At 46.0% G+C, this 144,179-nt stretch overlaps 3 protein-coding genes and 2 long non-coding RNA genes across 8 annotated transcripts in view; all 5 read left to right on the top strand.

Annotated features, from left to right (window-relative positions):
* Positions 1 to 9,606, top strand: part of LOC116944648 (guanylate-binding protein 2-like) — a 16,785-nt gene extending 7,179 nt beyond the window's left edge. Inside the window, exons 5-10 of one of the 2 annotated variants that reach the window (XM_032958383.2) lie at positions 435 to 612; positions 2,185 to 2,465; positions 2,813 to 3,025; positions 3,459 to 3,561; positions 4,327 to 4,430; positions 6,923 to 9,606. In XM_032958383.2, coding sequence (XP_032814274.1) covers positions 435 to 612; positions 2,185 to 2,465; positions 2,813 to 3,025; positions 3,459 to 3,561; positions 4,327 to 4,430; positions 6,923 to 7,102 — 1,059 coding nt within the window. In that variant the 3' untranslated portion in view covers positions 7,103 to 9,606. Of the gene's footprint in view, positions 1 to 434; positions 613 to 2,184; positions 2,466 to 2,812; positions 3,026 to 3,458; positions 3,562 to 4,326; positions 4,451 to 6,922 lie in introns of both variants that reach the window. The other variant, XM_076068467.1, reaches the window with a different exon arrangement.
* Positions 9,607 to 23,976: 14,370 nt separating this feature from the next.
* Positions 23,977 to 40,575, top strand: LOC116944649 (guanylate-binding protein 2-like). Its single transcript, XM_032958384.2, has 10 exons — positions 23,977 to 24,374; positions 25,582 to 25,709; positions 28,797 to 28,906; positions 29,269 to 29,524; positions 31,499 to 31,676; positions 33,247 to 33,527; positions 33,875 to 34,087; positions 34,521 to 34,623; positions 35,391 to 35,494; positions 37,519 to 40,575. Exons 1-10 carry the CDS (start codon positions 24,176 to 24,178, stop codon positions 37,696 to 37,698), a joined length of 1,752 nt encoding a protein of 583 aa, XP_032814275.1. The 5' UTR covers positions 23,977 to 24,175; the 3' UTR covers positions 37,699 to 40,575.
* Positions 40,576 to 58,196: 17,621 nt separating this feature from the next.
* On the top strand, positions 58,197 to 97,636 carry LOC116944650 (guanylate-binding protein 2-like). 3 transcript variants are annotated; one of them, XM_076068465.1, is made up of 10 exons: positions 58,197 to 58,604; positions 59,813 to 59,940; positions 65,618 to 65,727; positions 66,090 to 66,345; positions 68,326 to 68,503; positions 70,068 to 70,348; positions 70,696 to 70,908; positions 71,342 to 71,444; positions 72,210 to 72,333; positions 73,328 to 74,545. In XM_076068465.1, exons 1-10 carry the CDS (start codon positions 58,406 to 58,408, stop codon positions 73,422 to 73,424), a joined length of 1,689 nt encoding a protein of 562 aa, XP_075924580.1. In that variant the 5' UTR covers positions 58,197 to 58,405; the 3' UTR covers positions 73,425 to 74,545. The 3 variants fall into 3 exon arrangements, with proteins under 3 accessions (XP_075924580.1, XP_075924581.1, XP_032814276.1); XM_076068466.1 differs by lacking the exon at positions 73,328 to 74,545 and adding an exon at positions 97,372 to 97,636 and having other exon boundaries at positions 58,199 to 58,604; positions 72,210 to 72,313; XM_032958385.2 differs by having other exon boundaries at positions 58,214 to 58,604; positions 72,210 to 72,313; positions 73,328 to 74,544.
* LOC116944651 (uncharacterized) lies at positions 86,441 to 94,112 on the top strand. The gene is made up of 3 exons (XR_004403148.2): positions 86,441 to 88,364; positions 89,469 to 89,576; positions 92,981 to 94,112. It is a non-coding gene; the product is annotated as an uncharacterized LOC116944651 (long non-coding RNA).
* A 28,253-nt stretch (positions 97,637 to 125,889) lies between the features above and the next one.
* Positions 125,890 to 131,175, top strand: LOC116944521 (uncharacterized). The gene is made up of 3 exons (XR_004403120.2): positions 125,890 to 126,272; positions 129,150 to 129,257; positions 129,806 to 131,175. It is a non-coding gene; the product is annotated as an uncharacterized LOC116944521 (long non-coding RNA).
* The last annotated feature ends 13,004 nt before the right edge of the window (positions 131,176 to 144,179 follow it).

Below are 144,179 nucleotides of genomic sequence, written 5' to 3'. Positions count from 1 at the left end.
ACGGGAGGAGAGGGACAGGGCGGAACAGTTACACCGTACTATTTGGTTCTTTCAGTTACACCGTCTTTACGTATTGAGTTTGTATAATGTTCTCTTGTTCTTCCTGAGGTTTCTCTGGGTTCCCCAGTTGTATCCTATAGATTTTAAAAATGTAACTGTTTTGGCTGGACTTGCTAATGCTGAATTGCCCGCAATATTACGGAGTTGGATTTTACACAAAGCAACATTGCCTCCTACTGTGAAAACTTGGCACAATCCCTCCTGCAGAAAGTCTTGGGACTCGGGAAGACTTTTCTGGTTAAACAAGTAAAACAACAACAATAATGATCCATCTTTTGCAGTAGGATTCGTTGATAAGATATATAAAACAATGAGTTAAACTCTTCCTATATAAAGCTGCGCACATCTCATGCCTTCGTTTACCATCCCTGCAGAAACGGAAATGCTTTGTGTTCCCGATGCCAACCCACCCTGAAGACCTGCATAAGCTGGAGACCATTTCGGAGCAGCAATTGAACCCTGAGTTCCTGCAAACGGCAGAGGATTTCACGACTCACATCCTCCAGACGGCGCACATCAAGCACGTCGACAACGCAGTGCTCACGGGTCCCCGTGAGTCCAGCCGCTAGCGAAGCGGCCCAGCAGTACACGACCAGTGGCCGCCCTGGTTAACACTGCACTGTGTATTCACCATAAAGCCATGTGCTCCGTTCGATTCTGTGCGGACATTACAAATTTAATGTTATAAAAATAGACCAAGTGAGTCAGCGTCTGAGTTCCAGTTTGTCATCATTTATTGATTACTCACAAATTATTTAATTTGGAAAACAAACCTGCATTGCTAGTCTTTTGCCCACTTGCATATTCTTGCTGCACAGACAAAGCTGCCACTGGTGGACCCTTGGCTAGACTTTTTTTTGTGCGGATGAATTGAGTAGCAACGATCAATAAATGTATTAGTAGGATTTCCAGCTCGTTAGGTTGAAGCAAAATGATCAGAGATGCCAAGGGATTTAATCGCCCAATTCAAATCCTTATCAACGCACTCAACTCCATAGCACATACCACTTACAGGCTGTAGATGAATATAAACGTGGGCAGGTGCGGTGAAATAATGTTGCAGTTTCTGAATTTTTTTTACATGAATGAAACAAATATAAATATTATGTAGCTGCATATTATCTGGAAAATGAAATAAATCAATATGTACGCTTGTCTGGCATACGTTGAGAACGCTCCACGAACTTAAATGAATTGGGGAATCAGTTGAAAGACTTGATTCGAAGCTTTCGTGACTGCAGGAATTACTCTTTGTTTTTTTTTCGGTAAAGTTCCCCCTACTTGGGTGTCTGTATATACATCTGGGGTTATGTGTCTCCTCTCTCTCGTAAATTTAGCTCTTCTGTACCTGATGATGGCTGCTTGTGTTGCAACCGAAACGTCGTACGCTATTATGTTATTTTATTATTTCTTATTTATACGTGACTTTACCGAAAAAAAACAATGAGTGAATCAGTTGAAAGCTCATTGCATATTTGATGTGGTCAAAATCACGAAGAAGACTCCTGACATTTGACCCAATAATTTGACTCATTAAGCAAATTGGTATTGCTTACCTGATCGTCCATTTACAATTGCCCATTGGGTGACACGATTCCTATTTTTTATTCATACAACAGAAAGGCAAATGCCGTTGGAGAGGGGTGTATGCGAAGATGGGTAAACATTGACTCTCCAATGGGCTTCCCACTAGTTTCAGAATTTTTTTCCTTTCACGTAATTACAATCAGAATTATTTTGGTGTATTGACACATTGTGAAAGGCACCAATTAATAACGACAATTTATACATTTCTTCGATCTTATGTCAGGGCGATTCGGTGCATTTTAGGTTGAGGTCGAGGTTGGTGAGCCAGTTGAGGGCTAAGGGAGAGCAACATTGTGAATGTTTGAGACGCTGCCAGTGAATGAACGAAGCATAGGCCATTGTTGAATGATCTGTTCCATGATTTGGCTCTGATAGTTGCGGTCGCAATGCGGGGGGCTGCTATTCATCTTCCATCGGCGGTGTAAATAGGTGGCCTCTACACCTGCTGTGTGGCCTTTACATCAGATTACATCTCGTCTCACCAACGTGCCCTCTCACCCCCCCCCCCCCCCCACCTCTCGTACTCACCTCTCACAGTGTTCCTAAAGCTGACGGAGCAGTACGTGAATTCCCAGCGCTCGGGCGATGTTCCGTGCATCGAGAGTGCCCTAACGCAGGTGGTGACACTGGCGAACATGCAGGCCAGGGAGGATGCGATGTCGCTCTACGAGAAAAGGATGGAAGCCGTAAACCAGCAGCTGCCCCTACCCATTGCCAAACTCAACGAATTCCACCAACACGCGCTGGAGCAAGCGGTGGAGGCGTTCCACCAACGGTCCGTGCTCGACTGTGAGCATAAGCACGAGAAGGAGCTCATGGTGAGTGGACACCGTCATTGTATATTTCATAAATGTGATTTCCAAAACTCTGCGTTTTGGCACAAAAGGTACCATAACATATGGTGTCGCTGAAATCCATCTGAAGATGAAACACGCCAGCTTTCTATCTCTCGCTCTCTGCACCAGGGCAGGTGGGAAAGTGTTGCCCTTTTGAATTCACAATCAGTTCTGGCATATCCACTTCCGCAGGCCCTTATCTCGCGCTGCTTTGTGATCATTTCGAACGGATTCTTTACTTCAGGATACGATAGCACGTAATTAAAAACACGGAAAAAGCATAATCATGAGCACAATCACCACCATGGCCACAAACTTCTCTCCCACAGGACTCACTCGTGACTGCGTACGATGACTGGAATCAGAAGAACAAGGACACATCCATGCAGAGGTGCAAGCAGCGCCTGTCGGAGCTCTACGAGCCCATCCGCGTGAGAGTTGCCGAAAAGATCTTCATCAAGCCCGGGGGCTACCAGGAATACAAGCGCATGATGGACGCGGCCGAGAAGAGCTACCGTACAACGCAGGGCCTGGGCGACGAGGTGAGACACCTCATTGTGTCTAGAGTCACTATATACCAGGCTACGTAGTTAACATCTTGCCACCATAGCACCCACTGACCAAGGTCACCCGGCATGCGACCAATCTCATCAGATACGTTGGGTTGAGCCGGGATAGCACATGGAAGGGCGACCGCCATTCATGACAGATTGGCAAAAGTGGGTGCGAGGCTATGTTGTACGCAGTAGAGGGCAGTGCAGCAACATTGATTGCACTTCCTATTCTCCCTGCCTTCACAAACAACGCCTTGACCAGCAATAGGGAAGTAGAATCAGATTACTTCCATGGCCACACTGCATGGGGAGACCCAACTCATCACTACCCGTGCACCTCCACTACAGAGATGTGCAAGATCCCCGATGTAATATATACTCAAGACGGCACTCACGCCTCTCGCTTGCGGTTCTCACACAGATGGAGGCGGTGCTCCTGGCCTTCATCGATCTGAAGAAAGAAGAGGGACATCTCATCCTCATGATGGACAAGAGCGTGACTGAGCTGCAGAAGCAGAGAATTGGTGCGAACTGGTCCTCATCAGCAGAGGTTTATCCACTGCTAGATGAAGGCCTCGGTCTCACAATTACATTAATCCATTGCCAGATCATTCATCATCCCTGCTCGCGACACACTCTCCGGGCCTTCATACTCATCTTAACAGTTCATGTTGGGTCTCTAACTTGCATATCTTCTCAAAACCACGAGCTCCTCTAACGCGGGAACATACTCAGACTTTGGAGCTGCAGTGTCGATGTTGTTAGTTACACTTCTGCACAAGCATCTTGACATGCATCCTCGTTGAGATGATATAAAAATGCACGTTGTGTTGTAATTTTAGTGCCATTCCATCACCAGTCTTGACCATTTGCGGTCATCGTCAATCCCTTCTCGCGAAGTCCAGCCCTAGCCTTGACAGTCGATACAATGTCTCTAACCTGTGTACGTTATCTGATCCACGTGTTCCTCTTCCTCCCTCGTGGTGTAATTCGAAAGATGAGCCACTCCATGCTTCTTTGCACAATTTTTCATAAAAAAATACTCTGCGTAGATTAAAGTTATATTGTTCGTTAGAAAATAGTATGATTGAACAAATAAACCTTATGACGGTACCCCCGGGTACCATAGTGGTGGAGCGATTTAAGAAAGTTGATCAATTGTTTCAACTGCCACGGAGAGAGATCCAAAATAAGCGGCGATGTCTGTCGACGGTCCAGTGTGATAACCATCGCACCATGGCGGTGTACTCTGCGTGTCGGTGTTGTTTTTGTGAATTTGGGGCACACAGAGACGGAGGAAATGGAGAAGAGACTGGTCCAGCAGCAGAGGGCGCTGGAGAATACCAATGCCCAGCAGGAAGCGCAAATCAGCGCGCTCAAGATGCAGATGGAGGTGCGTGCTGACACTCGTGGGTGGGCAGAGGAGAGGGCTAATTAGGTAGAGGTGCAGCCCTGCAATGGCTTGCACGCACCACTGCTGGTGGAAGGGCGTGCAATAGGGCGAGTTCTTGAGAGGCCCTGCGATGGGTATTTTGGCCTATACTCTTTGGTTCTATTCGGTAAAGTCATGTAACAAACAACAAAAAATAAAAATAAAAATTCACGACGTTTCGGCCACAACACAAGTGGCCTTCATCAGGTGAAGGGACCGTGCTGTCATGAGGACAGCGTTGGAGTGAAAACAGCCAAGCCCAGGTCACGTCCTTTAAGCTGTGTGGGAGGAAGCAAATCACTTGACAAAGGAATTAGTATAGAAATGAGCACGATATACGTAGGAGATGTATGGGCCATGATGGACCAGGAGCGGGTGGGGACCATAACGGACCAGCAGCAGGGGGGGGGGGGGGCAGTAGAGTGAGTGAGTGGAGTGGTGAGTGAGTGGAGTGAGTGGAGTGAGTGAGTGGAGTGAGTGAAGTGAGTGGAGTGAGTGAGTGGAGTGAGTGAGTGGAGTGAGTGAGTGGAGTGAGTGGAGTGAGTGGAGTGAGTGGAGTGAGTGAGTGGAGTGAGTGGAGTTAGTGGAGTGAGTGAGTGGAGTGAGTGAGTGGAGTGAGAGAGTGGAGTGAGCAGGTAGAGTGAGTGAGTGGAGTGAGTGAGTGGAGTGAGTGAGTGGAGTGAGTGACTGAGTGGAGTGAGTGGAGTGAGTAAGTGGAGTGAGTAGAGTGAGTGAAGGGACCAGACTGTCCAGAGGACAGCGCTGGAGTGCACACAGTCAAGCTCAGACTGCGACCTCTAAGCTGTGTGAGAAGAAGCCGAGCGCCCTGACAAAGGAATTAGCATAAAAGTTAGCATTTCATTGTCGGACTTAGAATGAAGGACGATGTATTGGGGAGCAAGTGCAGACAGGCGAGGGGGAGAGGGGGGAACCCACATTTTGATGGTGTGAAAAGGGAATTTAAGCAGCTGCGAAAGTTTGGGATACCACTGCTTAAATTTTTTTACTGTACCATTGAAAATTAGCTTAATGTTTGGTTTGATTCAGAACATCTTTCCAATGGTTTCTTAATTGATGGACCAGGAGCGGGTGGGGACCATGACGGACCAGCAGCGGGGGGGGGGGGGGGGGGGGAGTGAGTGGAGTGAGTGAGTGGAGTGAGTGGAGTGAGTGGAGTGAGTGAGTGGAGTGAGTGGAGTGAGTGAGTGGAGTGAGTGAGAGGAGTGAGTGAGTGGAGTGAATAGGTGGAGTGAGTGAGTGGAGTGAGTGAGTGGAGTGAGTGAGTGGAGTGAGTGGAGTGAGTGAAGGGATCACACCTCCTACGTATATCGTGCTCATTTCTATACTAATTCCTTTGTCAAGTGCTTTGCTTCCTCCCACACAGCTTAAAGGACGCGACCTGGGCTTGGCTGTTTTCACTCCAACGCTGTCCTCATGACAGCACGGTCCCTTCACCTGATGAAGGCCACTTGTGTTGTGGCCGAAACGTCGTGAAATTTTTGTTGTTGTTACTTGACTTTACCGAATAGAACCAAAGCGTATGGATCCTTGCAGTCACGAAAGCTTTAAATCTAGAATATGTTGGCATACTTGTTCACACTAGATTAGGGGTCAGCAACCTGCGGTTCCGGAGCCACATGCGTCTCATTGAGGATTGTTTCATGATGTTATTTATTAAGGACAGTCTCGTATTCACATGCATTTCGGCTCTTGAAATATTTTGGTTTTACCGAATAAAAAATGGCTCACCTTGTTGTTTTGGTTGCTGACCCCTGCACTAGATAAGACGTTTTAGAATACAATCTGATGATTGCTTGTGTTGCGACCGAAACGTCGTGATTTAATTTATTTTATACCTACGTGACTTTACTGAAAGAACCAAAGAGTACGTATTAGAATAGGTTGGAGAACTCCACACTTTACCCCACCAAATGCGATTTGTATTTCCCAATGAAACGTCGTGTCTATTGCTAAAATTCGGTTGTGAGAATTGCTCTTTCAACTTGCTGGTTAGCTGAAACAATAATGTTTCGTGCATGACAACGCTTGCACAGCACGTGACAATTCAGTATCTGGCTGCATCGGGTCGGTGGAGGATGTCACAACACAGTTGTTTAGATATTTACGTGGCATAACGCCAAAATCAATTGGGAATCATGTGTTTGCGTACACACAGATAGCGGTGGCGAAATGGTTCACTTACTGCGCTAGAAACCCGGTGACACGAGTTTTACTCCCGCTCACCACCAACACAAAATACAAACATTTGAGCCAGTCTTGGGTCTTCCCTAGGCCGCCTCAAATGAGTATCTGGTTCGCTGTGAAAACATTCCCCTTAGAGAAATTAAGGTTGCCAGGCATATTGCTAGCCACCTACCTCTTGTGTGCAATGCTAACTGCATTGCCAAGTGTTAAGGCTATACAAAGGATTTTGTCTTTGTGTGCATGCGCAGACAAACCAGCGGTCATTCAGTGACAAACTCAGGGAGGTGGAGAAACAGACGGACAAGAAACTGGAGTCGCTGCAAAAAGAGCATGAGCATCAGATGAAGATGTTTTCGAAGAAGAAAAGAGGCCATGGTATTTTCGCCACCATAGGGGACATTATGGACCAATCCTGCACCATTTGCTAGTTAAAACATGGCAGAAAATCGCGTGGCAGCCGAGTGAGTGGTTAGATGCTGGAAGAAAAATAATTTACTGATCACACATACCCAAGTGCAGTGTTGGTGCACGGTGTAATTGGCATTTCCTTTAGACGTTCACAAATTCGACCTTTTCATATGCAGTCATATGTAGTTTAGCTTCTGAAGTACCCCAAAGCAATTCCCTGTGTTTAAAGCGATTAGTGCTTCATTTATGTATAGAAGACTACGTGTGCATGGGGTAATTCATTTTATATCAGTGTTCATATATCCACCTATACGTCCAGTCAGTGCTGGATATGCAAAGGTGGGCTCTACAGATACCTGGAGCCTGTTATTCAAAACGTAATGTAAGCAACAAAGTCCAGTCAAGTGCAACAGCTTCAAAAAGTTAATCAAAAACTGCCTTTTTAAGGTGAAATAACTGTTGCAGCATTTAGAAAAAAGACAATGATAATGCAAGGATGTGTGGTGTTTGTATCAGAAATGTGCTTATATAAGGTGTGCTCATATCCATCTTCCATACGGCAGATTGAGTGAATGATTGATGGGCTTCATAACTCACCAGATAAGTACATTTTTTTCAAAGAGGTGGCCAGGAGGCTTGCGGAGGTCAGAGCGTTGAGATGGCAATGCTGTCATCCTGAGTTTGAATCCAGGCAGTAACTCGTGATTTAACTCAGTGATTACCGTATTTTCCCGCATGTAACCCGCGGGGTATACCACTTCTTACTAACAAAACAAGACCATGCGGGGTATATGGAGGTGCGGGCTATCTCAAAAATATTTTACACGTGTGACTCGTTAATTTTTTTCACGGTAGGACTATCCACTATGCAACACTTACCTTTGACTAAAGCACTGCTGAATAAACCACTCACACTAAAATTGTTAAAATGTTATCACGTTTTAAATGATTCGAATTGTTTGTACAATGAAACAACAATGTTTGAAGTGGGCGCACTTTGGATACCGGCGACGGGAGAGCTGGGGAGAGAGAGGTGGGGGGTTGGGGGGTGGGGCAGAGCAAGGTCTGTGGCGGCGACGGGAGAGCTGGGGGGAGAGAGAGGTGGGGGGTTGGGAGCGAGGCAATGGCGTTACCGTAGTGCCGCTATTGTCTGCGCAGTGCGCAATCTACCAGTGCTAAAACTGTACTTACTTATCTACCAGTTATGTGTTACTTATTGGATATTTACTTTTGGTACTTTTTTACTGTTTAATGTTCACTCGTTTCCGGTTAGTTTGTTTTCTTTGCGCACGTTATGATTTTAATGTTAACAATGTATAGTGGAATGTATTGCAAATGTAAACTTTGTATTAATCTGATGGAATTAAGCTGCTGTAACGACATTAAATATATGAATGCATGCCGGGTATATGGAGGTGCGGGATATCTGAAACTTGTATTACACAAAACGCTATTTTTGCGGGGTATATGTGTCTGCGGGTTATATGCGTATGCGGGCTATATGCGGGAAAATGCGGTTCACTGTCGGGGGTCGTGCGTTCAAGGCTCTGCCTAATCGTCAATGACGGCATACAAAGAAACCCCGACCACTTAACATTTGGTTCTGCACTTGATTTGTCTGAATTACAGCTCTGACTATTCAAATTATTGGTTTGCCTGTCATGGATTGAAGATTAATCCCTGTAACAGGAGGGTGGGAAAAGTGCTGCATCCTGCTGCGTCGAACGGAGATCACCTGCAGTGGTCTCTGAGGTAGGTCTGTGATATCCGCTTCCGCGGGCCATTATGTAACACCAAGGGTTGCACTGCTCTGCAGGAGATCTCAATGGAGTATTTGTCTCATGACGTGAAGCCGATAGCACAATCGGGATATCAATTGGAAGAAAAAGGCATTATGAAGGTAGACCTCTTACAGATGTCAACTCAGTTGAATGAAACTAAAAGAGTTTCTGATTTAAAAATGTATATATATACACGGGACGGATGTTTTCTTGAACGCGCACAGCGAAGGTGGGGCACGACCACCAACCAGACACTGCGATGGCCGGGAGTGGCCTAAATACCACTCTGCCTGTAACCTTAAAACTGGTTCACACCCTTCCTGTCTCAAATCAAATGCCCGTAACACTCAGCTCCAGGACTCTCTCCCTGAAGGACTTACTAACACAACTTGTAAAACAACGTTTATCCAGGACCTTTGTCTCTACCTGAAGGCCTCTGAAACCACCTGTGAATCACATTCATCCTGTTCGTTTTCCTTGCCTGAAAACTTAAAATGTGATCACACATGAACCCGTACTGTACCTTTAAAATACATCTCCTCAGAAATTACCTTACCACGGCACACATTAAAAAATTTTTTGAAAACATTTGAACCATTTAACCAATTTCCCTGAAGCCTGATATATCACTCATGTAAAATAACTCTCTGCCCTCAACTCACTGATAATCTTTGTACATTTTGCCTAGAAGCATATCTCATGTGTGCACACCTGTGTTATACAATAAAGATGCTTTAAACCTGCTCCTGTGTCCGTGTTTATCAGACTCCACGATTTGACGTTATTCCTCCGATGTGAGACTTATCATCTCAAGACTCAGTAGCCATCTGCAAACCCAGAATCCTCTTGCCTGTAGAAGATATCCCCTCCCGTGCTTTTACAAGGCAAGGGAAGGTTTCCACGCGGCGTTGGGTCGCGGCTCCTGTGCCAAACTCTATCCCTCTTTCCACTCAGGGTTGTGCTCCTCCGGCGCCCAGTGTCACCCCGAGGCACGAGCAGCGCATGCTGGGGTGGGTGGAGGCACCAGTCTCACTTTTACACTGAATAAATTAAATGTACGGTGCCCAAGCAGTCTACTTGGCGTGGCCTATCCATACAGTCTCTCTCTTTTTCGCTCCCCTTGGCCAATCCCCTCCTGTAAATCTATCCAAGGCTCCTCACTCTCTCGTCAATCTTGCCCAGAGTCACCTCCCCCTCCCCTACCCACGAGAAGCAGGGTCTTCCCCCCGTCCTCTCCCAAGCACAGCGCTGTAATCTTCTACATAAGTGAATATGGACATGGGATGAGGTAAGTATAGCTCAACTTTACGGTTTATGAGCAGGAAGTACCCGGCGTTGCCAGGGGGAAAAATATATTTCAAGACTTGTCTTCTCTTAAAAACATAGCATAAACATACACAAATACTAATCTATTGTGAAAACCCGGCGTTTCGTTTGTCCACTTGTCTATCAACAAAATTATAAGAGGCTTGCAGAAGTCCTGAATCAAAAAGTAATAGAGAGTGGGGGGTAAACAGTTCATCTAAAAGGTTTCCGAAAATTGTCCACCCCCCACCATCAAAATTTTTTTTTACCCCCCTTAGGCATATATACCTACACACCCTACATACAATAGAGTGAGTTGTATCGAGTGACTGTATAATAGTGTATTGACATCGTTGGATGTCAATATGCTGTGGGTGTAGTACCGGCCCTAGATGGGCAAGGTGTGCGCTGAATAATAGCACTGGATGGCACCATGCTTTAAGTGCAGTGCCGACCCAACAGCACAGGGTGTGTGGGTGCGACCGAAGGATAAGGTTGTGTGAGACCATGGCACTCTGGTTGACCCAGGAGGACACGTGACTGGTTAAGTTGACAGAGGGGCCCCAAGAAGGGGCTAAGGGGGGTCACGTGATTGAGACCCAGATCCTTCCCGAGGATCTAGAAGGTGGATGTGGCCAAGGGCGGAGCCGGCCATGCCACAGAGAATATAAGCCGGGTCCCGAGAGGGACCAGGGTTGTTGTTCATCCTGGAAGACACCCTTCATCTACGTTCTCCGTTCAACGAGTCTCCTACACGTGGACCCGGGCCGACATTATTGGTCCCAGTCCATAGTAGCATTTACGTAGTAACTAGTGTAGTTAGCCAGGTGGTCACCACCTTAGGTTGTTATTCTGTGAAGGGGACGTTACCCTGTGTGTTAAAACTGAATAAATGTGTTGCTTCCAAGTCTACGTCTGCGACTCAGTTGAGCCCATTACAGTAGTATCTGGCTCTACAGTAGTGTCTGCTGACTCTGTAGTTGTATATACTAACTATACAGGAGTAACTACTGAGTACAGTAGTATCTACTGACTATAGTAGTATCTACTGACTGTGGTATTTACTGACTCAATAGTAGTGTAATTCCGGTATATCCCATCATTCGGGTAATTAAGGGAGCGAGCCTGTTGTGGAGTACCAGAAGGAGGCCATAGCCAGAGGGTGGGGGGAATGCCCCGCTAGGGGGATAAAAGGGCAGCGTGCTACAGTAAAGAGGTCGTCATTTTGGGTAATATTCGGTGGGTCGGGTCACGTCGTCAGGTTGGGATCTTCAATAACCTCGTGTGTAAGGGGGTTACATAGTGTTACAGTGTTACATAGGGGTAGTTACGTTTACACCAATTATAGAACCTGTCCCATAAGGGAAGTGTTAAATAAAGGCTCGCCTCAACTAACGAAGTGTGTATGTCTTTATTGAAGCACTACAGTAGTATCTACTGACTCTATAGTAGTATCTACCTACTCTACAGTAGTATCTACCGACTCTATAGTAGTAACTACTAACTCTACCGTAGTCTCGAATGACTATAGTAGTAACTAATTAATCTATAGTAGTATAAATTTACTCTATATTAGTATCTTCCAACTCTATAGTATGTATGAAAATAGGATTTCCCATTTTTCTGGCAACAAAACAAGTGTTGAGATGTTAAAACACCAAACTGAAACCTTTTACAAGGAATCATGTCTGCATTAACCACAATACATGTGGTCAGAATGCAAACAAAAAAATATATTAGCAGGAGACAAGGAGGAGCTGATTTAGCCCACGGCCGCAGAGGATGAAGTGGAGATGCTGCCCGCAAAGCAGGGCGCAGTCGGGGCGCGGAGCGCCTTGCCTTCAGTGGAGGAGCTCGTCAGGGACGCACACGGCCGTCTCACTGACCTCCTCCAAGCAGCATCGAGATACGGTCTCTACCCTCGACAGCGAAGGAGGGGGGCGGCAGAGCCGTCCAGACGTGGCGACTTGGCTGCCATTTCACAAAAGGCGGGAACGCCATCGCCGCTGCCCGTGCTAGCAGACGTCATTTTGCCGCCGGCGGGAAGTGCAGAGCCCGCCAAGTTTGAAGCAGGGACGTCCTCGTCGATCGACCTCCAGTCGCTCCACCGTCGGCTGCCCTTCATTCAAGAATTTGTTGCCGCCAGCGGCGATTGGGTGGAATTTAATTGGCGATTTCTCACTTATGACGACATGGCGTGGTAGTCAGAGGCGGACGCGCTGAAACCACTCCCCGCCGCCCTTAACGATGATGCTTTGGCGGCGTTCCTTGCCATCCCGCTGTCCGAGAGGTCCCCCTCATGCAGCCGTTTGACCAGATGGCTGCCACTTTCGAGCCTCCGCTGAACACCCGTCAGAAGTTCGCCGTGAGGTGGAGAGGGGATGGTGAGTCGGCCCTCGCCTACAGGAGTGTGCTTTTGGTGCTGGCGAAGGCCGCGTTCCCGAGAATGGATCACGATGGCCTTGACGCCTTGGTCCTCGAGAAAATGTTGGGTCTCGCCAAGGATCTCCATACTTTGCTTCCCGCTGAGGACATGGAGGTGTCTTCGCTCAAAATCGCCAGGTGCATACAGGCACAGCAGACCCTGCAGCATGACAGGGTGTTGGTGGCATGCTCCGTGTTGCTCGCTGTATCAGCAGAGCACCGATCGTTGGGGTGATGGAGATCGGCGGCGGGACAACCGGCAGCGGGCGAGGTCTGCTTAACTCCGATCCAGCGGCGGACGGGTCGCCTGCTACAACTGCGGCCTACCGGGGCACGTCCAGTCGGGCTGCCGGGTTCCTCGACAGCCACCGTTAGCTGTGTTAGTAAATGGCGGGTTGCCATCCTTTTCCACCTCCATGTGGCAATAGCTCTTTCTGAGCTCTCTCCGAGCTTAAATTTACAAGCAAATATCTTACATTGATATTCTAATCTCTCACAATACAATGACCACCCCCACAGCTTAATTTCTGAGTTACATTCACTTACACAGGCACCGTTAGCTGCGTTAGCAAATGGCGCCTTGCCATCCTTTAACACCTCTATGTGGTGATGGCTCTTTCCTAGCTCTCTCTGAGCTTACATTTACAAGCATTTTGTAAACAGCTCTTTGATTGGGGTAGACCTACTGCCGGGTTCGAAGACCTCTCCTACATTAACATGAGCTGCCCCGCTCATCTCTAAACCTTTATAAACCACCTGCCTCAGCAGCTTTCCCCCTCTTTATTCACATGATGACGATTGCTTGTGTTGCGATCGAAACGTCGTGAAATTGTTATTCTTTTTATCATTTTTTCTATGTGGCTTTACCAAAAGACCCAATATAGTTACATATTTTAAAATTGTTTAAAATTTTTAAATGTTTTATAATTTTCAATGTTATTTTAAATATATTTCATATATGAAAAATATTGCAAGAATCTCTTACACATCAGTTATGGGTGAAATGAATGTATTTTTGTAGGATGGTACAGAGGGTAAAAGAGAGCCATGAAGTTCGCTATCCCAATAATTTTGTGGGAACCCCCTGACCACTCAAGCAACTGGTACTTCTGCATGGTGGACCCTTCCAAACATCGGACTGGCAAGAATGCACCTGCTATCACGTATCCGGACCTTCCTTCATCCATCGCCCCGGTGCAACACTGCCATGAGCTCCCCATACCCATTCCTCCAGAGAGAGAGCAGATGTCTTTAGAAGAGAGCAGCAAGTTAGAGAGCTAGGAAGACGTAGATACAGATGACAATTTCAGAGGTGGAGCTGAGGAGAGAAACCCATACTACCCCAACCAAAAATACCTTGACTTGATCAGAAATCTTGGTCTCACCAAATCCAATGCCGAGCTTTTGACGTCTAGGCTCGAGCATTGGAACTTGTTGGATGAAAGTGTGCAAGTTGCAGATCAGAGGAAGCGTCACCAACCATTTTGCGGCTTCTTCACCTGTTAAGATAGGCTCTGCTTCTGCCACAATGTGACCAGTCTGTTCGAGGCAACTGAAAGATGTCTCTGGTGTGGACCAATCAGTTTCAAATATAATGCATATTATCAGAACATGTTTTTTGTTTGCATGTTCACCACAAGTACGTGTGGTTAATGCAGACAGGATTCCTTGAATAAGGATTCTGTTTGGTGTTTTAACATCTTGACACCTGTTTTATTGCCAGAAAGGGTAAAACTTCTTGTTATATGTTACACTCTCTCCTTATTTCTATTGGCATGGTCCCCTGTCCTTTACATGACCACCACACTTAACGCCCACGAATGCTACTGTTGCATCCAATTGTTTAACGAACCCATTGTACTCTTTGGGTCTTTCTGTAAAGTGAATAAAAAAAAAATCACAACTTTTTGATCGCAACAGAAGAACAACCTATGGTGGTGACCACCATGCTAACTACACTAATTACAACGTAACAAGCTACTACGGACCGGGACCACAGCTCGGGTCCAAGTCCACGTGTTGGAGACTCGGTAGAACATAGGACGTTGACTGAGGCTTCTTCAAAATGAACAACAACGCCGGTCCCTCTGGGGGACCCGGTTAATATTCTCTGTGGCGTGGCCGGCTCCGCCCTTGGCCATGACCCCTAGCCCCCACTTGGGGCTCCTTTGTAGACTTAACTGGTCACGTGTCCTATCGGGTCAACCAGAGTGCCATGGCTTTTAGTAACCCCGGCACACCCACACCCTACCAGCGTTCACAGAGCCCCTCTAGGGCCGGCACTACACCAATATCATAGTGGTGTGTGCGATGTCGCTACACCGCACGTCGTGCCTCTCTAGGGCCGGCCCAGCACAGTGACATCCCGCGATGTCACTACATCACCCTACCCCCCCTCATAGCACTCAGCTATCCCGGCTGTCAACTCCCCCTCAACAAATAAATACCAAAACCCCTCTATACAATATATACACTATCCACAAACATAAAGTAACTAACGAGGAAAGGGGAGGGAAGTACAGAACAACAATAAGCACAAGCAAGGGAAGAGAGAGAAAACAATGCAGTAAAACGCGAACGCTCGGGACCCCCTCCATCTCCCACCCTCCCCGTGTAACAACACCCACAAGCACAATAAAGGCTAGGTTCAGCCAATAACCAATACGGCCTGCCGAGTGCGACAACCAACGGACGGTGTGGGAGCGTGTATGTATGGGGATCACGAAAACCAAAGAGTCTTTGATCGAGTCCTTGTGGCTGGGGACCCAGGGAAGGTGGGCTCATTCTCCCTGGAGGTCCCGGGGGGAATTTGCAAATGTCCCGTCGAACCCGACTCCTCATGAAGAGCAGTCGGCCGAGCAGATGGGCTCTCCTCTCCCGAATGCAGTGGAGATGGCGCAGGTGGTGGCTTGGGGGATGTTAAACGCATGGCACCTGAGGACTGGATCACCTGAGGACCAACCTCAGTGGGTACACACTTCAGCTCGCCGGGCACATCTGACACTCGGCCCCTGCGTAGTGGAGATGGGATGAATTCACGCGGTGCGATGAAAGACTTGAGGCGCGAGGGATGTACAAACCAACTCTGCCGACCCAAGTGAATCTGAACACACTGGGGCCGAACGATCTGAATCACATCAACCGGCCCCCTTCAGGGTTTAAACAATTTGGGTGACGTACTCACCGGTACCTGTGGAAAGTGCAGCCAGGCTCTGTCACCTGGAACCCACTCATGTGTGGAAAGACGGTAACCCCTCAGCCGTTTATTTGCCAATTGGCACAAATTGGAATTTTCCCTGGAAGCCTCACGCACTTCCGAAAGCTTCTGAAGGGTAAAGAGCATAGAGTCAGAAATTTTTGATTCAGCCTTGTTTGGCGCGGCTCGTAATTGGACATCAATCGGGGGGTCGTGTTCTCTTCCATACATAAAAAAATAATAGTGAGTAGCCGGTGGATGCGTGAGGGGACATTCTATAGGCAGCCAGGACTCCGGGAATATGCAAGTCCCAGTCAAGCTGGGACTTGCTGACCTCATGGCTCAGCATGGAGGTCAGAGTCCTGTGCAGCCGCTCCACCATTCCATCCGTCCGGGGGTGGTATGGTGATGTACGTACTTTCTTTGTTCCCAACAAGTCACACACCTCCTGCAGTAATTTAGAAGCCATTTTTTTGCCCTGATCGGTCAGAAGACGCTCAGGGGCACCCTTGTCCATCACATAGCCATCGAGGAATGCCTCGGTGATGGTTGCCGCCGACTCGTTGGGGAGAAGCCATGCCATTGGTCAGCGTGAAAAATACTCGACACCCACTAGCAAATACTTATTCCCATGAGGGGTAGTGGGAATGGACCAAGGATATCAAGAGCGACCAGCTCGTTTATGAGGGAGACCTGAATGGATTGGAATGGTGGACAACAGGGTTTTAGCGGGGGTTTCCGCTGCGCGCATTGCACACACCCCTTCAATAAATTTGCGACATCTTCCGCTATGCCAGGCCAGAAGAAGTTGAGCTTAAGTGTGGCTAGCGTCCCCCGGTGCAACAGTCACTCGTACACTGCCCAGATGACTTTACCCCATAGGGCAGTGGGCACAACAATGTTGTTTCGGCGCAACCCTCCGTCCCAATGCATGAGCAATCCATATCTGAGGATGACAGAGGCTACACCCCGTCGATCCCCACCCCCATCAGCCTCCTTGACACGGCGTCGTAACTTCAGCAGGGAAGTGTCCTCAACCTGGAGGCGCCCCCACTCCACATGGTCCAAGCCAATGACGGCATCACGCGCCACAGGTCCATTGGCTACCTCAGTTTTCAACACCAGCCAACGCCGCAAGGGGAGGGGGCGAGTCCTCGGTAGGCGTTTTACAACTGCCCAAGCCCAAGAAACACACGCACTCGTCGCTCATTTGGTAATTGCGACAGGGCGTCTGCGTTCGTGTGTCGGGAACCTTTGCGATAGGAAACAGTAAAGAAATAGTCCTGGAGGACTTCCAACCAACGTGAAAGTTGGCCAGATGGCTCCTCAATACGTAGCGTGTACTGTAGCACTGCATGGGCAGAACGCACCTCAAAGCGTATGCCATAAAGATAGGGGCGATACTGTTGTACAAAAAAAACAATAGCCAAAAGTTCCCGGCGTGTGACACGGTACCGTTGTTCGGCCGGAGACAGCACTCTGCTACCATATGCGACAACACTCTCGACGCCATTGACAACTTGAGACAGAACAGTGCCAATTCCGGTGTTACTAGCGTCTGTATCAAGGACGAACGGCAAGGAAAAGTTGGGGCAGCAGAGGGGAGGGGCATTCACCAAAACATCTCGGAGCGCAACAAATGCGGCCTCCTCCTCCTCCCCCCAATGGAACTTCTGACCTTTTGCTGTCAAGGCGTGGAGAGGTTTGGCGATAGTGGCGAAACCGGCGACAAAACAGCGGTAATAGGACGCAAATCCTATGAAACTCCACACCTTCCCCACCGACGTGGGGGTCGGCCAAGTACGAACACACGTGGTTTAGTCCGGGCCCGCCGCTATCCCTGATTTACTGACTACTAGCAGGAAGTACCCGGCGTTGCCCGGGTCTTAAAATATTTAAAAACTACTCTTACAAATGTAACAGCAGTGCGTACTGACTGTGGTGGTACATGCTATGATTACAACAGTGCATACTGTGGTGGTACCTACTATGATTACAGCAGTGCATACTGTGGTGGTACCTGTTTTCACTGCAGCAGTGCATACTGTGGTGGTACCTGCTATGATTACAGCAGTGCATACCGACTCTGGTGGTACCTGCTATGATTACAGCAGTGCATACTGACTGTGGTGGAGCCTGCTATGATTACAGCAGTGAATATTGACTGTGGTGTTACCTGCTATGATTACAACAGTGCATACCGACTGTGGTGGTACCTGCTACATCTAGCAACTGCATAGTAGTAATAACTGCACGCATCGGGGTGGGGGAGACATCACACAGTGAAGATTATTTTAGCATTTTTAACGCGAAAGAAAATGTTCCCCCACCAAAGGCGCGTGAGTTGGTATGGTCCGATGCGCGTGATAACGAAATGGTCTACTGCCTATAGTGCTAGCATCTAGCGACTGTATATATTAGTAACTGCACGCATCGGGGTGGGGGGGGGACATAACACAGTGAAGAATTTACGTCAGCGTTTAGTGTATTTTTTTTAGCATTTTTAACACGATAGAAATGTCCCCCTCACTCCCACCGAAGGCGTGCGACTTGGCATGGGCCGTTCCCCCCACCAAAGGCGCGTGAGTTGGTATGGCCATGCACACGTCATAAATAATTAAATAATAGTGAAGCGCACAAAAATCGCACTAAATCGCTAATTGAATTAATTAAAAGTTGACGGATGTGAAAAAGGAATAGCGCTTGCTGACCGCGGGGTTTACGGCTTGGTAACTGGCTATATTTTTTTTACGTAAAATCCACCGTTGGAGAGCCAAGCGAGCAACCACACACAAACCCACAAACCCACTTTTTTGACTTTTATATAAAGACAGCACGTAACCGTTCGAGATGTTCTTTAAACGGACAGCTAACAACGATAACATCATCGAGATATCAGGCACAAGTCCCACTGGAGGCCAGCTAGAACCAGTTCCATCAATTGCTGGAATGTGGCCGGCGCAGAATGAAGACCCATCGGAAGCCGATTGAATTCAAATAAGCCTTGCGGTTAAATTTCGATTTAAAGCTTTCGTGACTGCAAGGATTCATCTTCTTTGGTTCTTTCGGTAAAGTCACGTAGAATGAGAATAAAATAATAAATTCATGAAATAAAATTATCACGACGTTTCGGCCACAACACAAGTGGCCTCCATCAGGTGAAGGGACGAGACTGTCTGGAGGATAACGCTGGAGCGAACACAGCCAAGCTCAGACCGCGACCTTTAAGCTGTGTGAGAAGAAACAGAGCGCCTTGACAAAGGAATTAGCATCAAAATTAGCATTTAATTGGCGGACTTAGCATGATGAACGGTGTAGAGTGGGTGAACATGTGCAGACAGGCGAGGGGGGGAGGGGTATTTTACATATTGATGGTGTGAAAAGGGAATTTAAGCTGCTGCGAAAGTTTGGGATACCACTACTTGAAAATATATACTGTACCATTGAAAATTAGTTTAATGTTTGGTTCAGATAATTTAGCTTAGCTGATTGGAGAATATATAGAGTTTATTGATAACATTGAGGTAAATTTTGATTTAAAGCTTTCGTGACTGCAGTAATTCATATTCTTAGCTTTTTCGGTAAAATCACGTTGAAGGGAAACAACAAAATATAAAATTATATATATTTTATTATTTTGTTGTTTCCCTTCAACGTGACTTTACCGAAAAAGCTAAGAATAACATTGAGGTAGTTTATATTTTAGTTTTTTTTATTGGTTTACTATATGGTATGCATTATATAGTGTAGTGTATACCCAGTTACTGTTAATAGCTCAGCTTATTGAAGAATATATTGAGTACATTTATTATATTGATGTAATTTAGACTTAGGTTTTTTCACATCGGTTTACTATATGATAGTCGATTGGTTGCAGCCCCTTTGACGTCCATGTACTAGGTGCCTCTGTAGATGTGTAGGCTTTGGCTTTAACATAGCTATTTCTATGACCAGTCACAAGCTAATCCCTCAGTTATACCAATGCTAAATTCTCCTGTTTGATTTATACTAGGTGCCTCTGTGGATATGTAGGCTTTGGCTTGAACATAGCCATTTCTGTGACCAGTCACAAGTTAATCACTCAGCTATTTCAATGCTAAATTCTCCTGTTTGATTTGTACTAGGTGCCTCTGTGGATGTGTAGGCTTTGACTTTAACATAGCTATTTCTATGACCAGTCACAAGCTAATCCCGCAGTTATTTCAATGCTAAATTCTCCTGATTGATTTGTACTAGATGCCTCTGTGGATGTGTAGGCTTTGACTTTAACATAACCATTTCTATGACCAGTCACAAGCTAATCACTCAGCTATTTCAATGCTAAATTCTCCTGTTTGATTTGTACTAGGTGCCTCTGTGGATGTGTAGGCTTTGACTTTAACATAGCCATTTCTGTGACCAGACAAGTTAATCACACAGCTATTTCAATGCTAAATTATCCGAACCAAACATTAAACTAATTTTCAATGGTACAGTATATTTTTTCAAGTAGTGGTATCCCAAACTTTCGCAGCAGCTTAAATTCCCTTTTCACACCATCAATATGTAAACTACCCCCCCCCTCGCCTGTCTGCACATGTTCACCCCCTCTACACCGTTCATCATGCTAAGTCCGCCAATTAAATGCTAATGTTATGCTAATTCCTTTGTCAAGGCGCTCTGCTTCCTCTCACACAGCTTGAAGGTCGCGGTCTGAGCTTGGCTGTGTTCACTCCAGCGCTGTCCTCTAGACAGTCTGCTCCCTTCACCTGGTGAAGGCCACTTGTGTTGTGGCCGAAACGTCGTGATAATTTTATTGTGTTATTTATTTATTTTTGATGGTGGATGGCGATGTACACTTGAAGACAGTGGGCGTGCCGTTGGCCAAAGAGGCGTGTCTTTGCCCATATATGGTCATTGCGGATTCCGCTCAGCCGATCCGGCAGCCATCTTGAAAATACCCGATTTTATCTTAAACTAGCTTTACTACCAGGCTTCGCCCGGGACTTGGATTCACCACACCCGGCCGCCTTTGTCCCCCCAGTGGCGATGTTCACACACCACACCAGTTACTCGTTTGAGGCTGAGTCGAGCTAGGCGAGGCTCAGGACCAGTTCAAATAATCGTCACCAGTGGTGGCCATGAGCGAGAATCGAACTCGGGTCGCCGGGTTCGTAGTGCAGTGTGCTAACCACTACACTACCTTTCCCCCCACACACACACACACACGCGTGTCAATAGGTACACATACACGCGCTTGCTGCAGACACAACTTTCAGGGTGCGTATGGCAGTAAACGACTGAAACAATAAAGCAATGCTGCGCGAAGAACGCCTTAAACCTGCAACACATTCGTATGGCACTTTGCTCGCGGAGGGTTTGGGAGGGGGGATGCATGACATCAGCAGGTACGCTGTGTAACGGTGCCGAATGCGGGTGACATGACAGAGATGTGACGTCACTGCTCACTTGCCGTGCAAAATATATGCATTATTGCGTCTGGAAAGTACTCACATGGCAAATTTGAAGTTTGTTGCATGTCGGGACGTACGCTAAAAAATTTGAACAGAGACACATTCACAAATTTCCCCTATATATAGATTACATCCTGCGGTTCGCAGATCATGCAATTTGTACGTATTTTTATATTAAGTTGTTCATATCGTTGATTATACGGTTGTGTTAAATAGCTGTGTAAAAACGTCCTTTGTATGCTTATAAATAAATTTTATTCCAATGTCAGATTTTATCATAGCCTCAATTCAGTATTTTCTGGTTTCCTATTTAATCTTCAAACTTCAATCTGCGAGTGTCAGATTTCTTATTAAACTTCACTCAGTGATTGCATGCAAGATCATTTTATTACAGTGTCCTATTTCCTCTTTAACTTGACTCTGAGTGTCAGATTTCCTATTAAACTTCACTCAGTGCATGCAAACAGTCCGCATGTGAACCATGTTGACATTGGAGGTTAACCTAATTTCTGGAAGCAAATAAATGAAAGTGAAAAAGTCGTCACACTTTTTAATTTTGTCAACAGATCACGAGATGCCAATGTAAATGACAAAACCAATGACAAACACAAAACGGGAGATGTGAGCAGCACCTCAAATGGTGCCACGCACTCCAGATAAATACAGGATGCTTCAAATTTTTTAAACACTTTTGAGCATTTTCAACAATACCACAAAGAATGTGCTCACGCACTGTATGTAACCAACTGTGCGAATTTCCACCTGTCACCTAAGCTTAAAGATTACTCTTAGATATGTATCTCTGCATGGGGGCCATATATTTAGTAGGTACGCATGAAGGGGGGAGGGGGGGTTAACTGAAATGCGTAAAATTTTGATTTAAAGCTTTCGTAACTGCAGGGATTCATATTCTTGGTTCTTTCGGTAAAGTCACGTAGAAGGGAAACAATAAAATAATAAAAATATGAAACAATAAAATTCTCACGACGTTTCGACTGCAACACAAGCAATCATCATCAGGTGTGAAAACCACAGCAAAAACAGTCGAAACGTCGTGAGAATTTTATTGTTTTATATTTGTATTATTTTATTGTTTTCCTTCTACGTGACTTTACCGAAAGAACCAAGAATATGAAATGCATAAGCTTGCATATGGGGGGTCTACTCTCAATGTACGTACGCATAGGAAACGTGGGGGGGGGGGGTGAAGTCTCGATAATAAATTGTCTACACTGGCCCTCAAATTAGTTAGATAGTCCGGCGGTGGACTATCTGTTTGCTTAAACACGTTAATATTAATCCTTAATCGTTTCAGCGTGGATTAAATTTCGGCCGTTCTAGAGGATTCGGGGGCGGGGGGATGGCCCCATGTCAGACAACCTCATTTTGGACAGCACTCTATTACAAAATTTATTGTTGATTACGTGGGGTGTTGAGACCAATCGTAGTCCCATCTCCGCGACATTTTCTACATCACCTTTAGCTTTTTAGATAAAAAAAACAGAAATGGTAGACGCACTATCTAGAGGCAACGCTGGTCGGCCGGCTGGCTGATGGAGTGAGTCGGTGTGGGTCATGACCCGTTCAGATCTCACTCATCACGGCGGTTAGACTCGAACCTTATCGCGCGTATCTCTGCACCACAGCGACTGTAGTCACGCATACGGGGCGATACATGCACAGATGCCCCACTACACTAAAGAGACATTGCAGAGAAACGGCTGAAACGGCATTATCGCTCCTTCCTGGGTTAACTTGCCAGGACCCTCCTGAAAAAGAGTTGAGCTAACAAGTGACATAATAAGTGTTGAGGTCAATAGGGTATCATTACTTGGATCACTGTATGACTACGATCGTCTGTGGACACTCCTGTACTCATGAAAACTACACAAATCTACTCATGAAAACTATACAAAAGTATCTTCTTGGTTCTTTCGGTAAAGTCACGTAGAATGAGAATAAAACAAAAAAAATAAAACAATAAAATTCTCACGACGTTTCTGCCACAACACAAGTAGCCATCCTCAGGTGAAGAAACAGGACTGTCCAGAAGACAGCGCTTGAGTGAACCCTATCAAGCTTGACAGCGTCTTTTAAGCTGTGTGGGAGGAACAGAGAGCCTTCACAAAGGACCATGTAACTGGGAGATTAACATTGCGGAGAGCGAAGGAGCTGGGACTGGAGGAGGGGGGAGGGGAGTTTACATATAAATTAGCATGTAACTGGGGGATCAGCATGATGTTGGTGTGAGGGATTAGCACCACGGCGAACGACGAGCTCGGACCGGGGGACGGGGGTAGAGGATTTTACATATAAATTATCATGTAACTGGGGGATTAGCGTTGGTGTGAGGGAGAAAAGAGCACCAAGGAGAGAAAAAATGGCGGTTTTTCCCATCTCCTCAACAACCAGCACCAAGGACAGCGAAATTCAGGCGGACGGGTCAATCCATACTCGGAAGGAAGGAGGGGGGAGGGAGAAACAGTTACAATGCGGTCTGATGCTCACCGCAAAATACAATTAATTAAGAACCGAAATGGTTTAAAACAAAGTACTCAGGAGGTATTTACGATTGTTCCCTTAAGGGCTAAATCGAAAGAGGAACTGCCATTTTTCACTGTGGTGCTGAGAATAAAAAAACACTCATGTGGAAGTGAAAATGTTCACGAAACTTCGGGGATATCCCAGTCTATTTTGAGAAGTGGTGACCGCCTCCTCAACGCTGCTTTAAAAGCTGCGGCAAAAGCGGTGGCTCGAGACAGAAGCGGAGTCCACGGAGAGAGCCAAGGTGCGCTCTGTCTAGGTGAGTGAGCGACCGCGCGAGCTCAGAGGCAACAAGAGTCGGTCAAGGGCGGCCAGAGACTCCCGCGGGCCTTGAAGAGCGGCGACGAACGGGTAGCGTACCAGTCTTTGAAGACGTAAATATATCCAAAGATGAGTCAAGGAGCCATGGCACATGTGGAGCGGCCCCTTCCCTTCATCCTCACGGACGAAGACGGCAGATTCTACGTCGATGAAAAAACCGCCGGGGTGATCGCGAGCATCCGGCAGCCGGTGGTGGTGGTGGCGATCGCGGGCCGCTACCGCACGGGCAAGTCGTACCTCATGAACCGCCTCGCGGGCTCCAACAACGGTGAGGCGCGGTGCGGTGCGCGTGGTTACAGGGCACTGCCCGACGAACCCGGGCCACCTGAGTTGGATTCCCAGCCACGTTGGGGGCCGTCCATACATGACGTCACCCACCTAGCGGGGGGGGGGGGGGGTCAGACATTTGTGACGATGTGTGACGAGGGGAGGCGGGTTTGAGAAATGTGACGTCTCATCAAAATGCGCAACTTTAAATACGTATAAACAGCGCGTTCTACTTAATTAAAAAGAATTGTTATAACAACACTAATTTTGATTAATTTTCATTATTAACTATTCGATTATTTCAATGTACTAAGGTCACCTTTTATTTATTCCATAAAGGAGCATTTTTCTTCTCCATGGGAGAATGGAGAAGCATAAATTTAGTAAATCTTTTGAGTGATTGTTATTAAACATTTTGATTTTAATGATTATTATTGTACTCTCTATTTTGATTCGTTCTCCTACAAAGTTTAAAATATTTTTTTTTAAAGTTATAATGACTTTTAATATTTTATAATTATTAGAGAATTTCAATATAATATTTTGAACATCTGCAGTTTTAGTTAGACGTTGAATATTTCAAGAGAATTTTATGCTAAATTTCAGCTTTCCAACGCCTCCTTTTTAATACATGTTTTCTGTTACAACATCAGTGTGCAGCGCCACATTAAATACGCACTACAATGACAATAGTTTAAATTGATTTGAAGCATGTTTTATTGATCAAAATGAAAATATTGTTTTGGGGGGGGGGGCAGAGCTTTGTGACGTCATATTTGAGGGGGGTCTGACTTTTTGTGACGCCGTGTGATGAGGGAGGAAGGGGGTCAAAATCGGCCAAAATCGTGTGACGTCATTTATGGACGGCCCCTTGCTACAAATATCTGACGCTTATCTGAACCGGTGCTGGGCATCCGCCCCCCACACGCTACGGTGTGTTAAAAAAAATCAGCACTGGGAGATAACGGGTGTTCTTTGTTCCTGAGTGCGTGGACAAGTCCATGTGTCTCTGCGTGACACAGGGCAATTCCACGTCAGTGGATTGGCAATTAGAGGGAGGCGGTGGGGGGGGGGGGACACCAATCACCCCGTGCAGTTTGAGTAGCCGCTTACATTTATATTCGACCACAACTCCACCTGGGTCGACGTTTGAATCGAACTGACTCGCTCACCTACCCCATCCATCCCACGCACCCCACGGCTCCCAGGGTTCTCTCTGGGGAACACGGTGCAGTCGCACACAAAGGGCATCTGGATCTGGCCGAGAGCCCATCCCCTGCACAAGGACAAGTGCCTCCTGCTCATCGACACGGAGGGCCTGGGCGACGTGGAGAAGGTCAGGGGGTCCACGTTTACCAAGCTGACGATGTTTCCTCAACAATCGTCACTAACATTGTGGTCCTTCAAGGGAAAAACATGTACAAGTCGACGTTTCGGGCAATGGCCCCTTCTTCAAAGCAATAGCCATTATTTAAAGCACACACATAATTTATAGTACTGTACATACATTGTGCTATGGAGGGCCCTTGTTCGAAACGTCGCCTATTCTAGTTTTTTTCTGTTTTAAGGCTACAAAGTGTTATTGGCGAATGTGGAGGTTTACGGTGCTTGCTCACCACTGCCAACGCAGCCTCAGTAAAGAAAAATGTGTTTACGATGTTTGTCGATTGCGCTGCGAGTGGGACAGCCATGATATTCAACTACCCCCCCCACCTCCTCGAGATACCCTCACCCTCATTCCTCAAACAGCACCCTCATTCCTCAACCCCACACCTTCATCCTCCACCCCTTACCCTCATCGCCCACCCTCACCCTCCACCCTCATCCTCCACCCCCCACCCTCATCCTCCACCCCCTACCCTCATCCTAAACCCCCACCCTCCACCCTCATCCTCCACCCTGCACCCTCATCCTCCACCCCCATCCTCCACCATTATCTCCCACCCCTCACCCCCACCTCTACCCTCTCCCCCCTCCCCCAACACAAAACGCCCTTCCCCTACGGTACGCACAGAACCATTGCACGATTTTTTCCCATTTCATTTCACCTCGTTCTCATGTGAACTGCACGTGATAACTTCCATCATAGATTTTCGAGTCGGACCGCGTGAGTAAAATGACAATTTAACCCAACTGTTAAAATGTGTGTGGATTGCAAAGTACTGCTGTGCTGAAGCAATCGGCACTGGTGTGTTTGGGGTCGTTCACAAATGACGCCACGTACCTAGGAATTGGGAGGGGGGGGGGGGTCAGACATTTGTGACGTTGTGTGGCGATGGGGGGGGGGGTGAGAAATGTTACGTCACGTAAAAATGCGCAACTTCAAATAAATATAGAAAACACGTTCTACTTAGTTAAATAGACTTTTTAATAAATGTTTTCTCCTACAACATCAGAGTGCAGCGCCACATTAAATACGCACTACAATGACAATAGTAGTTTAAAGCGATTTGAAGCATGTTTTTATTGGGGGGGGCAGAGCTTTGTGACGTCATATTTGAGGGGGGGAGGTCTGACATTTTTGTGACGCCATGTGACGAAGGGGGAGGGGGGTCAAAAATCGTAAAAACCGCGTGACGTCATTTATGGACGGCCCCTTTGGTTTCCGTGACAACTCTTATTCGTTTGGTGGTGTCGGGTGGATGAGGGTATACGGCACACACAGGGATTGTACTCACACGATCTAATCCAAAAATCAGTTATGGATCCGTAGCCGGTCCGCCCTGTCCCCTCTCCTCCCGCCGTGAATCCTTGCAATGGGCGACGGCTTGGCTAAATAGACAACATTAAATGTAATAAAAAGTTGGGAGACGATGAGGAGCGACTTTGCATTGTGTTCTGTCCTCCGGAGAAGCGGGCGATTCCACAACAGCTGGGCACCAGGTGGGGGTTTGTGAAACAGCAAAACTTGATTTCAAAAGACCTCTTTAGAAGATCAATTGCGTATCTGCAATAGCGATCAGAGAGACACCCTCCACGTCAGAACACCGCAGTTAAATTCCTCGGTACAGAAGTCATCCCAATTCTCAATTGTGATAAAAAAACAACATTTAAAATACATATTATTCGGCAAACATTTAACAAGAAACATTTTAATATCTAACGTAAAAATCTGCCCAAAACACCTGTAGCGACTCCTACCGTCCTGCAAATACTGCATGCGACGATACGTACTTATATAATTAGTAATAAAGAAACACATTTCAATTATATTAACAATATTTAAATTAGGTAAATCATATTTTACTGACAACAAACATATAAAACAATTATTCTTTATTATATCAGAATCGGGAATGAAACATCTGCAAAAACACCTGTCCCACTCACCCCAATTTGCTAAATGTAAAAATTAAGCCATTGTGTGCCTCCCAATGAACAGCGAACGTCAACACAATAATACCAAATGTTTCCAACTATTACAAAAACAACTTCTATTTTGATCACTAAAACACTCGAATCACCTTCCAACTCCGTTACATCAATTGATTCGCGTTGGAGTGATCACAATAAGCAATACTCGTAAAAATAATTAAACAACTCATCACGAGGTGCGACACTATCTGATAAGATTTCTGACACAAAAACATAACTAAAAAAATAAGTGAACTTCTTGTACCTGCAAGTGATCGGATACACGATCCACGTCACAAAGCCGCAGCTGAATTCCTCTGTTAATGGGATTGAGCGCCAGTGTTAATATTTTAGATCCAATTATTTGTAGTATTTTATATATTGAAATAAACTTTGATATCAAAGTCTTAATTCTCCATATCTTCATTATCACGAACAGTCAAATAACATGACTGAGTTCCTGATGGTCGATTTTCATTCAAGTAATATCAATGTAAGTTTAACACGTAGGCTTTATAATGAATATCAATTTAAGTTATATATATTATTGGAACTAATGTAGCATGCAGCTTACCGGTCCAGAAGTTAGCCCAAATCTAAATTTGGCACGTGCGTGCTCCGGGTCCAATCCTTGATCACCACTCCCTTCTCTTATCATAATCATCGTAATAAAACGTACCTGGCTTTCAGTAGTTGTGAAAAATGGTTTGTGAGGTTCCCATATGCTACCGAGTGCACATTTATACATGCGACTCATTAAAGGTAAGCCTAAAATGGCTACAAATCGTAACATTGGTGGTGAAAGGCTTCGACGTGTTAAATTTATCTAGGGCAAGCTTTTACTTGAAATCTGATTTATTACGATTGGAGCGGTCTTGTAACAGTTCTCATAGCGGACGTATGTGCATTTTATCCCAGGCAGATTACTATGAATATCATCATGGCAACCACCATCGCTACAATGATCATCATCATTAGCCCGGACTGACCTGACTAAAATGATATGCTGACTATAATCATCAAGCTCCTCCACAATCATCATGATCGTCACATCGTGTTCTCCTTGCAGGCTGGTGACAATCACGACACATGGCTCTTCGTGATGGCCGTGCTGCTGAGCACCACGCTGGTGTGGAACACGACCGGTGTGCTTAGCAAGGATGGCTTCGATCAACTTCAGTATCCTCCATCTCCAGGAGACCCTCCACTCACAACCTTCCCCGTACACCTTCATCTCCAGGAGAACTGATTCCCACTCCCAGCCCTACACCGAGTCGGCCATGGTGTGCCAGTGTCAGGGTCCAAATCTGACACTTTTTTGTTTTCATAAAAGTGTAAATTTCTCATTTGGGGATAATGTATAGTAAAATCGCACCTACTACAAAAAGCTGGATGAGCCTGCAGAAAATGTGTATGGAGGGTCCATACAGCTACCACCTTTTAATTCCCATTCTGCAGCGTTCCATTTTGAATGACGTTCAAGGAGTGGCCATAACGTACAATGCCGTTATGGCCGCTCCTTGACTGTGAATCCCTCGCAGCTTCGTGGCCAACATGACGGAGCACGTGCGCACCAAAATACACCAGAGAGAGGACGAAGTGGGTCAAGACTTCAAGCGGTACTTCCCCTCCTTCGTTGTGTGCGTGCGCGACTTCACACTCAAACTGGAGATCGAGGGCAAGGCCTGCGACGCCGACCAGTACCTGGAGCACTGTCTGGGTATACGCAAGAAGGGGATGACACCTAACTGCCGCTCCTTCAACGAGCAGAGGGAGCTCCTAAGCAGCTTCTTCAAGGTGGGCTCGCACGCCTCCCTCCCTATGCTGGTTCACCCAGGGAAGCTTCACTAAGTCGCATGACAATTTTTCAAGGGGTATCCTGCCAAGGTTTCATAGTAGGGAGTTATGGTTGCTCTGTGTGATCACAATTGAGTATGTTGCAGTGTCATTTGTCAAACATGAACCATGATGCCGGCACACAGTGCCTTACACTTGTAAATTATGGCATGGAATCTTTAACGTCAACTGTGAAGTGGATGGGTCGTAGTATTTTATGGTTAATATATGCGCAGTATCGAACAAGGCATCCGTTGAAGTTGGTCGTCAATTCGACAAAATGGCCACACAATTAGATATTTTGACTTGGTGATATGGAAAAGGCTGAGAGGTTTTATACATGTGTAACGTAGCACCCAGAGACGTTGTCCACAAGTTATATTTATTCAGTATTACCAGCGGACTTAGGCAGATGCGATGTAGCTGCTATACGACGTTCCTATATAGCTGGTCGACTATATATCGGGAGACATCGATGTAGCCGTCTGTGCCGGTGTTAACTTAGATGATGACGACCCCGACAGTGACGACAACGATAATAGATAGCGATGATCCCCGCGATGACAATGATTCCATCAATGACGATCCAGACCCCGACTCCTTAAATAGCCCCGAACCCCCCTCAGCCTTTTCCTTATATCCCCCTCACCGTGGCCAAACTCCGCCCCCGGCCACGCCCCACTTCTCAAACTCACCCAGCCTTGTTGGGATGCTCTGGTCAGTCACCTCGTGTGACCTTTTCTTCTCCTGTCACCACGACCATCTCCCAAGCCCACAAGCCACGCAATATACTTGCACATGCAAGGCCACATATTTGTGTGTTCTCAAATCTGTTTGTTTCCAGCTGGCACTCATGTTTCTGTTGCAATGGGTTTTCTCGTCACTTCCAGAATTAAGTCGCCAACTGACAACAACCTCTCCCACATGACCTCATCACAGGGCAAGGGACAGACGGATGGACAGACGGAATGGGTGTTTATATTGATGGGTGACAGGATGGTACTGTGGAAACACTTGTGCCTCACAGCAAGAAGTGCCTGGGTTCCATTCCTGATGTAGCTGGTGTGAGCTCACCTGTGATTAATCGCACGTATAATTGTGCACTCTCCTAATAGTTACGGAGAGCCAGGTGCGTTTTTAATTTTGAAGTGAACGCAATTGTGATCAGGGATTGTACCTCGAGCCCCATTTGCACATTCGAGTACAGTGCACGCCCCCTATTCCAGATTTGGGCGGACTTCGTGCTGATACATTTAGCTGCGGTGTTGTGACGTGGAGGGTGTGTCTGGTCGCTATTGCAGATTCGCAATTTCCCTTCAGAGGAACACTTTGAAAAAAAGTTTAGCCATTCCACAAACCCCCGGTGCTCAGTTGTTGTGGAGTCGCCCACTTCTCCGGAGGACAGAAAACAACGCGGAGTACCGACTCATCGTCTCCGAACATTACTGTTATTTTATTGTTGAAGCCTATTTCTCCAACAAGTCCCCCTCGTTAGGATTCACGTCGGAATGAGAGGGACAGGGCGGACCAGTTACACCGTACTATTGGGTTCTTTCAGTTACACCGTTTTTACGTATGGAGTTTGTATAATGTTCCCTTGTTCTTCCTGAGGTCTTCTCTAGGTTCCCCAGTTTTATCCTAAAGATTAAAAAAATGTAACTGTTTTGGCTGGACTTGCTAATGCTGAATTGGCCGCAAAATTACGGAGTTGGATTTTACACAAAGCAACATCGCCTCCTACTGTGAAAACTTGGCACAACCCCTCCTGCAGAAAGTCTTGGGACTCGGGAAGACTTTTCTGGTTAAACAAGTAAAACAACAATAATAATCCATCTTTTGCAGTAGGATTCGTTGATAAGATATATAAAACAATGAGTTAAACTCTTCCTATATAAAGCTGCGCACATCTCATGCCTTCGTTTACCATCCCTGCAGAAACGGAAATGCTTTGTGTTCCCGATGCCAACCCACCCTGAAGACCTGCATAAGCTGGAGACCATTTCGGAGCAGCAATTGAACCCTGAGTTCCTGCAAACGGCAGAGGATTTCACGACTCACATCCTCCAGACGGCGCACATCAAGCACGTCGACAACGCAGTGCTCACGGGTCCCCGTGAGTCCAGCCGCTAGCGAAGAGGCCCAGCAGTACACGACCAATGGCCGTCCTGGTTAACACTGCACTGTGTATTCACCGTAAAGCCATGTGCTCCGTTCGATTCTGTGTGGACATTACAAATTTAATATTATAAAAATAGACCAAGTGTGTCAGCGTCTGAGTTCCAGTTTGTCATCATTTATTGATTACTGACAAATTATTTAATTTGGAAAACAAACCTGCATTGCTAGTCTTTTGCCCACTTGCAGATTCTTGCTGCACAGACAAAGCTGCCACTGGTTGACCCTTGGCTAGACTTTTTTTGTGCGGATGAATTGAGTAGCAACGATCAATAAATGTATTAGTAGGATTTCCAGCTCGTTAGGTTGAAGCAAAATGCTCAGAGATGCCAAGGGATTTAATCGCCTAATTCAAATCCTTATCAACGCACTCAACTCCATAGCACATACCACTTACAGGCTGTAGATGAATATAAACGTGGGTAGGTGCGGTGAAATAATGTTGCAGTTTCTGAAATAATTTTACATGAATGAAACAAATATAAATATTATGTAGCTGCATATTATCTGGAAAATGAAATAAATCAATATGTCCGCTTGTCTGGCATACGTTGAGAACGCTCCACGAACTTAAATGAATTGGGGGAATCAGTTGAAAGACTTGATTCGAAGCTTTCGTGACTGCAGGAATTACTCTTTGTTTTTTTTCGGTAAAGTTCCCCCTACTTGGGTGTCTGTATATACATCTGGGGTTATGTGTTTCCTCTCTCTCGTAAATTTAGCTCTTCTGTACCTGATGATGGCTGCTTGTGTTGCAACCGAAACGTCGTACGCTATTATGTTATTTTATTATTTCTTATTTATATGTGACTTTACCGAAAAAAAACAATGAGTGAATCAGTTGAAAGCTCACTGCATAATTGATGTGGTCAAAATCACGAAGAAGACTCCTGACATTTGACCCAATAATTTGACTCATTAAGCAAATTGGTATTGCTTACCTGATCGTCCATTTACAATTGCCCATTGGGTGACACGATTCCTATTTCTTATTCATACAACAGAAAGGCATATGCCGTTGGAGAGGGGTGTATGCGAAGATGGGTAAACATTGAATCTCCAATGGGCTTCCCACTAGTTTCAGAATTTTTTTCCTTTCACGTAATTACAATCAGAATTATCTTGGTGTATTGACACATTGTGAAAGGCACCAATTAATAACGACAATTTATACATTTCTTCGATCTTATGTCAGGGCGATTCGGTGCATTTTAGGTTGAGGTCGAGGTTGGTGAGCCAGTTGAGGGCTAAGGGAGAGCAACATTGTGAATGTTTGAGACGCTGCCAGTGAATGAACGAAGCATAGGCCATTGCTGAACGATCTGTTCCATGATTTGGCTCTGATAGTTGCGGTCGCAATGCGGGGGGCTGCTATTCATCTTCCATCGGCGGTGTAAATAGGTGGCCTCTACACCTGCTGTGTGGCCTTTACATCAGATTACATCTCGTCTCACCAACGTGCCCTCTCACCCCCCCCCCCCCCCACCTCTCGTACTCACCTCTCACAGTGTTCCTAAAGCTGACGGAGCAGTACGTGAATTCCCAGCGCTCGGGCGATGTTCCGTGCATCGAGAGTGCCCTAACGCAGGTGGTGACACTGGCGAACATGCAGGCCAGAGAGGATGCGATGTCGCTCTACGAGAAAAGGATGGAAGCCGTAAACCAGCAGCTGCCCCTACCCATTGCCAAACTCAACGAATTCCACCAGCACGCGCTGGAGCAAGCGGTGGAGGCGTTCCACCAACGATCCGTGCTCGACTGTGAGCATAAGCACGAGAAGGAGCTCATGGTGAGTGAACACCGTCATTGTATATTTCATAAATGTGATTTCCAAAACTCTGCGTTTTGGCACAAAAGGTACCATAACATATGGTGTCGCTGAAATCCATCTGAAGATGAAACACGCCAGCTTTCTATCTCTCGCTCTCTGCACCAGGGCATGTGGGAAAGTGTTGCCCTTTTGAATTCACAATCAGTTCTGGCATATCCACATCCGCAGGCCCTTATCTCGCGCTGCTTTGTGATCATTCCGAACGGATTCTTTACTTCAGGATACGATAGCACGTAATTAAAAACACGGAAAAAGCATAATCATGAGCACAATCACCACCATGGCCACAAACTTCTCTCCCACAGGACTCGCTCGTGACTGCGTACGATGACTGGAATCAGAAGAACAAGGACACATCCATGCAGAGGTGCAAGCAGCGCCTGTCGGAGCTCTACGAGCCCATCCGCGTGAGAGTTGCCGAAAAGATCTTCATCAAGCCCGGGGGCTACCAGGAATACAAGCGCATGATGGACGCGGCCGAGAAGAGCTACTGTGCAACGCAGGGCCTGGGCGACGAGGTGAGACACCTCATTGTGTCTAGAGTCACTATATACCAGGCTACGTAGTTAACATCTTGCCACCATGGCACCCACTGACCAAGGTCACCCGGCATGCGACCAATCTCATCAGATACGTTGGGTTGAGCCGGGATAGCACTTGGAAGGGCGACCGCCATTCATGACAGATTGGCAAAAGTGGGTGCGAGGCTATGTTGTACGCAGTAGAGGGCAGTGCAGCAACATTGATTGCACTTCCTATTCTCCCTGCCTTCACAAACAACGCCTTGACCAGCACTGAGGAAGTAGAATCAGATTACTTCCATGGCCACACTGCATGGGGAGACCCAACTCATCACTACCCGCGCACCTCCACTACAGAGATGTGCAAGATCCCCAATGAAATATATACTCAAGACGGCACTCACGCCTCTCGCTTGCGGTTCTCACACAGATGGAGGCGGTGCTCCTGGCCTTCATCGATCTGAAGAAAGAAGAGGGACATCTCATCCTCATGATGGACAAGAGCGTGACTGAGCTGCAGAAGCAGAGAATTGGTGCGAACTCGTCCTCGTCAGCAGAGGTTTATCCACTGCTAGATGAAGGCCTCGGTCTCACAATTACATTAATCCATTGCCAGATCATTAATCATCCCTGCTCGCGACACACTCTCCGGGCCTTCATACTCATCTTAACAGTTCATGTTGGGTCTCTAACTTGCATATCTTCTCAAATCCACGAGCTCCTCTAACGCGGGAACATACTCAAACTTTGGATCTGCAGTGTCGATGTTGTTAGTTACACATCTGCACAAGCATCTTGACATGCATCCTCGTTGAGATGATATAAAAATGCACGTTATGTTGTAATTTTAGTGCCATTCCATCACCAGTCTTGACCATTTGCGGCCATCGTCAATCCCTTCTAGCGAAGTCCTGCCCTCGCCTTGACAGTCGATACGATGTCTCTAACCTGTGTACGTTATCTGATCCACGTGTTCCTCTTCCTCCCTCGTGGTGTAATTCGAAAGATGAGCCACTCCATCCTTCTTTGCACAATTTTTTATAAAAAAAAATACTCTGCGTAGATTAAAGTTGTATTGTTTGTTAGAAAATAGTATGGTTGAACAAATAAACCTCATGATGGTACCCTGGGGTACCATAGTGGTGGAGCGATTTAATAAACTTGCTCCATTGTTTCAACTGCCACGGAGAGAGATCCAAAATAAGCGGCGATGTCTGTCGATGGTCCAGTGTAATTACCGTCGCACCATGGCGGTGTACTCTGCGTGTCGGTGTTGTTTTTGTGAATTTGGGGCACACAGAGACGGAGGAAATGGAGAAGAGACTGGTCCAGCAGCAGAGGGCGCTGGAGAATACCAATGCCCAGCAGGAAGCGCAAATCAGCGCGCTAAAGATGCAGATGGAGGTGCGTGCTGACACTCGTGGGTGGGCAGAGGAGAGGGCTAATTAGGTAGAGGTGCAGCCCTGCAATGGCTTGCACGCACCACTGCTGGTGGAAGGGCGTGCAATAGGGCGAGTTCTTGAGAGGCCCTGTGATGGGTATTTTGGCCTATACTCTTTGGTTCTATTCGGTAAAGTCACGTAACAAACAAAAAATAAAAATTCACGACGTTTCGGCCACAACACAAGTGGCCTTCATCAGGTGAAGGGACCGTGCTGTCATGAGGACAGCGTTGGAGTGAAAACAGCCAAGCCCAGGTCACGTCCTTTAAGCTGTGTGGGAGGAAGCAAAGCACTTGACAAAGGAATTAGTATAGAAATGAGCATGATATACGTAGATGTATGGGCCATGATGGACCAGGAGCGGGTGGGGACCATAACGGACCAGAAGCAGGGGGGGGGGGGGCAGTAGAGTGAGTGGAGTGAGTGAGTGGAGTGAGTGGAGTGAATGGAGTGAGTGAGTAGAGTGAGTGAGTGGAGTGAGTGAGTGGAGTTAGTGGAGTGAGTGAGTGGAGTGAGTGAGTGGAGTGAGTGACTGAGTGGAGTGAGTGAGTAAGTGGAGTGAGTAGAGTGAGTGAAGGGGACAAGACTGTCCAGAGGACAGCGCTGGAGTGCACACAGTCAAGCTCAGACCGCGACCTCTAAGCTGTGTGAGAAGAAGCTGAGCGCCTTGACAAAGGAATTAGCATAAACGTTAGCATTTCATTGGCGGACTTAGAATGAAGGACGATGTACTGGGGAGCAAGTACAAACAGGCGAGGGGGAGAGGGGGGAGCCCACATATTGATGGTGTGAAAAGGGAATTTAAGCAGCTGCGAAAGTTTGGGATACCACTGCTTAAATTTTTTTACTGTACCATTGAAAATTAGCTTAATGTTTGGTTTGATTCAGAACATCTTTCCAATGGTTGCTTAATTGATGGACCAGGAGCAGGTGGGGACCATGACGGACCAGCAGCGGGGGGGGGGGGGAGTAGAGTGAGTGAGTGGAGTGAGTGAGTGGAGTGAGTGGAGTGAGTGGAGTGAGTGGAGTGAGTGAGTGGGGTGAGTGAGTGAGTGGAGTGAGTGGAGTGAGTGAGTGAGTGGAGTGAGTGAGTGGAGTGAGTGAGAGGAGTGAGTGAGTGGAGTGAATAGGTGGAGTGAGTGAGTGGAGTGAGTGGAGTGAGTGAGTGGAGTGAGTGGAGTGAGTGAAGGGATCACACCTCCTACGTATATCGTGCTCATTTCTATACTAATTCCTTTGTCAAGTGCTTTGCTTCCTCCCACACAGCTTAAAGGACACGACCTGGGCTTGGCTGTTTTCACTCCAACGCTGTCCTCATCACAGCACGGTCCCTTCACCTGATGAAGGCCACTTGTGTTGTGGCCGAAACGTCGTGATTTAATTTATTTAAACCTACGTGACTTTACTGAAAGAACCAAAGAGTACGTATTAGAATAGGTTGGTGAACTCCACTTTACCCCACCAATGCGATTTGTATTTCCCAATGAAACGTCGTGTCTATTGCTAAAATTCGGTTGTGAGAATTGCTCTTTCAACTTGCTGGTTAGCTGAAACAATGTTTCGTGCATGACAACGCTTGCACAGCACGTGACAATTCAGTGTCTGGCTGCATCGGGTCGGTGGAGGATGTCACAACACAGTTGTTCAGATATTTACGTGGCATAACGCCAAAATCAATTGGGAATCATGTGTTTGCGTACACACACAGATAGCGGTGGCGCAGTGGTTCACTTACTGCGCTACAAACCCGGTGACACGAGTTTTACTCCCGCTCACCACCAACACAAAATACAAACATTTGAGCCAGTCTTGGGTCTTCCCTAGGCCGCCTCAAATGAGTATCTGGTTCGCTGTGAAAACATTCCCCTTAGAGAAATTAAGGTGGCCAGGCATATTGCTAGCCACCTACCTCTTGTGTGCAATGCTAACTGCACTTGCCAAGTGTTAAGGCTATACAAAGGATTTTGTCTTTGTGTGCATGCGCAGACAAACCAGCGGTCATTCAGTGACAAACTCAGGGAGGTGGAGAAACAGACGGACAAGAAACTGGAGTCGCTGCAAAAAGAGCATGAGCATCAGATGAAGATGTTTTCGATGAAGAAAAGAGGCCATGGTATTTTCGCCACATTAGTAGACATTGCGGACCAATCCTGCACCATTTGCTAGTTAAAACATGGCAGAAAATTGCGTGGCAGCCGAGTGAGTGGTTAGCTGCTGGAAGAAAAATAATTTACTGATCACACATACCCAAGTGCAGTGTTGGTGCACGGTGTAATTGGCATTTCCTTTAGACGTTCACAAATTCGACCTTTTCATATGCAGTCATATGTAGTTTAGCTTCTGAAGTACCCCAAAGCAATTCCCTGTGTTTAAAGCGATTAGTGCTTCATTTATGTATAGAAGACTACGTGTGCATGGGGCAATTAATTTTATATCAGTGTTCATATATCCACTTATACCTCCGGTCAGTGCTGGATATGCAAAGGTGGGCTCTACAGATACCTGGAGCCTGTTATTCAAAACGTAATGTAAGCAACAAAGTCCAGTCAAGTGCAACAGCTTCAAAAAGTTAATCAAAACTGCCTTTTTAAGGTGAAATAACTGTTGCAGCATTTATAAAAAAGACAATGATAATGCAAGGATGTGTGGTGTTTGTATCAGAAATGTGCTTATATAAGGTGTGCTCATATCCATCTTCCATACGGCAGATTGAGTGAATGATTGATGGGCTTCATAACTCACCAGATAAGTACATTTTTTTTCAAAGAGGTGGCCAGGAGGCTTGCGGAGGTCAGAGCGTTGAGATGGCAATGCTGTCATCCTGAGTTTGAATCCAGGCAGTAACTCGTGATTTAACTCAGTGATTACCGTATTTTCCCGCATGTAACTCGCGGGGTATACCACTTTTTACAAACAAAACAAGACCCTGCGGGGTATATGGAGGTGCGGGCTATCTCAAAAATATTTTACACGTGTGACTCGTTAATTTTTTTCACGGTAGGACTATCCACTATGCAACACTTACCTTTGACTAAAGCACTGCTGAATAAACCACTCACACTAAAATTGTTAAAATGTTATCACTTTATAAATGATTCGAATTGTTTGTACAATGAAACGACAATGTTTGAAGTGGGCGCACTTTGGTTACTGGCGACGGGAGAGCTGGGAAGAGAGAGGTGGGGGGTTGGGGGGTGGGGCAGAGCAAGGTCTGTGGCGGCGACGGGAGAGCTGGGGAGAGAGAGGTGGGGGGTTGGGGGCGAGGCAATGGCGTTACCGTAGTGCCGCTATTGTCTGCGCAGTGCGCAATCTACCAGTGCTAAAACTGTACTTACTTATCTACCAGTTATGTGTTACTTATTGGATATTTACTTTTGGTACATTTTTACTGTTTAAAGTTCACTCGTTTCCGGTTAGTTTGTTTTTTCTTTGTGCACGTTATGATTTTAATGTTAACAATGTATAGTGGAATGTTTTGCAAATGTAAACTTCGTATTAATCTGATGGAATTAAGCTGCTGTAACGACATTAAATATATGAATGCATGCCGGGTATATGGAGGTGCGGGCTATCTGAAACTTGTTTTACACAAAACGCTATTTTTGCGGGGTATATGTGTCTGCGGGTTATATGCGTATGCGGGCTATATGCGGGAAAATACGGTTCACTGTCGGGGGTCGTGCGTTCAAGGCTCTGCCTAATCGTCAGTGATGGCATACAAAGAAACCCCGACCACTTAACACTTGGTTCTGCACTTGATTTGTCTGAATTACAGCTCTGACTATTCAAATTATTGGTTTGGTCCATCAGGACCAAAACCTCACGCCATAAAAACAGTTTCTTCCCATCTGCTGCTGGCCTGTTAAACAAGGCCAAGGGCTTACACTGATTTTAACATTTTATCTACATAATGGCACCTTGCCGATATTAACTATGTTAACCTATTTGTATTTTTTATTTTAAAATTATATCTTAAAGCTATTTTATATTCGATATTTATTCAATTTTATATACTTCAGCCCCTTGGTGTTAGACTTTTAACCCTTATTATTATAGTAAGACTTGTTTAAAACTTATTTAAGATTTTAGATTCCTATATGTTGAATGTATGCACCATCCTGCCAAAGTAAATTCCGTGTCGGTGTAAACTTTCATGGCGAATAAAACCCTTTCTGATTCTGATGGATTGAAGATTAATCCCTGTACCAGGAGGGTGGGAAAAGTGCTGCATCCTGCTGCGTCGAACGGAGATCACCTGCAGTGGTCTCTGAGGTAGCTCTGTGATATCCGCTTCCGCGGGCCATTATGTAACACCAAGGGTTGCACTGCTCTGCAGGAGATCTCAATGAAGTATTCGTCTCATGACGTGAAGCCGATAGCACAATCGGGATATCAATTGGAAGAAAAAGGCATTATAAAGGTAGACCTCTTGCAGATGTCAACTCAGTTGAATGAAACTTAAAGAGTTGATGATTTCAAAATATATATATATACACGGGACGGATGTTTTCTTGAACGCGCACAGCGAAGGTGGGGCACGACGACGACTAAGACACTGCGATGGCCGGGAGTGGCCTAAATACCACTCTGCCTATAACATTAAAACTGGTTCACACCCTTCCTGTCTCAAATCAAATGCCCGTAACACTCAGCGCCAGGACTCTCTCCCTGAAGGACTTACTAACACAACTTGTAAAACAACGTTTATCCAGGACCTTTGTCTCTACCTGAAGGCCTCTGAAACCACCTGTGAATCACATTCATCCTGTTCTTTTTCCTTGCCTGAAAACTTAAAATGTGATCACACATGAACCCGTACTGTACCTTTAAAATACATCTCCTCAGAAATTACTTTACCATGGCACACATTAAAAAAAATTTGAAAACATTTTAACCATTTAACCAATTTCCCTGAAGCCTGATATATCACTCATGTAAAATAACTCTCTGCCCTCAACTCACTGATAATCTTTGTACATTTTGCCTAGAAGCATATCTCATGTGTGCACACCTGTGTTATACAATAAAGATGCTTTAAACCTGCTCCTGTGTCCGTGTTTATCAGACTCCACGATTTGACGTTATTCCTCCGATGTGAGACTTATCATCTCAAGACTCAGTAGCCATCTGCAAACCCAGAATCCTCTTGCCTGTAGAAGATATCCCCTCCCGTGCTTTTACAAGGCAAGGGAAGGTTTCCACGTGGCGTTGGGTCGCGGCTCCTGTGCCAAACTCTATCCCTCTTTCCACTCAGGGTTGTGCTCCTCCGGCGCCCAGTGTCACCCCGAGGCACGAGCAGCACATGCTGGGGTGGGTGGAGGCACCAGTCTCACTTTTACACTGAATAAATTAAATGTACGGTGCCCAAGCAGTCTACTTGGCATGGCCTATCCATACAGTCTCTCTCTTTTTTGCTCCCCTTGGCCAATCCCCTCCTGTAAATCTATCCAAGGCTCCTCACTCTCTCGTCAATCTTGCCCAGAGTCACCTCCCCTACCCACGAGAAGCAGGGTCTTCCCCACTTCCTCTCCCAAGCACAGCGCTGTAATCTTCTACATAAGTGAAATGGACATGGGATGAGGTAAGTATAGCTCAACTTTACGGTTTATGAGCAGGAAGTACCCGGCGTTGCCAGGGGGAAAAATATATTTCAAGACTTGTCTTCTCTTAAAAACATAGCATAAACATACACAAATACTAATCTATTGTGAAAGCCCGGCGTTTCGTATGTCCACTTGTCTATCAACAAAATTATAAGAGGCTTGCAGAAGTCCTGAATCAAAAAGTAATAGAGAGTGGGGGTAAACAGTTCATCTAAAAGGTTTCCGAAAATTGTCGACCCCCCACCATCAAAAAGTATTTTTTACCCCCCTTAGGCATATATACCTACACACCCTACATACAATAGAGTGAGTTGTATTGAGTGACTGTATAATAGTGTATTGACATCGTTGGATGTCAATATGCTGTGGGTGTAGTACCGGCCTTAGAGGGGCATGGCGTGCGGTGTAACGACATCGACGGATACACAATGTTGTGGGTGTAGTACCGGCCCTAGACGGGCAAGGTGTGCGCTGAATAATAGCACTGGATGGCACCATGCTTTAAGTGCAGTGCCGACCCTACAGCACAGGGTGTGTGGGTGCCGACCGAAGGATAAGGTTGTGTGAGACCATGGCACTCTGGTTGACCCAGGAGGACACGTGACTGGTTAAGTTGACAGAGGGGCCCCAAGAAGGGGCTAAGGGGGGTCACGTGATTGAGACCCAGATCCTTCCCGAGGATCTAGAAGGTGGACGTGGGCAAGGGCGGAGCCGGCCATGCCACAGAGAATATAAGCCGGGTCCCGAGAGGGACCAGGGTTGTTGTTCATCCTGGAAGAAACCCTTCATCTACGTTCTCCGTTCAACGAGTCTCCTACACGTGAACCCGGGCCGACATTATTGGTCCCAGTCCATAGTAGCACTTACGTAGTAACTAGTGTAGTTAGCCAGGTGGTCACCACCTTAGGTTGTTATTCTGTGAAGGGGACGTTACCCTGTGTGTTAAAACTGAATAAATGTGTTGCTTCCAAGTCTACGTCTGCGACTCAGTTGAACCCATTACAGTAGTATCTGGCTCTACAGTAGTGTCTGCTGACTCTGTAGTTGTATATACTAACTATACAGTAGTAACTACTGAGTACAGTAGTATCTACTGACTATAGTAGTATCTACTGACTGTAGTATTTACTGACTCAATAGTAGTGTTATTCCGGTATATCTCATCATTCGGGTAATTAAGGGAGCGAGCCTGTTGTGGAGTACCAGAAGGAGGGCATAGCCAGAGGGTGGGGGGAATGCCCCGCTAGGGGGATAAAAGGGCAGCGTGCTACAGTAAAGAGGTCGTCATTGTGGGTAATATTCGGTGGGTCGGGTCACGTCGTCAGGTTGGGATCTTCAATAACCTCGTGTGTAAGGGGGTTACATAGTGTTACACAGTGTTACATAGGGGTAGTTACGTTTACACCAATTATAGAACCTGTCCCATAAGGGAAGTTTTAAATAAAGACTCGCCTCAACTAACGAAGTGTGTATGTCTTTATTGAAGCACTACAGTAGTATCTACTGACTCTATAGTAGTATCTACCTACTCTACAGTAGTATCTACCGACTCTATAGTAGTAACTACTAACTCTACCGTAGTCTCGAATGACTATAGTAGTAACTAATTAATCTATAGTAGTATAAATTTACTCTATATTAGTATCTTCCAACTCTATAGTATGTATGAGAATAGGATTTCCCCTTTTTCTGGCAAAAAAACAAGTGTTGAGATATTCTTAGTTTTTTCGGTAAAGTCACGTTGAAGAGAAACAACAAAATAACAAAATATATATAAAACAATAAAAAATTCTCACGACGTTTCGACCATAACTCAAACGGTCATCATCAGGTGTGTCGGTTTGCATAAATTTATTTTGAAAACGGCATATTTAGTTATTTATTTATATAAAAATAACGTTTGCGTCACGCGCAACGATTGGCTGTTTGCCAGGACTAGTCCATCTATTTTTTGAAAAGAGGAGGGGGCAGACGAAATTTGTTTTTATGTATGCTGTCTGAAAGCCACTGTAAGCGTGAACAATCAATCAAGAACTGAAATGATTTATCAAATCTTTCCAATGATTGCTAAGATAGAATCCATCTTCTCGGTTGAAATTGTCTCTGTGTTTGTATATGTGGATAGCCTCATGAACGAATCTCTTATGGAAGCCAGATGGCTTACAAAGAACCTCCGTCTTGGAAAAGTCAATGGCATGTGAGCCTACTGAATTAGAACAATGATCTGCTACGGCCGAGGTGTTGGTCCTACCGTGTTTAAGGTCTGCTTTATGTTCACGAATGCGGTCCGAGATATGGCGTTTGGTTTCTCCAATGTAACTACTACCACAGAGGCAACTTAGTTTGTAGACACCAGGGTATTGTATGTCCGGAATCACATCTTTTACAGACGGAACCAGATCACGGATTTTATGTAATGTGTTGAAACGGACCTGGATCTTGTGTTTATTCAAGATTTTGGAGATCTTTTTTGTGATCCCAGCAATGTAGGGTAAAGTGATGGTTTTGAAAGGCTCCTCAAGAGGGTTCTTCTTCATGGTTTGAGTGATAGCTTTGCGGATTGTATAGTCGGAGTAACCATTAGCCCTAAGAGCTTGGTGTACGTGCTTGAGTTCACTGCTTATGTGTTCCTGGTCGGATATGCATTGGGCTCTATGATACAGAGTCTTGATGAGAGAATTCTTCTGTGATGGATGGTGGTGGGAATCCGGTTTCAGATAAGCATCCGTATGGGTAGCTTTCCTGTAGACAGATAAGCATCCGTATGGGTAGCTTTCCTGTAGACAGGAAAGCTACCCATACGGATGCTTATCTGAAACCGGATTCCCACCACCATCCATCACAGAAGAATTCTCTCATCAAGACTCTGTATCATAGAGCCCAATGCATATCCGACCAGGAACACATAAGCAGTGAACTCAAGCACGTACACCAAGCTCTTAGGGCTAATGGTTACTCCGACTATACAATCCGCAAAGCTATCACTCAAACCATGAAGAAGAACCCTCTTGAGGAGCCTTTCAAAACCATCACTTTACCCTACATTGCTGGGATCACAAAAAAGATCTCCAAAATCTTGAATAAACACAAGATCCAGGTCCGTTTCAACACATTACATAAAATCCGTGATCTGGTTCCGTCTGTAAAAGATGTGATTCCGGACATACAATACCCTGGTGTCTACAAACTAAGTTGCCTCTGTGGTAGTAGTTACATTGGAGAAACCAAACGCCATATCTCGGACCGCATTCGTGAACATAAAGCAGACCTTAAACACGGTAGGACCAACACCTCGGCCGTAGCAGATCATTGTTCTAATTCAGTAGGCTCACATGCCATTGACTTTTCCAAGACGGAGGTTCTTTGTAAGCCATCTGGCTTCCATGAGAGATTCGTTCATGAGGCTATCCACATATACAAACACAGAGACAATTTCAACCGAGAAGATGGATTCTATCTTAGCAATCATTGGAAAGATTTGATAAATCATTTCAGTTCTTGATTGATTGTTCACGCTTACAGTGGCTTTCAGACAGCATACATAAAAACAAATTTCGTCTGCCCCCTCCTCTTTTCAAAAAATAGATGGACTAGTCCTGGCAAACAGCCAATCGTTGCGCGTGACGTAAACGTTATTTTTATATAAATAAATAAATAAATATGCCGTTTTCAAAATAAATTTATGCAAACCGACACACCTGATGATGACCGTTTGAGTTATGGTCGAAACGTCGTGAGAATTTTTTATTGTTTTATATATATTTTGTTATTTTGTTGTTTCTCTTCAACGTGACTTTACCGAAAAAACTAAGAATATGAATTACTGCAGTCACGAAAGCTTTAAATCAAAAGTGTTGAGATGTTAAAACACCAAACTGAAACCTTTTACAAGGAATCATGTCTGCATTAACCACAATACTTGTGGTCAGAATGCAAACAAAAAAATATATTAGCAGGAGACAAGGAGGAGCTGATTTAGCCCACGGCCGCCGAGGATGGAGTGGAGATGCTGCCCGCAAAGCAGGGCGCAGTCGGGGCGCGGAGCGCCTTGCCTTCAGTGGAGGAGCTCGTCAGGGACGCACACGGCCGTCTCACTGACCTCCTCCAAGCAGCATCGAGATACGGTCCCTACCCTCGACAGCGAAGGAGGGGGTGGCAGAGCCGTCCAGACGTGGCGACTTGGCTGCCATTTCACAAAAGGCGGGAACGCCATCGCCGCCGCCCGTGCTAGCAGGCGTCATTTTGCCGCCGGCGGGAAGTGCAGAGCCCGCCAAGTTTGAAGCAGGGACGTCCTCGTCGATCGACCTCCAGTCGCTCCACCGTCGGCTGCCCTTCATTCAAGAATTTGTTGCCGCCAGCGGCGATTGGGTGGCATTTAATTGGCGATTTCTTACTTATGACGACATGGCGTGGTAGTCAGAGGCGGACGCGCTGAAGACACTCCCCGCCGCCCTTAACGATGATGCTTTGGCAGTGTTCCTTGCCATCCCGCTGTCCGAGAGGTCCCCCTCATGCAGCCGTTTGACCAGATGGCCGCCACTGTCGAGCCTCCGCTGAACACCCTTCAGAAGTTCGCCGTGAGGTGGAGAGGGGATGGTGAGTCGGCCCTCGCCTACAGGAGTGTGCTTTTGGTGTTGGCGAAGGCCGCGTTCCCGAGAATGGATCACGATGGCCTTGACGCCTTGGTCCTCGAGAAAATGTTGGATCTCGCCAAGGATCTCCATACTTTGCTTCCCGCTGAGGACATGGAGGTGTCGTCGCTCAAAATCGCCAGATGCATACAGACACAGCAGACCTTGCAACGTGACAGGGTGTTGGTGGCATGCTCCGTGTGCTCGCTGTATCAGCGGAGCACTGATCGTTGGGGTGATGGAGATCGGCGGCGGGACAACCAGCGGCGGGCGAGGTCTGCTTAATTCCGATCCAGCGGCGGACGGGTCGCCTGCTACAACTGTGGCCTACAGGGGCACGTCCAGTCGGGCTGCTGGGTTCCTCGACAGCCACCGTTAGCTGTGTTAGTAAATGGCGGGTTGCCATCCTTTTCCACCTCCATGTGGCGATAACTCTTTCTGAGCTCTCTCCGAGCTTAAATTTACAAGTAAATTTCTTACATTGATATGCTAATCTCTCACAATACAATGGCCACCCCCACAGCTTAATTTCTGAGTTACATTCACTTACACAGCCACCGTTAGCTGCGTTAGCAAATGGCCCCTTGCCATCCTTTTCCACCTTCATGTGGTGATGGCTCTTTCCTAGCTCTCTCCGAGCTTACATTTACAAGCATTTTGTAAACAGCTCTTTGATTGGGGTAGACCTACTGCCGGGTACGAAGACCTCTCCTACATTAACATGAGCTGCCCCGCTCATCTCTAAACCTTTATAAACCGCCTGCCTCAGCAGCTTTCCCCCTCTTTATTCACCTGATGACGATTGCTTGTGTTGCGATCGAAACATCGTGAAATTGATATTCTTTTATCATTTTTTCTATGTGGCTTTACCAAAAGACCCAATATAGTTACATATTTTAAAATTGTTTATTTTCAATGTTATTTTAAATATATTTCATATATGAAAAATGTTGCAAGAATCTCTTACACATCAGTTATGGGTGAAATGAATGTATTTTTGTAGGATGGTACAGAGGGGAAAAGAGAGCCATGAAGTTCGTTATCCCAATAATTTTGTGGGAACCCCCTGACCACTCAAGCAACTGCTACTTCTGCATGGTGGACCCTTCCAAACATCGGACTGGCAAGAATGCACCTGCTATCACGTATCCGGACCTTCCTTCATCCATCGCCCCGGTGCAACACTGCCATGAGCTCCCCATACCCATTCCTCCAGAGAGAGAGCAGACGTCTTTAGAAGAAAGCAGCAAGTTAGAGAGCTAGGAAGACGTAGATACAGATGACAATTTCAGAGGTGGAGCTGAGGAGAGAAACCCATACTACCCCAACCAAAAATACCTCGAACTTGATCAGAAATCTTGGTCTCACCAAATCCAATGCCGAGCTTTTGACGTCTAGGCTCGAGCAGTGGAACTTGTTGGATGAAAGTGTGCAAGTCGCAGATCAGAGGAAGCGTCACCAACCATTTTGCAGCTTCTTCACCTGTTAAGATAGGCTCTGCTTCTGCCACAATGTGACCAGTCTGTTTGAGGCAACTGAAAGATGTCTCTTGTTTGGACCAATCAGTTTCAAAGATAATGCATATATTATCAGAACATTTTTTTGTTTGCATGTTCACCACAAGTACGTGTGGTTAATGCAGACAGGATTCCTTGAATAAGGATTCTGTTTGGTGTTTTAACATCTTGACACCTGTTTTATTGCCAGAAAGGATAAAACCTCTTGTTATATGTTACACTCTCTCCTTATTTCTATTGGCGTGGTCCCCTGTCCTTTACATGACCACCACACTTAACGCCCACGAATGCTACTGTTGCATCCAATTGTTTAACAAACCTATTGTACTCTTTGGGTCTTTCGGTAAAGTGAATAAAAATAATCACAACTTTTTGATCGCAACAGAAGAACAACCTATGGTGGTGACCACCATGCTAACTACACTAATTACAACGTAACTAGCTACTATGGACCGGGACCACAGCTCGGGTCCAGGTCCACGTGTTGGAGACTCGGTAGAACGTAGGACGTTGACTGAGGCTTCTTCAAAATGAACAACAACGCCAGTCCCTCTGGGGGACCCGGTTAATATTCTCTGTGGCGTGGCCGGCTCCGCCCTTGGCCATGACCCCTAGCCCCCACTTGGGGCTCCTTTGTAGACTTAACTGGTCACGTGTCCTCTCGGGTCAACCAGAGTGCCATGGCTTTAAGTAACCCCGGCACACCCACACCCTATTCTGTAGGGCTGGCACTGCATGACAAGTGTGGTGCCACCTAGCGCTATAAACCAGCATTCACAGAGACCCTCTAGGGCCGGCACTACATCAATATCATAGTGGTGTGCGCGATGTCGCTACACCGCACGTCGTGCCTCTCTAGGGCCGGCCCAGCACAGTGACATCCCGCGATGTCACTACATCACCCCCCCCCCCCCCTCATAGCACTCAGCTATCCCGGCTGTCAACTCCCCCTCAACAAATAAATACCAAAACCCCTCTATACAATATATACACTATCTACAAATATACAGTAACTAACGGGGAAAGGGGAGGGAAGTACAGAACAAAAATAAGCACAAGCAAGGGAAGAGAGAGAAAAATATGCAGTAAAACGCGAACGCTCGGGACCCCCTCCATCACGAGCATCTCCCACCCTCCCCGTGTAACAACACCCACAAGCACAATAAAGGCTAGGTTCAGCCAATAACCAATACGGCCTGCCGAGTGCGACAACCAACGGACGGTGTGGGAGCGTGTATGTATGGGGATCACGAAAACCAAAGAGTCTTTGATCGAGTCCTTGTGGCTGGGCACCCAGGGAAGGTGGGCTCACTCTCCCTGGAGGTCCCGGGGGGAATTTGCAAATGTCCCGTCGAACCCGACTCCTCATGAAGAGCAGTCGGCCGGGCAGAAGGGCTCTCCTCTCCCGAATGCAGTGGAGATGGCGCAGGTGGTGGCTTGGGGGATGCTAAACGCGTGGCACCTGAGGACTGGATCACCTGAGGACCAACCTCAGTGGGTACACGCCTCAGCTCGCCGGGCACATCTGACACTCGGCCCCTGCGTAGTGGAGATGGGATGAATTCACGCGGTGCGATGAAAGGCTTGAGGCGCGAGGGATGTACAAACCAACTCCGCCGACCCAAGTGAATCTGAACACACTGGGGCCAAACGATCCGAATCACATCAACCGGCCCCCTTCAGGGTTTAAACAATTTGGGTGACGTACTCACCGGTACCTGTGGAAAGTGCAGCCAGGCTCTGTCACCTGGAACCCACTCATGTGTGGAAAGACGGTAACCCCTCAGCCGTTTATTTGCCAATTGGCACAAATTGGAATTTTCCCTGGAAGCCTCACGCATTTCCGAAAGCTTCTGAAGGGTAAAGAGCATAGAGTCAGAAATTTTAGATTCAGCCTTGTTTGGCGCGGCTCGTAATTGGACATCAATCGGGGGGTCGTGTTCTCTTCCATACATAAAAAAATAATAGTGAGTAGCCGGTGGATGCGTGAGGGGACATTCTATAGGCAGCCAGGACTCCGGGAATATGCAAGTCCCAGTCAAGCTGGGACTCGCTGACCTGATGGCTCAGCATGGAGGTCAGAGTCCTGTGCAGCCGCTCCACCATTCCATCCGTCTGGGGGTAGTATGGTGATGTACGTACTTTCTTTGTTCCCAACAAGTCATACACCTCCCGCAGTAATTTAGCAGCCATTTTTTTGCCCTGATCGGTCAGAAGATGCTCAGGGGCACCCTTGTCCATCACATAGCCATCGAGGAATGCCTCGGTGATGGTTGCCGCCGACTCGTTGGGGAGAAGCCATGCCATCGGTCAGCGTGAAAAATACTCGACACCCACTAGCCAATACTTATTCCCATGAGGGGTAGTAGGAAATGGACCAAGGATATCAAGAGCGACCAGCTCGTTTATGAGGGAGACCTGAATGGATTGGAATGGTGGACAACAGGGTTTTAGCGGGGGTTTCCGCCGCGTGCATTGCACACATCCCTTCAATAAATTTGCGACATCTTCCGCCATGCCAGGCCAGAAGAAGTTGAGCTTAAGTGTGGCTAGCGTCCCCAGGTGCAACAGTCACTCGTACACTGCCCAGATGAATTTACCCCATAGGGCAGTGGGCACAACAATGTTGTTACAGTGCAACCCTCCGTCCCAATGCATGAGCAATCCATATCTGAGGATGACAAAGGCTACACCCCGTCGATCCCCACCTCCATCAGTCTCCTTGACACGACGTCGTAACTTAAGCAGGGAAGTGTCCTCAACCTGGAGGCACCCCCACTCCGCATGGTCCAAGCCAATGATGGCATCACGCGCCACAGGTCCATTGGCTACCTCAGTTTTCAACTCCAGCCGACGCTGCCCAAGCCCAAGCCCGAGAAACACACAAACCCGTCGCTCATTGGTAATTGCGACAGGGCATCTGCGTTCGTGTGTCGGGAACCTTTGCGATAGGAAACAGTAAAGAAATAGTCCTGGAGGACTTCCAACCAACGTGAAAGTTGGCCAGATGGCTCCTCAATACGTAGCGCGTACTGTAGCGCTGCATGGCAGAACGCACCTCAAAGCGTATGCCATAAAGATAGGGGCGATACTGTTGCACAAAAAAAAACAATAGCCAAAAGTTCCCGACGTGTGACACGGTACCGTTGTTCGGCCGGAGACAGCACTCTGCTGCCATATGCGACAACACTCTCGACGCCATTGACAACTTGAGACAGAACAGTGCCAATTCCGGTGTTACTAGCGTCTGTATCAAGGATGAATGGCAAGGAAAAGTCGGGGCAGCAGAGGGGAGGGGCATTCACCAAGACATCTCAGAGCGCAACAAATGCGGCCTCCTCCTCCTCCCCCCAATGGAACTTCTGACCTTTTGCTGTCAAGGCGTGGAGAGGTTTGGCGATAGTGGCGAAACCGGCGACAAAACAGCGGTAATAGGACACAAATCCTATGAAACTCCGCACCTTCCCCACCGACGTGGGGGTCGGCCAAGTACGAACACACGTGGGTTAGTCTGGGTCCGTCGCTATCCCTGATTTACTGACTACTAGCAGGAAGTACCCGGCGTTGCCCAGGTCTTAAAAATATTTCAAAACTACTCTAAAAAATGTAACAGCAGCACGTACTGACTGTGGTGGTACATGCTATGATTACAGCAGTGCATACTGTGGTGGTACCTACTATGATTACAGCAGTGCATACTGTGGTGGTACCTGTTTTCACTGCAGCAGTGCATACTGTGGTGGTACCTGGTATGATTACAGCAGTGCATACCGACTGTGGTGGTACCTGCTATGATTACAGCAGTGCATACTGACTGTGGTGGTGCCTGCTATGATTACAGCAGTGAATATTGACTGTGGTGGTACCTGCTATGATTACAACAGTGCATACCGACTGTGGTGGTACCTGCTACATCTAGCAACTGCATAGTAGTAATAACTGCACGCATCGGGGTGGGGGAGACATCACACAGTGAAGATTATTTTAGCATTTTTAACGCAAAAGAAAATGTTCCCCCACCCCCCACCAAAGGCGCGTGAGTTGGTATGGTCCGATGCGCGTGATAACGAAATGGTCTACTGCCTATAGTGCTAGCATCTAGCGACTGTATATATTAGTAACTGCACGCATCGGGGTGGGGGGGACATAACACAGTGAAGAATTTACATCAGCGTTTAGTGTATTTTTATAGCATTTATAACGCGATAGAAATGTCCCCCTCACTCCCACCGAAGGCGTGCGACTTGGCATGGGCCGTTCCCCCCACCAAAGGCGCGTGAGTTGGTATGGTCATGCACATGTCATGAATAAATAAATAATAGTGAAGCGTACAAAAATCGCACTAAATCGCTAATTAAACTAATTTAAAGTTGACGGATGTGAAAAAGGAATAGCGCTTGCTGACCGCGGGGTTTACGGCTTGGTAACTGTCTATTTTTTTTTACGTAAAACCACCGTTGGAGAGCCAAGCGAGCAACCACACACAAACCCACAAACCCACTTTTTTTTTTACTTTTATATATATAGATGTGACCAAGATAACCAACAGATTTTTGGAGCAGGTGACACTTCTGCGGTTTAAATTTGAGGTTCGCCGCACGCATTTTAAAAAAGACAGCACGTAACCGTTCGAGATGTTCTTTAAACGGACAGCTAACAACGATAACATCATCGAGATATCAGGCACAAGTCCCACTGGAGGCCAGCTAGAACCAGGTCCATCAATCGCTGGAATATGGCCGGCGCATAATGAAGACCCATCGGAAGCCGATTGAATTCAAATAAGCCTTGCGGTTAAATTTCGATTTAAAGCTTTCGTGACTGCAAGGATTCATCTTCTTTGGTTCTTTCGGTAAAGTCACGTAGAATGAGAATAAAATAATAAATTCATAAAATAAATAACACAATAAAATTATCACGACGTTTCGGCCACAACACAAGTGGCCTTCATCAGGTGAAGGGACGAGACTGTCTGGAGGATAGCGTTGGAGCGAACACAGCCAAGCTCAGACCGCGACCTTTAAGCTGTGTGAGAAGAAACAGAGCGCCTTGACAAATCAATTAGCATAAAAATTAGCATTTAATTGGCGGACTTAGCATGATGAATGGTGTAGAGGGGGTGAACATGTGCAGACAGGCGAGGGGGGGGGTAGTTTACATATTGATGGTGTGAAAAGGGAATTTAAGCTGCTGCGAAAGTTTGGGATACCACTACTTGAAAAAATATACTGTACCATTGAAAATTAGTTTCATGTTTGGTTCGGATAATTTAGCATTGAAATAGCTGCGTGATTAGCTTGTGACTGGTCACAGAAAAGGCTATGTAAAAGTCAAAGCCTACACATCCACAGAGGCACTTAGTACAAATCAAACAGGAGAATTTAGCATTGAAATAACTGAGTAATTAGCTTGTGACTGGTCATAGAAATAGCTATGTAAAAGTCAAAGCCTACACATCCACAGAGGCACCTAGTACAAATCAAACAGGAGAATTTAGCATTGAAATAGCTGAGTGATTAGCTTGTGACTGGTCACAGAAATGGCTATGTTCAAGTCAAAGCCTACACATCTACAGAGGCACCTAGTACATGGACGTCAAAGGGGCTGCAACCAATCGACTATCATATAGTAAACCGATGTGAAAAAACCTAAGTCTAAATTACATAAATATAATAAATGTACTCATATTCTTCAATAAGCTGAGCTATTAACAGTAACTGGGTATACACTACACTATATAATGAATACCACATAGTAAACCAATAAAAAAACTAAAATATAAACTACCTCAATGTTATCAATAAACTCTATATATTCTCCAATCAGCTAAGCTACCAACAATAAGTTGTTACATATCACAATGCTATATGGCGAAAAAATTGGGCGGATTCTTACCCTCAACTTTAGCACCACAGATAGCTACGAGCCCCGTTCAGACGGACGAGTTCATCCATGGTCGGAACAGAGGAGGGGGAGTGAGACAGCTGCGAGGCGCTGTTATACTCCATGTTGTAAACCATACCATTAACCGTGGTGTGAGAGGTATTAAGAGTCAATGCCAGCGAAAGAGCTGTGGTCTGAAGGTCATCGTAAAATACAACTAATTAAGAACCGAAATGGTTTTAAACATCTTTCCAATGGTTACTAAGCCAGAATCCATCTTGTCGGTTGAAATTGTCTCTGTGCTTGTATATGTGAATGGCCTCAAGAACGAATCTCTCATGGTAGCCGGTTGGTTTGCAAAGAACCTCCGTCTTGGAGAAGTCAATGTCATGTGAGCCCACTGAATTATAACAGTGATCTGCCACGGCAGAGGAGTTCGTTCTACCGTGTTTCAAGTCTGCTTTATGTTCGCGGATGCGGTCCGAGATATGTCGTTTGGTTTCTCCAATGTAGCTACTACCACAGAGGCACTTTAGTTTGTAAACGCCCGGGTACTGTATGTCTGGAACAGCATCTTTTACAGATGGAACCAGATCACGGATTTTATGTACTGTGTTGAATCGGACCTGGATCTTGTGTTTATTCAGGATTTTGGAGATCTTTTTAGTGACCCCTGCAATGTAGGGTAAGGTGATGGTTTTGAGTGGCTCCACAAGAGGATCCTTCTTCATGACTGGAGTGATGGCTTTGCGGATTGTGTAGTCGGAGTAACCATTAGCCCTGAGAGCCTGGTGTACGTGCTTGAGTTCACTGGTAATGTGTTCCTGGTCGGAAATGCATTGGGCTCTATGGTATAGAGTCTTCATGAGGGAGTTCTTCTGGGATGGATGGTGGTGCGAATCCGGTTTCAAGTAAGCATCTGTATGGGTAGCTTTCCTGTAGACAGAGTGCCTCATTGAACCATCATGTCTCCTTTTAATTAAGACATCCAAAAAGGGTAGTTTGCCATCTTTTTCGACCTCTATGGTAAATCTGATGGCTGGGTGTATGGAATTGATGTGGTCGCGGAATTGGTCTAGAGCAGGCTGGCCATGTGGCCAGATGACAAAAGTGTCATCCACGTACCTCTTCCATAAGGTCGGGCGTAGAGTGGCAGTCTGGATGGCGTCAGTTTCAAATTTTTCCATGAATACGTTGGCTACAACCGGAGATAGGGGGCAGCCCATTGGGGTGCCCTCAGTTTGTTTGTAGAAAGTTCCATTCCAGGTGAAGTATGTGTTGGTTAAGCAATGTCTCACCAGAGGGGGTACATCAGTATGCAGTCCTTGATGAACCAGGTCTTCAATGATAGCGATGGTGTCAGGTACCGGGACTTTGGTGAACAAGGACACCACCTCAAAACTGACAAGCAGGTCGTCTGGGGACAGGGAAATGTCTTTGATTGTCGATACCAGGTGAGTAGAATTTAGTACCGCAGAGGTGGTTTTTCCAGTGAAAGGTCGCAGTATATCAGCAAGAAAACGTTCCAGTTTATAGGTGGGGGAGTTGATAGTAGAGACGATGGGACGCAGGGGTGTATCTTCTTTACGTATCTTTGGAAGGCTATATAATCTTGGTGGTCTGGCAGCAGAGGGTTTCAACGAGAACTGTTTGGTCTGATCAATTAATGCTGTTGAATCAGAGATGATTTTGTTCGTTTTGGTAACGAGACTGTTGGTGGGATCTCTTTTTATTTTTGTATAGCTGCCACCGTTGAGTAGTTCTTGAATTTTGTTGTTATATTCTGTTTTGTCCATGATGACAGTGGCATTGCCCTTGTCGGCTGAGAGGACGACAATATCATCTCTCTTTTTTAATTGAGATAATTCAAAGCGTTCATCTTTGCTGATGTTGCTAGGTGGCAACTTAGCGTTTTTGAGGGTTGCAGCGATTTCAGATCTTGCTACGTCTGCAGAGATGTGACTCAAGCCCTTGAGTGCAACGTCGACATGGGCAATGATCGCATTAACCGGTATGTGTCTCGGTGTGACAGCAAAGTTTAGACCTTTAGCTAAAACGGATTTCAGACCGTCAGAAATGGAACTGTTACTGCGATTAATTACGACTTTGTTGACATCTATCTTTTCGGTGTGTGGATCCGATTTTTTGTTGGAGAGGTGATTGAATTTGGAAATCAAATTGTCCCTACATTTGGTTGACATAGTGGAAGCTGAAGAGGCAGTCATATTGTCTACACGCTCCCAATCAGATGTAGACATTGTTGCTGCCAATGTTAAGTGTGATTTGTAGAGTGTCTTGTCTAACTGATCGAGTTCGGTGCGTGTAAGTCTGATTTTTGCCGAGATAAGAGCGAAGCTAGTTCTAGCTAGAATTCGTTTTGCATTGAGAGAAGTTGCAGCAGCAGAGGTTAGTGTAAATGCGGTTGGTATTACCTTAGAGTCGCGGCATCTCTTCAGAAAAGTGAGAGACTCGATTAGTTGAGCCTTCTTATCCTGGAGTCTGTTGAATGATCTTAAGGGTGTGTGGAATCCCTCCCCGTAGAGGCGGTTAAATTTTTATTTAAAGCTTTCGTGACTGCAAGGATTCATTTTCTTTGGTTCTTAGAGTCGCGGCATCTCTTCAGAAAGGTGAGAGATTCGATTAGTTGAGCCTTCTTATCCTGAAGTCTGTTGAATGATCTTAAGGTTGTGTGGAATCCCTCCCCAGAGGCGGTTAAATTTCGATTTAAAGCTTTTGTGACTGCAAGGATTCATCTTCTTTGGTTCTTTCGGTAAAGTCACGAAGAATGAGAATAAAATAATAAAATAATAAAATAAATAACACAATAAAATTCTCACGACGTTTCGGCCACAACACAAGTGGCCTTCATCAGGTGAAGGGAAGAGACTGTCTGGAGGACAGCGCTGGAGCGAACACAGCCAAGCTCAGACTGCGACCTTTAAGCTGTGTGAGAAGAAACAGAGCGCCTTGACAAAGGAATTAGCATCAAAATTAGCATTTAATTGGCGGACTTAGCATGATGAACGGCAGAGAGTGGGTGAACATGTGCAGACAGGCGAGGGGGGGAGGGGTATTTTACATATTAGTGCTGTGAAAAGGGAATTTAAGCTGCTGCGAAAGTTTGGGATACCACTACTTGAAAAAATATACTGTACCATTGAAAATTAGTTTCATGTTTGGTTCGGATAATTTAGCTTAGCTGATTGGAGAATATATAGAGTTTATTGATAACATTGAGGTATATTCTTAGTTCTTTCGGTAAAGTAACGTTGAAGGGAAACAACAAAATAATAAAATATATATAAAACAATAAAAATTCTCACGACGTTTCGACCATAACACAAACGGTCGTTTGTCAAGGCGCTCTGCTTCCTCTCACACAGCTTGAAGGTCGCGGTCTGAGCTTGGCTGTGTTTACTTCCTCTGACACAGCTTGAAGGTCGCGGTCTGAGCTTGGCTGTGTTTACTCTGTCCTCTAGACAGTCTGCTCCCTTCACCTGGTGTTGTGGCCGAAACGTCGTGAATTTTTATAATTTATGGGCCACATTTTTTCACCGAAAGTGTGTTTTGCTAGACGGGGCCATCAAGCTGCTTCGGGCATGTAAGCTTTACTGAACATGCCCGTCTTAAGTCTACTACTGCAGAATTGGCTGAGAGTTCGAGATGAATCAGTGCCAATGAGTAACCACGTAGATGGGACAAACAGAGGAAATGTGTGCTGTAGCGACCGTATGAGCCGTGAAAACCCCGCGTGAGGGAGTTCTGGCGAAATCACCGTTGGCCAAAGAGGCGTGTCTTTGCCCATATATGGTCATTGCGGATCGTGATTCGAGGTTTTTTAACCGATTCCGCTCAGCCGATCCGGCAGCCATCTTGAAAATGCCCGATTTTATCTTAAACTAGCTTTACTACCAGGCTTCGCCCGGGACTTGGATTCACCACACCCGGCCGCCTTTGTCCCCCCAGTGGCGATGTTCACACACCACACCAGTTAGTAGTTTGAGGCTGAGTCGAGCTAGGCGAGGCCCAGGACCGGTTCAAATAATCGTCACCAGTGGTGGTCCATGAGCGGGAATCGAACTCGGGTCGCCGGGTTCGTAGTGCAGTGCGCTAACCACTACACTACCTTTCCCCCCACACACACACACGCGTGTCAATAGGTACACATACACGCGCTTGCTGCAGACACAACTTTCAGGGTGCGTATGGCAGTAAACGACTGAAACAATAAAGCAATGCTGCGCGAAGAACGCCTTAAACCTGCAACACATTCGTATGGCACTTTACTCGCGGAGGGTTTGGGAGGGGTACGCTGTGTAACGGTGCCGAATGCGGGTGACATGACAGAGATTTGACGTCACTGCTCACTTGCCGTGCAACAACATGCATTATTGCGTCTGGAAAAAGTACTCACATTGCTAAACATTTTGAACAGAGACACATTCACAAATTTCCCCTATATATAGATTACATCCTGCGGTTCACAGATCATGCAATTTGTACGTATTTTTATATTAACTTGTTCATATCGTTGATTATACGGCTGTGTTAAATAGCTGTGTAAAAACGTCCTTTGTATGCTTATAAATAAATTTTATTCCAATGTCAGATTTTATCATAGCCTCAATTCAGTATTTTCTGGTTTCCTATTTAATCTTCAAACTTCAATCTGAGTGTCAGATTTCCTATTAAACTTCACTCAGTGCATGCAAGCAGTCCGCATGTGAACCATGTTGACATTGGAGGTTAACCTAATTTCTGGAAGCAAACTACACAAATCTACTCATGAAAACTATACAAAAGTACTCTGTAGGTATTTACGATTGTTCCCTTAAGGGCTAAATCGAAAGAGGAACTGCCAGTTTTCACCGTGGTGCTGAGCATAAAAGAAAAACACTAATGTGGAAGTGAAAGAAAAAAAACACTAATGTGGAAGTGAAAAAAAAACACTAATGTGGAAGTGAAAGTGTTCACGAAACTTCGGGGAAATCCCAGTCTATTTTGGGAAGTGGTGACCGCCTCCTCAACGCTGCTTTAAAAGCTGCGGCGAAAGCGGTGGCTCGAGACAGCAGCGGAGTCCACGGAGAGAGCCAAGGTGCGCTCTGTCTAGGTGAGTGAGCGACCGCGCGAGCTCAGAGGCAACAAGAGTCGGCCAAGGGCGGCCAGACTCCCGCGGGCCTTGAAGAGCGGCGACGAACGGGTAGCGTACCAGTCTTTGAAGACGTAAATATATCCAAAGATGAGTCAAGGAGCCATGGCACATGTGGATCGGCCCCTTCCCTTCATCCTCACGGACGAAGACGGCAGATTCTACGTCGATGAAAAAACCGCCGGGGTGATCGCGAGCATCCGGCAGCCGGTGGTGGTGGTGGCGATCGCGGGCCGCTACCGCACGGGCAAGTCGTACCTCATGAACCGCCTCGCGGGCTCCAACAACGGTGAGGCGCGGTGCGGTGCGCGTGGTTACAGGGTACTGCCCGACGAACCCGGGCCACCTGAGTTGGATTCCCAGCCACGTTGGGGGCCGTCCATACATGACGTCACCCACCTTGCGGGGGGGGGGGGGGGTCAGACATTTGTGACGATGTGTGACGAGGGGAGGCGGGGGGGGGGTTTGAGAAATGTGACGTCTCATCAAAATGCGCAACTTTAAATACATATAAACAGCGCGTTCTACTTAAAAAGAATTGTTATAACAACACTAATTTTGATTAATTTTCATTATTAACTATTCGATTATTTCAATGTACTAAGGTCACCTTTTATTTATTCCATTAAGGAGCATTTTTCTTCTCCATGGGAGAATGGAGAAGCATAAATTTAGTAAATCTTTTGAATGATTGTTATTAAACATTTTGATCTTAATGATTATTATTGTACTCTGTATTTTGCTTCGTTCTCCTTCAAAGTTTCAAATATTTTTTTCAAAGTTATAATGACTTTTAATATTTTATAATTATTAGAGAATTTCAATATAATATTCTGAACATCTGCAGTTTTAGTTAGACGTTGAATATTTCGAGTGAATTTTATGCTAAATTTCAGCTTTCCAACGCCTCCTTTTTAATTCATGTTTTCTCTTACAACATCAGAGTGCAGCGCCACATTAAATACGCACTACAATGACAATAGTTTAAATTGATATGAAGCATGTTTTATTTTCAAAATGGAATTATGGTTTTGGGGGGGGGGGCAGAGCTTTGTGACGTCATATTTGAGGGGGGTCTGACTTTTTGTGACGCCGTGTGACGAGTGGGGGGAGGGGGTCAAAATCGGCCCAATTCGTGTGACGTCATTTATGGACGGCCCCTTGCTACGAATATCTGACGCTTATCTGAACCGTTGCTGGGCATCCGCCCCCCACACGATACGGTGTGTTAAAAAAAAAATCAGCACTGGGAGATAATGGGTGTTCTTTATCCGTGAGTGCGTGGACAAGTCCATGTGTCTCTGCGTGACACCGGGCAATTCCACGTCAGTGGATTGGCAATGAGAGGGAGGCGGTGGGGGGGGGACACCAATCACCCCGTGCAGTTTGAGTAGCCGCTTACATTTATATTCGACCACAACTCCACCTGGGTCGACGTTTGAATCGAACTGACTCGCTCACCTACCCCATCCATCCCACGCACCCCACGGCTCCCAGGGTTCTCTCTGGGGAACACGGTGCAGTCGCACACAAAGGGCATCTGGATCTGGCCGAGAGCCCATCCCCTGCACAAGGACAAGTGCCTCCTGCTCATCGACACCGAGGGCCTGGGCGACGTGGAGAAGGTCAGGGGGTCCACGTTTACCAAGCCGACGATGTTTCCTCAACAATCGTCACTAACATTGTGGCCCTTCAAGGGAAAAAACATGTACAAGTCGACGTTTCGGGCAATGGCCCCTTCTTCAAAGCAATAGCCATTATTTAAAGCACACACATAATTTATAGTACTGTACATACATTGTGCTATGGAGGGCCCTTGTTCGAAACGTCGCCTATTCTAGTTTTTTTTATTTGTTTTAAGGCTACAAAGTGTTATTGGCGAATGTGGAGGTTTACTGTGCTTGCTCACCACTGCCAACGCAGCCTCAGTAAAGCAAAATGTGTTTACGATGTTTGTCGATTGCGCTGCGAGTGGGACAGCCATGATATTGAACCCCCCCCACCTCCTCGAGCTACCCTCACCCTAATTCCTCAAACAGCACCTTCATCCTCCACCCCACACCTTCATCCTCCACCCCTTACCCTCATCCCCCACCCTCAGCCTCCCACCCTCATTCTCCACCCCCCACCCTCATCCTAAACCCCACCCTCATCCTAAACCCCCCACCCCCATCCTCCACCCTCATCTCCCACCGCCCCACCCCTCACCCCCACCTCTACCCTCTCCCCCAACACAAAACGCCCTTCCCCTACGGTACGCACAGAACCATTGTACGATTTTTTTCCATTTCATTTCACCTCGTTCTCATGTGAACTGCACGTGATAACTTACATCATAGATTTTCGAGTCGGACCGCGTGAGTAAAATGACAATTTAACCCAACTGTTAAAATGTGTGTGGATTGCAAAGTACCGCTGTGCTGAAGCAATCGACACTGGTGTGTTTGGGGTCGTTCACAAATGACGCCACGTACCTAGGAATTGGTACGTTGTGTGGCGATGGGGGGGGGGTTGAGAAATGTTACGTCACGTAAAAATGCGCAACTTCAAATAAATATAGAAAACACGTTCTACTTAAATTTTGATTTAAAGCTTTCGTGACTGCAGTAATTCATATTCTTAGTTTTTTCGGTAAAGTCACGTTGAAGAGAAACAACAAAATAACAAAATATATATAAAACAATAAAAAATTCTCACGACGTTTCGACCATAACTCAAACGGTCATCATCAGGTGTGTCGGTTTGCATAAATTTATTTTGAAAACGGCATATTTATATATATAAAAATAACGTTTGCGTCACGCGCAACGATTGGCTGTTTGCCAGGACTAGTCCATCTATTTTTTGAAAAGAGGAGGGGGGAGACGAAATTTGTTTTTATGTATGCTGTCTGAAAGCCACTGTAAGCGTGAACAATCAATCAAGAACTGAAATGATTTATCAAATCTTTCCAATGATTGCTAAGATAGAATCCATCTTCTCGGTTGAAATTGTCTCTGTGTTTGTATATGTGGATAGCCTCATGAACGAATCTCTCATGGAAGCCAGATGGCTTACAAAGAACCTCCGTCTTGGAAAAGTCAATGGCATGTGAGCCTACTGAATTAGAACAATGATCTGCTACGGCCGAGGTGTTGGTCCTACCGTGTTTAAGGTCTGCTTTATGTTCACGAATGCGGTCCGAGATATGGCGTTTGGTTTCTCCAATGTAACTACTACCACAGAGGCAACTTAGTTTGTAGACACCAGGGTATTGTATGTCCAGAATCACATCTTTTACAGACGGAACCAGATCACGGATTTTATGTAATGTGTTGAAACGGACCTGGATCTTGTGTTTATTCAAGATTTTGGAGATCTTTTTTGTGATCCCAGCAATGTAGGGTAAAGTGATGGTTTTGAGTGGCTCCACAAGAGGATCCTTCTTCATGACTGGAGTGATGGCTTTGCGGATTGTGTAGTCGGAGTAACCATTAGCCCTAAGAGCTTGGTGTACGTGCTTGAGTTCACTGCTTATGTGTTCCTGGTCGGAAATGCATTGGGCTCTGATACACCTCTTCGTCCCATAGTCTCTACTATCAGCTCCCCCACCTACAAACTAGCTCGTTTTTTGTCTGAAATCCTGCGTCCTTTCACTGGAAAGACCACCTCTGCGGTACAAAATTCTACTCACCTGGTATCAACAATCAAGGGTATTTCCCTGTCCCCAGATGACCTGCTTGTCAGTTTTGATGTAGTTTCCTTATTCACCAAGGTTCCTGTACCTGACACCATTGCAATCATTGAAGACTTGGTTCATCAAGGACTAAACACTGAGGTACCCCCCCTGGTGAGACACTGTTTAACCAATACATACTTCACTTGGAATGGAACTTTCTACAAACAAACTGAGGGCACCCCAATGGGCTCCCCCCTTTCTCCAGTTATAGCTAACATTTTCATGGAGAAATTTGAGACTGACGCCATCCAGACTGCCACTCTGCGCCCAACCTTATGGAAGAGGTACGTGGATGACACTTTTGTCATCTGGCCACATGGCCGGCCTGCTCTAGACCAATTCTTCGACCACATCAATTCCATACACCCAGCCATCAGATTTACCATGGAAGTCGAAATAGATGGCAAGATACCTTTTTTGGATGTCCTAATTAAAAAGAGACCTGATGGTTCAATGAGCCACTCTGTCTACAGGAAAGCTACCCATACGGATGCTTATCTGAAACCGGATTCCCACCACCATCCATCACAGAAGAATTCTCTCATCAAGACTCTGTATCATAGAGCCCAATGCATATCCGACCAGGAACACATAAGCAGTGAACTCAAGCACGTACACCAAGCTCTTAGGGCTAATGGTTACTCCGACTATACAATCCGCAAAGCTATCACTCAAACCATGAAGAAGAACCCTCTTGAGGAGCCTTTCAAAACCATCACTTTACCCTACATTGCTGGGATCACAAAAAAGATCTCCAAAATCTTGAATAAACACAAGATCCAGGTCCGTTTCAACACATTACATAAAATCCGTGATCTGGTTCCGTCTGTAAAAGATGTGATTCCGGACATACAATACCCTGGTGTCTACAAACTAAGTTGCCTCTGTGGTAGTAGTTACATTGGAGAAACCAAACGCCATATCTCGGACCGCATTCGTGAACATAAAGCAGACCTTAAACACGGTAGGACCAACACCTCGGCCGTAGCAGATCATTGTTCTAATTCAGTAGGCTCACATGCCATTGACTTTTCCAAGACGGAGGTTCTTTGTAAGCCATCTGGCTTCCATGAGAGATTCGTTCATGAGGCTATCCACATATACAAACACAGAGACAATTTCAACCGAGAAGATGGATTCTATCTTAGCAATCATTGGAAAGATTTGATAAATCATTTCAGTTCTTGATTGATTGTTCACGCTTACAGTGGCTTTCAGACAGCATACATAAAAACAAATTTCGTCTCCCCCCTCCTCTTTTCAAAAAATAGATGGACTAGTCCTGGCAAACAGCCAATCGTTGCGCGTGACGCAAACGTTATTTTTATATAAATAAATAAATAAATATGCCGTTTTCAAAATAAATTTATGCAAACCGACACACCTGATGATGACCGTTTGAGTTATGGTCGAAACGTCGTGAGAATTTTTTATTGTTTTATATATTTTGTTATTTTGTTGTTTCTCTTCAACGTGACTTTACCTAAAAAACTAAGAATACGTTCTACTTAATTAAATAGACTTTTTAATAAATGTTTTCTCCTACAACATCAGAGTGCAGCGCCACATTAAATACGCACTACAATGACAATAGTAGTTTAAAGCGATTTGAAGCATGTTTTTTTATTGTGGGGGGGGGGGGGCAGAGCTTTGTGACGTCATATTTGAGGGGGGGGGCTCTGACTTTTTGTGACGCCATGTGACGAAGGGGGAGGGGGGTTAAAAATCGTCAAAAATCGCGTGACGTCATTTATGGACGGCCCCTTTGGTTTCCGTGACAACTCTTATTCGTTTGGTGGTGTCGGGTGGATGAGGGTATACGGCACACACAGGGATTGTACTCACACGATCCAACCCAAAAATCAGTTATGGATCCGTAGCCGGTCCGCCCTGTCCCCTCTCCTCCCGCCGTGAATCCTTGCAATGGGCGACAGCTTGGCTAAATAGACAACATTAAATGTAATAAAAAGTTGGGAGATGATGAGGAGCGACTTTGCATTGTGTTCTGTCCTCCGGAGAAGCGGGCGATTCCACAACAGCTGGGCACCAGGTGGGGGTTTGTGAAACAGCAAAACTTGATTTCAAAAGACCTCTTCAGAAGATCAATTGCGTATCTGCAATAGCGATCAGAGAGACACCCTCCACGTCAGAACACCGCAGTTAAATTCCTCGGTACAGAAGTCAGCCCAATTCTCAATTATGATAAAAAAAAACATTTAAAATACATATTATTCGGCAAACATTTAACAAGAAACATTTTAATATCTAACGTAAAAATCTGCCCAAAACACCTGTAGCGACTCCTACCGTCCGGCAAATACTGCATGCGACGATACGTACTTATATAATTAGTAATAAAGAAACACATTTCAATTATATTAATATTTAAATTAGGTAAATCATATTTTACTGACAACAAACATATAAAACAATTATTCTTTATTATACCAGAATCGGGAATGAAACATCTGCAAAAACACCTGTCCCACTCGCCCCAATTTGCTAAATGTAAAAATTAAGCCATTGTGTGCCTACCAATGAACAGCGAACGTCAACACAATAATACCAAATGTTTCCGACTATTACAAAAACAACTTCTATTTTGATCACTAAAACACTCGAATCACCTTCCAACTCCGTTACATCAATTGATTCGCGTTGAATTGATCACAATAAGCAATACTCGAAAAAATAATTAAACAACTCATCACGAGGTGCAACACTATCTGATAAGATTTTTGACACAAAAACATAACTAAAAAATAAGTGAACTTCTCGTACCTGCAATAGTGATCGGATACACGCTCCACGTCACAAAGCCGCAGCTGAATTCCTCTGTTAATGGGATTGAGCGCCAGTGTTAATATTTTAGATCCAATTATTTGTAGTATTTTATATATTGAAATAAACTTTGATATCTAAGTCTTAATTCTCCATATCTTCATTATCACGAACAGTCAAATAACATGACTAAGTTCCTGATGGTCGATTTTCATGCAAGTAATATCAATGTAAGTTTAACACGTAGGCTTTATAATGAATATCAATTTAAGTTATATATATTATTGGAACTAATGTAGCATGCAGCTTACCGGTCCAGAAGTTAGCCCAAATCTAAATTTGGCACGTGCGGGCTCCGGGTCCAATCCTTGATCACCACTCCCTTCTCTTATCATAATCATCGTAATAAAACGTACCTGGCTTTCAGTAGTTGTGAAAAATGGTTTGTGAGGTTCCCATATGCTACAGAGTGCACATTTATTCATGCGACTCATTAAAGGTAAGCCTAAAATGGCTACAAATCGTAACATTGGTGGTGAAAGGCTTCGACGTGTTAAATTTATCTAGGGCAAGCTTTTACTTGAAATCTGATTTATTACGATTGGAGCGGTCTTGTAACAGTTCTCATAGCGGACGTATGTATATTTTATCCCTGGCGGATTACTATGAATATCATGGCAACCACCATCGCTACAATGATCATCATCATTAGCCCGGACTGACCTGACTAAAATGATGTGCTGACTATAATCATCAAGCTCCTCCACAATCATCATGATCATCACATCGTGTTCTCCTTGCAGGCTGGTGACAATCACGACACGTGGCTCTTCGTGATGGCCGTGCTGCTGAGCACCACGCTGGTGTGGAACACGACCGGTGTGCTCAGCAAGGATGGCTTCGATCAACTTCAGTATCCTCCATCTCCAGGAGACCCTCCTCTCACACCCTTCCCCGTACACCTTCATCTCCAGGAGAACTGATTCCCACTCCCAGCCCTACACCGAGTCGGCCATGGTGTGCCAGTGTCAGGGTCCAAATCTGACACTTTTTTGTTTTTATAAAAGTGTAAATTTCTCATTTGGGGATAATGTATAGTAAAATCGCACCTACTACAAAAAGCTGGATGACCCTGCAGAAAATGTGTATGGAGGGTCCATCCAGCTACCACCTTTTAATTCCCATTCTGCAGCGTTCCATTTTGAATGACGTTCAAGGAGTGGCCATAACGTACAATGCCGTTATGGCCGCTCCTTGACTGTGAATCCCTCGCAGCTTCGTGGCCAACATGACGGAGCACGTGCGAACCAAAATACACCAGAGAGAGGACGAAGTGGGCCAAGACTTCAAGCGGTACTTCCCCTCCTTCGTTGTGTGCGTGCGCGATTTCACACTCAAACTGGAGATCGAGGGCAAGGCCTGCGACGCCGACCAGTACCTGGAGCACTGTCTGGGTATACGCAAGAAGGGGATGACAGCTAACTGCCGCTCCTTCAACGAGCAGAGGGAGCTCCTAAGCAGCTTCTTCAAGGTGGGCTCGCACGCCTCCCTCCCTATGCTGGCTCACCCAGGGAAGCTTCACTAAGTCGCATGACAATTTTTCAAGGGGAATCCTGCCTTGGTTTCATAGTAGGGAGTTATGGTTGCTCTGTGTGATCACAATTGAGTATGTTGCAGTGTCATTTGTCAAACATGAACCATGATGCCGGCACACAGTGCCTTACACTTGTGAATTATGCCATGGAATCTTTAACGTCAACTGTGAAGTGGATGGGTCGTAGTATTTTTATGGTTAATATATGCGCAGTATCGAACAAGGCATCCGTGGAAGTTGGTGGTCAATTCGACAAAATGGCCACACAATTAGATATTTTGACTTGGTGATATGGAAAAGGTTGAGAGGTTTTATACATGTGTAACGTAGCATCCAGAGACGTTGTCCACAAGTTATATTTATTCAGTATTACCAGCGGACTTAGGCAGATGCGATGTAGCTGCTACACGACGTTCCTATATAGCTGGTCGACTATATATCGGGTGACATCGATGTAGCCGTCTGTGCCGGTGTTAACTTAGATGATGACGACCCCGACAGTGACGACAACGATAATAGATAGCGATGATCCCCGCGATGACAATGATTCCATCAATGACGATCCAGACCCCGACTCCTTAAATAGCCCCGAACCCCCCTCAGCCTTTTCCTTATATCCCCCTCACCGTGGCCAAGCTCCGCCCCCAGCCACGCCCCACTGCTCAAACTCACCCAGCCTTGTTGGGATGGTCTGGTCAGTCACCTCGTGTGACCTTTCCTTCTCCTGTCACCACGACCATCTCCCAAGCCCACAAGCCACGCAATATACTTGCACATGCAAGGCCACACATTTGTGTGTTCTCAAATCTGTTTGTTTCCAGCTGGCACTCATGTTTCTGTTGCAATGGGTTTTCTCGTCACTTCCAGAATTAAGTCGCCAACTGACAACAACCTCTCCCACATGACCTCATCACAGGGCAAGGGACAGACGGATGGACAGACGGAATGGGTGTTTATTTTGATGGGTGACAGGATGGTACTGTGGAAACACTTGTGCCTCACAGCAAAAAGTGCCTGGGTTCCATTCCTGATGTAGCTGGTGTGAGCTCACCTGTGATTAATCGCACGTATAATTGTGCACTCTCCTAATAGTTACGGAGAGCCAGGTGCGTTTTTAATTTTGAAGTGAACGCAATTGTGATCAGGGATTGTACCCCGAGCCCCATTTGCACAGTCGAGTACAGTGCACGCCCCCAATTCAGATTTGGGCGGACTTCGTGCTGATACATTTAGCTGCGGTGTTGTGACGTGGAGGGTGTGTCTGGTCGCTATTGCAGATTCGCAATTTCCCTTCAGAGGAACACTTTGAAAAAAAGTTTAGCCATTCCACAAACCCCCGGTGCTCAGTTGTTGTGGAGTCGCCCACTTCTCCGGAGGACAGAAAACAACGCGGAGTACCGACTCATCGTCTCCGAACATTACTGTTATTTTATTGTTGAAGCCTATTTCTCCAACAAGTCCCCCTCGTTAGGATTCACGTCGGGAGGAGAGGGACAGGGCGGACCAGTTACACCGTACTATTTGGTTCTTTCAGTTACACCGTCTTTACGTATGGAGTTTGTATAATGTTCCCTTGTTCTTCCTGAGGTCTTCTCTAGGTTCCCCAGTTTTATCCTAAAGATTAAAAAAATGTAACTGTTTTGGCTGGACTTGCTAATGCTGAATTGGCCGCAAAATTACGGAGTTGGATTTTACACAAAGCAACATCGCCTCCTACTGTGAAAACTTGGCACAATCCCTCCTGCAGAAAGTCTTGGGACTCGGGAAGACTTTTCTGGTTAAACAAGTAAAACAACAACAACAATAATAATCCATCTTTTGCAGTAGGATTCGTTGATAAGATATATAAAACAATGAGTTAAACTCTTCCTATATAAAGCTGCGCACATCTCATGCCTTCGTTTACCATCCCTGCAGAAACGAAAATGCTTTGTGTTCCCGATGCCAACCCACCCTGAAGACCTGCATAAGCTGGAGACCATTTCGGAGCAGCAATTGAACCCTGAGTTCCTGCAAACGGCAGAGGATTTCACGACTCACATCCTCCAGACGGCGCACATCAAGCACGTCGACAACGCAGTGCTCACGGGTCCCCGTGAGTCCAGCCGCTAGCGAAGCGGCCCAGCAGTACACGACCAATGGCCGTCCTGGTTAACACTGCACTGTGTATTCACCGTAAAGCCATGTGCTCCGTTCGATTCTGTGTGGACATTACAAATTTAATATTATAAAAATAGACCAAGTGTGTCAGCGTCTGAGTTCCAGTTTGTCATCATTTATTGATTACTCACAAATTATTTAATTTGGAAAACAAACCTGCATTGCTAGTCTTTTGCCCACTTGCAGATTCTTGCTGCACAGACAAAGCTGCCACTGGTTGAACCTTGGCTAGACTTTTTTTGTGCGGATGAATTGAGTAGCAACGATCAATAAATGTATTAGTAGGATTTCCAGCTCGTTAGGTTGAAGCAAAATGCTCAGAGATGCCAAGGGATTTAATCGCCCAATTCAAATCCTTATCAACGCACTCAACTCCATAGCACATACCACTTACAGGCTGTAGATGAATATAAACGTGGGTAGGTGCGGTGAAATAATGTTGCAGTTTCTGAAATAATTTTACTTGAATGAAACAAATATAAATATTATGTAGCTGCATATTATCTGGAAAATGAAATAAATCAATATGTACGCTTGTCTGGCATACGTTGAGAACGCTCCACGAACTTAAATGAATTGGGGAATCAGTTGAAAGACTTGATTCGAAGCTTTCGTGACTGCAGGAATTACTCTTTGTTTTTTTTCGGTAAAGTTCCCCCTACTTGGGTGTCTGTATATACATCTGGGGTTATGTGTTTCCTCTCTCTCGTAAATTTAGCTCTTCTGTACCTGATGATGGCTGCTTGTGTTGCAACCGAAACGTCGTATGCTATTATGTTATTTTATTATTTCTTATTTATATGTGACTTTACCGAAAAAAAACAATGAGTGAATCAGTTGAAAGCTCACTGCATAATTGATGTGGTCAAAATCACGAAGAAGACTCCTGACATTTGACCCAATAATTTGACTCATTAAGCAAATTGGTATTGCTTACCTGATCGTCCATTTACAATTGCCCTTTGGGTGACACGATTCCTATTTTTTATTCATACAACAGAAAGGCATATGCCGTTGGAGAGGGGTGTATGCAAAGATGGGTAAACATTGAATCTCCAATGGGCTTCCCACTAGTTTCAGAATTTGTTTCCTTTCACGTAATTACAATCAGAATTATCTTGGTGTATTGACACATTGTGAAAGGCACCAATTAATAACGACAATTTATACATTTCTTCGATCTTATGTCAGGGCGATTCGGTGCATTTTAGGTTGAGGTCGAGGTTGGTGAGCCAGTTGAGGGCTAAGGGAGAGCAACATTGTGAATGTTTGAGACGCTGCCAGTGAATGAACGAAGCATAGGCCATTGTTGACCGATCTGTTCCATGATTTGGCTCTGATAGTTGCGGTCGAAATGCGGGGGGCTGCTATTCATCTTCCATCGGCGGTGTAAATAGGTGGCCTCTACACCTGCTGTGTGGCCTTTACATCAGATTACATCTCGTCTCACCAACGTGCCCTCCCCCCCCCCCCCCACCTCTCGTACTCACCTCTCACAGTGTTCCTAAAGCTGACGGAGCAGTACGTGAATTCCCAGCGCTCGGGTGATGTTCCGTGCATCGAGAGTGCCCTAACGCAGGTGGTGACACTGGCGAACATGCAGGCCAGGGAGGATGCGATGTCGCTCTACGAGAAAAGGATGGAAGCCGTAAACCAGCAGCTGCCCCTACCCATTGCCAAACTCAACGAATTCCACCAGCACGCGCTGGAGCAAGCGGTGGAGGCGTTCCACCAACGATCCGTGCTCGACTGTGAGCATAAGCACGAGAAGGAGCTCATGGTGAGTGGACACCGTCATTGTATATTTCATAAATGTGATTTCCAAAACTCTGCGTTTTGGCACAAAAGGTACCATAACATATGGTGTCGCTGAAATCCATCTGAAGATGAAACACGCCAGCTTTCTATCTCTCGCTCTCTGCACCAGGGCATGTGGGAAAGTGTTGCCCTTTTGAATTCACAATCAGTTCTGGCATATCCACTTCCGCAGGCCCTTATCTCGCGCTGCTTTGTGATCATTCCGAACGGATTCTTTACTTCAGGATACGATAGCACGTAATTAAAAACACGGCAAAAGCATAATCATGAGCACAATCACCACCATGGCCACAAACTTCTCTCCCACAGGACTCGCTCTTGACTGCGTACGATGTCTGGAATCAGAAGAACAAGGACACATCCATGCAGAGGTGCAAGCAACGCCTGTCGGAGCTCTACGAGCCCATCCGCGTGAGAGTTGCCGAAAAGATCTTCATCAAGCCCGGGGGCTACCAGGAATACAAGCGCATGATGGACGCGGCCGAGAAGAGCTACCGTACAACGCAGGGCCTGGGCGACGAGGTGAGACACCTCATTGTGTCTAGAGTCACTATATACCAGGCTACGTAGTTAACATCTTGCCACCATGGCACCCACTGACCAAGGTCACCCGGCATGCGACCAATCTCATCAGATACGTTGGGTTGAGCCGAGATAGCACTTGGAAGGGCGACCGCCATTCATGACAGATTGGCAAAAGTGGGTGCGAGGCTATGTTGTACGCAGTAGAGGGCAGTGCAGCAACATTGATTGCACTTCCTATTCTCCCTGCCTTCACAAACAACGCCTTGACCAGCAATAGGGAAGTAGAATCAGATTACTTCCATGGCCACACTGCATGGGGAGACCCAACTCATCACTACCCGCGCACCTCCACTACAGAGATGTGCAAGATCCCCGATGTAATATATACTCAAGACGGCACTCACGCCTCTCGCTTGCGGTTCTCACACAGATGGAGGCGGTGCTCCTGGCCTTCATCGATCTGAAGAAAGAAGAGGGACATCTCATCCTCATGATGGACAAGAGCGTGACTGAGCTGCAGAAGCAGAGAATTGGTGCGAACTGGTCCTCATCAGCAGAGGTTTATCCACTGCTATATGAAGGCCTCGGTCTCACAATTACATTAATCCATTGCCAGATCATTCATCATCCCTGCTCGCGACACACTCTCCGGGCCTTCATACTCATCTTAACAGTTCATGTTGGGTCTCTAACTTGCATATCTTCTCAAACCACGAGCTCCTCTAACACGGGAACATACTCAGACTTTGGAGCTGCAGTGTCGATGTTGTTAGTTACACATCTGCACAAGCATCTTGACATGCATCCTCGTTGAGATGATATAAAAATGCACGTTGTGTTGTAATTTTAGTGCCATTCCATCACCAGTCTTGACCATTTGCGGTCATCGTCAATCCCTTCTCGCGAAGTCCTGCCCTAGACTTGACAGTCGATACGATGTCTCTAACCTGTGTACGTTATCTGATCCACGTGTTCCTCTTCCTCCCTCGTGGTGTAATTCGAAAGATGAGCCACTCCATGCTTCTTTGCACAATTTTTCATAAAAAAATACTCTGCGTAGATTAAAGTTATATTGTTTGTTAGAAAATAGTATGATTGAACAAATAAACCTCATGGCGGTACCCCGGGGTACCATAGTGGTGGAGCGATTTAAGAAACTTGCTCCATTGTTTCAACTGCCACGGAGAGAGATCCAAAATAAGCGGCGATGTCTGTCGATGGTCCAGTGTAAGTACCGTCGCACCATGGCGGTGTACTCTGCGTGTCGGTGTTGTTTTTTGTGAATTTGGGGCACACAGAGACGGAGGAGATGGAGAAGAGACTGATCCAGCAGCAGAGGGCGCTGGAGAATGCCAATGCCCAGCAGGAGGCGCAAATCAGCGCGCTCAAGATGCAGATGGAGGTGCGTGCTGACACTCGTGGGTGAGCAGAGGAGAGGGCTAATTAGGTAGAGGTGCAGCCCTGCAATGGCTTGCACGCACCACTGCTGGTGGAAGGGCGTGCAATAGGGCGAGTTCTCGAGAGGCCCTGCAATGGGTATTTTGACCTACTTGTTCACACTAGATTAGGGGTCAGCAACCTGTGGTTCCGGAGCCACATGCGTCTCATTGAGGATTGTTTCGTGATGTTATTTATTAAGGACAGTCTCGTATTCACATGCATTTTGGCTCTTGAAATATTTTGGTTTTACCGAATAAAAAATGGCTCACCTTGTTGTTTTGGTTGCTGACCCCTGCACTAGATAAGACGTCTTAGGATAAAATCTGATGATGATTGCTTGTGTTGCGATCGAAACGTCGTGATTTAATTTATTCCATACCTACGTGACTTTACCGAAAGAACCAAAGAGTTCGTCTGAGAATAGGTTGGTGAACTCCACACTTTACCCCACCAAATGCGATTGGTATTTCCCAATGAAACGTCGTGTCTATTGCTAAAATTCGGTTGTGAGAATTGCTCTTTCAACTTGCTGGTTAGCTGAAACAATAATGTTTCGTGCATGACAACGCTTGCACAGCACGTGACAATTCAGTGTCTGGCTGCATCGGGTCGGTGGAGGATGTCACAACACAGTTCAGATATTTACGTGGCATAACGCCAAAATCAATTGGGAATCATGTGTTTGTGTACACACACAGATAGCGGTGGCGAAGTGGTTCACTTACTGCGCTACAAACCCGGTGACACGAGTTTTACTTCCGCTCACCACCAACACAAAATACAAACATTTGAGCCAGTCTTGGGTCTTCCCTAGGCCGCCTCAAATGAGTATCTGGTTCGCTGTGAAAACATTCCCCTTAGAGAAATTAAGGTGGCCAGGCATATTGCTAGCCACCTACCTCTTGTGTGCCATGCTAACTGCACTTGCCAAGCGTTAAGGCTATACATAGGATTTTGTCTTTGTGTGCATGCGCAGACAAACCAGCGGTCATTCAGTGACAAACTCAGGGAGGTGGAGAAACAGACGGACGAGAAACTGGAGTCGCAGCGAATACAGCATGAGCAGCAGATGAAGATGTATTCGGAGAAGAAAAGAGGCCAGGGTATTTTCGCCACCATAGGGGGCGTTATGGACAAAGCCTGCACCATTTGCTAGTTAAAACATGGCAGAAAATCGCGTGGCAGCCGAGTGAGTGGTTAGCTGCTGGAAGAAAAATAATTTACTGATCACACATACCCAAGTGCAGTGTTGGTGCACGGTGTAAATGGCATTTCCTTTAGACGTTCACAAATTCGACCTTTTAAAATGCAGTCATATGTAGTTTAGCTTCTGAAGTACCCCAAGGCAATTCCCTGTGTTTAAAGCGATTAGTGCTTCATTTATCTATAGAAGACTACGTGTGCATGGGGTAATTCATTTTATATGAGTGTTCATATATCCACCTATACCTCCGGTCAGTGCTGGATATGCAAAGGTGGGCTCTACAGATACCTGGAGCCTGTTATTCAAAACGTAATGTAAGCAACAAAGTCCAGTCAAGTGCGACAGCTTCAAAAAGTTAATCAAAAACTGCCTTTTTAAGGTGAAAAACTGTTGCAGCATTTATAAAAAAAGACAATGATAATGCAAGGATGTGTGGTGTTTGTATCATAAATGTGCTTATATAAGGTGTGCTCATATCCATCTTCCATACGGCAGATTGAGTGAATGATTTATGGGATTCATAACTCACCAGATAAGTACATTTTTTCCAAAGAGGTGGCCAGGAGGCTTGCGGAGGTCAGAGCGTTGAGATGGCACTGTTGTCATCCTGAGTTTGAATCCAGGCAGTAACTCGTGATTTAACTCAGTGATTACCGTATTTTCCCGCATATAACCCGCGGGGTATACCACTTTTTACAAACAAAACAAGACCCTGCGGGGTATATGAAGGTCCGGGCTATCTCAAAAATATTTTACACGTGTGACTCGTTAATTTTTTTCATGGTAGGACTATCCACTATGCAACACTTACCTTTGACTAAAGCACTGCTGAATAAACCACTCACACTAAAATTGTTAAAATGTTATCACGTTTTAAATGATTCGAATTGTTTGTACAATGAAACAACAATGTTTGAAGTGGGCGCACTTTGGATACCGGCGACGGGAGAGCTGGGGAGAGAGAGGTGGGGGGTTGGGGGGTGGGGCAGAGCAAGGTCTGTGGCGGCGACGGGAGAGCTGGGGTGAGAGAGAGGTGGGGGGTTGGGGGGTGGGGCAGAGCAAGGTCTGTGGTGGCGATGAGAGAGCTGGGAGGGAGGGAGAGGTGGGGGGGAGGGAGAGGTGGGGGGTTGAGCGGTTGCAGAGCAAGGTCTGTGGCGGCGATGGGAGAGCTAGGGGGAGAGAGAGGTGGGGGGTTGGGGGCGAGGCAATGGCGTTACCGTAGTGCCGCTATTGTCTGCACAGTGCGCAATCTACCAGTGCTAAAACTGTACTTACTTATCTACCAGTTATGTGTTACTTATTGGATATTTACTTTTGGTACATTTTTACTGTTAAAACTGAATAAATGTGTTGCTTCCAAGTCTACGTCTGCGACTCAGTTGGACTCATTACAGTAGCATCTGGCTCTACAGTAGTATCTGTTGACTCTGTAGTTGTATATACTAACTTTACAGTAGTAACTACTGAGTACAGTAGTATCTACTGACTATAGTAGTATCTACTTACTATAGTATTTACTGACCCAATAGAAGTGTAATTCCGGTATGTCCCATCATTCGGGTAATTAAGGGAGCGAGCCTGCTGTGGAGTACCAGAAGGAGAGCGCAGCCTGAGAGTGGGGGGAATGCCTCGCTAGGGGGATAAAAGGGCAGCGTGCAACAGTAAAGAGGTCGTCATTGTGGGTAACATTTGGTGGGTCGGGTCACGTCGTCGGGTTGGGATCTTCAATAACCTTGTGTGTAAGGGGGTTACATAGTGTTACACAGTGTTACATAGGGGTAGTTACGTTTACACCAATTATAGAACCCGTCCCGTAAGGGAAGTGTTAAATAAAGACTCGCTTCAACTCACGTAGTGTGTATGTCTTTATTGAAGCACTACAGTAGTATCTACTGACCCTATAGTAGTATCTACCTACTCTACAGTAGTATCTACCAAAAATATTGTAGTAACTACTAACTCTACCATAGTCTCGAATGACTATAGTAGTAACTAATTAATCTATAGTAGTATCAATTTACTCTATAGCAGTATCTTCTGACTCTATAGTATGTATGAGAATAGGTTTTCTCCTTTTTTCTGGCAACAAAACAGGTGTTGAGATGTTAAAACACCAAACTGAAACCATTTACAAGGAATCATGTCTGCATTAACCACAATACTTGTGGTCAGAATGCAAACAAAAAAATATATTAGCAGAAGACAAGGAGGAGCTGATTTAGCCCACGGCCGCCGAGGAAGGAATGGAGACGCTGCCCGCGGAGCAGGGCGCAGTTGGGGCACGGAGCACCTTGACTTCAGTGGAGGAGCTCGTCAGGGATGCGCACGGCCGTCTCACTGACCTCCTCCAAGCGGCATCCACCATCCTCGTCGAGATGCGGTCCCTACCCTCGACAACGAAGGAGGGGGCGGCAGAGCTGTCCAGACGTGGCGACGTGGCTGCCATTTCACAAAAGGCGGGAACGCCATCGCCGCTGCCCGTGCTAGCAGGCGCCATTTTCCCGCTGGCGGGAAGTGCGGAGCCCGCTAAGCTTGAAGCAGGGATGTCCTCGTCATTCGACCTCAAGTCGCTCCACCGTCGGCTGCCCTTCATTCAAGAATTTGTTACGGCCAGCGGCGATTGGGTGGCATTTAAGCGGCGATTTCCCACTAATGACGACATGGCAGGGTAGTCAGAGGCGGACGCGCTGAAGGCACTCCCCGCCGCCCTTGACGATAATGCTTTGGTGGCGTTCATTGCCATCATGCTTTCCGAGAGGTCCACCCTCACGCAGGCGTTTGTCCAGATGGCCGCCACTTTCGAGCCTCCGCTGAATACCCGTCAGAAGTTCGCCGTGAGGTGGAGAGGGGATGGTGAGTCGGCCCTCGCCTACAGGAGTGCGCTTTTGGTGCTGGCGAAGGCTGCATTCCCGAGAATGGATCACGATGGCCTTGACGCCTTGGTCCTCGAGAAAATGTTGGATCTCGCCAAGGATCTCCGTACTGTGTTTCCCACCGAGGATGGGAAGGTATCTTCGCTCAAAATCGCCAGGTGCATACAGGCACAGCAGACCCTGCAACGTGACAGGGTGTTGGTGGCATGCTCTGCATGCTCGCTGTATCAGCGGAGCGCCGATCGTCGGGGTGATGGAGATCGGCGGCGGGACAACCGGCGGCGGGCGAGGTCTGCTTAATTCCGATTCAGCGGTGGACGGGTCGCCTGCTACAACTGCGGCTTACCGGGGCACTTCCAGTCAGGCTGCCGGGTTCCTCGACAGCCACCGTTAGCTGTGTTAGTAAATGGCGGGTTTGCCATCCTTTTTCACCTCCATGTGTCGATTGCTCTTTCTGAACTCTCTCCGAGCTTAAATTTACAAGCAAATTTCTTACATTGATATGCTAATCTCTCACAATACAATGGCCACCCCCACAGCTTCATTTCTGAGTTGCATTCACTAACACAGCCACCGTTAGCTGTGTTAGCAAATGGCGCCTTGCCATCCTTTTCCACCTCCATGTGGTGATGGCTCTTTCCTAGCTCTCTCCGAGCTTACATTTACAAGCATTTTGTAAACAGCTCTTTGATTGGGGTAGACCTACTGCCGGGTACGGAGACCTCTCCTACATTAACATGAGCTGTCCCGCTCATCTCTAAACCATTATAAACCGCCTGCCTCAGCAGCTTTCCCCCTCTTTATTCACCTGATGACGATTGTTTGTGTTGCGTTCGAAACGTCGTAAAATTGTTATTCTTTTTAATTTTTTTCTATCTATGTGGCTTTTCCAAAAGACCCAATATTTAAAATTAGTTACATATTTTAAAATTGTTTTAAACTTTTAAATGTTTTATAATTTTCAATGTTATTGAAAAAATATTTCATATATCAAAATTGCTGCAAGAATCTCTTCCACCACAGTCATGGGTGAAATGAATGTATTTTTGTAGGATGGTACAGAGGGGAAAAGAGAGCCATGAAGTTCGCTATCCCAAGAATTTTGTGGGAACCCACTGACCACTCAAGCAACTGCTACTTCTGCATGGTGGACCCTTCCAAATGTCGGACTGGCAAGAATGCACCTGCTATCACGTATCCGGACCTTCCTTCATCCATCGCCCCGGTGTAACACTTCCATGAGCTCCCCATACCCACACCTCCAGAGAGAGAGCAGACGTCTTAAGAAGAGAGCAGCAAGTCAGAGAGCGAGGAAGACGTAGATACAGATGACAATTTCAGAGGTGGAGCTGAGGAGAGGAACCCATACTGCCCCAACCAAAAATACCTCAACGACTTGATCAGAAATCTTGGTCTCACTAAGTCCAATGACGAGCTTTTGACGTCTAGGCTCAAGCAGTGGAACTTGTTGGATGAAAGTGTGCAAGTCGCAGATCAGAGGAAGCGTCACCAACCTTTCTGCTGCTTCTTCACCTGTTAAGATAGGCTCTGCTTCTGCCACAATGTGACCAGTCTGTTCGAAGCAACTGAAAGATGTCTCTGGTGTGGACCAATCAGTTTCAAAGACAATGCATATATTATCAGAAGATTTTTTTTGTTTGCATGTTCACCACAAATACGTGTGGTTAATGTAGACATGATTAATTGAATAATGATTCTGTTTGGTGTTTTAACATCTTGACACCTGTTTTATTGCCAGAAAGGGTAAAACCTATTGTTATATGTTACACTCTCTCCTTATTTCTATTGGCGTGGTCCCCTGTCCTTTACGTGACCACCACAATTAAAGCACACGAATGCTACTGTTGCATCGAATTGTTTAACGAACTTATTGTACTCGTTGGGTCTTTCGGTAAAGTGAATAAAAATATATTACAACGTTTCGATCGCAACACAAGCAATCGTCATCAGGTGAAAAAAGAGGAAAGCTTTAAGTCAAAAAGAGGAAAGCTTTAAGTCAAGATCGAACCTATTGTACGTTCGTATTTATCTGATGTCAACTTTGAAGCAAAGAACACTCAGAGTAACTCCATAACGTTGTTGGGCAAAACCGATGCAATGTACAGCAGCGCGTGTGGTCACGATGTCGCTATTGTCAAATAACCCTTGTGTCAGCGTTTTTATTAATCTGAAACTGATGCCAAACACTGCATAAACTATGCTAATGTGCATTCTCACGTGCTGCGTCCTTTAGCCAATTGCAATAATAAATTTATAATAAACAACTTCCACGACACGTTGAGACTTGCGTCCTTTCTTTATTAGTTACTAGCGGTAAGTACCCGGCGTTGCCCGGGTGAAAAATATATTTCAAAACTTTTCTTAAAAACCTTACATATACATACATAGATACTAAGGTATTGTGAAAGCCCGGTGGGCCGTTTGTCCATTTCTCCACCAACAAAATTATAAGAGGCTTGTACAAGTCCAAAAAGTTATGGAAAGTGTGGAGTAAATAGTTGATCTAAAAGGTTTCTGAAAATTGTCGACCCCCCCCCCCCCCGCTCAAAAAATATCTTTACCCCCGCGTAGGTATATATATATATATACCTACATACCCTACATACAACAGAGGAAGTAGTATCTATTGACTTTGTAGTTGTATCTACTGACTGTACAGTAGTATCTACTGAGCCAGTAGTAGCTACTGACTGTGTAGTAGTATTTACTGACTGTAGCAGTAACGACTGACCGTAGCCGTATCTACTGGCCCTACAGTAGTGTCTTCCGATTCTATAGTAGTAACAACTAACTTTATAGTAGTATCTACTGACTGTATAGCAGTGTCTACTGACTCTATAGCAGTAGCTACAGACCGTAGTAGTATCTACTGACTGTTTTAGTATCTACTAACTCTATATAGCATGATCTACCAACTGAATAGCAGTATCTACTATGACTACAGCAGTGCATACTGACTGTGGTGGGACCTGCTATGATTACACCAGTGCATATTGCGGTGGTACCTGCTATGATTACAGCAGTGCATACCGACTGTGGTGGTACCTATGATTATAGCAGTGCATACTGACTGTGGTGGTACCTGCTATGATTACAGCAGTGCATACTGACTGTGGTGGTACCTGCTATCACTACAGCAGTGCATACTGATTGTGGTGGTACCTGCTATGATTACAGCAGTGCATACTGACTGTGGTGGTACCTGCTTTCACTACAGCAGTGGAAACCGCTGTGGTGGTACGTGCTATCATCACAGCAGTGCATACTGACTGATGATTCCTGCTATGATTACAGCAGTGGATACTTTGGTGGAACCTGCTTTCACTACAGCAGTGCATACTGTGGTGGTACCTGCTATGATTACAGCAGTGCATACCGACTGTGGTGGTACCTATGATTATAGCAGTGCATACTGACTGTGGTGGTACCTGCTATGATTACAGCAGTGGATACTGACTGTGGTGGTATCCTATGACTACAGCAGTGCAAACCGACTGTAGTGGAACCTGCTATTACAGCAGTGCATACTGACTGTGGTGGTACCTGCTATGATTACAGCAGTACATATTTTGGTGGTACCTGCTTTCACTACAGTATTGCATACTCCTGTGTTGGTACCTGCTTTGATAACAGCAGTGCATATTTTGGTGGTACCTGTTATCACGACAGCATTGCATGCTGACTGTGGTGGCACCTGCTATGACTACAGCATTGCATGTTGACTGTGGTGGTATCCTGCTATGACTACAGCATTGCATGCTGACTGTGGTGGTATCCTGCTATGACTACAGCTTTCACTACAGTAGTACATGCTGACTCTATCTTATCTATGATAGGACAATTTGTGAATGTGTGTCTGTTCGAAATGTTTAGCATACTTTCCGACATGCAACCAACTTATATTATCTTACACTCATTCACACAACCACTGACCCATTCACTCATCATACACTCACTCATCATACGCTGACTCACTCACACATCGTACACTGGAAGTGTCATGCTGCCAGCTATGGCTGCTAGTTTGGTCGTAGATGTTATTTATATCGTTGATTGTTAAATGAGAATCACAGTTCCTATGATTACTGTTGTTACATTGTTTTTGAAGTTTTTTTGGTGAATTACAAAACATATGGTTAATATATCTTATGGTTGTTATTGTTTGACTTGCATCACACTGGGATTTGAGCACACAGCGTTGTAATACGTTTTTTAAATATTTGCTGGTTTATCCAGGATGTTTCTGTTGCGCGGCGTCACTTCAAGACGATTCTAAAGTGATCTACAACCTTCGATTCCTTTGCGCGATTTAAAGAATCGATTCTTGGCGCGCTCGGGTTTTATTTTATTTTAAATTAATGAGTTATCTTTTCATTTGTATGTTATGTTTTTAAGTTTTATTGCCAAAAAGGGTAAAACCTATTGTTATATGTTACACTCTCTCCTTATTTCTATTGGCGTGGCCCCCTGTCCTCTATGTGACCACCACACTTAATGCCCACAAACTCTACTATTGCATCCATTTGTTTAACGAACCTTTTGTACGTTCATATTTATATGACCCCCAACTTTGAAGAAAAGAACATTCAGAGTAACTCCATAACATTATTGGGCAAAACCAATGTAATGCACAGCGGCGTCACGATGACGCTATTGTTAAATAATCCTTGTATCAGCGTTTTTATTATTCTGAAACTGATGCCTAACACTGCATAAACTATGCTAATGTGCATTCTCGTAGAGAGAGTCAATGGCGCAATTCACATGACCTCATGTGCTGCGTCCTTTAGCCAATTCCAATAATACATTCATCTGATAGCTTGCATTGTCAGTGATTATTTAGCTAAAGTTATGCCAAGTGCTGCATAAACTATGCTATTGTAAATTCTCGTACAGAGGTGCGAATGCGTGTACAGTTAATTTTTTAGGTGTTACTGTTTTTTTAGCTGAATTATTTAAAAATGTGAAATTGTCATAAATAAACACAAAAATACGAAATAAATATCCTACTGTAAAAGTTACTGTATTTTTATTGTACCGTACTTACCACACACACACATCTAGAAGACTTTGCATGGGGCGATTGTGCGTACTCCACTCTTGTTTCAACAAATTGCGTTTGCCGATCCCCGGACTGATGCAGCCTTTATTTAGACCGGTGAGCTGGCGAACGCCGACTTATACGCACTTTTCGCCAGATCGCACTGTTTATTTTATCTTTTCATTACTCTGGTTATGTCATGAAAGATGAATGTACGTGTAGCATTTTCATCGTTTAAGTTGTCATATGTAGTGTATAATGTATTTTATATATTACTAGTAGGAAGTACCCGGCTTTGTCTTATCTTAAAAACATGACATATACATACACATATACTAAGCTGTTGTGAAAGCCCGACGTTCCGTTTGTCTGTCCCTTTGTCCGTCAACAAAATGATAAGAGCCTTTCAGAAGTCCTGAATCAAAAAGTAATATTAAGTGGGGAGTAAATAGTTGATCTAAAAGGTTAAAAAAAAGAGTTGTCGACCCCCCCCCCCAGCCAATTTTGATTTTGTAGGTGTAGGGACAGTGCGGAGAGAGAGAGACAGTGCGTGGGTGGAGACAGTGAGGGGGTAGGGACAGTGCCTGGCCAAGTGGTCACAAGGGATAATTACAGGAGGGACCATCGGGGATGTTCGGGATTGGCTGAGACAGTTTGAGAAAGGGGGCGTGGCCGGGGGCGGGGCAATGCCACGCCGGGGGGAATTTAAGGCGGCGGCTGAGAGAGGTCGAGGCTGCCCTGGGCTCGGGATGGACTGTTTCCACGCCGTTGTCGTCTTCGGGCTGTCGCTGTGTCGTCTCTGTCTTCATGTCGTCGCTACTTGGGTGCGGTCCTAGCCCAAGTATCTGTTGTTATTCTAGCCCAAGTACTGTATGTTAGTCATAGCCAAGTACTGTAAGATACGAGAGTACATTATCTGCCTGTTTCCGCGCACGCGCAAATGCGTCATTTGGCGCAGCGATCAGTGTAATAATAGTTGAAAAGTGTGATTTTATGAGTTTACATTTGACCAGAGGGAAAAACAAATAGCGCCTTTTCGTCTGGGGGATCATTGTGTTGTATCTGTCTACTTTGTTGAAACGTAAACCCAACGGTTTGTCAGTTAAAATTGTTGCAAGACGTGCACAGACATAGAGAGAGAGACAAAAATGAATTTCATAGTTAAGATATTAGACACTGAAATCAAGCATAGATACCTTTTTGTCATGCACATTGTGTCAAACGCCAGACTGGTAGTCTTTGGAGTGCTTTTTGTTTCATCGGATCAGCCCGGGACCACTGGATAATGTTTGAAGCTCGAAAATTGTCCACCAGATAATCGATGACCAATTCTATTCCATGGTTTTGCCAATAAAAATATTTACATTCATCTGATAGTTGCATTTTCAGTGTTTATTTAAGTAAACCAATGCAAAGCGTTGTCTTAATTTTATACTGATTTTCATTATTGATTACTGTGATGCTGCTTACGAATTAGCTAATAATGAATTACTAAACAGACTAGATCACATTTATCTTTCTTCTCTTCGATTTTTACTGAATGTACAATATAGGACCCACCATTGTGACATCTACTTAAAATACAATCTCACGTTACTTGATGCTGTAAGAAATCTGCATTGGGCCAGGTTAATTAATAAAACCCTTTTTCTCAAATCTCCGCAATACTTAGAAAATTAACCAACCCTTGTAAAACCAAAGAAACCTCAGTCGTCCATCTAATTGCCTTTTAACTATCCCAAGAACATGAATTGGAATAGCTGACAAAGCCTTTGCTGTTCTAGTACCAATGTTTGGGAAGAACCTTGTTTCCTCCCTTAAATATTTCTTCAAAAATATTCTGAAGCCTTGCTGGATACAACCATATTTGTCAATGTGATTCGTAACTCTGATCCTTACCCATGTATCGATAGTTCAATTTTAATCTTCAATTTTATTGAGGGACTGTGTGTTGTCTTGGTGTGGTCTGGGACTGTTTTTGTTTTGCTGCTTTGTACTACTTATGCAATTTGTACTTATAGAATTTATTTTATATTTAGTAACTTGCTTAGCTTTCCTATAATTTGCACTCCTGTTTGTATTGTTTATTGTAAGTTTCAAACCAGCTGCTACTAGACATCTGCAAAAAGAGCTTCATAGTTAATCAAATTCTTACAGTCTAAATGCAATTCTGATAATAATCCATGTGTAGTTACACAGCGCTAACTGCTGTCCAGCAGCGGCAACTGCGGTGGACAGTTAGCGCACACTCCGTCGAGCATATACACAGGTGTGCTGGCAGGGCGGAGGAACTGGTGCAAGGGTCACGGAAGACCTGATTGGGAGGCCCTTGGAACCCACTAGTGGGTTCGAGAAGGGAGGCGCAGCCAGTGCAGAGCTAGGCCACGCCGAGTAGAATAAAAGCAGTGGAGAGCAAGAGCTCTGGGCTGCTGTTTCTGGGAGCGGACTCGTCTCCTCGTTACTGTCATCTCCGCCGCCTTCACCAAATAATTGCACGGCCGAACAGTAGTTGGCTGTCTCGGTCGATGCCGTCGGTGCAACGCGATCAGGTTTGTGCCTAGGCCGGGCTGTACAGCAACATGGTTGAGAGAGGAGGCGATCCTGTGAGTGTGAATAGCCAGATTGGTGTAACGGAATAAAAGAGGTGACTCCTGCAACTACCTCGTCTCCGACTGCGTGCGTCCTACACACACACACACACCGCGGAGGACACTACACATGCATTTATTCCATCCATGAATGATTCAAACAAGCTCAGGTGATAGTGAGTGGCTCACAATCGGAAGGTTTTGAGTTACAATTCTAATTGGGGGTTTACGCAGCCCATCATCTCTTCAGAGTCGATATAATAAGTGCCACTTTGTGGGGAAGTCAACAGTGTTTGTCCATTGCAGGAATGGGGAATTTCCACCACTGGCTCAGGGCTGTAAACAAGAGATGATTTATATTATTGGTTAATCCGTAAAGTCACGTAGAAGTAAGCAATAAAATAATATAAAACAATACAATTCTCACGACGTTTCGATGATTGCTTGTGTTGCAGTCGAAACGTCGTGAGAATTTTATTGTATTATATTTTTATTATTTTATTGTTTACCTTTTACGTGACTTTACCAAAAGAACCAAGAATATGAATCCATGCAGTCACAAAAGCTTTAAATCAAAATTTATGAGATGATTTGTGTGATCCACCAACTCTCGCTGCCTCCAGAGTCCTGGATTACAGGCATTAACTTGGCTTGAAATGAAATACTTTTACTTTTAGTAAAACATCTATGACAAGCGACCAGATTGGCCATAAAAACAGGAATATTAGAGTGGTACGTTGAATTTGGTGTATCTTTAATAGAAGAGCTAACGAATCCACTGACAACTGATGAAAGCACTCCGAGAACCCTCCAGAAGGTTACATCAAATATGGCATGCTCCCCAATGGAAGACGACGAAATGGACTGATTCATCTGATTGAAATGAGGAATCGGTGATAGGAGTCGTTAACGAGACTTCAATCGTCCACGTCTACAAAGAAAAAGGGACTGCATCTGATGCAATGCTCATCGCAGATTGTCCATACTTTCGATTGTTGGAAAGATTCTGGCAGACTTATGGTTCAACTCATCCCCATGGGTGTCATCTATCTCTCAGAGCCACTGCATCGTACGTTCTGCCAGTTGTATAATGGTTATGTTTTTTTACTGCCAGACAATTCAAGGAGATATTGCATGTGTAGTGGTTGATTTCACTCGGACAACTTTTGTCTTTCTTCCAACACCACTTTATTTACAGTTCTCCACATGCCTTCAATGCTTCACAGTTCCCCTGCTTGCCACGGCTCGCTCGCCGCGCCTTACTCGACTCACTTGCCGCCTTTGCCTCTGCAATCTCTGCTTCTCCGTCAGCTCCGCTGTCACTGCTTCTCCGTTATCGCCACGATTACTGCTTTTCCGTTATCTCCACTATCACTGCTTCTCCGTTATCTCCACTATCACTGCTTCTCCGTTATCTCCACTATCACTGCTTCTCAGTTAACTCCACTATCACTGCTTCTCAGTTAACTCCACTATCACTCTGCTCTCTCCACTGCTGGCTGCTTCCACTCCAGCCCCGCTTTCCTCTCTCTACTGCTGGCTGCCTTCACATCAGCTCCGCTTTCCTCGCTCTACTGCTGGCTGCCTTCACTCCAGCCCCGCTTTCCTCTCTCTACTGCTGGCTGCCTTCACTTCAGCTCCGCTTTCCTCTCTCTACTGCTGGCTGTCTTCACTTCAGCTCCGCTTTCCTCTCTCTACTGCTGGCTGTCTTCACTTCAGCTCCGCTTTCCTCGCTCTACTGCTGGCTGCCTTCACTCCAGCCCCGCTTTCCTCTCTCTACTGCTGGCTGTCTTCACTTCAGCTCCGCTTTCCTCGCTCTACTGCTGGCTGCCTTCACTTCAGCTCCGCTTTCCTCTCTCTACTGCTGGCTGCCTTCACTTCAGCTCCGCTCCGCTCCACGTCTTGCTTCGTCCAGTCCCCGAATCCAAGCCTCCTTTATCCTCGGGTCTACCCAATTTATCCCCGTTCTCATTATTCCCCAATTAATTAGCCCGCGTCCCACCGACGCTCCGCGTCCTCGTGCACCTGTTCCTTGCCCAGACATTAAGACGCCATCTTCTTTGGTTCTTTCGGTAAAGTCACGTAGAATGAGAATAAAATAATAAATTGATAAAATAAAAAAAACACAATAATATTCTCACGACGTTTCGGCCACAACACAAGCGGCCTTCATCAGGTGAAGGGGCGAGACTGTCTGGTAGGACAGCGCTGGAGTGAAAGAGCCACGTTCAGATCACGGCCTTTAAGCCTCAACTTCGGCTTAAAGGCCGTGATCTGAACGTGGCTCTTTCACTCCAGCGCTGTCCTACCAGACAGTCTCGCCCCTTCACCTGATGAAGGCCGCTTGTGTTGTGGCCGAAACGTCGTGAGAATATTATTGTGTTATTTTATTTTATCAATTTATTATTTTATTCTCATTCTACGTGACTTTACCGAAAGAACCAAATAAGATGAATCATTGCAGTCACGAAAGCTTTAAATCGAAAAATTAAGACGCCACTTCGGCCCTGACAACAACACCAGCCAATCACAGCCGTCTCCGGCTCCCTAGCTTAATTGGCCTAATCATTACCTCATCGTCCCAACCATCGCACCTGGCTGTCCCAATATGACCCGTATGTCCTTCCCCCCGCCCGATCTCACCATTTACCCCCATGCGCATATTTATTCCACTACACATGAATGGCGCTTGATCTCTACATCATTTTAGTGGATCTGACAAAGGCGTTTGATTCTTGGCGCTGAGGACTGTGGGAAGTGATCAGAATCATTGTCGGTCTTAACAAATTAGTCGTCATCAATCGTTTTTTCCACGAGCGGCGTGATGGCGTGAATTTTGGATGCAGTAGAGGTTGTCAGCGACATTCAACACTTCAAACAGAACCAAGCGGGGACACGTTCCTGCACCACCACCGCTCAGCATCATCCCCTCCATGATGTGTCTCGTTGCTTTTAAGAACTGTGATTTGAGGGGATCACCATCAAGTTCCGAAGCGATGGAAACATATTTCAATCTAAGGAGACTGACAGCAAAAAACAAAGTGTCAGTGTAAGTTTAAAGTCTATTTTTTGTGACCAGGGCAATAACTCCAGAGACCATGATAGGAGTCTTATTTTAAAGTTACCTGGGTCACCAAAATGACAAAGTCAGTAACATAAAATAAGTACAACAATTAAACAAATAGAAGTCAGTGCCAAAAACAACAATGATATAGAACACATCGAAAACCGTGCACATAATCAATGAGATGAAATAAAAACTAAACCGACCGTTTCGCAAGCACAGTACTATACATGCTGCAGCCTCATTCAGTCTGTGTTTTTCAGAGTGAAAATAATAATTCAGAGGCACAGGAAACCACAGACAAGCTTCCAGCTTGAATATTTGGCCACCGCCATTAAACAGTGTTAGTTGATTGCTAAAGCATCACTGGAGACCCGATGACCCTCAACAGTTAGGGGACTCATATTCTTGGTTCTTTCGGTAAAGTCACGTAGAAGGGAAATAATAAAATAAAAAAATAAAACAATGAAATTCTCACGACGTTTCGGCCACAACGCAAGCAGCCGTCTTCAGGTGACGAACAGAGCTGTCGGAAAGACAGCGTCCTAATGAACATTGATAAGCTTAGCAGCGTATTTTAAGCTGGGTGGGAGGAGGAGAGCGCCTTGACAAAGGAGTTTACATATCAACAGATGAATTTAGCATGTAGATGACAAATGCAGATATGGAGTTAGTCACTCCTTGTGGAATGTGTAGGGGTCTCAAAGTCATATTATGTTAGTGTATTATGTAGGATTAGCAGTAATAAAGGAAGGGGAATTTTAATAATAAAGGACTGCAGCAGCCAAACCACCGCGTATCAAGCTAGTGCATTATGTGGAAAACAAAAAAGGAGTTTTTAAAGAACTGCAAATCAATTTATAAAATGTTTGACATGCGTTTTTCTGGATTTTTGTTATTGTTATTCTGTCTCTCACTGTTCAAATAAACCTACCATTAAAATTATTGACTGATCATTTCTTTGTCAGTGCGCAAACGTACAAAATCAGCAGGGGATCAAATACTTTTTTTCCCTCACTGTATACATATTGCTTCGTGACGCTGAGATTGGGCGTCACAGAAATGTAAAGGGGATGCATTTTGACAGCTTTATGGTGAGGTGCATTAGCATATTCATATAAATAATGGACAGCCCAGGGATAACTGCAAGAGACCTTTGTTTACAGCCTCAAAGATCCTGAACTTCGGAGCAACTACCTGCTCGCTTTCAGCATCCGAAAAGGTATGTAGATTGTTTTGGGTTAAGTCTCTATGGAGAGGAATGATCAATATAATTTGGTAAATGTTATTATTTGCACAATCATCAGCCACGGTCAATGTACTGCTGAATGAAGTCCTTCCCAAGCTGCCACCACCTCTCGACATACTAATCCATATCGCCAGGTGTTCTACGCACAAATTGATTTTATCACTCAATCTCCAAAGTGGACGTCATTAAGGACTCTACAAAAAGCAAAGTAACGCGAGAGACTAGATATAGTCCAGACAGATGTAGTGCGAGGGGAGAACAGACGTCGACAAGACAGCGATGTAATGAGATGAGGCACAGCCGTTCGCTATGCAAGCCCCACAAGAGAACACGAGAGGCGCACATTGTAGATGCGATGCTGTAAAGACGATTGCGCTTGGTGCGTCGCGTCTGCAGGATGGGTGAGTGCTGCTAGACAGAAATTGGAGCAGTCTCCACGAGTGTGCCGACCAAGGGGAAGAGGAGACCTCAGAGCAAATGGGGGGAGACTGTTCGAGGAGTTCTATGGGTCGCTGTGAGTCCGCGGGTCTCTGTGCGAGACTATTGGTCTGTATGCGAGCATGTGTTTTGAGTGAATAGGTTTTACGTGGGTTTTCAGGACCATAATTTTAATTCGTAATTTGTGTATGGGTTAGGTTGCATGCGTATGCTATAAATGGAGTAATTTACCCTTCTCCATGTGAAATGGCCAGACCAATCAAGCTGTCAAAATAAGAAAACATGCCCATTGAAAGTTTCAGGAAACTGTTTTTCTTCACGTGACAACTTGATTCGTTTTCCTGTGTCGCGTAGAGGAAGGGTATATGACACCGTTTGATTTGTATACTTATGCGATCTAATCCAAAAAACAATAGTAAACTGCGAGTTCCTATATGATTCTGTAAGTCTCCATCTGAGTCAGATGGTGGGATACAGTCAGGGAAAATCATGGGAGGCCGCGTGTCTCCTGTGCAGCAGCTAGGCGGAGGGTACAGAGCACTGGTAATGTGATGGTAATGGTGGCATCATCGGCTTTGGCCATGATTACATTTTGATGTTGATCTTTGCAGTCCTCTTTGATTCTGTTGTTGCCCATAGACAGGTTTCGTTGCAGCTGCAAGACGATGTCTCGCCTCCCTCTCATGATTGCCTTGGCTCTTCTCATCACGCTGTACGTGGTCTGTTCGACTGAGGGATTCTCCCAAGGTGAGGTGCATCTTTGGTTACACAAGGCGCATAAAGCCACAACATGTCATTCATTACACTACCCTGAAAGTAAAATTATATAATAGGCAAAATTTGGGGAATGGCCCATCCTATTCGCATGTGCTATGTAGGTCCATTTTCTAAAACGTATCCTACTTATATGATTTATGTTCGTTTTAGGGGCTGTGTTATTAGGTTAATGGGTTGCATATTTACTATTTGCGCGAATGCACCACTGTCACATTTTTTTTACATCTATTGGGTGGTACTGGGCGTTCACTTTTTATTCTCCCTCTACGGCCTACATTTGCTCCAAAAAAGACCAAAAATGGGAACAAAAAATAGCACTCATCGTCTTCCCCTGACAGGCTAATGCCCATTTGCAGGCCAGTTTTAGTAATCTCCATTGGGTCCTGCCCACAGTGACAGGATCCACTGGAAATGATGTGATGTAAAGCACCCTGAGGATAACCACCTGTTGTATATGTTGGTTGTGAATTTTTTTTATAAAAATAATAAAAATTTAATGAAATGTGAAGTTTGTGTAATTATCCGAAATTATGTTAATCGATGTAGTTATGCGCATAAATTATGCTGACTCGAGAGGTAATCGTATTAATTTATGCGAGTGGGTGTGATTATGCTAATGAAAGCCGTTATGATAATTAGGCCCCACCTTGCTGACGAGGGTCGGATTATCAATCGGGATCATACAATGAATCGTATGAGGTTATGCCAGTGTGATGCAAGTATTCCAGAGTAACTCGCTCGTTGTTTAACTTCGTATTAACGATCAGTAATATAATTATTCTCGCTTTAAGATTTACTGAGTGTATTAGTGTGTTTGTCAGGTCACCAAATTCGAATCTCAATGCAGAATACAGTTCTTATAAATAAGACTATTATGCATGAAATCAGGAAGAAACACGCAACCACTTCTGCGTTAATCAATTTTATTCTAAACGAAACCTTAACTTTATAACATGCGAACTCTCAGGCTCAGAATTATCAACACAGTACCAACACAGTAACCATCAACGATTGCATTGTTTCACTTTGGCAACTGCACACATGATTAATTCCTCCGCGTAACGCGAGCTCAGTTGGTGAAGGGAGAGTCGTTAAAACATGCATGCAAATTATTCTAAACAAAAACCTTAACACTATAATATGAATTATTATACTTGAAATTGCCAACACAGTACTACAGGCTATGTTCATTTCATGGATCCATCTCTTCAACCCTCAATAATCACGTTGTTGATTGGGTAATGGAACAATTGATTACTTCCTCTGAGTACCACGAGCATATGGAAAATACGAATAAAAAGTCCTTAAAAGTTCATCTGGCGATATTCATGCGAAAAGGCAGTCAAAACAATTATTATTCCCCAAAGGCAAAAGTATACGCCAATGGATTCATCGGCAAGATTATGCCATTAAAAAGAAAATGACTGAGATACTTCTAAATGACCGTATCCACGTAACTCAATGGGCAGTAATGTTCTTCACGATCAGTTGATATTTAATGCACCACCTTGGAATGTCACTCTTCTTGATTGTCCCGATATGCGTGTTGTGTGTCTTCGTGAAGCAGACGCCGGGTGATGCGTCGTGAGGGTGTGAGTGTGGGGAAGGGTTATACAGACTGCTTTGTTCTCTTGCTCGGGGCGTCGGCTGGGTTGCTCGTGCTGGCAGATACAGGCTCTTTCCGCTGCTGGAGGGCTGCGCCGCACGCGCTGTCTCTATGGAGATGTTCGAACGTGCTCACCGCGGGTTCGCTGACAGCAGCAGGCTTTTTCCACTGCTGTAGTAGCTGCGCCACATGCGCTCTCTCTGTGGAGATGTTTGAACGTGCTTTTCGCTGGTTCACTGACTCTTTTGCTCACGGGCGGCTGGTCAGGCTCTTTCCGCTGCTGGATGAGCCAAGTTGGCACAACGCTTGGTGCTGGCAGCTGGCACTCGATGTAAAATAAAGGTCTTTGAGCGATACTTAATCTTTCAGCTCTGAACTCAGACTCGGTGGCACATCGCTTGGTGCTGGCAGCGGGCACTCGATGTAGAATAAATGTCTTTGAGCGATACTTCGTCTTTCAGCTCTGAACTCACACTCGGTGGCACATCGCTACTCTGCCAGCCTCACCATCCTCGGTTGATCGCAGGGACCCTTGGAGCCTGCTACTCGCCGAGCTGTGCCTTGTTGAACTGTCGAGCTGAATTGTGGCTCACTCTCAAAACTTGAAAATTGTATTTGCACACCTCTTACACAACTCTGATAGCTTAGTACGATACAGCTTATCGCAATCCTGGATTCTGCAAGCGACTCAAAACATCAGGATGAATGTAGAATTAACTTTCAGCGATACTCTGTCTGCCCATGCTGAACTCAGCACAGAGCATCCCCTCGCCCCTCTTATCTGCGGGACACAGCGCCCATTGTTAATGTCTCCAGGCCATGCCTCGAAGCTGGCTTGATGTCCTCTTCCGATCTGCTGTCTCGCTGTCCCTTGCCGAGCTTAAATGTGAAATTCTCTCTCCTCTCTCTGCGTCTCTTGCGAGAGAAAAAACATGCTCACTCTGCGTTGTGGGGGGGGGGGGGGTGTAGTCCGTGTGTGTATCATTAAGTCCAGCGCAGTGTGTACAGATGGCCCCCGCGATAATAATGTCCCTCGCTCTGGTGTCAAATTCCTGCTCTCCCGCGCTGCGGGAAGACAAAGGCGGCCGGGAGGCTCTCTCCTATGGAACAGTCTATCTTGGCTGTGTAATCCCGTCCCATTCCGCCTCATTCCTTCTCGATAACCCTTGATGTAACACTGCATTTTCTGTCCCCAAGATTTGTGATTTAACAGTTCATCGTTAGATGTTACCTCCAATATTCCAAGAGTTTTATACATTTGCTCCCTGTCCGCATACATACACGATGTCGACCTATTTACTAAGTTCTAAACTTTAATCGTCGTATTAATAGCAAAGAAGGGTAATATGTTTCAATCTCTTTCTGTATGGCATCACTCTGTTTGCGGGCTGACGAAGGGGGGGGGGGGGTCCTGAAGCCTGGAATTTTCCCTTCCCTTTTGGTGACCCCGGCGGCTGTGTTACATCAACAGGTTTGTTTGTGAATTGTCCTTTGGCAATCTGGAGATTTTGCAGATAGTCGCTAACCTCTCTTTGCCCCGGAGTTTATTATTTTTAATGGTCCTTTTGCGATCTCCATCTGCTGTTTGCTGGTCCTTGTCGTAGCGGTGTTTATTTATTTATTTCGGTTACTATTAAAAAAAAATATATGCAAGTATTATTATTGATATTAATTGTGGAAAAAGGGCCGTATACAACACACGCACATAGGGCACTATCAAAACAAAACACTACCAATATGTGATACCATGGCACGTGTGTATCTCTAGATATATCTCAACGTCAGAAAAGATCATATTTGGAGTGGAGTGAAAGCGAGGTGCCCAATTCCGTCTTCTCGGCCAGACTATCAAATCAAGAAGTCAAGTCGGGGACTCCCATAAAATTTGACATCATAATCAGCAATCCACAAAACCACTACGAACCCACCACGGGCAAGTTCACGTGCGTCTACCCGGGCGCCTATTACTTCTCCTTCCAGTCGCACTCCAATAACAAAGGTCATCTCGTAGCATTCCTTAATAAGAATGGCAATACGGTCATCAGAATGACAGCTCACCCCGATGAGCAGATGAGCGGTAGTACTGTGATGTTGCTGACCAAAGGCGACCAGGTTACCGTGGAGTTTCAGGAGGCTTGGGTAAATATATTTATTAATCAGCACCGGGACACCGTGTTCAGCGGATTCCTGATTCCCTCTTATTAATTCTGACGGGGCGTAATTTCAGCCAGAACAGACTCGAAAATTGTCAACCGGGAAGGATGATAATGGCGCGACCACACAAGTAATTCTCGTTACATGCTTGTCCATTACAACTTTGATAGAGCTATGTGTTGCTGGCCGCCTGGCGTTTTGGGCATTTGTAAGTGTTACAACAAATCGGTAGATCTTTTTTATATGTATTGGAACATTCGACATGACGTAACAATTATCAAAATATGACTAACTGATTTATACTTTGTCACGTATCGCTATCAGGAGTGCCCTAGGCCGACAAGCTCTCCTTTGTCATGCGTTTTGCTCTCACCCCGCTCTCTGTACGACGAGGGATTAATTTCTCGCTCAAAACACTGCTCGCGGCTAGCTCAGAGTATGGGTGATTGGCATAAGGCACTATAACTATCACCAGAATGCAATATGTCTATCCGTAATATTATATCATTGTGCCCACTTATTTTCGCATTTATGTATACAGTTATGAGAATAAAATGAGGACATACTGTATGTATGTGACTTACCAAGATAATTAAAAGATTCAGAATTTCAGACTGTATCCAGCTGATATCAAGCTCTGATTGCTGCCATGACGTTAAGTCATAGCAATGCTTTTGAGTGTTGCTAAGCAGGCGTGTGCGTGTGTGCTTGGCGGTGGGTTTAATAAAGGCTACATTGCATGCAAATGTGCTCAATTCATTGTTCATTATTGTGGCGGATAAAGGGCTGTCGATTTAGATGGCGATGGTGCAGCCCAGTGGTCGCGCGCTTGCCGCTCCTTTATGGAGGTTCGCGGAGTCAATGTGGGCAGGCCGCCCTGGTTAATACTGCGGTGTATGAACAACGAAACACCACAAGATTCTCGGGACGTCTTCGGAACAAAGTAGGTCACTGTGTGCTGGCGTCATGGTTCAAATTGGCCATGTTCGAAAAATAACGCACAAATGACACAATTGGGATTAACATTGCAACATCGCAATTTTCAATCCCAGTGGCAGTAGGGACTGAGACATTTAATCAAGTGACATGTAAATACAGTGCAAACCTTCGTCAGAGAGAATGGCAAATTGAAGAAGATATCACAGAATTACCTTTGAGTTCTATGCAAGTGGCCTCTGATCCAAATAGTAGAGGGCAATACTTTCCACTCGCTATGCATGAGAAAGAAATTTCCTTGCATGACAGTGAACCTTTATTTGAGTCCTCAGAGCTGGAATTGAACGTGTAAAACCAAATGTAACATGATAGTCGTTTTATGCAATGGCTGCCCACATATGGGCAACCAAGGTAACGAAGGCAACGGGGGACTGAAGGGGACCTCGACTAGAACACCACACAAAGGGCTGCAATTATAATGGTGATATCGCGGCCATTTGAAAGAGGCACCGCTAATAATAGGTAACAAATGAGCCGCTGGTTTGAAGGGATGGGGCTTTCAAGTATGGGCAAAACTCATTGTGGAATGCAGAGTAATGGACAAGTGAGTGTCAGGATAGCGATGGAGTGAAAATATCCCACGGCTGTTCAACACTCTCCCTTGCTTCTTAGCCAGCAACGCCAACGGAACTTGTGAGTACATGTTTCTCTCATCCCACCTGACGTGTCTCAGAGACACGGTCATTGTGGTGTATGGCAGCGATACGGGCCCATACAGTTATGCGAGTCAGCTCAGGAACGGAGTCCCACCAGACGTCACTCGTCGCAGCGTGGTCGTGTTCAGTTCGGTGTACAGTACACGTTAGTAGTGCGCGTGGAATTAAAAAAAATTGTAGTTCATAAGTGAGCGTGTAGTCTCCATGTGCGAGTCTGGGATAAAATCAGGCAGGCATTTTAGAGTTTAGAGGTGATAAGGCGCACCAAGCATGGGCGCCACATCAGCGTGATTTCCCTCCATCACTGGCGGGCAGCATGGCCAGAGGGAAGCCCCTGAAAGAGCAGCCCTAATGACCCCAAATATCGGCTGTGCGGTACTCGAGAACGAGGAAGGGGGTGCGTGCGGCGTATTTGGAGTTTCACAAATGTGTTTTGATTTGCTTGGAGCAAACGAGAGCAGCGGGGTGAATTTTGTTAGCGAGCCCATATGAAGGCCTATGAAGCACACAAGGTGGTGGTAGTGTAATAAGCGAGCGCCATCTCCTACATTAATGAGGATTTACACTTTACATACTGTCAGACAGTCCATTACTATAGTCCATGGCTTATCAGTCGTGGGCTTCGATCTGGGGGAAAGGTTAACGGGCGGAGCTAGCATGGAAGCCTCGGGAACATTCTCGAAGGTTCCTAGAGGGGCGTGGCCAGAGGCGGGGCTTAGCCTCGGAAAAGGGAATATAAGCGGGGAGCAGCGGAAGGTTCGGGGGTCGGTGGTTGAAGATCGAAGAGGAGCTCCCCGTCGCTACTGCCTCGCCATCTCCACCAGCCACGTGGCGGCTCAACCTTCAGCCGCTCAACCGCTTCTCAGCGCGCCGCCAGCCAGCGGTGCGGTGGAGAGAGCGGTGAGCTCCACGTGGCACAGGGCAGTGCTGTCAAGCAAAGAACGAACGACGGCATCCGCGTAACGAGAGGAGTCGTGGCTGTGACGAACCTTTAATAAATACATAAAATTCGGCCGTGTCGGAGCCACTTATTACAGTAGGGCCAACTGCACACACACCCATCTGCATTTGTCTACCCACTGCTGGTGTAAATGACCATTCCAATGCACTAGGAATTAATTATTGGCTGACTGGACCTAGGTGAGAACATTACATCAGATTCCAGATGCCAGATGGCACGAGTCGTGACCGGCAGTGGGCCAGGTAACGATCCTGGGTTCTTTGTTCAGTCTTCCAAACTAAGATCGCCCGTGTAGCCAACACATGGCTAATGGGGTAAATTCTGTTAGCGAGCATCTATGAAGGTCTACACGACACACGAGGTGGTGGTGTGGCCAGTACCACGCCCCGCCGCCTTTGTCTTCCCAGTGTTAATGTTTACATACTGTACTAGCTACTAATTTAAGGCTGAGTCAGCCTAGGGGCAGCCCAGGACTTGTTCCGACTTTACGACTGATATTGACCATGAGCAGAAATCAAACTTGGATTCCTGGGCTCATAGTGCAGTACACTGACCACTGTGCTACTGCTCCCCATACACACACGCGTGCGTTCACACCAAGACTTCGATGAGCTAGCTGCAATCCAGCGGTTTTTGGGTTAAATAGCGTAAATATAAGTGTTGTTAAACCCGTCACCACCTGACCCAGTCAATTAGTAAGGTTTGTCACATAAGCAAAACATGCCAATTAATTACTAGTTCAGCACACCAGTGATATTGGAGAGTAAACCCACAACATTTACAATGCTAGTACGATGTTTTGCCGGTAATTACAACCAGCATCATCAGGCGACAGCTAGAGTTGTGGAGAAATACTCCTGTTTCGGCCTTAAATAGAGGGATAAATGGGAAGTCATCAGTTGTGAGCCAATGAGGTGCCAAAATCAAAAGGGGGAAATGTATTCATATGAATTACAATGGATATCTATTCCCGGTTAGGTTATTTATAGTTTAATCATAATGTGCAGGTGTGATGCACATACATTATGCATGCATATCTTGACATTTTTGGTTGGAAAATCTCAATATCTGTTATTGGCTGCTCATACAGTTAATCGCCATTGACGAATGGTGAACTGTATAGGCATGCAGTTAAACAGTATCATACTTGATAATACGCTTCCAAGCAGCACTCCCGCTCACCACCAACACAAAATACAAACATTTGAACCAGTCTTGGGTCTTCCCTTGGCCGCCTCAAATGAGTATCTGGTTCGCTGTGAAAATATTCCCCTTAGAGAAAAAAAGGTGGCCAGGCATATTGCTTGCCACCTACCTCTTGTGTGCAATGCTAACTGCACTTGCCAAGTGTTAAGGCTATACAGGGGATTTTGTCTTTGTGTGCATGCGCAGACAAACTAGCGGTCATTCAGTGACAAACTCAGGGAGGTGGAGAAACAGACGGACGAGAAACTGGAGTCTCAGCGAAATCAGCATGAGCAGCAGATGAAGATGTATTCGGAGAAGAAAAGAGACCGTGGTCTTTTCGCCACCATAGGGGGCGCTATGGGCAAATCCTGCACCATTTGCTAATTAAAACATGGCAGAAAATCGCGTGGGAGCCGAGTGGGTGGTTAGCTGCTGGAAGAAAAATCCTTTACTGATCACACATACCTAAGTGCAGTGTTGGTGCACGGCGTAAATGGCATTTCCTCTAGACATTCACAAATTCGACCTTTTCATATGCAGTCATGTGTCCCCAGTTTAGCTTCTGAAGTACCCCAAATCAATTCCCTGTGTTTAAAGCGATTAGTGCTTCATTTATGTGTAGTGGAATAAATAGGCGCATGGGGGTAATTGGTGAGTTTGCGCGGGAGCAGGACAATAGGGGGTCATATTGGGACGATGAGGTAACGATTGGGCCAATTAAGCTGGGGGAGCCAATGACGGCTGTGATTGGCTGGTGTTGTTGTCAGGGCTGAGGTGGCATCTTGAAGTCTGGCGAGGTAACAGGTGCACGGGCACGCGGAGCGCTGTTGGGACGCGGGTTAATTAATTGGGGTGTAATGATAGCGGGGATAAATTGGGGGACGTGAGGAGAAACGGGGAGTTGGAGTCGGGGGCTGGACGAGGCAAGACGTGGAGCAGCTGAAGAGAGAAGCAACTCGCAGTGGAGAGAGCATAGTGATAGCGGAGAGTAGAGACGAAGCAGTTAGCACTGGAGAGGGCACAGTGATAGCGGAGAGCAGAGACGAAGCAGTTAGCAGTGGAGAGAGCATAGTGATAGCGGAGAGCAGAGGCGGAGCAGCCAGCAGTAGAGAGAGCACAGTGATAGCGGAGAGCGGTGAGCACGGACGAAGCAGCCGGCAGTGGGGGAAGCACAGATTCATCGGAGCTGACGGAGAAGTGGAGATTGGAGAGACAAAGGTGGCGAGCGAGTCGAGTGAAACACGGCGAGCGAGCTGTGGCAACAAGGGAACTGTGGAGCATTGAGGACATGTGGAGAACTGTAAATAAAGTGGTGCTGGAAGAAAGAAAAAAAAAGTTGTCCGCGTGAAATCAACCACTGCATATGTATAGAAGACTGCGTGTGCATGGGGTAATTCATTTTATTTCAGTGTCTATATATCCACCTATACTTCCGGTCAGTGTTGGATATGCAAAGGTGGGCTCTACAGATATCTGGAGCCTGTTATTCAAAACGCAATGTAAGCAACAAAGTTCAGTCAAGTGCAACAGCTTTAAAAAGTTAATCAAAAACTGCCTTTTTATGGTGAAATAACTGTTGCAGCATTTAGAAAAAAGACAATGATAATGCAAGGATGTGTGGTGTTTATCAGAAATGTGCTTGTATAAGGTGTGCTCCTATCCATCTTCCATACGGCAGATTGAGTGAATGATTGATGGGCTTCATAACTTACCAGATAAGTACATTTTTTTCAAAGAGGTAGCCTGGAGGCTTGCTGATGTCAGAGCATTGGGATGGCACTGCTGTCATCCTGAGTTTGAATCCAGGCAGTAACTCGTGATTTAATTCGGTGATTACCGTATTTTCCCGCATATAACCCGCGGGGTATACCATTTTTTTACAAACAAAACAAGACCCTACGGGGTATATGGAGGTGCAGGCTATCCCAAAAATATTTTACACGTGTGACATGTCATACCTCGTTTAATTTTTTCATGGTAGGACTATCCACTATGCAACACTTACCTTTGACTAAAGCACTGCTGAATAAACCACTCACACTAAAATTGTTAAAATGTCATTGCGTTTTAATTGATTCGAATTGTTTTTACAATGAAACGACAATGTTTGAAGTGGGCGCACTTTGGTTACCGGCGACGGGAGAGCTGCGAGGAGAGAGGGTTGGGGGGTGGGGCAGAGCAAGGTCTGTGGCGGCGACGGGAGAGCTGGGGGGAGAGAGGTGGGGGGTTGTGGGGTGGTTGCAGAGCAAGGTCTGTGGAGGCGATATGAGAGCTGGGGTGAAAGAGGTGGCGGGTTGGGGGCGAGGCAATGGCGTTACCGTAGTGCCGCTATTGTCTGCGCAGTGTGCAATGTACCAGTGCTAAAATTGTACTTATCTACCAGTTACGTGTCTTTTATTGGATATTTACTTTGGGTACTTTTTTACTGTTTTATTGCACTCGTTTCCGGTTAGTTTGTTTTCTTTGTGCACGTTATGATTTTAATGTTAACAATTGATAGTGGAATATATTACAAATGTAAACTTCGTATTAATATGATGGAATTAAGCTGTGGTAACGACGCTAAAGATATGAATGCATGCGGGGTATATGGAGGTGCGGGCTATCTGAAACTTATTTTACACAAAACGCTATTTTTGCGGGGTATATGTGTCTTCGGGTTATATGCGTATGCGGGCTATATGTGGGCTATATGCGGGAAAATACAGTACACTCTCGGGGGTGGTGCGTTCAAGGCTCTGCCTAATCGTCAATGACGGCATACAAAGAAACCCCGACCACAACATTTGGTTCTGCACTTGCTTTGTCTGAATTACGGCTCTGACTATTCAAATTATTGGTTTGCCTGTCATGGAATGAACATTACTCCCTGTAGCAGGAGGGTGGGAAAAGTGCTGCACCCTGCCACGCAGAACGGAGATCACCTGCAGTGGTTTCTGAGGTAGCTCTGTGATATCCGCTTCCGCGGGCCATTATGTAACACCAAGGGTTACACTGCTCTGTAGGAGATCTCAATGGAGTATTCGTCTCATGACGTGAAGCCGATAGCACAATCGGGATATCAATTGGAAGAAAAAGGCATTATAAAGGTAGACCTCTTGCAGATGTCAACTCAGTTGAATGAAACTTAAAGAGTTGATGATTTCAAAAAAAATATATACACGGGACAGATGTTTTCTTGAACGCGCACAGCGGAGGTGGGGCACGACAAACCACCCAGACACTGCGATGGCCGGGAGTGGCCTAAATACCACTCTGCCTGTAACATTAAAACTGGTTCACACCCTTCCTGTCTCAAATCAAATGCCCGTAACACTCAGCTCCAGGATTCTCTCCCTGAAGGACTTACTAACACAACTTGTAAACAACATTTATCCAGGACCTTTGTCTCTACCTGAAGGCCTCTGAAACCACCTGTGAATCACCTTCATCCTGGGCTTTCTCCCTGCCTGAATTCTTAAAATGTGATCACACATGAATCCGTACTGTACCTTTAAAATTAATATCCTCAGAAATTAATTTACCTCGGCACACATTTAAAAAAGTTCGGAAAACATTTTAACCATTTAATCAATTTTCCTGAAGCCTGATATATCACTCATGTAAAATAACTCTCTGCCCTCAACTCACTGATAATCTTTGTACATTTTGCCTCGAAGCATGGCTCATGTGTGAACACCTGTGTTATACAATAAAGATGCTTTAAACCTGCTCCTGTGTCCGTGTTTATCAGACTCCACGATTTGACGCTATTCCTCCGATGTGAGACTTATCATCTCAAGACTCAGTAGCCATCTGCAAACCCAAAATCCTCTTGCCTGTAGAAGATATCCCCTCCCGTGCTTTTACAAGGCAAAGGAAGATTTCCATGTGGTGTTGGGCCGCGGCTCCTGGGCCAACCTCTATCCCTCTTTCCACTCAGGGTTGTGCTCCTCCGGCGCCCAGTGTCACCCGGAGGCACGAGCAGCGCATGCTGGGGTGGTTGGAGGCACCAGTCTCATTTTTCCACTGAATAAATTAAATGTACGGTGCCCGTGCAGCCTGCTTGGCGTGGCCTATCCATACAGTCTCTCTATTTTTCGCTCCTACAATCTATCCAAGGCTCCTCCCTCTCTCGTCAATCTTGCCCAGAGTCACCTCCCCCTCCCCTACCCACGAGAAGCAGGGCCTTCCCCCCTTCCTCTCCCGAGCACAGCGCTGTCATCTTCTACATAAGTGAAATGGACATGGGATGAGGTAAGTATAGCTCAACTTTACGGTTTATGAGCGGGAAGTACCCGGCATTGCCAGGGGGAAAAATATATTTCAAGACTTGTCTTCTCTTAAAAACATAGACAAATACTAAGCTATTGTGAAAGCCTGGCGTTTCGTTTGTCCACTTGTCATCAACAAAATTATAAGAGGCTTGTAGAAGTCCTGAATCAAAAAGTAATAGAGAGTGGGGGGTAAATAGTTCATTTAAAAGGTTTCCGAAAATTGTCGACCCCCCACCATCAAAAAGTATTTTTTACCCCCCTTAGGCATATTTACCTACACACCCTACATACAATAGAGTGAGTTGTATCGAGTGACTATATAATAGTGTATTGACATTGCTGGATGTCAATATGCTGTGGGTGTAGTACCTGCCTTAGAGGGGCATGGCGTGCGGTGTAACGACATCGACGGATACCACAATGTTGTGGGTGTAGTACCGGCCCTAGACGGGCAAGGTGTGCGCTGAATAATAACACTGCATGGCACCACGCTTTAAGTGCAGTGCCGACCCTACAGCACAGGGTGTGTGGGTGTCGACCGAAGGATAAGGTTGTGTGAGACCATGGCACTCTGGTTGACCCGGGAGGACACGTGACTGGTTAAATTGACAGAGGGGCCCCAAGAGGGAGCTAAGGGGGGTCACATGATTGGGACCCAGATCCTTACTGAGGATTCTAGAAGGTGGACGTGGCCAAGGGCGGAGCTGGCCATGCCACAGAGAATATAAGCCGTGTCCCGAGAGGGCCCAGGGTTGTTGTTCATCCTGGAAGAAACCCTTCATCTACGTTCTCCATTCAACGAGTCTCCTACACGTGGACCCGGGCCGACATTTTCGGTCCCAGTCCATATTAGCAGTTACGTAGTAACTAGTGTAGTTAGCCGGGTGGTCACCAACTTAGGTTGTTATTCTGTGAAGAGGAAGTTACCCTGTGTGTTAAAACTGAATAAATGTGTTGCTTCCAAGTCTACGTCTGTGACTCAGTTGAACCCATTACAGTAGCATCTGGCTCTTCAGTAGTATCTGCTGACTCTGTAGTTGTATATACTAACTATACAGTAGTAACTACTGAGTACAGTAGTATCTACTGACTGTAGTATTTACTGACTCAATAGTAGTGTAATTCCTTTATATCCCATCATTCAGGTAATTAAGGGAGCGAGCCTGCTGTGGAGTACCAGAAGGAGAGTGTAGCCAGAGGGTGGGGGAAGGCCCCGCTAGGTGGATAAAAGGGCAGCGTGCTACAGTAAAGAGGTCGTCATTGTGGGTAACATTCGGTGGGTCGGGTCACATCGTCAGGTTGGGATCTTCAATAACCTCGTGTGTAAGGGGGTTACATAGTGTTACACAGTGTTACATAGGGGTAGTTACGTTTACACCAATTATAGAACCTGTCCCGGTAAGGGAAGTGTTAAATAAAGACTCAACTAACGAAGTGTGTATGTCTTTATTGAAGCACTACAGTAGTATCTACTGACTCTATAGAAGTATCTACCTACTCTACAGTAGTATCTACCGACTCTTTAGGTGTAACTACTAACTCTACCGTAGTCTCGAATGACTATAGTAGTAACTAATTAATGTATAGTAGTATCAATTTACTCTATAGCAGTATCTTCTGACTCACAGTATGTATGAGAATAGGTTTTCCCCTTTTTTCTAGCAAAAAACAGGTGTTGAGATGTTAAAATGCCAAACTGAAACCTTTTACAAGTGTAGAGGTGTTAACTACGCGCTGTTGCGTAACCCGCGTTGCCACCAGGGCGGTGCAGCATTACCCCTGGGTACAACGGTTGGGGTCAGTCGAGGTGAAACGGATCGTGGCCAGGGTTTGGTGCGAACCAATCAGACGGTTCCACGTGGGAATGTATGATTGGTTCTACCTGGCCACGAAGGGGTATAAGACGGGTGACCCAACGGACCTCGAGGAGTTCTCTCCCTGCACGAAGACAGAAGACTGGGCTGAAGCCTAGCTAGGACCCTGGACCAGCCTTCCAGCCCTTCTAAGGGCTAAGGCTCGGCATACCCAGTGGTCAGGACCCACCAGGCCAGCGGTGGGTCAGATAGCCTCCCCTAGGTCCTAGCCGGAGGACTAGGATAGCGGTAGACGTGTGAGTCCCGACAAGTCCGGAGGCTGTACCTCCTTAGGTATCAAGGAGGTTAGCGGTAGACGTGTGAGTCCCGCCAGGTCCGGAGGCTGTACCTCCCTAGGGTATCGGGTGAGGGGACCGAATATCCCTCTGTGTGTGTTAAGCGTTGTATAAGGAAATAATACAATAAACAGAGTGTGCCTCCATAAGAAGTCTGCTCGTCCTTACAACACTACAACTGGAGTCAGAAGTGGTTGGAAATGGAAACCAGAAGTTCAGCCCACGCGCGGAGCCAGAACGAAGATAACGCTGTCTCACCTAGATGCACCGCCAGCTCCGCTGAAAACGCTGCCGCGTTGACGGCCGCCCAGCCACCGGTTGAGCAGCCGGTTGCTCCCCCTGCCATGGGGGACGGACTCAGGGCAGCACACGGCCGTCTCGCTCAACTCCTACACGCCGCGGCCTCCATTCTCGAAGAGATCAACTTGGAGGTTGCGGGCAGGCCGAGTCAACCGCCGGCAGACGTTCCCGCCATCGGCCAGGGCAGACATTTTGATTTTCCCGCCGGGGAACCACGTGATTCCGCCGGAAGCGGAAGCCAGGGGCATCCTGGGAACGCGGGGGGCCCATCACAACCCGCAACGTCATCAGCACGCGACGCTGCGAATTCAAGTTTCTCAGCGGACGCCGCGTCATCACTGTACCGACACGGTACAGTAGACTCTATCGGCCGGGAAATCGACGATCTCCGGCTCGAGATGGTACAAGCTGAGGGGGAGACGACGTCCGCCCTCCAACAACGCCTGCCCATCTTCCGAGAATTCACATCTGAAGGGGGCGACTGGGCGGCGTTCCAGCGTCGCTTCCTGAGCCACCAAGAGATGGTGTGCTGGTCGGACGCACAGGCGCTCCGAGCACTACCGGCCACTTTGGATGACGACGCTCTCGCCTCGCTCCTCACCATCCCCAGGCAACAAAGGGCGACTCTTCAATCGGCCCTTCGACGGATGTCCGACGTGTACGGGCCTCCATCTGACGTCCGCAGCCGATTTTACGACAGGCGACGCCACCCTAAAGAGTCTCCGTTGGCATTCCGGACCGCTCTACTGGCGATGGCAAGAGCGGGTTACCCTCGCATGGACGACGAGGCCATCGATGCCATCGTTCTCCAGAAGATGCTGGAGCTGGCGCGCGAGCTGCGCATCGTCATCCAAGCGGTGGACGACGACAGTATGTGCTCGCTACGAGCCGCTCGGTGCATCCACGCACATCTGCTGCTCCACACGGAATCGACCATCGCCGCCTCGGCTTCGACGTCGGAGCCTGCCAGCAGGGATGCAAAGTTCTCCCCCGACCGGGCCTTCATGGCGACCAGGTCAACGGGCCGGCGATCGTCCGACCACGCTGGTCGCCGCAACGACCAGCAGCGGGGACGGCCTGCTCCACGCGGCGACGTGACGTGCTTCAACTGTGGCCGACGAGGCCACATCTCCTCTGACTGCCGTGCGCCTCGACGACGCCCCTCCGCATCCCGGGGCCAGGACTACAGGACGTCCACGGCATCGCGGCAAAACCAGGCAAGTCGCGACGCCTCTCACGCTCGGCCCTCATTCACACCATACACACTGCAACGCACCATAAGAAGGCTCGCGATTCGGCGTGTGATGGGGGGTATTCTGGCGTTTGTTCGCGGCCACTCGGACCTTTGCAGTGGTCTGAGTTGGCCCATAGGGTAGTCGCGGCGACGGCAGGTTCGTCCGTGGTTGTCGGATCAATCGAGGGTGTGGAATTTCGCGTGTTGGTCGATACTGGTGCGTCGGCTACGATCATTTCGGATCTGATTTACAATATACTGCCCGTACGATGCCGCCCCTTGGAACGGGTTTCTATCCCGTGTTTCGCCGCTAATGGCAGTTCACTTGGCATTATTGGGCAAATTCGGGCGCAAATTTCGATTGGAGACATTAAATTGGCAGGGCCTATTTTGGTCTCTTCTTCCCTCGCCGTGCCGTGTTTGTTAGGCACTGATTTTCTCGCGAAAATGCCTATTAAGATCCTTGTAGATCAAGGCTGCATCGAACTCCCGTCGGGTCGATGGATGGCGTTCTTGCCCACACCCTCACATCCGCGCATGGCTAGTGCCTCGGTGCAGGCGTTTGTTGCGAGCACAGTCCGCATTCCGCCAGGGACACAAATGCTCGTGCCCTTGCAACTTAAAAAACCGCTAGCCCCGGAGGCCTCGGCACATGGCATTTTGCTGGGACCTTCAAACGCAGCTGCTAAGGGGTTAGATTTGGTGGCTGCACAGACCCTCGTAGCAGCCGACAGGGAGCCGTTCTTGCAGGTTTTGAATGTCGGATTGTCCACAACCGTCATTCCGCAAGGAACTGTGCTCGCTCACGCGACCCCGGTGCCGTTGGGGACCGGAGTCGCGGGACACGTGCGTGACACGCCGCAGGTCCCACCTCCTTCCGAATCGGATGAGAGATGGTTGGACGCGCTCTGCACAGACACGGGTGATCTGTCTCATTCGCAGCGAATTAAATTGCGCGCTCTTCTGCGAGAATTTTCCGATGTCTTTAGTAAATCTAAATTTGATATTGGCTGCACCAAGCTGCTGCGTCACCACATTGATACTGGTGACGCTGCCCCGATTCGACAAAACCCGTTTCGGCTTAGCCCGGCGGAGAAACAGCATGTTAAATCGGCTGTGGATGACATGCTGAAGGCCGATATAATTTCTCCCTCCACTAGTCCCTGGGGTGCTCCAATAGTGCTGGTCAAAAAGCACGATGGCAGTCTCCGTTTTTGCATTGATTTTCGGCGCCTAAATAAAATCTCGGTAGCGGACGCCTACCCTCTCCCTCGTATGGACGAGTCATTGGATGCCCTGGCAGGGGCGCACATTTCTCCACCTTGGACCTTCTGTCGGGGTTTTGGCAACTCCCCCTCGACAAATCGTCAAAACCTAAGACTGCTTTTCGGACACCACAGGGCCTTTTCGAGTTTAATAGATTGCCCATGGGTCTCCACTCGGCCCCAGCGACGTTCCAGAGGCTCATGGAGCTGGTCCTCGCTGGGCTCCAGTGGGACTCATGTCTCATTTATCTTGACGACGTCATCGTCTTTAGCCGCACGTTCGGCGAACACATCGAACGGTTGCGTGCTGTCTTCTTGAAAATGCGGGCCGCTAACTTGAAATTCAAGCCGCAGAAGTGTCACCTTCTGCGTGAGTCTGTGCGCTATCTGGGCCACATAGTTAGCCGCTCGGGCATTTCTACCGACCCTGAAAAAACCAAATGTGTTCAACATTGGCCGACCCCTACATCTGCGGGCGATGTTCGTAGTTTTATTGGTTTTGCGTCGTACTACCGCCGGTTTGTTGCTGGCTTCGCGACGATTGCCAAGCCGCTCCACGCCCTTACGTCAAAAGGGGTGGCGTTTCATTGGGGGGACGCAGAACAGGCTGCGTTCGACTCCTTGCGGAACGCGCTCGTGACGGCACCGTCCCTTGCGTACCCCGATTTTTCCGTGCCATTCGTGTTGGACACCGACGCTAGCAATACGGGGATTGGGGGTGTTCTGTCACAAAAAGTTGATGGCATTGAAAGGGTTGTTGCCTATGGTAGCAGAGTCTTGTCTCTTGCTGAACAAAGATACTGTGTGACCAGACGTGAGCTGCTGGCCATTGTTTTTTTTATTCAGCAATACAGGCCGTACCTGTATGGTCAGCATTTTACCGTGCGATCTGATCATTCGGCTTTACAGTACGCTCTGCGGGTTGACCAACCGTCCGGGTAGCTTTCTCGGTGGCTCAAAGTCCTTCAGGACTACGATTTCAATGTCACTTACCGTAGAGGTGCACAACACACGAATGCCGATGCGTTGTCTCGCCTTCCGCCGGCTCAAAAATGTGCGTGTTTTTTGGGCTCGGGCCGTTGTAAGCCGCCACTGCCTGCGCAGGTCGCGCCTCTCACAACGGTGTCAGCCGCACTTCCCGCCGCCTCAGCGCCGATGTTGGATCATGCAGATCCAATGGCCAGTGACGATTTGCTGGGGCTAACTTTGGCCGAATGGGGTCGGCACCAGGGCGAGGACATGTCGTTATTGAGGTTGCGTCGCCACGCGAATAATGCGGTTCCAAGACAGGGCAAATTTAATTCATTTGTCATGAAGCGTGGCTTGTTGATGCATTGGGATGCTGACTCATGTCAACATAAAATCGTCGTGCCATCCGCCTTGCGATGCAAGGCCGTATGGGCGGCGCATGAGCGTTTATTGCACCTGGGTGTTCATAAGACCATTGGGTTGTTGCGGTTGCAATTTTTCTGGCCGGGCATGCTGCGCGACGTCACTGACATTTTGCTGGGATGCACCCATTGTGCGCAACGTAAACCGCCGGCTAAACCGGCATGTCCACCCCTGCAACCCATTTCGGTCTCTCGTATAAATGAGTTGGTGGCTCTCGATATTTTGGGCCCTTTTCCTACTACGCCACGGGGTAATAAGTACCTTCTGGTTGGGGTAGAGTATTTTACACGGTGGCCTATGGCCTGGGCCCTCCCCAACCAGTCGGCGGCGGCCGTTGTGGACGCCTTTGTTCAAGGCTACGTCCTGGACAAGGGCGCACCAGAACGGTTGCTGACCGATCAGGGAAGAAATTTTTCAGGAGCCTTGCTGACTGATGTGTGCCGCCTGTTGGGCACTAAGAAAGTACGCACTTCGCCCTACCATCCCCAGACCGACGGCATGGTGGAGCGCCTTCATAGAACTCTCACCGCTATGTTATGCCATCAGGTCGATGAATCCCACCTCGATTGGGACTTGCAGGTTCCGGGGGTCCTCGCCGCATACCGTATGGCACCTCACGCGGCGACGGGATTTTCCCCGTTCTTTCTAATGTACGGCAGGGATGCCTTTCCTCCCGCCGACGTTCGGCTGGAAATCGAACAGCCACCGCAAAAGTCAAAGCTCGTTGACCACTTGCGATTCAACCTCCGTAAGTTGGCCGAGGCACGGGAGGCCGCCATTGAAAATTCGGCTTCCCGCCAAAGGGCGAATTTGCGACTGCGGGACCCTCGGTCGTACACGCATCGGTGGGCACCGGGAGACAGGGCATGGCTCCACTGCCCCCAGGTGCTGGTGTCCACGTCGGCCAAACTCCTCAGACCATGGCGAGGCCCGGTTGAGGTAGTGGAAGTCCTGCGTCCCCAATGTGTTAAAATTAGCTGGGGACGGCGTCGCTGGTGCGTTCACCCCTCTCGGTTAAAACCCTTCGTCACGCCACGCGTCCCTCGACAACACACACGACATGGGGGCCGAGTGTGCGACGCGTCCGACGAGCCGGATGTTGCCCCGTTGGTGCCTAACCCGCAGCGCAGGCGTGTCACTCCTCCTGCAGATGACGCGGGAGTGACGGCTCCATGCAGGCCACGTTCGGCCTCAATGGACCGTGGAGCAGCAGGTGTCCCCGTGGAGATGCATAAAGGCCCACCGGATGCTCTGGCTCATCCTCCTCCTTCCCTTGTGCCGCCGACAAAGCCTGCTATCCCCTACGATGGTCCCGCGAAACGCACGCGCGCAAAATCTCGCCGGTTGTTATAATGTTTTTTTGGCATGTCTAGTGCCTTGTACATACGTTATGTTGTTAAGGGGGGTATTTATAGGGGTTTAATTGTTCTTGTTGTTCGTGAGGCACACTCACAATTATTCTACCATTGGTAATTTCGGAGTTTCCCATTGTTGCAGCCGGGACGGCTGGAGTTTCCGAAGGAGGGGGTGATGTAGAGGTGTTAACTACGCGCTGTTGCGTAACCCGCGTTGCCACAAGGGCGGTGCAGCATTACCCCTGGGTACAACGGTTGGGGTCAGTCGAGGTGAAACGGATCGTGGCCAGGGTTTGGTGCGAACCAATCAGACGGTTCCACGTGGGAATGTATGATTGGTTCTACCTGGCCACGAAGGGGTATAAGACGGGTGACCCAACGGACCTCGAGGAGTTCTCTCCCTGCACGAAGACAGAAGACTGGGCTGAAGCCTAGCTAGGACCCTGGACCAGCCTTCCAGCCCTTCTAAGGGCTAAGGCTCGGCATACCCAGTGGTCAGGACCCACCGGGCCAGCAGTGGGTCAGATAGCCTCCCCTAGGTCCTAGCCGGAGGACTAGGATAGCGGTAGACGTGTGAGTCCCGCCAAGTCCGGAGGCTGTACCTCCTTAGGTATCAAGGAGGTTAGCGGTAGACGTGTGAGTCCCGCCAGGTCCGGAGGCTGTACCTCCCTAGTGTATCGGGTGAGGGGACCGAATATCCCTCTGTGTGTGTTAAGCGTTGTATAAGGAAATAATACAATAAACAGAGTGTGCCTCCATAAGAAGTCTGCTCGTCCTTACAACACTACACAAGGAATCATGTCTGCATTAACCACAATACTTGTGGTCAGGATGCAAACAAAAAAATATATTATCAGAAGACAAGGAGTAGCTGTTTTCGCCCACGGCCGCCGAGGAAGGAGCGGAGACGTTGCCCGCGGAGCAGGGCGCAGTCGAGGCGCGGAGCGCCTTGCCTTCAGTGGAGGAGCTCGTCAGGGACGCGCACGCCCATCTCACTGACCTCCTCCAAGCGGCATCCACTATCCTCGTCGAGATACGGTCCCTACCCTCGACAGCGAAGGAGAGGGCGGCAGAGCCGTCCAGACGTGGCGACTTTGCTACCATTTCACAAAAATCGGGAACGCCATCGCCGCTGCCCATGCTAGCAGGCAACATTTTGCCACCGGTGGGAAGTGCGGAGCCCGCCAAGCTTGAAGCAGGGACGTCCTCATCATTCGACCTCCAGTTGCTTTTTCTCACTAATGACGACATGACGGGGTAGTCAGAGGTGGACGCGCTGAAGGCACTCCCCGCCACCCTTAATGATGATGCTTTGGCGGCGTTCATTGCCATCCCGCTGTCCGAGAGGTCCACCATGGAGGCGTTTGACCAAATGCCCGCCACTTTTGAGCCTCCGCTGAACACCCGTCAGAAGTTCGCCGTGAGGTGGAGAGGGGATGGTGAGTCGGCCCTCGCCTACAGGAGTGCGCTTTTGATGCTGGCGAAGGCCGCGTTCCCGAGAATGGATCACGATGGCCTTGACGCCTTGGTCCTCGAGAAAATTTTGGATCTCGCCAAGGATCTCCGTACTGTGTTTCCCACCGAGGACGGGTAGGTGTCTTCGCTCAAAATCGCCAGGTGCACACAGGCACAGCAGACCCTGCAACGTGACAGGGTGTTGGTGGCATGCTCCGCATGCTCGCTGTATCAGCGGAGCGCCGATTGTTGGGGTAATGGATATCGGCGGCCGGATAACCGGCGGCGGGCGAGGTCTGCTTAATTCCGATCCAGCGGCGGACGGGTCGCCTGCTACAACTGCGGCCTACCGGGGCACGTCCAGTCGGGCTGCCGGGTTCCTCGACAGCCACCGTTAGCTGTGTTAGTAAATGGCGGGTTGCCATCCTTTTCGACCTCCATGTGGCGATAGCTCTTTCTGAGCTCTCTCCGAGCTTAAATTTACAAGCAAATTTCTTACGTTGATATGCTAATCTTTCACAATACAATGGCCACCCCCACAGCTTCATTTCTGAGTTACATTCACTAACACAGCCACCGTTAGCTGTGTTAGCAAATGGCGCCTTCCCATCCTTTTCCACCTCCATGTGGTGATGGCTCTTTCCTAGCTCTCTCTGAGCTTACATTTACAAGCATTTTGTAAACAGCTCTTTGATTGGGGTAGACCTACTGCCGGGTACGGAGACCTCTCCTACATTAACATGAGCTGTCCCGCTCATCTCTAAACCTTTATAAACAGCCTGCCTCAGCAGCTTCCCCCCTCTTTATTCACCTGATGTCGATTGCTTGTGTTGCGATCGAAACGTTGTGAAATTGTTTTTCTTTTATAATTTTTCCAAGTGGCTTAACCAAAAGACCCAATATTTAAAATTAGTTACATATTTTAAAATTGTTTTAAAATTGAAAATGTTTTATAATTTTCAATGTTATTGAAAAAAAATTCACGTATGAAAAATGTTGCAAGAATCTCTTATGCATCAGTTATGGGTGAAATGAATGTATTTTTATAGGATGGTACATAGGGGAAAAGAGAGCCATGAAGTTCGCTTCCCCAAGAATTTTGTGGGAACCCCCTGACCACTCAAGCAACTGCTACTTCTGCATGGTGGACCCTTCCAAACGTCGGACTGGCAAGAATGCACCTGCTATCACGTATCCGGACCTTCCTTCATCCATCGCCCCGGTGCAACACTGCCATGAGCTCCCCATACCCACTCCTCCAGAGAGAGAGCAGACGTCTTTAGAAGAGAGCAGCAAGTTAGAGAGCTAGGAAGACGTAGATACAGATGACAATTTCAGAGGTGGAGCTGAGTAGAGAAACCCATACTACCCCAACCAAAAATACCTCAACGACTTGATCAGAAATCTTGGTCTCACCAAGTCCAATGCCGAGCTTTTGACGTCTAGGCTCGAGCAGTGGAACTTGTTGAATGAAAGTGTGCAAGTCGCAGATCAGAGGAAGCGTCACGAACCATTTTGCAGCTTCTTCACCTGTTAAGATAGGCTCTGCTTCTGCCACAATGTGACCAGTCTGTTCGAGGCAACTGAAAGACGTCTCTGGTGTGGACCAATCAGTTTCAAAGATAATGCATATATTATCAGGACATGTTTTGTGTTTGCATGTTCACCACAAGTACGTGTGGTTAATGCAGACAGGATTCCTTGAATAAGGATTCTGTTTGGTGTTTTAACATTTTGACACCTGTTTTATTGCCTGAAAGGGTAAAACCTCTTGTTATATGTTACACTCTCTCCTTTTTTATATTGGCGTGGTCCCCTGTCCTTTACGTGACCTCCACACTTAACGCCCACGAATGCTACTGTTGCATCCAATTGTTTAACGAACCTATTGTACTCTTTGGGTCTTTCTGTAAAATGAATAAAAAATATCACGTTTCGATCACAACACAAGCAATCGTCATCAGGTGAAAAAAGAGGAAAGCTTTAAGTCAAGATCGAACCTATTGCACGTTCGTATTTATCTGACGCCAACTTTGAAGCATAACGTTGTTGGGCAAAACCGATGCAATGTACAGCGGCGCGTGTGGTCACGATGACGCTATTGTCAAATAACCCTTGTGTCAGCGTTTATATTTTTCTGAAACTGATGCCAAACACTGCATAAACTATGCTAATGTTCATTCTCATGTGCTGCGTCCTTTAGCCAATTGCAATAATACATTTATAATAAACGACTTCCACGACACGTTGAGACTTGCGTCCTTTCTTTATTAGTCATGACTCCTCGGCTCCGCACTCTCTTTAGATAGTCACCACGTGCGTAATGGTGGCGGTCGATTCCCAATGGTGACCCTCCGAGGTTCCCTGAAGAGGCCTCTGCTCGCTGCCCATCGGCGACACGTCTTGTGGCCGTCCCGTCCCCGCAGACGACGCGACCAGCGTCAACAGCTGGAGAAGCACGGTGTGGAGCGAGTTCAGCTGCTCCGCAACGCGCTGCCAGCCATCTTCCGCACACGGAGACGATGATGGTGCCCCCATGCTGACCATTTCTGGCGCGATGACCGCACCAGCCATGGTTACATTAACTGGGTCTGGGGCACCCAGAGTCGGCAGGTCCTGGGTGACCGAGTCGTCGTCGTAAGACGCCGCCGGTGGGTTCTTCTTCTTGAAGTGTTTGGACATCTTCGCACTCTGTGGTGTTGTCTTGTCTCAAAAAGAACCACTTCTGACTCCAGTTGTAATAAACGACTTCCACGACACGTTGAGACTGGCGTCCTTTCTTTAGTAGTTATGACTGCTCAGCTCCGCACTCTCTTTAGATAGTTACCCACTCTCTCTCTCGCCGCATGCACGCACTCTCTGCTCCTCCGTTCCCGCAGGGCTTCCCTCGCTCTCGCTTCCCCGTGCACCGCTGGTCGACGGCGCACTGTTCGGGAGAACTTCGCTCATGGCTGCTACGTGGTCGGTGGCTGAAGAGATGGTGGAGAAGCAGTCCGGACCCAGGCTCCCACACCGAACCATGAGTCCTCCTCCTTCCTCTCCTTATATCCTCCTTGGCGGAGCGAAGCCCCGCCTCTAACCACGCCTGCTTCAGAACCTTCTCGATGGTTCCCGTATGTACCCCTGAGCTCCGCCCATGAACTTTGGCCCAGATTGAGCCCGTAGCGCTAATTGGCTATGACCGATGCGCCAATGCCTATGCAGCCCTCCGCATGTCGGTGTGCTCTCTCCTTAAACATTAATCAGCTTGCATTGTTAGTGATGACAATCCTGGACCACAGTGGCCGGAGGAGAGACAATGGTTTAGAGCAAGAAAAGCGAAAGTTTGAGAAAGCAAATTTAGTAAAATTAAGAAGTTTAATGCAATGCAACACAGAGGGTTGGTTAACACACAGTTAACGCATAGCCTGGTTGATTAACGTTCTTCCAAAGATTGCTAAATTAGAAGTAAAGTGTGAGTTGTGAGTAAACCCTCCCCGTAGAGGTGGTTCAAACTAGATTCGAAGCTTTCGTGACTATAGGAATTACTCTTTGGTTCTTTTGGTGAAGTCACGTAGAAAATAAAATCATGTTTGTTTGCCTATGTTGTTTCCGTGTCTGTGTTTTATTATTCATTCTTATCTGATGATCGTTGCTTGTGTTGCATTCGAAATGTCATATTCTATTAGAATTAGATTTTATTTTCTAAGTGATTTCACCGAAAGAACCAAAGAGTTATTCCTGCAGTCATGAAAGCGTTGAATCTAGTTAGTATCTACTGATTCTACAGTTGTATCTATTGACTCAATAGTAGTATCTGCTGAGTCTACAGTTGTATCTGTGGACTGTAGTAGTATCTACCGACCCTGCAGTATTATTTACAGACTCTACACTAGTATCTATTGATTATAGTAGTATTTACAGAGTCTACAGTAGTTTATACTGAGTCTACAGTAGTATCTACTAACTCCACAGTAGTATCTATGTGGCACATTAGGAATGGACCTCTCTTTTAATAATTTCCTCATGCAGCAAGAGAGGAAAGTGTGGTTTTGTACTTATGTGCTGTGCAGTACATCAATGCAAGTGTGTACACCAGCATATGATAACTGAGTTGGGCCTGTGGGTGGCTGGCAGGGTTATTGATTAACTGGACTTGTACACCAGTAACGTGGTTCATGGCGACTCGGTTGAGGATTGCTGTGTGTGACACACGTGCTGTTGCCTTTTACAGATTGACCACAATAAATGTAATTTTTTATTTAAAGCTTTCGTGACTGCAGTAATTCATATTCTTAGTTTTTTCGGTAAAGTCACGTTGAAGAGAAACAAAAAACAATAAAATATATATAAAACAATAAAAAATTCTCACGACGTTTCGACCATAACTCAAACGGTCATCTTCAGGTGTGTTGGTTTGCATAAATTTATTTTAAACGGCGCATTTATTTATTTATAAAAAACGTTAGCGTCACGCGCAGCGATTTGGCAGTTTGCCCAGGACTAGTCCATCTGTAGTGGGTTCCAGGACACGGAGACGGCAGAATAGAAGCAGCACTATTTATTTAAACCTTAACAAGGGTTACACTAGAAGGGGTAGCTGCCCCTCCACCCGTATAACTCAGGAACACACCCCAGGCTCTCTAGCCTAAGCTCTAGGCTCCCAGTTCCTCCTGGTAGGGCTCTAAGGGAGGCTATCAGATCCGGCCCTGGTTAGGCACAGATCTCGGCACCCCGCCGACCAGACCGGCCCTTAGAAGGACTCTGACTCTGGGGCTCTGGGGCCGCACCACTGGCTTGCTGTGCCGGCCCTGAAAAGGGCAGCGGTCACAGGAGTTCCAGGGTCTCACCTAGCTGGCCTTCTTTCTTCACTGGTTGCTTCAGCCTCGGGCCCCACACTCTGCCCCGAGCTCCCTGGCTCCCCGCACTTTATACCCACTGGAGCCTTAGCGGACGTTGTTGTAGCCACCAAGGTGTGGGTGAACTACACCTTCCCGTGCCATGTGTTTATTCCCCATAGCACCCCTACATCACCCCCTCCCGTGTAACCCGCAGCCGTCCCGGCTGCAACAATACTCGAACAATAAACACAACAAACCCCCACCCGTGCGTGCCTCATAAGAACGAACACCCCAATAAATAACCCAACCCACCTATACAAAATTACACTATATACACATATACATTGTACCCCCCCCCCCCCCCATCAACGCAGCAAGAAAACTTAACAGTGAACAACAAGAGTAACAAGAACCATTTTTACAACAAGCGGCGCATTTTGGCGCGAGTCCGATTTGCGGGTCCATCGTAGGGGGAGGGTCCGGTCGGCCCGGCAGTGGGCACTGGCTGTGCAGGTGCACCGTCTTCCATCACCCCGGAAGGGCAAACTCCGTCCCCACCGGGTGGTGCAGGCGCGCTGGAAGCCGTCATTCTTGAGGCGCCTGAAGGTGGAACAGTTAGCGAAGCATCAAGGGCAGGTGACGAAGACGCCGTCCAGGAGTCAGCGGAGACATCACATGCTCGGCCGGGTTGCGATGCGGAGGCCTGTAGGCTGGAGCGCCGTCCGACCGTCCCGGCTGTCGTTGACGAGGCGCCCGGCATCCGCAGCCACGTGGCCCTTGCGGCCACAGTTGTAGCACGTGATGAGCGCCTTGGGGTGCTCCTGGCGATCCGGTGTGGTCCGAGCCGGCCTCCCTCCGGATCTCCACTCCACCGGGCGACCCGCCGCGAAGACCTCCTCGGAGGGGGGGATGGTCGGCGTCCCAGTGCACACCGCAGCTGCGCCCTTGGGGACGAGAGGTGATCGACGCTGCGCTATCAGGTGCGCGTGGATGTGTCTTGCTGCCCGCAAGGAGCACATGTCCGCGTCGTCCTCTGCGACGATGACGATCTGTAGCTCCTGGGCCAACGCCAGGAGCTTCTCCGTCACCATCGCGTCCACCCCTTCGGCGTCCATCCGCGGGAAAGCCGCTTTTGCGAGGGCCAGGAGAGCCGTGCGATACGCCAGCGGTGGCTCCTTCTGGCCCCTGCACCGCTCGTGGAAGAGTTTGCGGCAGTCCGACGATGGCCCGTAGACTATGGTGAGGACCTGGAGCGCCGACTGTAGCATAGATCGCGTTGATCTGGGAGCTGTGATGAGCGTAGCAAGGGCGTCATCGTCCAGCATGGCCGGTAGCGCACTCAACGCCTCGTTGTCCGTCCAGCCGGCCATCTCTTGATGAGCGAGAAAGCGGCGTTGAAAGGCCCCCCAGTCGCCGCCGTCTGAAACGAACTCCTTCAACACCGGCAGGCGTTGTTGAAACGATGGCTTCGTCTCTGAGAGGTGCCGCGCGCCATTTCCGGCCTCTCCACCGGTGTTTGAGGGGCTGGGGACACCCATCGGCGGTCGCGCAGGTGATGACGATGCGCCCGCCGATTGGTCCTGACAGCGGGCGTCCGTTGGTGATGACGTCACCACCGCTGATTGGCCCACAGCGTCCACGTGGAGCTGCGACTCTCCAATCGCCGTGGCGGACACTGTCATGGCGGCAAATCCGAAATCTGGTGGCTGTGTTTCGGCGGGAATGGCCGTTGAACGGCGTTCGTCTCTCTGCCGCCTTTGCGCCCGCAGCCCCGCGCGGTTGATTTCCTCCAGCGTGGAAGCCGCGGCATACAGCAGCTCAGCCAGTCGAGAGTGAGCCGCCTGCAACCCGTCCTCCATCGGCGGCCACTCCTCCAGCGGCGGCTGCTGTTGGGGCGTCTGGGACATCCCAGGATCGTCGGCCGCGGCCTCTGGCGCAATCCCAGGCGAGCCGTCCTCCTCCTGGGGTTCCTGTGATCGGTTTGTACTCCTTGTGTCCATTTTAAGACCACTTCTGACACCAGTTGTAGTGGGTTCCAGGACACGGAGACGGCAGAATAGAAGCAGCACTATTTATTTAAACCTTAACAAGGGTTACACTAGAAGGGGTAGCGGCCCCTCCACCCGTATAACTCAGGAACACACCCCAGGCTCTCTAGCCTAAGCTCTAGGCTCCCAGTTCCTCCTGGAAGGGCTCTAAGGGAGGCTATCAGATCCGGCCCTGGTTAGGCACAGATCTCGGCACCCCGCCGACCAGACCGGCCCTTAGAAGGACTCTGACTCTGGGGCTCTGGGGCCGCACCACTGGCTTGCTGTGCCGGCCCTGAAAAGGGCAGCGGTCACAGGAGTTCCAGGGTCTCACCTAGCTGGCCTTCTTTCTTCACTGGTTGCTTCAGCCTCGGGCCCCACACTCTGCCCCGAGCTCCCTGGCTCCCCGCACTTTATACCCACTGGAGCCTTAGCGGACGTTGTTGTAGCCACCAAGGTGTGGGTGAACCACACCTTCCCGTGCCATGTGTTTATTCCCCATAGCACCCCTACACATCTATATTTTGAAAAGAGGAGGGGGGAGACGAAATTTTTTATAATGTATGCTGTCTGAAAGCCACTGTAAGCGTGAACAATCAATTAAGAACTGAAATGGTTTATCAAATCTTTCCAATGATTGCTAAAATAGAATCCATCTTCTCGGTTGAAATTGTCTCTGTGCTTGTATATGTGGATAGCCTCATGAACGAATCTCTCATGGAAGCCAGATGGCTTACAAAGAACCTCTGTCTTGGAAAAGTCAATGGCATGTGAGCCTACTGAATTAGAACAATGATCTGCTACGGCCGAGGTGTTGGTCCTACCGTGTTTAAGGTCTGCTTTATGTTCACGAATGCGGTCCGAGACATGGCGTTTGGTTTCTCCAATGTAACTACTACCACAGAGGCAACTTAGTTTGTAGACACCAGGGTATTGTATGTCCGGAATCACATCTTTTACAGACGGAACCAGATCACGGATTTTATGTAATGTGTTGAAACGGACCTGGATCTTGTGTTTATTCAAGATTTTGGAGATTTTTTTTGTGATCGCAGCAATGTAGGGTAAAGTGATGGTTTTGAAAGGCTCCTCAAGAGGGTTCTTCTTCATGGTTTGAGTGATAGCTTTGCGGATTGTATAGTCGGAGTAACCATTAGCCCTAAGAGCTTGGTGTACGTGCTTGAGTTCACTGCTTATGTGTTCCTGGTCGGATATGCATTGGGCTCTATGATACAGAGTCTTGATGAGAGAATTCTTCTGTGATGGATGGTGGTGGGAATCCGGTTTCAGATAAGCATCCGTATGGGTAGCTTTCCTGTAGACAGAGTGGCTCATTGAACCATCAGGTCTCTTTTTAATTAGGACATCCAAAAAAGGTATCTTGCCATCTATTTCGACTTCCATGGTAAATCTGATGGCTGGGTGTATGGAATTGATGTGGTCGAAGAATTGGTCTAGAGCAGGCCGGCCATGTGGCCAGATGACAAAAGTGCCATCCACGTACCTCTTCTATAAGGTTGGGCGCAGAGTGGCAGTCTGGATGGCGTCAGTCTCAAATTTCTCCATGAAAATGTTAGCTATAACTGGAGAAAGGGGGGAGCCCATTGGGGTGCCCTCAGTTTGTCTGTAGAAAGTTCCATTCCAAGTGAAGTGTGTATTGGTTAAACAGTGTCTCACCAGGGGGGGGGTACCTCAGTGTTTAGTCCTTGATGAACCAAGTCTTCAATGATTGCAATGGTGTCAGGTACAGGAACCTTGGTGAATAAGGAAACTACATCAAAACTGACAAGCAGGTTGTCTGGGGACAGGGAAATACCCTTGATTGTCGATACCAGGTGAGTAGAATTTTGTACCACAGAGGTGGTCTTTCCAGTGAAAGGACGCAGGATTTCAGACAAAAAACGAGCTAGTTTGTAGGTGGGGGAGCTGATAGTAGAGACTATGGGACGAAGAGGTGTATCAACTTTATGTATTTTTGGTAAGCCGTATAATCTTGGTGGCCTGGCAGCAGAAGGTTTCAATGAAAACTGTTTAGATTGATCAATTAATGCGGTTGAATCAGAAATTATTTTGTTGGTTTGTGTGACGAGGCTGTTGGTGGGATCTCTTTTTATTTTTGTATAACTACCATCGTCGAGTAATTCTTTAATTTTGTTGTTGTATTCTATTTTAACCATGATGACAGTAGCATTGCCTTTGTCAGCTGAGAGGACTACAATATCATTCCTCTTTTTTAATTTATATAATTCAAAACGCTCATCTTTGCTGAGGTTGCTAGCTGGAATCTTAGCGTTTTTGAGGGTTGCAGCAATTTCAGATCTTGCTACGTCTGCAGCGATGTGACCCAGGCCCCTGAGAGCAACGTCTACTTGGGCAATTATATAATTAACTGGTATGTGTTTAGGTGTGACTGCAAAGTTTAGACCTTTAGCTAAAACGGATTTCAGACCATCGGAAATAGAACTGTTACTGCGATTAATTACGACTTTATTAACGTCTAACTTTTTGGTGTGTGGCTCCGGTCTTTTGTTGAAGAGGAGGTTAAATTTGGAAATCAGGTTTTCCTTACATTTGGTCGACATAGTAGCAGCTGAAGAGGCAGTCATATTGTCTACATGTTCCCAATCCGATGTGGACATTATTGCCGTCAATGATAAGTGTGATTTGTAGAGTGTCTTGTCTAACTGATCTAGTTCTGTGCGTATAAGTCTGATTTTTTCTGAGATAAGAGCTAAGCTAGTTTTGAAAAGAATTCGTTTCACATTAGAAGAAGTTACAGCAGCAGAGGTCAGTGTAAATGCGATTGGTATTACCCCAGAGTCGCGGCATCTCTTCAGGAAGGTGAGAGACTCGATCAGCTGAGCTTTCTTATCCCGGTGTTTGTTGAAGGATCTTAGAGTTATGTGAAAACCCTCCCCATAGAGGCGATTAAATTTTTATTTAAAGCTTTCGTGACTGCAGTAATTCATATTCTTAGTTTTTTCGGTAAAGTCACGTTGAAGAGAAACAAAAAATAATAAAATATATATAAAACAATAAAAAATTCTCACGACGTTTCGACCATAACTCAAACGGTCATCTTCAGGTGTGTTGGTTTGCATAAATGTATTTTTAAACGGCGCATTTATTTATTTATAAAAAACGTTAGCATCACGCGCAGAGATTTGGCAGTTTGCCCAGGACTAGTCCATCTATATTTTGAAAAGAGGAGGGGGGAGACGAAATTTTTTATAATGTATGCTGTCTGAAAGCCACTGTAAGTGTGAACAATCAATTAAGAACTGAAATGGTTTATCAAATCTTTCCAATGATTGCTAAGATAGAATCCATCTTCTCGGTTGAAATTGTCTCTGTGCTTGTATATGTGGATAGCCTCATGAACGAATCTCTCATGGAAGCCAGATGGCTTACAAAGAACCTCTGTCTTGGAAAAGTTAATGGCATGTGAGCCTACTGAATTAGAACAATGATCTGCTACGGCCGAGGTGTTGGTCCTACCGTGTTTAAGGTCTGCTTTATGTTCACGAATGCGGTCCGAGACATGGCGTTTGGTTTCTCCAATGTAACTACTACCACAGAGGCAACTTAGTTTGTAGACACCAGGGTATTGTATGTCCGGAATCACATCTTTTACAGACGGAACCAGATCACGGATTTTATGTAATGTGTTGAAACGGACCTGGATCTTGTGTTTATTCAAGATTTTGGAGATCTTTTTTTTTGTGATCCCAGCAATGTAGGGTAAAGTGATGGTTTTGAAAGGCTCCTCAAGAGGGTTCTTCTTCATGGTTTGAGTGATAGCTTTGCGGATTGTATAGTCGGAGTAACCATTAGCCCTAAGAGCTTGGTGTACGTGCTTGAGTTCACTGCTTATGTGTTCCTGGTCGGATATGCATTGGGCTCTATGATACAGAGTCTTGATGAGAGAATTCTTCTGTGATGGATGGTGGTGGGAATCCGGTTTCAGATAAGCATCCGTATGGGTAGCTTTCCTGTAGACAGAGTGGCTCATTGAACCATCAGGTCTCTTTTTAATTAGGACATCCAAAAAAGGTATCTTGCCATCTATTTCGACTTCCATGGTAAATCTGATGGCTGGGTGTATGGAATTGATGTGGTCGAAGAATTGGTCTAGAGCAGGCCGGCCATGTGGCCAGATGACAAAAGTGCCATCCACGTACCTCTTCCATAAGGTTGGGCGCAGAGTGGCAGTCTGGATGGCGTCAGTCTCAAATTTCTCCATGAAAATGTTAGCTATAACTGGAGAAACGGGGGAGCCCATTGGGGTGCCCTCAGTTTGTCTGTAGAAAGTTCCATTCCAAGTGAAGTGTGTATTGGTTAAACAGTGTCTCACCAGGGGGGGGGGGGGTACCTCAGTGTTTAGTCCTTGATGAACCAAGTCTTCAATGATTGCAATGGTGTCAGGTACAGGAACCTTGGTGAATAAGGAAACTACATCAAAACTGACAAGCAGGTCGTCTGGGGACAGGGAAATACCCTTGATTGTCGATACCAGGTGAGTAGAATTTTGTACCACAGAGGTGGTCTTTCCAGTGAAAGGACGCAGGATTTCAGACAAAAAACGAGCTAGTTTGTAGGTGGGGGAGCTGATAGTAGAGACTATGGGACGAAGAGGTGTATCAACTTTATGTATTTTTGGTAAGCCGTATAATCTTGGTGGCCTGGCAGCAGAAGGTTTCAACGAAAACTGTTTAGATTGATCAATTAATGCGGTTGAATCAGAAATTATTTTGTTGGTTTGTGTGACGAGGCTGTTGGTGGGATCTCTTTTTATTTTTGTATAACTACCATCGTCGAGTAATTCTTTAATTTTGTTGTTGTATTCTATTTTATCCATGATGACAGTAGCATTGCCTTTGTCAGCTGAGAGGACTACAATATCATTCCTCTTTTTTAATTTATATAATTCAAAACGCTCATCTTTGCTGAGGTTGCTAGCTGGCATCTTAGTGTTTTTGAGATTATAAGGCTTACCAAAAATACATAAAGTTGATACACCTCTTCGTCCCATAGTCTCTACTATCAGCTCCCCCACCTACAAACTAGCTCGTTTTTGTCTGAAATCCTGCGTCCTTTCACTGGAAAGACCACCTCTGCGGTACAAAATTCTACTCACCTGGTATCGACAATCAAGGGTATTTCCCTGTCCCCAGATGACCTGCTTGTCAGTTTTGATGTAGTTTCCTTATTCACCAAGGTTCCTGTACCTGACACCATTGCAATCATTGAAGACTTGGTTCATCAAGGACTACACACTGAGGTACCCCCCCTGGTGAGACTCTGTTTAACCAATACATACTTCACTTGGAATGGAACTTTCTACAAACAAACTGAGGGCACCCCAATGGGCTCCCCCCTTTCTCCAGTTATAGCTAACATTTTCATGGAGAAATTTGAGACTGACGCCATCCAGACTGCCACTCTGCGCCCAACCTTATGGAAGAGGTACGTGGATGACACTTTTGTCATCTGGCCACATGGCCGGCCTGCTCTAGACCAATTCTTCGACCACATCAATTCCATACACCCAGCCATCAGATTTACCATGGAAGTCGAAATAGATGGCAAGATACCTTTTTTGGATGTCCTAATTAAAAAGAGACCTGATGGTTCAATGAGCCACTCTGTCTACAGGAAAGCTACCCATACGGATGCTTATCTGAAACTGGATTTCCACCACCATCCATCACAGAAGAATTCTCTCATCAAGACTCTGTATCATAGAGCCCAATGCATATCCGACCAGGAACACATAAGCAGTGAACTCAAGCACGTACACCAAGCTCTTAGGTCTAATGGTTACTCCGACTATACAATCCGCAAAGCTATCACTCAAACCATGAAGAAGAACCCTCTTGAGGAGCCTTTCAAAACCATCACTTTACCCTACATTGCTGGGATCACGAAAAAAAAGATCTCCAAAATCTTGAATAAACACAAGATCCAGGTCCGTTTCAACACATTACATAAAATCCGTGATCTGGTTCCGTCTGTAAAAGATGTGATTCCGGACATACAATACCCTGGTGTCTACAAACTAAGTTGCCTCTGTGGTAGTAGTTACATTGGAGAAACCAAACGCCATGTCTCGGACCGCATTCGTGAACATAAAGCAGACCTTAAACATGGTAGGACCAACACCTCGGCCGTAGCAGATCATTGTTCTAATTCAGTAGGCTCACATGCCATTGACTTTTCCAAGACAGAGGTTCTTTGTAAGCCATCTGGCTTCCAGGAGAGATTCGTTCATGAGGCTATCCACATATACAAGCACAGAGACAATTTCAACCGAGAAGATGGATTCTATCTTAGCAATCATTGGAAAGATTTGATAAACCATTTCAGTTCTTAATTGATTGTTCACGCTTACAGTGGCTTTCAGACAGCATACATTATAAAAAATTTCGTCTCCCCCCTCCTCTTTTCAAAATATAGATGGACTAGTCCTGGGCAAACTGCCAAATCGCTGCGCGTGATGCTAACGTTTTTTATAAATAAATAAATGCGCCGTTTAAAAATAAATTTATGCAAACCAACACACCTGAAGATGACCGTTTGAGTTATGGTCGAAACGTCGTGAGAATTTTTTATTGTTTTATATATATTTTATTATTTTGTTGTTTCTCTTCAACGTGACTTTACCGAAAAAACTAAGAAGACAATAAATGTGTTTGCCCTCGATTTGGAGTACCTGCCCACGTCCTTCATTTCGAGTGTGCAACATCTACCCACTCAACAGTAGTATCTACCTACTCTACGGTAGTATCTACCTACTCTACAGTAGTATCTACAGACTCGATAGTAGTATCTAACGACTCTACAGTAGTATCTACCGACTCTATAGCCGTATCTATGGACGCTACAGTAGTATCTACTAGCTCTCAACTGATGTATTGTTATACTCAACTAATGTGTTCAAAGGTATGCGTACAACATAGTCCCGGTAAGGGAACTTTAATTGTTCCATGTAACACCAAAACAAGAACTCATAGGGCAGCAAGGTCCATAAAGGACGTCACGCCCCTAATGGGGGAGGGGGTCAGACATTTGTGACGATGTGTGACGACGGGGAGAGGGGGGGTTTGAGAAATGTGACGTCACATAAAATGCGCAACTTTAAATAAATATTAATTAAATTGAATTGTTATAACACCACTAATTGTAGCATTTTCATTATGAACGATATATTATCAGAACATGTTTTTTTGTTAGCCTGTTCACCACAAGTACGTGTGGTTAATGATGACAGGATTCCTTGAATAAGGATTCCGTTTGGTGTTTTAACATCTTGACACCTGTTTTATTGCCAAAAAGGGAAAAAACCTATTGTTATATGTTACACTCTCTTCTTTTTTCTATTGGTGTGGCCGCCTGTCCTCTATGTGACCACCACACTTAACGCCTACGAACTCTACTATTGCATCCATTTGTTTAACGAATCTTTTGTACGTTCGTATTTATATGACCCCAACTTTGAAGAAAAGAACATTCAGAGTAACTCCATAACATTATTGGGCAAAACCGATGTAATGCATAGCGGCGTCACGATGACGCTATTGTTAAATAATCCTTGTATCAGCGTTTTTATTATTCTGAAACTGATGCCTAACACTGCATAAACTATGCTAATGTGCATTCTCGTAGAGAGAGCCAATGGCGCAATTCACATAACCTCATGTGCTGCGTCCTTTAGCCAATTGCAATAATACATTCATCTGATAGCTTGCATTGTCAGTGATTAATTAGCTAAAGTTATGCCAAGTGCTGCATAAACTATGCTATTGTAAATTCCCGTACAGAGGTGCGAATGCGTGTAAAGTCAATGTTTTTAGGTGTTACTGTTTTTTTAGCTTATTTTTTTTAAATATGAAATTGTCATAAATAAACACACAACAATACGAAATAAATATCCTACTGTAAAAGTTACTGTATTTTTATTGTATCGTACTTACCACACACACGCATCTAGAAGACTTTGCATGGGGCGATTGTGCGTACTCCACTCTTGTTTCAACAAATTGCGTTTGCCGAGTTATACGCACTTTTTGCCAGATCGCACTGTATATTTTCTCTTTTCATTACTCTGGTTATGTCATGAAAGATTAATATACGTGCAGTATTTTCATCGTTTAAGTTGTCATATGTAGTGTATAATGTATTTTATATATTACTAGCAGGAAGTACCCGGCTTTGTCTTCTCTTAACAACATGACATATACATACACAAATACTAAGCTGTTGCGAAAGCCCGACGTTCCGTTTGTCTGTCCCTTTGTCCGTCAACAAAATTATAAGAGCCTTTCAGAAGTCCTGAATCAAAAAGTAATATGAAGTGGGGGGTAAATAGTTCATCTAAAAGGTTTTGAAAAAGAGTTGTCGACATCCCCCCCCACCCTCCAAAAATCTCCCCCCCCAGCAAATTTGATTTTGTAGGTGTAGGGACAGTGCGGAGAGAGAGACAGTGCGTGGGTGGAGACAGTGAGTGGGTAGGGACAGTGCCTGGCCAAGTGGTCACGAGGGATAATTACAGGATGGACCATCGGGGATGTTCGGGATTGGCTGAGACAGTTTGAGAAAGGGGGCGTGGCCGGGGGCGGGGCAAATAGAAAGTTAGGGGACTGATCATGAATATATTGCTTCGTAAGTGACGCTGAGATTGGGTGTGACAGAAATGTAAATGGGATGCATTTTGACAGCTTTATGGTGAGGTTCATTAGCATATTCATATAAATTATGGACAGCCGAGGGATACCTGCAAGAGACCTCTGTTTACAGCCTCAAAGATCCTGAACTTCGGAGCAACTACCTGCTCGCTATCAGCATCCGAAAAGGTACGTACATTGTTTTGGGTTAAATCTCTATGGAGAGGAAGGATCAATATAATTTGGTAAATGTTATTATTTGCACAATCATCAGCCACGGTCAATGTACTGCTGAATGAAGTCCTTCCCAAGCTGCCACCACCTCTCAACATACTAATCCATATTGCCAGGTGTTCTACGCACAAATTGATTTTATTACTCAATCTCCAAAAAAGTAGCGCGAGAGACTAGATATAGACAGATGCAGTGCGAGGGGAGAACAGACATCGACAAGACAGCGATGTAATGAGATGAGGCGCAGCCGTTTGCTATGCAAGCCCCACAAGAGAACACGAGAGGCGCACATTGTAGATGCGATGCTGCAAAGACGGTTGCGCTGGGTGCGTTGCGTCTGCAGGATGGGTGAGTGCTGCTAGACAGAAATTGGAGTAGTCTCCACGAGTGTGCCGACCAAGGGGAAGAGGAGACCTCAGAGCAAATGGGGGGAGACTGTTCGAGGAGTTCTATGGGTCGCTGTGAGTCCGCGGTTCTCTGTGTGAGACTATTGGTCTGTATGCGAGCATGTGTTTTGAGTGAATAGGTTCCACGTGGGTTTTCCCGACCATAATTTTAATTCGTAATTGGTGTATGGGTCAGGTTGCATGCGTATGCTATAAAATGGAGTAATTTACCCTTTTTCTTGGTTCTTTCGGTAAAGTCACGTTGAATGAAAATAAAAATAAAACATAATAAAATAAAATTCTCACGAAGTTTCGGCCACAACACAAGTCGCCTTCTTCCGGTGAAGGAACAGAACTGTCGGGACGACAGCGCTTCAATGAACACTGCTAAGCTTCGCAGCGTCTTTTAAGCTGGGTGGGAGGAGCAGTGCGCCTGGACAAAGGAGTTTACATATCAACAGAAGAATTTAGCATTGAAATAGCTATGTTAAAGTGTTGGATTTAGCATGTAACTGGGAGATTAGCATGATGTTAATGTGCGGGATTAGCATGTAACTGGTCACGGAAGTAGCTATGTTAAAGTCAAAGTTTACATATCAACAGAGGCATTTAGTATATTGACGCTAAAGAACTGCAACTACCCAACTATCATACAATAAGCCGATGTGAAAGAACTAAGTATAAACTACATCAATATAATAAATGTGCTCAATATATTTTTCAATAAGTTGAGCTATTAACATAAAGTAACTGGGTATACACTATACTATATAATGAATACCATATAGTAAAATGATAAAAAACTAAAATATAAACTACATCAATGTTATCAATAAACTCAATATACTCTCCAATCAGCTAAGCTACTAACAATAAGTCGTTATACATTACAATTCTATGTTGAAAACAAAAAGGTGGCGGTTTTTTTTTCTTTTCAACGTTAGCACCACGGAAAGCGACGAGCTTTGTTCAGACGGACGAGTCCATCTATGCTCGAACGGAGGAGGGGGGAAAAACAGCCATGATGCGCTGCTCTGTCCTGTGTTGCGTTACAACTATGTTATAAACTAGACTACTATACATTACAATGTTATACCTTCCAATCTAAACTACATTATATAATATCGTATACACAGCCCAATGTAAGCTCTAACATTATGCATTATATTGATATGTCTCCAACTAAACTTTTTTCTACATTACACTATACACAGTAATATACATTGCCATAGACAAACCCCACCCTTGAATTATACAATGAGTTACTATAATTGTATAGTGAATATACAGCAGTGTGGTATATAGTAGGGTTGGTAGAATAATACATAGTGTAATATCACAAGTCTAATATTTTATAGTCTAAAGTATAGGGAATTGTAATGTATAACGACTTATTGTTAGTAGCTCAGCTGATTGGAGAGTATATTGAGTTTATTGATAACATTGATGTAGTTTATATTTTAGTTTTTTATCAGTTTACTATGTGGTATTCATTATATAGTGTAGTGTATACCCAGTTACTTTATGTTAATAGCTCAACTTATTGAAGAATATATTGAGTATATTTATTATATTGATGTAGTTTATGCTTAGTTCTTTCACATTGGCTTATTGTATGATAGTTGGGTAGTTGCAGTTCTTTAACGTCAATATACTAAATGCCTCTGAAGATATGTAAACTTTCGCTTTAACATAGCTACTTCCATGACCAGTTACATGCTAATCCCTCAAATTAGCATCATGCTAATCTCCCAGTTACATGCTAATTTCTGACTTTAACACCCTGCTAATCCTACACTTTAACATAGCTATTTAAATGCTAAATTCTTCTGTTTATATGTAAACTCATTTGTTAAGGCGCTCTGCTCCTTCCCTTCACCTGAAGAAGGCTACTTGTGTTGTGGCTGGAACGCCGTGAGAATTTTATTTTATTATGTTTATTTTTATTATTTTATTTCCATTCTACGTGACTTTACCGAAAGAACTGAGAAGATGAATCCCTGCAGTCACGAAAGCTTTAAATAGAAATTTAATTTACCATTCGCCATTCGAAATGGCCAGACCAATCAAGCTGTCAAAATAAGAAAACATGCCCATTGAAAGTTTCAGGAAATTGTTTTTCTTCACGTGACAACTTGATTCGTTTTCCTGTGTCGCGTAGAGGAAGGGTAATTGACATCGTTTGATTTGTATACTTATGCGATCTAATCCAAAAACCAATAGTAAATTGCGAGTTCCTATATGATTCTCTAAGTCTCCATATGATTCAGATGGTGGGATACAGTCAGGGCAAATCATGGGAGGCTGCATATCTCCTGTGCAGCAGCTAGGCGGAGGGTAGAGAGCACTGGTAATGTGGTGGTAATGGTGGCATCAGTGGCTTTGGCCATGATTACATCTTGATGTTGATCTTTGCAGCCCTCTTTGATTCTGATGTTGCCCATAGACTGGTTGCGTTGCAGCTGCAAGACGATGTCTCGCCTCCGTCTCATGATTGCCTTGGCTCTTTTCATCACGCTGTACGTGGTCTGTTCGACTGAGGGATTCTCCCAAGGTGAGGTGCATATTTGGTTACACAAGGCGCATAAAGCCACAACATGTCATTCATTACACTACCCTGAAAGTAAAATTATATAATAGGCACAATTTTGGGGAATGGCCCATCCTTTTCGCATGCGCTATGTAGGTCCATTTTCTAAAACGCATCCTACTTACATTATTAATGTTCGTTTTAGGGGCTGTGTTAAATATGGGTTGCATTTTTACTATTTGCGCTAATGCACCACTGTCACATTCTTTTACATCCATTGGGTGGTACTGGGCGTTCACTTTTTATTCTCCCTCTACGGCCTACATTTGCCCCAAAAAAGACCAAAAATATACTAAATGGGAATAAAAAAAATAGCACTCATCCTCTTCCCCTGACAGGCTAATGCCCATTTGCAGGCCAGGTTTTAGTAATCTCCACTGGGTCCTGCCCACAGTGACAGGATCCACTGGAAATGATGTGATGTAAAGCACCCTGAGGATAACCACGCACATAGGGCACTATCAAAACAAACACTACCAATATGTGATACCATGGCACGTGTGTATCTCTAGATATATCTCAACGTCAGAAAAGATCATATTTGGAGTGGAGTGAAAGCGAGGTGCCCAATTCCGTCTTCTCGGCCAGACTATCAAATCAAGAAGTCAAGTCGGGGACTCCAATAAAATTTGACATCATAATCAGCAATCCACAAAAACACTACGAACCCACCACGGGCAAGTTCACGTGCATCTATCCGGGCGCCTATTACTTCTCCTTCCAGTCGCACTCCAATGACAAAGGTTATCTCGTAGCATTACTTAATAAGAATGGCAATACGGTCATCAGAATGACAGCTCACCCCAATGACGAGATGAGCGGTAGTACTGTGATGTTGCTGACCAAAGGCGACCAGGTTACCGTGGAGTTTAAGGAGCCTTGGCTAAATATATTTATTAATCAGCACCGGGACACCGTGTTCAGTGGATTCCTGATCCCCTCTTATTAATTCTGCCTGGGCGTTATTCTCCCAGAACAGACTCGAAAATTGTCAACCGGAAGGATGATAATGGGGCGACCACACAAGTCATTCTCGTTTCATGCTCGTCCATTACAACTTTGATGTGTTGCTGGCCGCCTGGCGTCTTGGGCATTCCTAAGTGTTACAACAAATCGGCAGATCTTTTTTATATGTATTGGAACATTTGGCATGACGTAACAATTATCAAAATATGACTAACTGATTTATACTTTGTCACGTATCGCTATCAGGAGTGCCCTAGGCCTACAAGCTCTCCTTTGTCATGCTTTTTGCCCTCACCCCGCTCTCTGTACGACGAGGGATTAATTTCTCGCTCAAAACACTGCTCGCGGCTAGCTAGGAGTACGGGTGATTGGCATAAGGCACTATAACTATCACCAGAATGCAATAAATGTCTATCCGTAATATTATATCATTGTACCCACTTATTTTCCCATTTATGTATACAGTTATGAGACTAAAATGAGGACATACTGTATGTTTGTGACTTACCAAGATAATTAAAAGATTCAGAATTTCAGACTGTATCCAGCTGATATCAAGCTCTGATTGCTGCCATGATGTTAAGTCATAGCAATGCTTTTGAGTGTTGCTAAGCAGGCGTGTGCGTGTGTGCTTGGCGGTGGGTTTAATAAAGGCTACATTACATGCAAATGTGCTCAATTCATTGTTCATTATTGTGGCGGATAAAGGGCTGTCGATTTAGATGGCGATGGTGCAGCCCAGTGGTCGCGCGCTTGCCGCTCCTTTATGGAGGTTCGCGGAGTCAATGTGGGCAGGCCGCCCTGGTTAATACTGCGGTGTATGAACCACGAAACACCACAAGTAATCTGCTTCACAGCGGACACTGTAGATTCTCGGGACGTCTTCGGAACAAAGTAGGTCACTGTGTGCTGGCGTCATGGTTCAAATTTGTCATGTTCGAAAAATAACGCCCAAATGACACAATTTGGATTAACATTGCAACATCGCAATTTTCAATCCCAGTGGCAGCAGGGACTGAGACATTTAATCAAGGAACATGTAAATACAGTGCAAACCGTCGTGAGAGAGAATGGCAAATTGAAGCAGATATCACAGAATTACCTTTGAGTTCTATGCAAGTGACCTCTGATCCAAATAATAGAGAGCAACACTTTCCACTCGCTATGCATGAAATTTCATTGCATGACAGTGAACCTTTATTTTAGTCCTCAGAGCTGGAATTGAACGATTAAAACCAAATGTAACATGATAGTCGTTTTATGCAATGGCTGCCCACATATGGGCAACCAAGGAAACGAAGGCAACGGGGGACTGAAGGGGACCTCGACTAGAACACCACACAAAGGGCTGCAATTATAATGGTGATATCGCGGCCATTTGAAAGAGGCACCGCTAATAATAAGTAACAAATGAGCCGCTGGTTTGAAGGGATGGGGCTTTCAAGTATGGACAAAAATCATTGTGGAATGCAGAGTAACGGATAAGTGAGTGTCGGGATAGCGATGGAGTGAAAATAATCCACGACTGTTCAACACTCTCCCTTGCTTCTTAGCCAGCAACGCCAACGGAACTTGTGAGTACATGTTTCTCTCATCCCACCTGACGTGTCTCATAGACACGGTCATTGTGGTGTATGGCAGCGATACGGGCACATACAGTTATGCGAGTCAGCTCAGGAACGGAGTCCCACCAGACGTCACTCGTCGCAGCGTGGTCGTGTTCAGTTCGGTGTAGAGTACACGTTAGTAGTGCGCGTGGAATTAAACAAAAATTGTAGTTCATAAGTGAGCGTGTAGTCTCCATGTGCGAGTCTGGGATAAAATCAGGCAGGCATTTTAGAGTTTAGAGGTGATAAGGCGCACCAAGCATGGGCGCCACATCAGCGTGATTTCCCTCCATCACGGCGGGCAGCATGGCCAGAGGGAAGCCCCTGAAAGAGCAGCCCTACTGACCCCAAATATCGGCTGTGCGGTACTCGAGAACGAGGAAGGGGGTGCGTGCGGCGTATTTGGAGTTTCACAAATCACTACTTAATGCACCCTCGCCTCCAATGCAAAATGAATCACAAGCGTGCATAGCCACCATCACGCCCAGTTGCTGTACTACCTGAGTTTGTAAAAGAAAGCAAACAAAATTATAGTCAGTCTATGAAACCCAGGCTTGAATCCAGGATCTCAGCAGTGCCAACTCAGCACTTAAGACTAACTCTGAAATAAATTTCCAATTGACGACCAACCTCTTCACTGCCACTGCTTCTGCTGAACAGAGACAATCTCACCAAAACTTTGAAACCCACAAAAATGCAAGCAGACCACCACTACGGTTGAATCGCGTTGCAATGCATTGATTGGTTTAAAAAATATATTTTCCGTTCACTGTTTTATCGCTGGTACTCGTAATACCAAAGAATGCTGCGCAGGTGAAATGAATTCAGCGTGAGCATCGCTTGTAAAACATTTCACCGACGCCACACGCGTGCATGGGGAGCAGAGACGTGGGTGACCGTGACTTTCACAAGCGTAGCTTCATTAGTTGTATTCGCCGATGAGATGTGTGGAAATGTAGCAATGAGAGGTAGGGAGACAAGGTTATGGAGGGCCTAAGGGATACGCAGGCACATTAAACGCAATGGACATAGCATAGGGTAGAGGAGTTCTACTGTGCAGGATTTCGCGGTTGTGCTTTACAGCTCTTAGATACGTTTTTGTTTCCAGGTTGTATCGCATGCTGCCCAGAGTGATGTCCAACGTTTTTCTTAGGAACTAAATTCAGTTCGATCTCCTCCACGTGCTGGGAGCTTCTTCAATAACTTTTGCTTCAGGTTACCTGGTTCGATGTGTAAACATTGCCACGAAGGAGACAAAGGCGGCCGGGCGTGTTGTTGGCCCGTCATGAACTAAAAAATGGATATGTTCGGCTGGCGAGTGGGGAATGCTTTTCAAACGTGACACTGCCATGAGTTTATCTGCAAATGAAACGATGTGGCATTTGCACGGATCGCAGGGGGCCCTTGTCCGGTTGACAAAAGAAAATATCCCATATCCAACCGGTACAATGAGCCCCCGAGGTGGAATTGTAAATACAGGAAGGTGATTTTTACATATGGAGAAAAAAAAACAATGTTGATGCCATTGTTGATGGTACGCGTGACAATCATTACTGTGATCATGACGAGTCACCTTAAAAAGTCTAGCGTCCGCACAGGTGGCGCACACTTCTGCAGTTTATTAACATCACAACATTCGCTTTTTAAATGTGTTTTGATTTGCTTGGAGCAAACGAGAGCAGCGGGATGAATTTTGTTAGCGAGCCCATATGAAGGCCTATGCAGCACACAAGGTGGTGGTAGTGTAATAAGCGAGCGCCATCTCCTGCATAATTGAGGAGTTACACTTTACATACTATCAGACAGTACATGGCTTATCAGTAGTGGGGTTCGATCTGGGGGAACGGTTAACGGGCAGAGCTAGCCTGGAAGCCTCGGGAACATTCTCGAAGGTTCCTAGAGGGGCGTGGCCAGAGGCAGAAGGTTCGGGGTTCGGTGGTTGAAGATCAGTTTCAGTTGATTTTTTGGTATAGCCCTGTGCACCATTCGGCTCTTGAATCGGGTGCAACCACAACAAACAAAAAAACACGAACAAGAAAAACATCTTAAAGTGACTATGTGACTGTGCAAACAGAAAATCCATGAAAATAAAACAGCAAAATATTCCTGAAAAAAGCACCGTACACCAACACTGTGTGCAAAAAATCCCAGTGGGATGCAAGTCAAACAACAACAACCACAAGAAAACGTAGATTAAGGCCATCAGTCTAACTCCGTACTACAACAAAACAAACATGTCCAATCAAAAAACTTTTCGAAATCACCAAAAAATGAAGCCATAATTGCAACGTAACAGTGATCACAGGGACTGTGACCGAATTTTTACAATAAATTACATAAATAACATGTAACACCAAATCCTAGAGCCATAGCTGGCTGCATGAGTTACTCCACAATAACAGAAGCATCAGTCGGAGCTCCTCGTCGCTGCTGCCCTGCCATCTCCACAAGCCACGTGGCGGCTCAACCTTCAGCCGCTCAAGCGCTTCCCAGCGCGCCGCCAGCCAGCGGTGCGGTGGAGAGAGCGGTGAGCTCCACGTGGCACAGGGCAGTGCTGTCACGCAAAGAACGAACGACGGCATCCGCGTAATGAGAGGAGTCGTGGCTGTGAAGAACTTTTAATAAATAAATAAAGTTGTGCCGTATCAGAGCCACTTATTACAGTAGGGCCAACTGCACACACACCCATCTGCATTTGTCTACCCACTGCTGGTGTAAATGACCATTCCAATGCACTAGGAAGTAATTATTGGCTGACTGGACCTAGGTGAGAACATTACATCAGATTCCAGATGCCAGATGGCACGAGTCGTGACCGGCAGTGGGCCAGGTAACGATCCTGGGTTCTCTGGGTTCTTTGTTCAGTCTTCCAAACTAAGATCGCCCGTGTAGCCAACACATGGCTAGTGGGGTAAATTCTGTTAGCGAGCACCTATGAAGGTCCACACGACACATGAGGTGGTGGTGTGGCCAGTACCACGCCCCGCCGCCTTTGTTTTCCCAGTGTTAATGTTTACATACTGTACTAGCTACTAATTTAAGGCTGAGTCAGCCTAGGGGCAGCCCAGGACTTGTTCCGATTTTACGACTGATATTGGCCATGAGCAGAAATCAAACTTGGATCCCTGGGTTCAAAGTGCAGTACACTGACCACTGTGCTACTGCTCCCCATACACACACGCGCGTGTTCACACCAAGACTTCGAAGAGCTAGCTGCAATCCAGCGGTTTTTGGGTTAAATAGCGTAAATATAAGTGTTGTTAAACCCGTCACCACCTGACCCAGTCAATTAGTAAGGTTTGTCACGTAAGCAAAACATGCCAATTCATTACTAGTTCAGCACACCAGTGATATTGGAGAGTAAACCCACAACATTTACAATGCTAGTACGATGTTTTGCCGGTAATTACAACCAGCATCATCAGGCGACAGCTAGAGTTGTGGAGAAATACTCCTGTTTCGGCCTTAAATAGAGGGATAAATGGGATGTCATCACTTGTGAGCCAATGAGGTGCCAAAATCAAAAGGGGGAAATGTATTCATATGAATTACAATGGATATCTATTCCCGGTTAGGTTATTTATAGTTTAATCATAATGTGCAGGTGTGATGCATATACATTATGCATGCATATCTTGACATTTTTGGGTGGAAAATCTCAATATCTGTTATTGGCTGCTCATATAGTTAATCGCCATTTACGAATGGTGAACTGTATAGGCATGCAGTTAAACATTCTCATACTTGATAATACGCTTCCAAGCAGCACTAAGCCTGTAGCTATCAGAACGGTTAAAATACATTGTATTTCTCTCAATTTCAATAGATTTTCTAAATAGTATTGGCCAGTAGTAACTAGTTTTGCACACAACCTCAACATTACCAAAATAAATTGAGTGTCCTTGTTGGCACATGTGCCGACAGTTGCGTTTTTTCTTGGGTGTTCTTTTAGTCTCATGCTGATCGTTCGTCCAGTCTGACCAACATAGCATTTGCCACATGAGCTATTAATCTGGTACACATCTTTTGTTGATAGCTTTGGTAATACATCTTTAGTACCAGATATTCGTTTTTGTATTTTATGTACTGTGCCAAATCTCACTCGGATATAGTTTTAAAAAATATGGCTAGTTTATCAGTTGCTTCCGCAAAGTACAGTATTTTAATTGTTTTAATTGCGTGATCAATTTACACGCTTGTGCTATTTTATCTGGTTTTGTCATTCAGTGCCCTGTTGATTGGTAAATCATTGTATCTATTCCCCCTGGTTACGTCCTCTACATAGACCCCCCCTCATTAATGATCATGAGTGGGTGTAATCACTCCACATGTAGCACCCCCCTTCCCCTCATTAATAATCATGAGCAGATTTTGACTTAAAACTTTCGTGACTGCAGGAATTCATATTCTTTGGTTCTTTCGGTAAAGTCACGTAGATAGCAAAAATGCGAATAAGGTGAATAAAATATCACGACGTTTCTATCGCAACACAAGCGGTGGTCATCACGAAGAAGAGGTTTGGGGATGGGCATGGCCCAAGCGTATCAGCAGCAACCAGGAGCATGGGCGGTGCACCAATGTCAATGCAGCAACAATGCCAGTGCACCACCAATGCCAATGCAGCAGCAATGCTAATGCAGCAAAGGGCCGCTAAGAAATCACTGCACCCCACTCTACACACCACACTGCTGACGGTGGAGGTTGATTGACAAGAAAACACAAGTCAAGTCATGACCCAAAGTAGTTGATGACATCTTTCCAATGATTGCTGAGTGTATAACCTCCCTCTCGGTTGAAATTGTGTCTGTGTATGCGGATGGCTTCATGAACGAATCTTTGTTGATAGCCAGTAGGCTTGCTAAGTACCATCATCTTAGAGAAATAAATTTCGTGTGAGCCAGCCGCATTAAAATAATGATCAGCAATGGCAGAAGTTTTGTTCCTACCGTGTTTCAGATCTGCCTTGTGTTCGCAAACATGGTCCGAGACATGTCGCTTAGTTTTCCCAATGTAACTGCTGCCGCAGACACAACTTCGTTTGTAGACACCAGGGTATTGCATATCAGGAATCACATGCTAATCTTCTCATTAACACAGCTGTTCTTTACTGAAAGAACCAAAGAATAAGCATGAGCAGGTGACGTCACTCCACATCGAACAGCCCCCCTCATTAATACTCATGAAGAGGTGATGTCTTACAAATGGACACCTCCCCCCCCCATTAATAATAAGCGGTTCACGTCACTCCACATGGGGGGAGGAGGGGGGGGGGGCGGCGAGGCGCTTCCTCCCCACTCCTCAGCGTCAACTTACAACCCTCACTACATAGGCAGAACCCTCACGTCACGAGATCTCCGTAACGCTATTGAGACATAGAAGTAAAAAGGACGTCATGATGAACAATTGATTATAACCTCAAATGATATAAGTCTGTGTCACCGCGGCATTACAAATTGCACACGAATTGATGCAATGCATATTACGTCGCGGTCTGCTTTTCGCTTGCAAGTTTCATATTTTCTGAAATGCTCCCGTCCTTGGACGGGCAAAAGGCTAGTAAAAAAATATTAGGCATAACGCTAATGATATTCCGGTAAATTTTTATGTAACTTCTGTGTTCATGAGGGTTCTGGTGAACGAATCAATTAAATTACTCGATACTCTTGTAACTATCACAGGTTTATGAAAAGATATCCCACAAAAGGAAGGAGCAGCAATGGGCTCCCCTTTGTCTCCTGCGATTGTGAATCTGTAAACGGGAGACTTTGAAGCAAAAGCACTAGCTTCAAGTACACTGAACTCCTCTGTTCGGTTTAGGTACGTGGATGACACATCTGGGGTCACATGGTAAAGATACATCAACTCGCAAACCTGTCCATCCAGTTCGCCATGGAAGTGGAGGTGGATAAAACTGCCCCCTTTCTAGGTATTCTACTCGGGCGCGGCCAAAATGGTAAAATAACACACAGGGTTTACCGAAACAAAAATTCACACTGACTCCTTTCTGAATGCAGTCACACCATCACCCCGCACAGAAATCCTCTTTCATCAAGACACTCATACATCGGGCTAAGAAGGTGTCAGATGTTGAAAGTCTGAGGAGTGAGATTAAGCATGTTAAAGAAGCGCTGCAATTGAACGGTTACAATGATGCACAAATCAACAGGGCACTAAATGCCAAAACTTAACCAAATAGCACAAGTGTTGAAATTGATCATACAATTAAAACGATTGAAATACTGTACCTTACGGGAGTAACTGAAAAAACTAGTCCGATTTTTGGAAAAATAAAACATCCGAGTGAGATTTGGCACGGTACATAAAATACAAAAACTAATATCTGGTATTAAAGCTGTATTACCAAAGCTATCAACAAACCGTGTATACCGGATGAATTGTTCCCGTGGCAAATTACGTGACAAACCTTACTATTGACTGTGTCGGGTGGTAGAGGGTTTAACGACATTTATATTTACGCGATCTAACCCAAAAAACGTATGGATAGTATTAGTTGTGAAAGCCTAAGTGTTAAACTAAATAACATTGTTTCAACGACTTCGCTTTCGGAAATATACATCTAACAGATCTCCATAAAGACAGACACAGGTCGCTTTAATGGCATCTCTATAATAGGTAATGAAGTTTGTCTGTAAATAATATCTCTATGAAAATTATTGGCGGTCGCTTTGAGCCAATACGTCTGGATATGAAATTGAATGGATGACACAATTGATTTTCAGTACGTATATTAATATATACGTAACTTTGATAAGACATCTTGAGCATCATCCTAAGCCATGACTACCTGCTGGGGTGTTTGATAGTATGATCCAGCTGAATATTGTGGATCTTGGTGTCAAGCAGCTGCAGAATCTTCCCGAGGGGGTGTTTGATCGTCTGGTGAATCTGCAGTGGTTGAGTTGGAACAGAAATCAGCTGAAGAGCGTTTCTAGGGGCGCGACTGGCGGTGGCGCTGTAGCCATACGCGTGAGAGTCTCGTAAATGGTGATAATGCACCCAATATAAACAACACAAATACATGATCGTAAACAACAACAAAAACTAAATGTGCAAATATGGATGTGTGTACAAACCTTAAATCCGTTCCATTAATCACATTCTCAAGATTAAAGTGCCAAGAGACCCATATCTACAGTAGACCAGTCGAGAGACTTTTGAAAAACACTTTTCTTTTTACAGCGGAGAACTTTAAAAAAAAAGTTAATTAATCATCCAAATCATTCACGAAAGGCAAATGTATTAATCCATCGTATTCACCAAAATAATAATATAGAAACAAAAACATAACACTAACATTCCACAGCAACAATTGGAGCATTCACACAATTATGAATATACGTAAAACACGTAAACACTGAGCACTTTAAAATGTTTCGTGAAGAACGTTTTTCAGGGAGAGCTTCAGGAAGAGGCAACTCGTGTAAATGTTGGACCACACGCGACGCTGCTCGCGTGCAAGGCGAAGCCGTTGTGAGCCGCCTTTAAACCGTCGCCCGTCCCTCGCAGTGTTCGTGCTCAGGGACACATGTGAACTGTGAACGGAAACGCCTCACGTCTGTGCCTGCGGGAATCCCCACCACCACGCAAACTCTGTGGGGGGACAGTAATCAGATCACGAAGCTCGAGCCCGGGGTGTTTGACCGCCTGACGGCACTGGTGGAGACACGAGACTCTGAGGCTTCTTCTATTGCCACTGCGAAAGTGAATAATTGCGTATAATCACTGCATAATAACATACCAGAATGAATATTATTGTATTTACAAACTTAGTTTTATTTTAAGAAAGTGCATATCTCTATTAAAGTGAATATAGGTCGGTGTCGCTCACATGTATTTTCATTGTGAATGAGCATCTCTTCACATAACAGATCTTAATGAATGTTAGTCAGCTCACTTTAACGAACAAATCGCCATGAAATCAAAGCACGCAGATTTCTCTAAAATATGTCGATGAAAGTGAAAGGAAGTCGCATTAGCTACGATATATATGGACGTGAACATATGTCTCTTTGATAGTGAATGGAGATTTTTACCACTGACAGATCTCTTTGACCGAATAGGGAAGTCGCTTTAACTATACTGTTATTTTTCAAAGTGAATAGAATTCGCTTTACTGACATCTCTATCGAAGTTAATGCAGCTTGTCTGAGTTAATAAAAGTTTATAAGAACGAATGGAGGTGACTTTAACTGAAAGTGAATGACGGTTCCTTTAACTAATTTCTCGGTGAAGAATGTCGCTTTCAGGAACATATCTGTACATCTACATTAGTACCCGCTGGGGTGTATGCGGATCTTGGTATTAACCGGCTGAAGATCCTTCCCGAGGGGGTGTTTGGCAGCCTGGTGAATCTGCAGCGCCTGCATCTGCATCAGAACCAGCTGGCGTTTCTCCCCGCTGGGGCGTTTAATGAACTAACCCAGATCAATCAACTGGTTCTGAGTGCCAACCACCTGAAGAGCGGTCCCAGGTGCAGGACTGGCGGTGGACTTGGGAACCACGCACGTGAGAGTCTCAAGGAGATGATAAGTTTCAATGCATCAGTTGCAGCCTCGACAAATCAACTACAATCACAATTAATAAATTGTAGACTCGAGGCATATTGTAATTAAATTCAGGTCTTTTAACTACTGCATGCTAGTAGTCGAGTAATTTACGAGATCTCTTTGACTGTGAATGGAGGTGCCTTTAACAGATCTCTATGAATGTGAATACATCTCGTTTTAACATAAACATTTTGATGAAATTGAACCCAAGTCACTCTTGCTAACCGGTTTTCATTAATACGCACTGCACCGCATTGTGAAGTATGGTCAAACAACTTCCCATAACCTCTATGGCATGCAGAGGTTCTTCATTGCAGCAACCGACTGACGAAATGGGGCATACGTTAGAGATGAAAATATTGTCCTGTTGTCCTCTGAAAAATGATGTATTCTCCCTCTGTCCTGCACAGTGGCTTCAGTTCGATTGCATTTCTTTATATAAAATACGTTATAATATAATGTATTTTATATGTGGTGCGATCGAACCTGGTGGCCCGAGGAGCGGAAAGAGAGATGGCACAGGATAGGGCAGTGTAGAGAAGGTTGGCAAGGACAGCGGACCCCACATGAGTGGGACAGACACGTGGAAGAAGAATACATTTTACAATAACAATTCCTTATAGAGGAAACACATACAAATTTATTGCTTACTAATGTATTATATAATCACAATAATTCCACTCCTCCGCATCTGATTTTTGCACCTGATGGGTTCAGTGATGACATCATCTTGCTCTAATTAAGACCGGAAGCAGGTGCATTGCTTCACTATTCTGGCAAATCGAAACGTCGTATTAAAAATTGTAGATGTTGTTGATTTACTCTCCAACACTCCGGTGGGCTGAAGTAGTAACTGATTGCCGTGTTGGTTACGTGACAAACCGTACTGCCTTTGTCGTGTGGTGGAGGGTGACGACAGATTCATACTTACGCGATCTAACCCCAAAACCTTTATTATGATTCATATTGGTCGCAAAAGCCTACGTGTTCAATATTCAGTGTGTTAGCGGTGACTCATTAACTCATTCAGAGGGTTCGCTGATAACGCGAGAGATGCATTGAGTCTAGAGTCGATGCACCACCATCTCTGTGGGACTGTAACTTGTGTAGCCACTTCCAGTCGCGCGCCACTGGGAACGCTCTTCAGCTGGTTGACGTGCAGACCCAAAAGCTGCAGATTCCCCAGCCGATCAAATATCCCCTCGGGAAGGGCCTTCAGTTGGTTGCTACGAAGATCCAGATGAGCCAGTTGGGTCAGACTGTTGAACACCCAAGCGAATGCGTGATCGGTATTATTGTTTTAAATAAAATCATCACAAAACGCGCATTAGAAGCACAGTTTGTCCAAATTTACTCACACTTAGATCCCAACATTCATACTTGTGGGTGGAATAAAATACGTACGATTTTGTTGAAAAGAAATGGGTGTTTTGTGGATTGAAAGACCCCCGCCGAATGAATGTGGAATTCCCAGGAATGGCGCACGGCTTAACGCAGGAGATGAGCGCCTTTCCACGCTCGTTGACAGGGAAACCACCGTGACTTGTAAATCATTACAAGGATCGCGTGGGAGAGCCGCACGTGATTCACTCGGAATATCAGGTGCAGCCAGGTGACGGTCTCAACCCGGTTCACAATGACGGCAACTCGGAAATTAAATTACATTCGTGTTTTGACTTAATTTGAGTCAAACACAGATCTTCCAATTGGTCACGTAACACAAGCCTGCGATGGGTGCTCTCTGCAGGGCGTTTATGAAGGTTGAATAGAATGCGGTCGTGGCTGCCTCGAAATCGTCGCCAGTCCCCCGGAGTGTTCGTGCCCGGGGACAGATGCGGACTGCCACGGGAGAAGCCTCGCGTCTGTGCCTACGGGAATCCCTACCAACGCTCAGTACCTGTGTTTGCACGTCAGCCAGGGTTTTTTGACAGTCTAACGCAACTCACGTATTTGGATCTTGGTTTTAATCGGCTGCAGCTCCTTCCAGAGGGGGCGTTTGGCCCTCTGGTGAATCTGCAGTGGTTGGCTCTGCACGACAATCAGCTGAAGAGCGTTCCCAGGGGCGCGGCTGGCGGTGGAGCTGTAGCCACGCAACTGAGAGTCTCGCCGGTGGTGATAATGCACCCAACAAAAAAACTTTTGCAAATATCTTAGCATAAAAAGACGAACAATACGAATCCATAAATTGTAAACAACAACAACACGAGGTTCTCAACAGAAATAAAATGCTGTACAAGCGAGGATGCGAAATCTACAGAATAAAATTCAACGGTTAATAGATTTCAATTTACACTCGTGATTAAATAACAACAATAATGCTGCTTAACAATGAGTCAGTAAATACTGCATTTTAACTGCATCACATATATTTTCCATAATGCATTGACTATCGTGTCAATGAAACAGCTATCGTGTCCAGCAGTGGATTAATAGCAACGCTGGTGATAATGATTATATATCTCTACATATCCAAAGAGATCCAATCCATATCTATATTTAACCAGTTATCTTTTTACATGGGCGACCTGGGAAACAAAAACATGTAAATTAATTATGTAAATCATTTACAAAATGAAAAAATATAGATACAAAAACACTGCAACTCCATTACAACTATTTTATAATTCACACAACTTTACATGTACATACACATAAACACTAAGCAATTTATAAGAATAGGTTAATTTAAAATGCATTTTTTCTATTTGGAATGTTCGCCACGAGTATGTCGTTAACGCAGACATGATTTCTTGCAAAAAGTTACTGTTTGGTGAAAATAGGTTTTCCCCCTTTTTCTGGCAACAAAACAGGTGTTAAGTTGTTAAACACCAAGCTGAAACCTTTTACAAGGAATCATGTCTGCATTAACCACAATACTTGTGATCAGAATGCAAACAAAAAACATACTCTGATAATATATGCGTTGACCTTGAAACTGATTGGTCCACACCAGAGACAGCTTTCTTTTGAGCCTCATCTCAAACGGTGTAAGTCCATAGGATGCCAAAAGGTGTACAGCTCAAAGACAATGCACTATCTGAGTAATGGGAGCTTGGGTTGAGGATCTACATCATGTGACCTCCTTTGCCAGTACCAAAATATGAAAATAGGTTTTTACCCTTTTTTCTGTCAACAAATAAGGTGTTAAGTTTTTAAACACCCAAACTGAAAGCTTTAACAAGGAATCATGTCTGCATTAACCACAATACTAGTGGTCAGAATGCAAATAAAAAACATACTCTGATAATACAGTATATGCCTTGTCATTGAAACTGATTGGTCCACACCAGATACAGCTTTATTTTGAGCCTTATCTCAAACGGTGTTAGACCAGACGACGCCAAAAGGCGTACAGCTCAAAGACAATGCACTATCAGAGTAATGAGAGCTCGGTTGAGCATCTACATCATGGGACCTCCTTTACCAGTTTCAAAATAATGAAATCGGTTTTTCCCCTGTATTCTGGCAACAAAACAGGTGTTAAGTTGTTGTAAGAAACTGTCATGTTATCTACATGGTCCCAATCATTTTATCTGTTAATGCTAAGTGTGATTTTAAGAAAGTCTTGTCCAAATGATCAAGTTCAAATAGGAGCAATCTTATTCTCTCTGAAATTAGAGCTAGGTTGGCCCAAAACAAGATCCGTTTAGAGTTAGGAGAAGTGACAGCAGCAGATGTGAGTGTAAAGGCGATCAGTATTACCTTGGTGTCGCGGCATCTCTTCAGAAAGGTGAGCGGCTCGATGA

The sequence above is a fragment of the Petromyzon marinus genome, chromosome 21, assembly GCF_048934315.1.
Source record: "Petromyzon marinus isolate PM22_M1 ecotype Great Lakes invasive population chromosome 21, UKy_Petmar_22M1.pri1.0, whole genome shotgun sequence".
Classification (NCBI taxonomy): Eukaryota; Metazoa; Chordata; class Hyperoartia; order Petromyzontiformes; family Petromyzontidae; genus Petromyzon; species Petromyzon marinus.
The sequence above is the reverse complement of the archived record's forward strand: the minus strand, read 5'-3'. Positions and strand labels throughout refer to the sequence as shown.

What these genes read in the sequence shown, in the direction of transcription:
- LOC116944650 (XM_032958385.2), top strand. Translation starts at nt 58,406, where the DNA reads ATGAGTCAAGGAGCCATGGCACATGTGGATCGGCCCCTTCCCTTCATC. An exon ending in TCCTAAGCAGCTTCTTCAAG is followed by an intron (nt 66,346 to 68,325) that starts GTGGGCTCGCAC and finishes CCATCCCTGCAG; the next exon opens with AAACGAAAATGCTTTGTGTT. An exon ending in GCTGCAGAAGCAGAGAATTG is followed by an intron (nt 71,445 to 72,209) that starts GTGCGAACTGGT and finishes TGGGGCACACAG; the next exon opens with AGACGGAGGAGATGGAGAAG.
- LOC116944649 (XM_032958384.2), top strand. Translation starts at nt 24,176, where the DNA reads ATGAGTCAAGGAGCCATGGCACATGTGGAGCGGCCCCTTCCCTTCATC. An exon ending in CCTCGCGGGCTCCAACAACG is followed by an intron (nt 24,375 to 25,581) that starts GTGAGGCGCGGT and finishes CACGGCTCCCAG; the next exon opens with GGTTCTCTCTGGGGAACACG. An exon ending in GATGGCTTCGATCAACTTCA is followed by an intron (nt 28,907 to 29,268) that starts GTATCCTCCATC and finishes AATCCCTCGCAG; the next exon opens with CTTCGTGGCCAACATGACGG.